The 142,916-nt window shown below is 47.3% G+C and overlaps 1 protein-coding gene and 5 long non-coding RNA genes across 9 annotated transcripts; 3 read left to right on the top strand and 3 right to left on the bottom strand.

The window, feature by feature from the left end:
* Positions 1–238: 238 nt before the first annotated feature.
* Positions 239–23,167, bottom strand: LOC132648806 (uncharacterized). Its single transcript, XR_009587212.1, has 3 exons — positions 23,082–23,167; positions 3,787–4,028; positions 239–1,473 (listed from the first exon to the last, which is right to left on the bottom strand). It is a non-coding gene; the product is annotated as an uncharacterized LOC132648806 (long non-coding RNA).
* Positions 23,168–36,334: 13,167 nt separating this feature from the next.
* On the top strand, positions 36,335–46,097 carry Pkdcc (protein kinase domain containing, cytoplasmic). The gene is made up of 7 exons (XM_021648710.2): positions 36,335–37,136; positions 41,144–41,266; positions 41,997–42,268; positions 42,862–42,941; positions 43,192–43,293; positions 44,856–45,029; positions 45,233–46,097. Exons 1-7 carry the CDS (start codon positions 36,498–36,500, stop codon positions 45,316–45,318), a joined length of 1,476 nt encoding a protein of 491 aa, XP_021504385.1. The 5' UTR covers positions 36,335–36,497; the 3' UTR covers positions 45,319–46,097.
* Positions 46,098–75,984: 29,887 nt separating this feature from the next.
* LOC132646308 (uncharacterized) lies at positions 75,985–89,220 on the bottom strand. Of its 3 annotated transcripts, none has more exons than XR_009584454.1 (3): positions 88,800–89,220; positions 79,567–79,701; positions 75,985–78,809 (listed from the first exon to the last, which is right to left on the bottom strand). It is a non-coding gene; the product is annotated as an uncharacterized LOC132646308 (long non-coding RNA). The 3 variants fall into 3 exon arrangements; XR_009584456.1 differs by lacking the exon at positions 88,800–89,220 and adding an exon at positions 79,812–80,050; XR_009584453.1 differs by lacking the exon at positions 88,800–89,220 and having other exon boundaries at positions 79,567–80,050.
* A 157-nt stretch (positions 89,221–89,377) lies between these two features.
* Positions 89,378–96,036, top strand: LOC132646307 (uncharacterized). Its single transcript, XR_009584452.1, has 2 exons — positions 89,378–89,492; positions 95,949–96,036. It is a non-coding gene; the product is annotated as an uncharacterized LOC132646307 (long non-coding RNA).
* Positions 96,037–96,624: 588 nt separating this feature from the next.
* On the top strand, positions 96,625–140,593 carry LOC132646302 (uncharacterized). Of its 2 annotated transcripts, XR_009584448.1 has the most exons (7): positions 96,625–97,170; positions 98,811–99,578; positions 117,239–117,339; positions 127,057–127,207; positions 130,300–130,490; positions 130,665–132,587; positions 140,291–140,593. It is a non-coding gene; the product is annotated as an uncharacterized LOC132646302 (long non-coding RNA). The 2 variants fall into 2 exon arrangements; XR_009584449.1 differs by lacking the exon at positions 117,239–117,339.
* On the bottom strand, positions 102,135–111,956 carry LOC110555471 (uncharacterized). The gene is made up of 3 exons (XR_002476828.2): positions 111,800–111,956; positions 111,623–111,709; positions 102,135–102,505 (listed from the first exon to the last, which is right to left on the bottom strand). It is a non-coding gene; the product is annotated as an uncharacterized LOC110555471 (long non-coding RNA).
* Positions 140,594–142,916: the final 2,323 nt, after the last annotated feature.

Genomic DNA, 142,916 nt, shown 5'->3' with positions numbered 1-142,916 from the left:
TTTAAAGTCTGAAATGTGGCTATGATTGTTAAGTCTATATTCTCCTATTTGTACAAATTAAAAGCCATATTTTACTAGTAAACAGATGGGGTGCTTGCTGTAAATGAAAACAACAACAACAACAGTAACAACAATAAAAAAACAACAACAATAATAATAACAACTATTTTTCTTTATTTCTTTTTAAAATTTCCAGGGCCACTGTGTAGTGGCAGTGGCACACACATTCAGTTCCAGTACTCATGAGGCTGGGGCAGGTCTGTGAGTTCAAGGCCAGCCTGGTCTACAAAGTGAGTCCAGGACAGCCACTGTTACACAGAGAAACCCTGTCTCAGGAAAAACAAACTGGTCAAGGCCTAAAATCTGATTACCCAACTCACGTAAAAGATACTAAGAGAAAAGGTATTGACATTTTTCTTCACCAAAGCTATATCCATTTGTGCCTTTACAGAATCTGAATGTGGAAAAGTGTCAGCAAGATGCTCATGCTGAAAGTCGACTTTTAGGTTACGTCAGTCACGCTCAACTGTGGCAACAAGAAGGTATTATAGACCGTTTGTCCAGCAAGTGAATTGGTTTATTAAACTGATAGAAGCCATCTTAACTTCCAAGGAGATTTGAGAAAAGGCGAGTGAATCCTTCTGGAGACAGAGACTTCTTCCTTGTGTTTGGTGGGGACATCGTCAATTTCAACTGTAAAGAAAGGTCTTGCCCATGGAAGTGCAAGCATGGTATGTGCTGCTAAGTTAAAAGCAAGAGCAACGTAATAAACATTTGGTAACCACCCCCCACATACTTGGATTTATTGACTAGTTAAATCTTTAATGGTTAAAGTTAAAAAAAAAAAAAAACATTTCAATGGCTTGGTGATTTGCACAGCTGGAATGCTGTCTTTTAATGTATTCACATTGGAACAGGAAAGCTAGAGTGACCAGGATGTTGACTTTCTCATTTGCTTGGCACCAAACTGGTAGGAAGCTAGCAGCAGATACATCCTTACATATGCACTTCCCTTCTCACGCCAAGTGCAGAGAGGGGAGAGGAAGCATAGGAGGAAGCACGCTGCCTGGGCTAGCTGAGGTTCTCCACCCCAAGAGGCTGAGAAATTAATGAGTGACCACCCCCTCAGGGGCACACCTTATAGGTCATACACGCCTGGGTGAGTGATTTGGTCTGGAAAGGTGGTTTACTGCAATACTGCTCAAGGGACTGGGAACTGATTCTCTGAGAATTGACCATGTGATAAAGGAAGAATAAAAGACATCACAGAGAGCCAGGATTGCTGGCTGGTTTCACGTCAACTTAACACAAGCGAGGGTCATCTGAGAGGAAGGAACCTCAATTAAGAAAATGCCTCCGTAAGATTAGACTAATAGGCAAGCCTGTAAGGTATTTTCTTAATTAGTGATTGGTTGGGGAGGGCCCGGTCCATCTTGGGTGGTGCCACCACGTACGGGCTGGTGGTCCTGTGTTCTAAAAGAAAGCAGACAAAGCAAGCAGCAATGAGCAAGACAGTAAGCAGCACCCCTCCATGACCTCTGCACAGCTCCTCCCTCCAGATCCCTGCCTTGTTTGAGTGCCTGTCCCGACTTCCTTCTGTGATGGACTACAATGTGCAAGTGTCAGACAAATAAATCCTTTTCTCCCCAAGGTGCTCTTGCTCATGGTGTTTCATCGCAACAATAGTAGCCGTAACTAAGACATCAGGTCTGAATGAAGACTTGGAAATAGTGAAAATGATAAAAAGCATTGCTGATGATGTTGAGCCAAATGTTATTTTGTGCCAGATTGTTTCAAGTTGCTTTACATAAGCGACTTCATGGATTCTCTAAGGAAACTGAAGTGGCACTGGAGAGATGGCTTAGAGGTTAAGAGCACTCGCTGCTCTTGCAGAGGACCTATGTTTGGTTCCCAGAACCCTTATGGTAGGTCACAACCATCTATAATCCCATTTCCAGGAGATCCAACAGACACATACATGATATGCACACATACATGCAGGTAAAACATCCATACACACAAAGTAAAATAAATAATCTTTTTAAAAATTGGGGTGGGGGGAGAAGAAAAGAAAACTGAAGTGCAATGCATAAAGTTAAGCAGCAGTTTGACGAGGCTAGAAGGAGAAGGACCCCTGCAAAGTGACTGGACAGCCTGCAGTCTCACTGAGGGCTTCCGGGGGCAGGATGGGAATGCTGGGGATCTTTCACTGGCAAAGAAAAACCCACCGAGGATGCCTCTTTTAGGAAATCCTGATGCCCACAATTACAGTGTGCCTGAACACACAGATCACTCCATGACCAGAGCAAACTCTTCAGTCATTCACTCATTTCACAGGCATAAGCTTCAGAAACACACCATGGAATCAACACTTACACACAGATACACTCAGATTCTTACTCACTTCTTCTAGTACCATACATGGCACACATGAGCACGCACACACTTGAACACATACAGGGGTACATCAAAAGCAGTTACCTCTTGATCCTGTAAACTCATCCTTAACCTTGTTTCTCAAAGGCTGACTGACATCTAAGGCTGTCTGTGATGTATCCTGTTACCAATGGTCCAATGCAAAGGCTCCCATGACAAAGAAGAAATAAATGAGATCCTCCACCCATCACTTCCAGCCCCCTATCCTAAGCGTTCCAGGCTCTCATCCTTTTCAGGATGAAAGGATAACCAACTCAGCCTCTGCCAGTGACCTTTGACAGTTCAAGGTTAAAGGTCAAATCTGGGTCTTTGGTTACCAATAGCTATCTCAGCTTGTAGGATGAAGGCTGCAGAGCGCAGGGGTTTGAGTTGTTTTTATTAGGGAAACTTGATTGCTAAGTCCAGAGAGAGGATACTTGATGAAACATACTAGGCTCAAGGTGAGTTTTTTAACTCTTAAGCACTAATATTTCTCATATGGAGGCTCAAGGACGTTCACAAGGTTTTCAATTTCAAGGCCATTTCGCTTTTTTATAGAGTTTGATGTTCTCTGCACTAACACAAGTTTAATAATTGACAGAGGGCCAAGCTACCCACTGTGGCACCTGGAGGTCTGTTCAGCTGGACAGCCGGGCTGCTCAGCTCGCATCATCCACAAAGCCACTCAGTCTATCCCCTGGCACTAGAGACCTTGCCAACTGCAGGAAGTTGCGAAATAAAAGAAATTTTTCAAATAAAAAGATGTCAATTTAACAGCCAGAGACCTGGAAACAGATGTTTCTCCCCTAGACCAAGAGCCGTCCACCCGCCCACCCATCCGTCCTCTGGGTTTTCAAAGTCAGTTCTTGTCAGGTGCCCTGGTTAAGAGGGAGAATTAATGAGCTGTGCTCCATTTTATGGCTGCGGTCTGATGTGGGAGCTGCGGCGGAGGGCTTCACGGACAGGCCAGCCCGGCCCCTGGCCCTTCCTCCACCAGCTCAACCCTGATCAAAGCAGAGAGCAGCTCGGCTTTTATAGCAAAATGATTAAAACCATGTGGGGCTTGTTTCCTCACACGTGACCTCCCGACAAAGGGCACTGGGGACAGAAGAAAGGTGAACCTAGGGGTCTGTAGGCCCAGGGAGGGGCAGGACTCAAGAGGCAGAGAAGATAGAGAAATATACATACATACACACACGCACACACACACACAGAGCTTTACATGGACTAACATGGTCATATACATCCACATAAATAAATGCCTTTTCCCTGAAAGTTGAAACAGCCCCAGCATGAGCAGCCAGAGGGCCTAATTAGCCAGGATGGCTCAGCCCACATCACTGTATGGATAAATAAATAGTTCCTAGTTACTTGATCATGCGTAGTTCTTGTAGAAAGCACAGCTGGCTCGTGCTCCCGAGATGAAGCTCCGATGGCCCTGCTGCGTGCACTGGTGAACCCCTCAGCAGCCTCTCGTCCTGGGCAACCACATTGCGACTGGAAACGAGCCGTCCTACACAGACTGACTCCATACATCTCCAGGCCGGTTGATCCCCTTCTATCCATGTCATCTCCTCCTCCACTGCGCCAGGACTGGAGTCAGTGACTTATTTCTAGTGAACAAAATGAAGCAGAGATGATGTCACCTTGTGTCACCAGGACCAGAGCATGTGTCCTGGCGCTGATGGGAGCCAGCTGCCACATGAGGATCTGAAGCACAATATGTCACAAGGCAAAAACTAGAGAGACCCAAGAGACTGTCCTGAACCACCGGAGCTGTGTCAACCTCCCTCTCCAATGAGGTACTGGAAAGTCCAAGGCATCAGTAGATTTGGTGTCCATAACGGTCCACTCTCCGCTTCCTAGATGGAACATTTTATGTGTGCCTTAACAGCAAAAGACATATAGCAGGTCCCTGAAGCCTCTCTTAGACAAACATCAATGACTTCATGAGGGAACCACCTCATGACTTCATCATCTACCCCCAACACCTCGGCCTTGAGGGTGATAGCATTTCAATGTATGAGTCTGGAGATGGGGAGCAAAAACATCCAGATTACAACAGGACTCACCAATTACTCATCAAATAAATTAGTGACTGGAAAGAGACTGCTTTCTGCACATCTACTGTTAGACAGCAAATGTTCTGGCAGCAATTGGCACTGTCATTAACCCTCAATTAGCTCTACACAGTTGGCATTAGCGATCCTCACTTTACAGAATGTAAAACCTGATGCGAAATAAGATCTACACGATTCAGAGTCTGCAACTAGCACAAGAGGCGCTGGGATCTGAGCCACTGCCTTCTGTTTTGCCCTTCTCTGCTGACCTGGATGCCTCTTTGCAGATGCTCACTAGGACCTACTCGTCCTCACAGCATCCCTGGAAAGGGTTATAATCATCATCTCTGTCTTGACACCCATAGGAATCCAAGCTCAAGGAGCTAGAGACATTTGCTGGAGACTGAAGAACCAGCATTTCTTCAGCTCATTCAAGAGGCCCTTGCTGAGCAGCATCCAGACTCTGTGGCTAATAGGGTTTGGCCCCCCTCAAGCTCCCTGGATCCTCACTCTTCCCCATACACTCACCTGTGTTAACTGGTGGCAGCTAGGCACGGGCAAGCTCAAGGAAAATAGACAAGTGACAATGGGATCACTGGGAAAGATGAAGTGAAAAAGAGGCTACTGTGTCAGACAGACCTTTGAAAAATTCCCTTTTGTCCTCAAATCTCATCCCCATCCTCTACCCAAAACAATCCAATAGGCTTGATATGCATCATATTTGTGTGCTTTTGAAAAAAAGTAGTTTTTAATTGATATAAATAAGATACATCTCCTTCTGTCTTTTTCTGCCTCCAAATGTTGCTACCACATCTTCTCCTTATATGCTCCAGGATGGCACTCAGGTGCTCTCACCCTCTAATCAACACCAGCATGGGATACTGATGCACAAGCCGGGCCTTGTCCCCCTTGTGTGAAGAGGAAAACTAGCTCATAGGTACAATCCTCCTACCGCAGTCCCTTCTTCCTCTACTCAGCGGATGCTCCCTGAAGCCACATGCGAGCACACTCACACTGCCATGTTCTTGTCAGCATTTACTGTCACTGGCACCCAGTCTAGCAGCTGGGTGTATTTCCTTACACTTACGTTTTTCTGGTCGTTTGGGACTCAGAGAATTCTTCATATGCTTTGGAGGCTCCTGGGTCCTCTAGAGTTCACTAATCAGATGTGGAGCAGAAGAGGAAAGGCTCACCCTCTAACTGACCCGAAGCATCGAAGACCCACCTGCAAGAACAAATGCCTGCCGTGCTCTCCTTAACAAGCAGAACAGGCCAGAAAGCAACCAGCATGTCCCGTGTGAGACTGCCGGGCTGGCAAGGCAGGGCTGTCCTGACTGTAGCAAGGGTCTAATTAAGAAACAGGTTGTGCTATGGATTTTATTGCCCTCACACCTCTTGCAGCCAAGCGAGCTGGCATCTCTAAAAGCAAGGTGAGTTGCCCAAGGCCTCTGCAGCATACATGACAGAGCTGGAGCCAGCTCCCAGGATTGCGTTCAGGGATCTTCCATTCCACACTACTACCTCTGTCTGCGCCAGCGTTCAGAGGAGCCTTTGCAGCAAGCAGCAAATTGCGCTGGAGGTTGGAAGACGAAGGAGCCTTTCACGGGAGGCAGAGAAGGGAGAGAGCCAGACGTGTGCCACAGCTAGGGAATTCCTGGATCGGGAGCTTGTGATTGATCAGGATCTCAGGGAACTTCCTGAAAAGGGGACTGTCGGGGGACTTTTGGAAGAGGGGCAGAAAGAACAGCCAGGTTAGTATAGATCAGTCCCTGGCTAGTGTTTTCTTGCCCCTTTCATTAAGACCCAGCAGCCCCTCTCCCCTACGGCTCTCTGTGTCCCCAGATTTATTTTGCTTTCTTTCGCTAAATCAAACTTTATCAGACAGTTTTACTGTCAGCCGTTAAACCAAAATGTGTTTGTGCAACAGTAAACACCTTGTTACTTCAGGGAAGGATTACATAAACAACATCGGATGAGGCCGACTTGCTGTATCCCGGGAGGCTGCTGCCATGTGGGGATGGAGGAGGGCACTTCAGGGGCAGTCCATAGCCAGAGGGCAAAGGGACGGGGCTCGCTCAGGCCTGGGCTTCTACCTTAAGATGGGAAGATGGGTAGGCAGCTCTTCAGTCAGGACAGCAGGGTCCTCTAGAGATCACAGACAGGACAGGACCCCGTCATAGCCCTGACAGGATCCAGTGATGGCCCTGAGGGAGAATCAGAACGGCACAGGTAGAGAAAGGCCAGATAGAGAAAGGCCAGAAAGAGGACAGGCATGGTACCTCAGACACTAGCTCATCCTGACTCTCACACACACTTCAGAGCAGAAATATTTTTTGCGTTGTTTTGTTCTGAGACAGGGTTTCTCTGTGCAGCCCTGGCTATTCTGGAACTCACTCTCTACATCAGACTGGCCCCAAACTCACGGAGGTCCAGCTGTCTCTGCCCCCGAGTGCTGGATTTCAAGGCGTTCACCACCATGTCCAGCTCAGACCAGAAATCTTAATCCCATATGCCACACTTTCTGTTCACACCCGCTGTCCCCTCACGTCTGCACTACAGGGACCACCACTTATTTTATTTAGCATTTACACAAGGGCAAGCACTTAGGCTATATTACTTCATGAGTCAGGTAGTTTTATTATTCCCACATATAAGTGGGGAAACCAAGATTCAGAAAAGAAGTAACTTGGTTCTGGTCACACGGCCACTCTGAGCCAGAACTGCTGCCCAGCTCTCTCTAATACCAAATCCTGTGTTCCTCCTGGGTGAGTCTAAGACTAAGGAAAGGGTCTAAAGAAGGGATATAGACATGAGAAATGGTGCAATGAGAGCAAATCCCAGATAGAAGGATTTGACTGGAACACAAAGCAAGTAAGTGTCTTTGTTGAAGAAGAGAGACAATGGATGTCAACTTCCCTAATGACCAAAAGAGTTGGGGGGTTCCTGGGCTAGCATGGTCCCAAAGCTTCCTCAGCTACCAGGAGCTCCTCTCCAGAGCCCTGGAAGCCACTGGCAATTTGGGCTAAGAGTCTATATGTGTTCAAAATTCTAATCTGTGACTATAGCTCTCTCCTCCTTAAAGCCCAGATTCCAAGATTCTCCCAGCCCAGCCACTGACCTTCTAGGCTTCCTCAGACACATGTCTCCTCATCACCACTTCAGTTACCCCAACCACTCCACAGACTTGCCACTGAACTTAGCCATCAGACCACAGCCCCTGAGGTTGGCCAGACCTCAGTGTCTGAGATCATCAGGGCTGCCAGACCACGGGTAGCCACACTCACTCCTCTTGGAACACACCAGCTCCTGACTTTGCTAATAATCTAATCTAAGGAACCGAGGAATCAGACAGGTATGGATGCTGCACCTTAACTAGGATCTATGGCCACAAACCTCAACAGACCATCTAACAAAGCTACAAGGTAAAATTCAAGAGGCAAGATCTCATACTAAAAAGGACTCTGTAGTGATATAAATGAGAATGTGCCCACACAGGTGCAGATGTTTGAATTCTTGGTCCATAGTTGACAGCACTGTTTGGGTACAATTAGGTGACGTGGCCTTGTGGGAGGAAGTATGCCACAGGGTGTGGGCTTTGAGGTTTCAAAGCCACTCACCATTCCCAGTTTTCACTCTCTGCCTCCTACTTTAGTTTGAGATGTGAGCTCTCAGCTTCATTTCCTGCCACCATGTCTGTGACTTGCTATAATGATGGACTTTTAAACCCTCTGGAACTGTAAGCCCAAATAAACCCTTCCTTCTACAAGTTGCCTTGATCATGGTGTTTGTCACAGCAACAGAAAAGTAACTGATACGGAAGTTGGTACAGGAAGTGGACTATTGCTGTGCTAGGCCCAACCGTGTTGTATTTTGGAGGAATATGGAAGACTTTGGAACTCTGGGCTAGAAAACCCACTTAATGATAGCAGTAGAGCTTACCAACCCCTCCTAGAAGGAACTTGGAAGACAGTGGTACTGAGAGTTTTGCAGACAGTAGAGGCCCAGATCAAGTGGTTAACAATGTTAGCAACTGAACTAGAGACCTTTCTTATAAGATATTTTGGCAAAGAATGTGGCTGCTCTCTGTTCTTATCATAGGAACTTGTCTGAGACTAAATTTAAAAGTAACAATCATCCAGGCAGTGGTATCACACGCTTTTAATCCCAGCACTTGGGAGGCAGAGGCAGGTAGATCTCTGAGTTTGAGGCTAGCCTAGTCTACAGAGTGAGTTACAGAATAGCCAAGGCTACACATAAAAACCCTGTTTCAAAAAAAATAATAAGCTGGAAGATAGATAGATAGATAGATAGATAGATAGATAGATAGATAGATAGATAGATAGATGTAACAGACTAATTTTTTTGATGGAGAAGATTTCAAAACAGCCTAATTTTAACTCTGCCGTATGCTTATTAGTAATCACTCTTATGCAGGTATATAATGAAATGGGGAAACCGGGCAGAAAAAAAAAATACAGAATGAACAATTTGAAGAGAAAACGGACACCAACAGGCTTCATGCTGCAGTCAAGGCATGTGCTGCAAAAGAGGCTGTAATTGCTAATGAGATTGGTGCCGTTAGGGAAGACCTAATCGGTAGTGGAATAAAGGAAAGGGTGCCCTAGGGGCAACACTAAACTTCTAACTTGTGGAAGCAAAAGGCTTAGAAAGCAACAACATACAAAGGCTACTATTAGTGTCCTCCAAGTGGGCCTGGGTCTATCCCAGCCTGGCATCTGACCTTGAATATGTCACCCAGGGACAAAGATGCACAAGTAAAAGGCCGTGGAATCTTCTCTGTTTTCAGTGAGTTGTTGAGGTCAGATAACTGAGGAGTCCTAGCATGGAAGCCATTATGTAAAGCTACAGAAGTGAAACCTGGTTCCGTTAGTGCTCCCAAGATGTTGGAGATGCCAGTTCAGTGAGATCTCTGCCAGGAAGAGCTGTGTACAGGGAGTGGGAATCAGCCTAAGAGAGAGATGTATATTTCAGGCAGTAAAGCTGGAAGAGCAGAAGCCATCTAAGCCTTTTGACATTGTACATGGAACTGTAAAATTTGGAGTTTTCCCTGCGGGGTTTCCATCTTGCGTTGGTCCAGTATTTCCTCACTGTGCTCCCATTTCTCCCCTATTGAATGGTAATATATTGTATGCAATGGTAATAAATTGTATGTGTATTGGAAGTATGTAATTTGCTTTTGATTTTTACTGGGGTTACAATTAAGAGACTATCTGGAGTCTCAGAAAAGACTGGAGTTTTAGATTGCTTTGAGACTGTGAAAGATTATGGAGACTTCTTAAATTTGGACTAAATGCATTTTGCATTATGATTTGGTCACAGTTCTAAGGGGGCCAGGTAGTAGAATGTGGTAGTTTAAATAAGAATCCGTCTTCTAAGACTCCGATGTTTGGATTCTTGGTAACCATTTGGTGGCAATGTTTTAGAAGGATTAGGAGGTTTTTGGTCCTTATTCCCAAAATTAAAAAACATCACTCAGTGCAGAACAAAAATCAAAGGTACTGTAAGAACAACTCCTTTGCACATGTGCAGGCCAGGTACCAGACAGAAATCTCTGAGAAGCATCATTTAAGTCTCAGCTTCATTCTGTGAGGAAGTGATTGAGGCTCAGAGAAAGGACTCTGCCCAAGGTTGCAGGGCAGAAAAGAGCAGGGCTGTGGTGATCCAAACCTCTGGGTGCCACTGCCCAGGCCTGGCAGGCAGAGTGATCATGTGCTGTGGTGGAGGGTTATTCACTCTACTGGAGGAATTTGTCCATAAATGACATCAAGGAGGTTCTTTCATAGACTATCATTTAAAGTCCTATGGTGGGGGTATTCCACTTTCTAAAAGAAAAAGTATAATTAGAGACCACCATGTCTCCCCGGAGCCTGCCCCTCATTCCCACCATCCACCACCCAGGGTGAGACAGAATGGAGTGGAGGCTGCCATCATGTCTGGAGTGAAGGATGCTGGGATGCCTGCCAGCAACTCGTTCTCTCCCTCAAACCTTTGCACTTACTTTTCTCTAATTCTTTTGGCAGTATAATTAGCATAATGAAAGTGCCCAATTTGTTGCGTATGCAGCTTGATAAAATTTCACAATCAATCGTACCCTGTAGGGTGTTCTGTTCAAAGAAGATAATGGTCCCAGAATTCAAGTCTCTTTCTGCTGCTTCTTTTTGAGCAACTGCAAATACATTGCCCACAAAGGGCTGACTTTCAAAACCACTGATCAGTGTCACCTGTTAGAAATAGAATGAAGTTCTATGTGCTGTGTCTAGCTTTTTGTTTGTTTGTTCCTCATTGTATTACAGATATAGAATCACGTAGACTCTGCCAGGTAAACAGCAACAGTTCGCTCATCTTGCTGAATAGTATTCCTTTGTATGAACCCACCATGGGTTACTAATCCGGCTCTGTACATAGTTTTCAATAACGGACGGGGTTTTAATCCTTTGTGATTTTGAACAGCTAAGGATCAAGATCTCCAAAGGTCTCTTTGAACTGCAGATTGTGGTTGGACAATCACAAGGTTCATTGTACATGGATGTTTTACAGTGAACAAAGGAAAAGACTTCTTTTCTTCTTAAGTTAAAGCACTACATTCAGGTGATGTGATAGTCTTGCCTCAAGTGGAAGTCCTAGAGAGACAGGAACTTTTAAAGTCACTTTGAAGGGGCTGACAGGATGGCTCAGAGCACTGAGCTTTGGTGGCACACACCTTTAATCCTAGCACTTGGGAGGCAGAGGCAGATGGATCTCTGAGTTCAAGGCCAGCCAGGTCCTCAGAGCTAATAGTTGCAGGACAGCCAGAGCTACATGGAGAAACTCTGTCTTAAATAAACAAAAACAAAAACCAAAAAAAAGCAAGATGGCTCAGCAGTTAAGAGTACCGGCTGATCTTCCAGAGAACCCAGGTTCAGCTTTGATTCCCAGGACCTCCATGGAGGCTCACCACCATCTGTCAAGTTCGGTTCCAGGATATCTGGTGCCCTCTTCCAACCTCCACAGGCACCAGTCATGCATGTGGTACATGTGCATTCACTTAGGTCCACACACGTACATGAAATACATTCTAAGTCACTTTGGAGGTAAGGACACAGCTCAGTTGAAGGAATGCCTGCCTGATGTGCATGGCGCATGAAGCCTTGTGTCCAATGCCCAGTGCTACGTAAATCCGGCATAGTGGGTCATAACTAGAATTCCAGAACAGGAGAGGTTGAGGCATGGAAATCAGAAGTTAAATTTTATCCTCAGCTATATAGGGAATTCAAGGCCAGCCTAAAATAGAAAAAAAAAGAAAAAAGAAAAAAAGAAAGAAAAAACAAGCAAATATATATATGTATGTATATAATGTGTGTCTCTGTGTGTGTTTACAAAAGAATAAATAATGTGATACTTGTGTCTGTCCGAGGAAGAAAAAAAGTCACTTTGAACAAATCTGTGGGAAAACTCTACAACATCTCCCTTATTCTATTTGAGCTGCTGCAGCAAAACACGGTGAACTTGGTCATTTGTAAACATCAATTAAAGTTTCACAGACCTGGAGGCTAAGAAGTTCAAGATCCAAACACTGGCAGGGGCCAGGTGTGGTGTCACACACCTCGAACCTCGGCACGCAGGAAGGCAGAGGCAGGTGGCTCTCTGTGAGTCTGAGGACTGCCCAGTCTACTTAGCGAGTTTCAGGCCAGCCAGCGCTATGTAGTGAGACCTTGTCTACAATAATAATAAAGTAATTTTTAAAAAGACATTGTTGATTTCGGTGTGTGATGTGAGCTCTGGCTCTGATTCGTAGACAATGCCTTCTGCCTACATCCCTCCTTGATAAAGGGGCACGACTGCTTACTGGGGTCCTTTTTGATTAGGGCACTTACCATGTTTTCACACCATCACTTCAGAGTTAGTTCAGCGTTTGTGTGGGGAAGTGAGGACACAGAGATTCAGGTCCAACAGTCCACTAAGTCTTCCCCTAGAATGAGTCACAGATTCAAGCATAGGTCCTGTCTGTCCTGACAGCAAATCATTATGAGAGCATGGTGCAGGAGAGGAGAGGCCACATAAGACATTCCTCATCCTAAAGAGGGAGGAAAATAGCTTCTTTTAACAAATGCTTGCCATTTTCTTTCCTCCCCAAAAACTGGAGACACGAATGTGAGTGACTTAAATGGCTGAAAACATTTTCCTCTCCTATTTTGCAGTCACGAGAGGAGGAGGAGAGGGTGAATGACATGCATAACCATGGTAAATTAGTAATTTCCCTTACCCTGAATTTCTCAGTTACCATAATGAAAGCACTTATGTTACAGAAAATGCCTGAGGACTCATTTGACCCCGAAGTATCACCAGCGCTGCAATAGCTGCCCCATTCTTCTTTTTCATTCTCTTCTTTTTCTAAACTAACCCTTCGCTGCTTGAGGCAGACACCTTTCAATTGCATTAAAGACTCCTTGAAACCACTAAAAACAATGCTCACAGATTTCACTGGGACCACTTGTGGGAAAAGTTCTCCTTGTGGTGGGTAGGTATCGCCAACTATGTTATCTCTGCCTGGCCCACTTCACTTCTCTGAGCTGTGTCCTCACTCCTAAAATGAGGACAATAATGACCATCTTCTGGGATTTTATATTAATTAAATGAGCAAGTCTACATGAAAAGCTTTTTAGCCAGTGGCCCAGTCTATAATCCGACATTTACTCTATAGCAGATATGGACAACAATGGCAAAGGGAAGAGGAGATTCTGTTTATATTCAGAACATAGGTAAAGTCAATCAAATAGCACCTTGTGGCATTGCACCCTATCATCTACTAAGTGGCTGAGGTCCCAGTCTTGGATAGTTCTAGAAATCCTTCTGGGGGGAAAAGATTAAAAGGTGGAGAGAGTTGCTGGAGCCATGGCTCAGTGGTTAAGAGCACTGGTTGCTTTACAGAAGACCCAGGTTTGGTTCCCAGCACCCACATGGCATCTCCTAACCATCCATAATTCTACTTCCAGGGAATACAACATCCTCTTCTGACTTCAGTAGGCACCAGGTATTCCAGTGGTACACAGGCATACATACAAGCAAAACGTTCATATATATATATATGATAAACCTACAAAATAAAGTAAAACTGGATTGGTGTAGAAAATAACTGCACAGTGAGTTTGTCACGTAACTTTCTGACCATCTAAACGTCGCTCAGCAAGCATCTATGGAGCATCCCAAACGGCCTTTTCCCTCAGCCTAGTTGTGTTGAAAGCCAGTAAACAACAAAAGACGCAATAAAGGTGATCACATGTCTGACAAGTTACAGCAGGTTCCCTGAAGAAAGTAACCAAGGTGCAACAAGAGACCATAATCAAAAGAATTTTTAGATAAAATTTCTGGCAGAGGGGCTGGAGAGATGGCTCGGGGGTTAGGAGTACTGCCTGCTCTTCCAAAGGGCCGAAGTTCAAATCCCAGCACCCACATGACAGTTCACAAATGTCTATAGTTCCAGTTCCAGAGGATCTGACACCCTCACACAGGCACACATAGAGACAGGACACCAATGTAAATAAAATTCCTTAAAAATTGTGGGCAGAGTCCCAGAAGATGACATTTAAGATAAAACAATAGGATTCTGCCAGGTAAGAATGAAGAAACAGTGTCCCCAAAGAAATATCTTAGGATTCAAAAAGGAACTAAGAAATAAAGGGTGTCCGCTTGGTAGCTGGAGCGCTCAGATACAAGAGAGTAATTAGAGATGGGGAGGAGGGGCAGGAAGAGGTAAAGAAGGACGGGAGAAGAATAGAACTGAGGAAGAGGAAGAGAGGAGAAAGGACAAAGAGCAGGAGAAGGAAATGAGAGCTGGGTCACAGGCATGACTCTGCTTTTGCAAGCTTTGTAAGCCATGGTTAGGAGCTTGGATAGTCTTTCAACTATGACTCTGCATAGATTTCTGCATTTTTAGGAGATCTCACACATAAAATCCCCAAATGCATTTTTAAAGTCTTCAAATTAGGTTATCAAGCAAGACTTCATCTGCCAGTCGCTGCTCAAACATGAACTTTGAGCTGAAATTTAAAACGTTCTTCTTGCAAGCTTGCCACAAAAGATCTTGAGCTATTGTTGAATCTTGTCTAATCACTAGTAACAGCATCCAAGCTGATACCATTGTGGACAAGCAGGTAAAGAGCACATGAGCCCTTGAACGTTTTTCTACAACTTCCTGTGACTCTGTACCGAGTTCCAATTTTAAACATGTAGAACTAGTAGTATGAAGACAGAAGATGGCCTTGTCAGCTAGGAGTGTGATCTGCTGAACTTTTCATTGCAATGCCATCTAGGCAATCTGACAGCACATTAAAAACTAGGGACCTGAGTGGGTAGAGAGATGGCTCAGTGGCTAAAAGCACTTGATGCTCTTCCAGAGGACCTGAGTTCAATTTCCAACATCCATGTGAGGCGGCTCACAACTGTCTGTAACTCCAGCTCTGTGCAAATAGATACACCTACACATAATTTAAATAATGAAAATAAATAAATAAAGCCAGGAAACTGGAAAAACCAATCTTTCCCATATGTGTTTTATTGCATAGAGCAATATAGAAATATAGCTTCCACAACAGCTTCAAAATTACAGGCATTTGCAAGCAGTCAAGACATAGAATTTGCAAAGCATGTACTTTTCTCCCATGTGAAGCCTTTGAGGGGGCAGGGCTGGAGGCTTCTGGAAATTTTTCTCTACAAAAGGGCTACATTGAAAGACCAAACCTTGCCCTATACTTTTACACATTTTAGGTTCTACTTACATCTGGGAGTAGAAATGTTTTTCCACAAGAATGTTTAAAACACAAGTATGGAATAAACAAGTATTCATAAACATATATTAAAGAAACCTGAGTTTGCAACCAAAAGAAGAAAGCAGCAGCTAGACAGAGTCTAATCCAGTGGTTCTCAGCCTTCCTAATGCTGCGACCCTTCCATATAGTTCCTCGTGTTGTGGTGACCCCTATTTTAGTTGCTATTTCATAACTGTAATTTTGCTACTATTATGAATTACAATGTAAAATATGTGTGTTTCCCCATGGTCTTAGGTAACCCCTAAGAAAGAGTGCTTGATGCCACCTCCAAAAGGGGCCACAACCCACAAGCTGAGAGCCACCAGTCTATTTCTTTCATAACAGTTTGGATATTCTTTGTTTGTTTGAAGCCCTAAGCTCTCAGTATATGAGGATGACCTTGAACTTCTGATTCTTCAGACTGAGGCACTGCACAGCTTACATGGTGCTAGGGCTCAAACCCAAGTCTTCATGTACGCTAGTAAAGAACTCTACCAATGGAACTACACCCCCAGCTCCTGGACATTCTTCTAACACTCTTGGCAAGAGACTTGGGCTGCAAAAATTCACAGGAGCAGCACCAAAGCAGAAGTTCCAACAAATTAAAGTAACATGGGATCGATCCCTCCCTGTCTTATTCAAGTCCCCGAAGAAAACAACCAACTAGTATGTGAATACAGGACATACTGGAGTGAGAGCCCAAAAGCCAGACAGTCTCTGATACTCTTTCTCAATTATCTGTGTGATCTTAGGCAAATTAACCAACAACCCTATGCCTCAATTTCATCATCTGTGCAATCCAAGCCACAAAAGTAATCTGTGCCGTTGATTATTGTGCTGATTAAATGGGATAATGCATGAAAAGGACTTAGCAGAACGCTCTCAGTTACTGCTAAGTGCTTACAGAGCATTCTCTATTATTTAATTCTGCTTGGTAAGCAAAGTCTAAACAAATGGCCCTTGAGAAGACAGCTCCCTCACCCCAAAGCAATGAACCCTCCCTGGCCATCAGGCTATCCCTGCGTATCATGACCTACACTCCCCTCCTCTGGGCCAGGCTGGAGAAGCTAGCCATTGCCATCTTGTTGTCCTGAATCACTTTCCCCACATCTCTTCTCAGCCCATTTTTCTTTTCCTGTTTAAAGTGCGGTGTCTTCCCACAACAGACAACATCATATCTTGCCTGCATCCCCACCCAGTTTGGTGTTGATTCAATTAGAACTACTCTCCAAGCTCAACTAAGGCACTCAAGGTCAGAGGCAAGTGCACAAATTGGATTACCTTCCCTGTGAGTCACAGCCTATCATTTCATATTTGTGTCAGCGAGCCCTGTTGGTGAGAGCGACACATGCAATCAAGCCATGTAGATCCTGTCTTGTTTTGTGTTCCTTCAGAGCACATGTCATTTTACTTTAGCCGCTACGATTTTGTTTCTCACAATGGGAATTATATGTCTACATTTTTTTTTCACAAGATGTGGTCTCTGTCGTCTCCTTTGATCTCAGTCTCCTTGCTTAGCTGAAAACCAGCCATTTCCATTCTGACCATGATGGTTTAGATACGTGGCCTGGGCATGTGACTGGCAGTTTCCCATTTTCCCTTTCAGGTCCCAGAAGTACCCTGTGTTCAACACATCTAAGACCAAAGTCATAATCTTATCCCCCAAACTAGGTCTTTCTTCATGGTAACCTTATCTGAGTGAAGGAACCCCCCTCTCCTCTGCACCTGGACAAGCCTGGGGCCCAAGGGTTAGTCTCAAAACCTTCTCTCTTTGCCTGTCTCTAAGATCTGAACTTCCAAGCTTCCCCTGAACCCATCATTTCTTGCTGTCTTCAGTGTCTTAATATTAGTCTAAGCCACCCTGATTTCTGAGCAAGACCAGAATGCTAACCTCCTGGGTGGGTCTCCCTGCCACCTTCCTAGACTTCCCCACTCTCTTACTGAATCTAGAAAAACGTGTGTTCTGTTTTCCAAATTTTCTAGGTATGACTTCTAACCTTGTCATACACTGAATCCCTGGGCATCTTTGTTGAATTCAGAATCCATTTGCAGAAGTTTTAATTCACTGGTTTAAGAGGAATTCTGGAGACTACTTATTAAGTATCCCGAAATGACCCTGCTGCAGCTAGCTTGCAAATTAGCATCTGAAAGTCATTGGTTGTCTCTCAGAAGCACCATCTTTGGCCCATTTTAGAGATCTACAGGCTTGTTTCCAACAGGAATCAAGTACTTACTGAGCCTCTGCTTTGTGCCAGGCTTTCAGGCAGAAGGGATATAGTGATATATAAAGCACATGAAAGTCCTGGTCTTCATGGAGCTGCTGACAGTCTCATGATAAGAGACAAAGGAAAAAGAACTAGAATGAAATGTTGATGGCAGTAAGTGCTACGGAGAAAAGCAAGTTGAAAACTAGAAGACAGAGCTATGGAAGGAGAGACAGCTTATAAAGGGGAAGTCCAGGAAGACCTCACTGGAGAAGTAGAAATTAAATAAAGACTGAAAAGCAAGGAGGAGAATGAGCCCTAGTGGGGGGGGGGGGTGGCTCAGTGGACTTTCCATGGTGAGTTCTAGCAGCAGCAAGCAAGCTGCATTTCTGGAATTTTTCTAAGGAAAAATACATATTCTACAAATCCCATGATCATGCTCTTAGTCCTCAACTCAAAACTAGACAAGATCTCCCCCAATAAAATGTGACATTTCCCCATGTTGTCATTGTTCAAAGTCTTCAGTCAGCCTGAGACCCTCACTAACTCAGCCCTGTTACAAATGCCCATTCCTGGATGAGCTTCTACTCTAGGCATTTGACGTGGGGCGCTGAGCTTCCTGGTTGATACCTTTGTCCCCATCGTCTGTCTGGTTCTTATCCATCATCATATCACCAGTGAACAGCAAAGTGTTGGGCACGAGTAGATTTGTAACAAGCCTGAAAACGCAGAGCTCCTGCTGGCCAGTCCTATGGGATGTGACACCCTCATCCCACCACTCCTCAGGGCCTCCTGTGAGATAGCCTGCAGGCTCAGGTAGGTGATCATAAGCTATCGTGGTAATAATAATCATCTGTAGAAGCAGGCTTCTCTTCTGGCTCCTCTGGATCCTCCTTTCTCTTCCTCCTTTCTATTTTTTTTTTTAACTTGCATTTTACAACAGGGGTATGCAGAGGTCCAGACTTTTAAAGACGTTTGCACCTCCTCATTAAAGGTCTCCCCAGAGCAAAGGAAAATACCTTAGAATTGTCTTGGGGAATTTGGAGGAGGGAAGTGGCTAGACTTGGAACTGGATTGACCAGGATTCCAAAGAACAAGAGATTTCTGAGAGAGACATGTCTGCTAGGTTGGCCCTAACTTGGGTTGGGGCCATTTGGTCCCCTGTTCTCACTGTTGTACCATCTTTCAAGTCTGCCCTTGGCCAGCCCAATGTCATTTAGCTACAGGCACACTCCTGTGCCACAAGCAGGAACTTCTTTGCAGTGGGTCACAAGCACCAAAAGGAACAGTATTTGGTCCCTGTGTGCCCAGAATTCCTTCTCAGCCATTGCACAAAGCCTTCCTTACGGCAGCCATCCTTCTCTTCAGCTCACTGTTCTTCCTTGTCTGTCCTTCATCCTCAAGAGAACTTTTCTTCCACTGGATTTTTCCACCATCTGAAGAGCAAAATTTCAACACATGGAGGGGCAACTGGGATAGACGGCTTTGTGTAGGGGGTGGGGTAAACATGAAATGGGTGAAATGAAGAGAAATAAAGGGTCCAGTTAGAGCCCAATCTGGACTCTGGGAGCTCTCCAGAAACTCGACACCAAGACCAGGTTCTGCCAGGGCGGGGGAGGGAGTAAACCATCTTCCCGGAGCAGGAAGTGAGGGAGAGCCAGAGAGAGAGCTGGAGAAGCGCTCTGTTTTCTTTGGCCTCCTTCAGCCCTGGAGGGAACTGGGAGAGAGGAGGGGAGAGGCTGCAAAGAGGAGAGAGAGATCCGGCTTTTGTGTCCTACCCTCCCCCAGGAGATGAGATTGGAGGAGAATTAGTGTGGAGGTGGGGGAGGACAGGGAGAAGAGAGGGCCACCCAGGCCAGGCCAAGATTTCCTCCCTGCTTCCCCTTGTGACTTAAAGGGAGCTGGGAACACAAAGTCCTGGAATCTAAGGCCAGACAAGAGAGAGTACCTGGCTGCCTGTGATGGAGACTGGATAAGCTGGAAGCAGGAGGCAGGGCAGGCTAAGTGTGGGAGGACTGGAATTACCCTAAAATTCAAGCACTCTGGGTGGTGAATTCCTGATAATCCTTCAAATCGTGATCTGGTGTTCCCTCCCAGCCCGGCTCTGCTCAAGGGATGCCTTAATCTTGTGCAACGTTCTTGCCACCAGAATAACACCAAATAGGTTGGAGAGTCACCCTGGGAAAAGCGCCAGGCTTAGACAGACGAGGAAGGGCACCCCTCCTTCACCCAGGAAGCTGAACCGCCAGCATACCGCAGTGTCTCCTGAGTCTATGCTAAGACATAGCCCGGATGTGGTTTTTCATCCTCAAAACCAACTCTTCCATTGACCTCCACCCCAAATGTCACCCCAGCCTCAGACCCAGTCCTATTACCCACCCCTTACAGTTTCAAAAACTTCAAAATGGTCTCAGCCTGGATCCCCCAACAGTTGAATTTGACCTGGTATCTTTATCACCTTTCTGTGAGCGTCTCAGCATTGGTGAGACAGATCAGTTTATGGAAATTGCCCACTCCTGGGTAATTTCCTGGGTAATCCCCAGTTTCAAAAAACACTAGAAACCTCATCACTGCCTGACCCTGCCTCTTCCAAAGAGTTTTTCCTGATCAGTGAGTTTTAACTGGGCCCAGCCAGAGTTCTGATTCATCTCAAGGAACAAGCTAGGTAAAAGGGCTTCTAAAACTCTACAAGGTTCCTGAGCCTTCCAGAACAGCAGGAGGGCATCCTCAATTAGGACAGGGACAAGGACCAAAGCAGTGGCTTCTCTCATAGACAGTTCACAGAAGGGGCTTGTTCAGCTGCTCACAACGTCCCAGTCAGGACCATGCCAGTTTTTTCTTTGTGCTCCAGACCTGATAATTTCTCTAGTGCAGTGTGGAAAGCTAACAAAAGGTCTGCCTCTCCAGCCAAGAAGGCCTCAACTGTAGAGACAGTGTTTTGCAAAGCTCTACAGAGACCCACAGGTCTTGAACAGACTGGAAGAAAATCACTCCTTCTCTACAGCCCTCTGTTTTTCCTGGGTCAGGGTCTGTGTCAGGGTCTTTTTTCTTTTTTTCCCCAGCCTGTTTGTTCAACCACAAAAGACCACATCAAGAGATGCTCAGCATACCTCACTCTTTGGCCATATAGCCCTTGGTCTTTGTGTGACATGTTGGCATTACCCATGGCCTTTCCTTTTCTTAAACAAGTCTCGGAACTCACTCCTAAGACAGACCACCCTCAGCCACTTGTGTGCAGTCCCATCTTGTCCCTCCTTCCACCTCCCATACTCATCCCCCTCCAGTATCTGACCTGAGTGTTCTCCCACCACTCTCTGCCTTTGTCTTATGGAGCCATATGCTCCAAGCCAGTGACAAGAGTGTAACCAGCTCCCAGAACAGAAAGGCTCGGTGCCATAGGCAGAGCGGCACCAGGGAGGTGGGAGACCTCTGGTACAATTCGTCCCTAGCTGTCTCTCTGACATGAGACTTTAGAGCCAAGAACCTATGAGAGCAGAGGTGAGGGGACAGGAGGGCTTGGTGACAGGAAGGGTCCCCCTTCTCTCCCCCCCCCACTTCCAAGCCTTCCTCTAGAAACTGACAGTGTCTGAGATTAGGGGCCCACCATTCTACAGATCCCCTCTAGACTCCACAGATGAAGTTAAAAGTCAAAATAGAAGTAAGCGGCACGGAGAAGGGTGGAACAGATGTGGCCATCAGAGCCCCAGATGTGGCTCAGCCATGGCTGCTCCCAGGGCTGTTGTGCCTCTAGACAGGAATGTAGATCCAGATGTGGACAGGGATGGAGATGGGGGCTGGAAGAGAAAACAGAACTGCTTCTGGACTCCAGGAGGGGCACAGCTCTGAGGAAGAAAGAGGTTTAGTGTTTGGCGTCTCAAAAATGTTCAGCCTGTTCCTCGGGGGAGAGGAGTTGTGCAAATAAACACACCGCCCTCCTGCATCCCAAGCCTCATCACTCCATCCTAACACTTTTGCAAGTCCTGATTCTCAGGTTGTACCTCTGCTTCATTGGTACTCTTGTTCTTGGGTACCTCCTGCCACACAGGGCAGGATGGAACACTTTTAGCCCAGCAGGTCAACAACTTTCCTGAACTTCGCAAATACCCAACATTCCAGGCACCAAAGAGATGAGGAACACCCCCCCCCCCCCGCCGCTGGCCCTGCTCAGGTTCTTTGGCTAGCCCTGCACAATAAACACCCCAATGATAAAGCTTCCCGCCCTATCAATCGATCACAAGGCCCATTTACTTTCCACTTTGTTTTGAATTTTCATCTTGGGAGAAATTTGCAAATCACTAACAGCAGGAACGTTCCAGAAGTTGCCGAATATACGCAGCGTGTTCTCAGCCTTGCAACTTTCAGGCGTATCTTTCCCAGAGAGTGTCATCGGAAGAAGCAGAGGAAACTGGAGTCTGAAGGTGGCTGGCACTGCCTACGGCGGAAGAAGCCAGGCAGGACTGTCTGCCCAGCCCCGACCGCCCTTAACCTATCCCCATCCTGTGTATAAAAATACAGACAGCAGCCTCACACTCTACTGTTCCAGGAGGACTGGCTGGCTACCTTACAAAATGTCTCTCCTGGACATGAAGTCCTTTAAATATAGCCTGGGCCCCTCCCATCACCAAATCAGCCACTTCCTCTGGTCAGGCTTGAGGAAAGGGGATACGGAGAAAGACAGCTATCATTTATTTTACTGAGAGCTATCAAGCCCTAACCAGTACTTCTCTCTTGCCTGCCACACAGACCGCTCTTCCACATACACCTGCTCCGTGATCTACTCAGCTCCGTGTAAGTCTTCCAGGCCACCCTGTCCCTTCAACGTGGTCTCTAGGAACACTTACTGAGTTGGCCCTCTTCCTCCAGTCTCCTACAAAAAAAAACATCCAAATATTCATCAGAGGCCCTGCTCTGTGTGCCACACGCTTCAGCAAATCTAAGGCCACCTTGACAGGTATGTGAATGCCACCAGCGTACACCATGAGAGGAATCAGAACCTCACCTCAGGCTACATGGCTAATGTTGGCTGTGTCAGGACCGAGCCTGCATCCTGAGAAGACAAGGCAGCTCACTGTGGCAGTCACTGGGGTCAAACCTGCACCCACCCTTTGCACAGCTCAGTCCCAGGGGTCTCAGCGGTCAAGAACACTCTTCTCTACCAGAGGAGAATGGATCCCTTTTAGAGTCCATCCGGAATTACGGATTTATAAGGATTCTTTGTATCAGATGGATTTAAATCGAAAAACAAATAAAAAAGCAAACAAAAACAGGCTGGGCAGTGGTGGCACACAGCCTTAATCCCAGCACTTGGAAGGCAGAGTCAAGTAGATCCCTGTGATTTTGAGGCTAGCCTGATCTACAGAGCAAGTAGTTGCAGAACAGCCAGGGCTACACAAAGAAACTCTGTCTCGGAAAACAAAAATCAAAATAAAATAAAGTAAAATAAACAAAGAAAAAACCCAAGTGGGTTTAAATCAAGAAAGACACCCAGGAAGAGGGGTGATCATGGCCAGTTCGACATGAATGTAGAACTCTCTGGCAACAGGGGCGAAGAACAGAGAAGGCGGAAGACCAAGGCTTGAAGAAGTCGGCCCACTCACCATGTTATGCAGAGGAGATAGGGAACCCAGAATGGACACACACTCTGTGCGTTCCGGTCGTCTGCAGTTCTCCCATCTCAGAGTCCAGAATCTGGGTCCCCGAGGGGGCTGCACAGCCCTCTTCCTGCAGTCTGCTCCACATTCCTAACATTCTTTACACTCAATTAAGGAGAAATAATCGGGAGCAAGCAAGGCCACAGCCGCACAGCCGTGCCCCACACTGCCAGGATCACATGCATAGGGACAGTCTTGCTCCATGGAGCGAGGCAAGAAGACCTCAGACCAGAAGGTTCAGCGGGAAGAAGAAAGCAAGCATCCAGGGCCTCGTGTCCCTCTGCCCTCCACAAGACAGAAGGTAGTGAAGAAAAGGAGGGTGAGGGATCAGGAAAGACAGGCAGCTGAAGAGGCAAGGCCAGCGCTAAGGGAAGCCAGAAGATCCCAGCTGGACTTTCCAAGCACGCTATTGCTTCACTATGGCCACTGCCCACCATCGCATGTCCTCTGAGACCTTCTCACATGCTTACAGTGTTGCTCACCTTCGCCAGAAGCCTCAGGAATGATGTGTGTGGTCCTCAGATCACACTGCCAGTCTCAAGTCTGCAAAGGGATGCTGCTATCTGTGCCTTCGGTGGAACATGCCTGTTATTTCTCCTTCCTTCCTTGGCCTGATCAGCCAAGCAAATGCCTCCCCCTTCAGAAGCATTGCCCGACAGCCCATGGGCCCAGGGTCTCTTTCTCTGATCTCCTTCATCTGCCGTGGGAAGCTAGTACAGCTCTCAGCATGCATTTTTGTTATCTTAGGTGTGTATTTCTGCATCTCCTCCAGAATGAATGGGAACTAAATGAATGATCATTCTTTTGTTTTGTTTTGTTTCTCCAGACAGGGTTTTTCTGTGTAGCCTTGGCTGTCCTGGACTCGCTTTATAGACCAGGCTGGCCTTAGAACTCACAGAGGTCCGCCTGTTTCTGCCTCCCTGAGTGCTGGGATTTCAGGCAAGAGCCACCTAGCCAGGCTTGAATGCTCATTCTTATTCACCCAGACTCTTGTATGTTCTAGGCACCTTGCTAGCCCCATAGTGATGACTTCATTTAATTCTTTTAACGTACAGAGACCATTAGTACTCTTATCTCCAGTTTACCCATAAGCAAGATGAGACTCAGAAAGATTATGTGACTGGGTCCAAGATGACCCTGCTGCTAAATCAAGGAAGTGGGATCAAAGTTCTTGCTGTTAACCTACCTGATAGTAAGATGTTTAAGGACCCAGTCTGTCTAAATATTCCCACTACAAGACAAAAAATAAAGGTGCTCAGTGCAAGTTGGATAGATGATGGATGGAGCAGACAGATGAACAGAGGATTGATATGGTCTTCACGGGTTCAATGATAGAACTGAGAAAACAAAAACCTGTTTTCTCATCTCCATTATAACTAATGGGTTAAAATTACAAGACAGGTAGCCTTTTGGCCCATTCAATACTTTTGTTGGCTCTCGGATCATGACTATACTTAAAATAATGTGTGGCAATTCGGATCTTCAGGCTGTGGTCATATAAGGGCTTCAGTTTGAAGCTTCAGTATCACGATTTGGATATGAAATGCCTTGCCCCTCCACACGCACACAAAGGCCCCTGTGTTAAGGGTTGGTTGCCAGGTGACAGGCTTTAGACATTTGATCATGGGGACTCTAATCTCATCAGTGGATTAAGCCATCGATGAAGTCACAAGGTGATGGCAAATTATTGGGAAGGGGACCTAAGTTAGAGAAAGTAGGATACTGGGAGTACGTCCTACAAGCTTCTCTGTCTCTTTCTCTTTCTCCTGCCTCCCTCCCTTCTTCTCTCTGTTCCTAGCCACTCTAAGGTGAGCAGTTCCCCTTGACATGATATCTCTTGCCTTGCTTCAGGCCCAAAGCAAGGGAGCCAACTGACCATGGCCTGACACCACCATAACTATGAGCCAAAAGAAACCTTCCTGGCAATAAGTTGACTTGCTCAGGTATTTTGCCACAAGAACCAAAAGTGGTTAGCATGGCCACTTGGGAAAACGCAGTTTGTGGCTTGAAGCATGAGCCAGTTCATTATCAGTGTGGGACTGTGTTAATAATCAGCCTACAACCAGAAGAAGCTGTAGGAAGAGAACACGTTCCTGACAAGCTAACTTTCAGATGAGCAGGAAATGGACGGGTTCCAACTACAGTCCTTCAGTCCTAGGCATTTAGGGGTGAGGGATGATGGGTGAGAACAAGTGGGAGAGTCTGGGCTAGGGTGCTTGGGAATGGGGGCAAGGCTTAGAACCCACTAAGTATGTGTGCTTTGTGAATCCCACATGCATGAGAGAGCAGGATATGGCACATGTGTGTGCTGTGTGTGTTAGGGCAACAGGGGCAGGGTGTGGGAGAGACAAGCACACACCTGTAATAACATTGGCTTCAGACGCTAAGAGAGAAAAAAATCCCCCAACTGTTTTATCAGAGCCCAAGTTACCAAATTACGTTGTTGTTTTAAATTTGAGCTCCTCTGCCTGCAAATGGGGGGATCTCAGGTTCACGAGTTTAATGCTTGGCTGGGCCTGGAGCTCTGCTTCCCAACGCAACTGGGCTCCCAGACTCCCGGCCTGAAGAACAAAAGTCTTCTCTCTCAGGGCTTTGAAGTGGAAACACTAACTGCTCCCTTTAATTAGAAAGAAACCCCCTATTGTTCCTACTTTATTACTGATGGATGAAGACATAGCAGGGGGGAAATTCTGAAGAGCACAGTTTGGTAGGGGGAGGGTAAAGAGGGACCAAGAAATCTTGAATACAGAATCTCCCAGGCCTGTTCTATGTACCAAGCCAGAACCTTTTGTCATCCTCTCAACAAAGCTTCTCCGGCTTTTGGGTAGGCATGACAGGGAAGTGAGAGTTGACGCTAAATCAGTCCTGTTGATAAAAGCAATAGAACATGGAGAGGTCATCCCAACAGACAACCTCCTAAGACAGTTCTGGGATAGGAAGTGGTAACGTGCAGGGTCCTACAGGCTGGAGAGTTGGCAGAGAGAGTAGAAGAAGGCGTACCCCAGGCCCTGCAGTGACCCATGTGGGGACACAGAGGTCAGACTGGGCTGAGGATGCTTAGGAACTAAGCCTGGCTGTAGAGAGGAATATAGGCAGGGACCTGGAGGAAAGATCAGAGGACCAGGGGCTTGGGACACTTCAAGCATGCTCAGAGAGTGTGGCCTCGATGAGACTGCAGGGAGAGTGACTTAATAAGAGGCTGCTCACACACACACACACACACACACACACACACACACACACACAGGAGGGGGCAGACCTGTGCAGGAAAGTATAGAGGGAATGAAGGGTGAAACCAGAGAGAAACATTGGGGTGCTCACACAGAAGCCGGGATAATGATGGTTTAGATGGAGGTTTGGTGGTAAGACCAGGAAGAGAAGGGGAGTCTGGGATAGACTTCAAAGGAGGAAACAAGCCATGTTGACAGCACAGATATGAGGGGATAAAGGACTGACAAGAGTCAGACACCTCCAAGAGCTGCAGCCTGGGAGACAGGAGGGCAGATAATGGAAAAAATAAGCTGAAGTTGCTCTTTTTGGGAGGGTGGGGATGGGGGGATGGAGAAATTACATAAAACCCTCTCAAATCCTCATTCTCCTTTCCAGCGCCAAAAGATGTTCTGTACCAAGTCCCAGGGGAAGAAAGGTCCGTTCCTGAGATCTGCACCAGCAACGCAGCCGCAGCCACAGCCGCTTCTACACTTTCATGCACTTCAAAGTGATCACACCTGTGCTTCATTTGATGCTCAAAAGAACCGCAGCAGGTGTCGGTATCCCCATTTTATAGATGAAAAAACTGAGCCCCAGAAAGGCCAGAGCATTTGCCCCAAGTCACAGGAGCACTTTAGGGCACAGCTGGGAACAGAAACCTTCATTCTTTCAGCTCAGAAGCACTCCCACCTACCACTGGCTGAGAGGGGGAGGGGCAGGGGCCACACATGTCCCCAGTCACTGGGGGGCAAAAATTCTGGGGCTCAGTGAAAAGATCCACTAGGATTTGAACCGTACTCTCGACCTCCTGCTCACAGGCACATAGGGCGTAAGTCAGGAGCTCAGGGTTGGAAACGCCAAATCTAATCAGACTTCACAGACCACAGATGGTTTGAATCAGCTTGCTACCTTGATAGGAATAATGGGGAATCCTGAAGACAGTCTCACGCCAGCTCCATCCATCTGTGCAGAGAGCTACATCTTCCAGGATAGCTTCCCTGTCCAGGATCTCACCTCCCTCCCGCACCCCTCCAAGCCCAGCAGCAGATCCTTCATAAGGAAATCCCCTGTCCCAGGAAGCACCTGTTCTTTCCCCCACCAGAAGAACCACCCACAGGTTGCCAAACCTCTGGCCTCATGTTCTGGTTTGACAAAATCTGACCATGACCTTTATTGAGAACAAGCATAGCTCCTAGAAAAATGGAATAACCATGAGCTAGGGACCGTGGGACGGCCAAGAGGGGCAGATGGACGTGGATACAAACAAATGAAGACCAGGCAAAGAGATGTCCCACCTGTTTCCTGGCATAACGAATGCCTTGTGGGTTTTCTTACTGTTGTTGTTTGGTCAGGTTTTTGTTTTGTTTTGTTTTGTTTTGTTTTGTTTTGTTTTGTTTTGAGACAGAGTCTCACACAGTAGCCCAGGCTGACAGAGTCTCACACAGTAGCCCAGGCTGGCTGAGAACTCACTCTATATACCCCATGCTAGCCTCAAACTCACCAAAATCCTCCCACTTCAGCCTCTACGGTGCTGGGATTGCAGACACCGTAAGCCACCACAGCCAGCTTGCCCCCAACGTTTCACTTATTCAACATGACAAGTGTCATTGTGACATTTCTTCCCATGAGACACTTAACGTAGGCTGCAAAAACCCAATGAAGGCAGAAATTATCAATGTATAAGGTGGCATAGACCTGTTGCTCCAAGATTCTATCAGAGACAAGTCCCTAGAACAAAGCAGCCCCCTCCACAGGGAAAGCGAACAATTGTGTCTCTAATCTTCCAAGCATTCAACATTTGGTCAGGGATCCATTTAATGAAAATTTGGCCCTTAACCCACCCCTACCTTCCCCCACCCCCACCGGCCCACAAAGCTTGTTTTAGAGCTTAAAATACAATGAAGTTAATTTTTAAAAACCTTTCATTGAGTTCCATGAGGCCCCTATTAATTTTATTGTTTCAATAAAGCATTTATTTAATTGTCTCCAGAAGGGCCCTGTTAAATGCACAGATGTTACCTGAGTCAGAAGGGAGGGAGCTAAGAGCCTTTTTCCCCCACCCTTTCCCATTAGCACATTAGCGGGGGGGGGGGGGGGGTGGAGATCTGTTATTGGATTAACTGATTGTCACCTTAAAGTTACAGAGTGGAGCCCTGAGGGAAAGGGGCACCATTCAGTTGAACTCAGAAAAACCACAAGTTAGTGTTGCAGGGATTCAGGCTTAGTCAATAATAAGGAGACTGGTTTGGGCTAAGACAAAAAAGGTTTTGTGCTTATTTTCTTAGTGGTGAGGAGACATTTGTTATTTGGCCTCTAATGCATGACTGATGTCTCTCATTAAAGATGAGACACTATTACATGTATGGTGTCCAAACCATACCAGAAGAATTCAAATATACCAGCAAAAGGCCTATACTACCACTGCTTAGAGCTTGAAACATTCCGCAGAGAACAAGATAAAGACCCATCTTCATGGTGCTTGCATTTCTACGAGGGAAGGCTGAAGACAGAAAGGTAAATCTGTGGCAGATGTAGCAAGGTCATTTCAGAAAACACAGTCTTGAGAACATAGAGAGGAGCAACATGAAAGACGGTGGCCAGAGGGGGCCTGTCTGATGAAGCCGGATATAGAGCCCACCCTGCCCTGGGAAGGTCTAGGGCTCAGCAAAGCTCTGTGGACAGAGAAAATGAGAGTGCAAGGACCCCAAAGCTGTGTTTTGAGAGGGCTCTTACCAAACTACTAAGTAACAAGAAGGTTACAACTCAGCGGGGGCAGGGGGAGTAGTGGGGGGGTTGTCGGGGGGGTCAGAGAGTCTTCTTTTCATCAAGAGCATTTGGAGCTAGAGAGATGACAATGTGAGTAAAGTTCTTGTTGTGCAAGTACGAGAAGCTAAGTTTGAATGCCCAGGACCCACACAGAGTCTGACCAAGAAGCACCTTCTGTAATGCTAGAAGTCCTACCAGGAGATGAGCGGCTGGGCCAGGAGAATACTGGGGAGCTCGCTGGCCAGCCAGCTTACAGTACACACAGACCCTGTCTCAAACAAAATGGACGTGGTTTTGTCCACCAATGCCCTCTGACATTTACACCTGTACTATGGCACAGGCACCCCCACACTCACATACATACATACACACAGACACACACACACCACTAGCACCGCCACCACCCCACACATGAAAGGATGTTTTCAAACATATGCCAAGACTGGCTGAGTACGGTGGCACACCCCTGCAATGCCATCACTTGGGTGGGAGGAAGAGGCAAGGGGGCAGCAAATTCAAGGCCAGTCTTGGCTATGCAGCGAGTTCCAGGCACGTCTGGGCTACCAAGCAAGATCTGTCTCAAAATAAAACAAAACAAAGAGAGGATATGTCAAGAAATGCCACAGGACAGGAACTCCAGTATTCAAAGAAGATGATCAAGATGCAGAGCTGAGGGGGGGGCAGGAGAACAAGGCAAGGGCATGAAGTCCCATTGTTCTTAAACTCTACAGGGAGTTAAAGCAGAAAGAGAAGAACGTTTTAGTTTCTGCCCTGGGCCATTTGTGGCCGAGTATAGAACGAGCTGTTAGATAGACAGGAGAACTCCAAAGATTGGTGAAGCCACCGGCTGGGCTGCCACTTGGAGTCAGGAAGTACTTGTGCATACAAGAATCCAAGAGGTAGGTCGTGTCTGACTGTAAGTGCCAGCTAACTAAATTACTCTCCAAATGATGGGGAATCATCAAAGATTTTCCAGCAGGAAAATGACGTGTTAGAAGCAGTGTTCTTGGCAGATGAATCTGGTGCCCATGCATGCTTTGAGGTGGGAGGAGCCCCAATCCTGGAGCATATGTGAGAGCAGGAGATTCTGGTGAATGGGGTAAAGAACAAAAAAAGGAAAAATCCAGCCAACGAGGTTTGGTTTGGTGTTTTGTTTTGTTTTGTTTTGGTTTGGTTTGGTTTGTTTGTTTGTTTTGTTTTTTACAGCCCAGGACCGAGATTTGAAGCTGGAAATGTCAAGAGTGAGGTGTCTAACCTTGGAGCCTGACTGCAAAGCGCAGGGAAAGCATGCGGGGGAGGGGCCGATGGGTGCACAAGGCATCTAAGGGAGCCTTTACCCTCCTCGTGGGTCAGGCAGGTGACCTCTGCAAACAAGGCTGGAGGAGGAGGCAAGATGTCTCTCACGTCTTACTATAGATAATCTCCTTTAATGGAGGGATTTTGTGCAATTTTTTCTTTCTTTTTTTCGTCCTTTTCTGAATTTTTCAAATAATTATTTTAATTCCACCCAGACTCCCAGATTCAAGTTAACCCTTTGTAGGCTATCATTTCTGATTAGTTTGTTTCCTCTCATCCTCAGAAAAGGGGAGCTAGGGAGGAGTGGCTTCAAAGCCCACTGGGCTTTCTGAAGGCCTCTACATGGAAGCTGGGTGAGCCTTAATTCTAGCTTTTCAATGCACCTCTGTCTCTCATTTTGTCCCCAGAGCCCTCACTCCGAAAGAACTCACCTCTATCTGTCATAGGCTTTAACAGCACCCCACACATCTTTTAGCCAATATGGCAGCGCTAGGCTTGGAGAGACTATCCCTGGGATTTTTGCCGCAGAAATCAACTCAACCCAGACAGTGAGCCAAAAGAGGGAATTCCCAGCAGCCCCTCTTCGGGCAGAGGCCTGGGCACCCTCGATCTGGCTCCGCCTCCTGTTGCAACAAATCTACAGGCTCCTTACCTTGGCTTTCTTATGTCAATTTTCTCATAATGAAAATTGGGCATAATGATAGCATTTATCTCCCACGGTTGTTAAGTAGATCATATGATAATGGAAAGCATTTAATAAGTGTGCTCTATCATTAGTATTAATAAGAACAATAAAATAATAAATCTTTATGACCAAACCTTGTTACCCAGAGGCAAAAGTGACTTTAATGAACTTCTGTCTTGGCTTCTGTTGGTTCCTTCCTCTGTGCCAGTCCCTTTGACTAGATTTTTTTTTCCCCAAAAAAAAATACTAATTTGAAAAGCTGAGGAAAGACTCAGAGTCTGGGCCAGAGTCATGCTGCTGTGTTTCATGGCTGCTACAAAGGCCGGCTCATTCAACAGATTCCTCAAACCCAGAAGCCTCACTCAGTTCCTTCGTCCACAAAACAGACAGTCCTTCTGACCTCATTGTATGTGTCAGGGAGACAGGGCCTTTCCTGATTCAGAGCATGCCCTCCCAACATTGCCATCAGGGCTGGGCAGCATGGCTCTTGCCCACTGTTCTGTCCTTTGCCCTTGATCTCCCACACTGTTCTTTACTTAGGCCCTAATAGTCTGGGATCCCCTGAGAGGAGCCACAGAGCCAAGACTGTCTTGACTAGGCATAGTGCTGTCCTCCTGTGTGGCCCCTAGAATAAAGAAGATGGCAGAGGAGAGATAACTACCCACCTTGTGTGAGTTTAGAGCCAGGTGGTACACTGAGTGGCCTTCTTGATCCTCCACTATACTTCCCAAGCACAGAAAACAGAATGGCTTCATAGAGCCGGGCAGTGGTGTCGCTCGCCTTTAATCCTAGCACTCTGGAGGCAGAGGCAAGCGAATCTCTGTGAGATGGGGGCCATCCTGGTCTACAGAGCTAGTTCTAGGAAGCCAAGGCACACAAAGAAACCCTGTCTCGAAAGACCAGAGAGTAGGGGAGAGAGAATGGATTCTTTCTCCTTGCTCATGGACAAGGAGAACCATTCCTCTGTCTACTCAGGAGACCATTGGTCAGAGAAGCTGTGACATGTTATCTCCTAGCTCGTGCCTCCAGACCCTGCTGTTGAATGTCAAGTTGTGGGTTGTGTTTCAACAGCCCCTGCCAGGCGCTCTCCATCACCACTCTGGCTCTCCACTTGCCACTCCATCTGCCCAGGAGAGGCAGGAGCCCTGGGGATTGACTCTTACTGTTTTTCTTTCCCACCTCCCTGCTTCTCCCAGGGTCCCAACCCCAAAGTAAAGCCCTCACACCTTCTCTCAGGTGACATGTACCAGACAGAGTCCAGTTACAGCAGGCACAATCTTAGAAATCGAGAAAATGGAGGGAAGGGAAGGTCACCGTGACCACTAAGCAGCCGGTGCAGCTGAGCAGGAAGGAGGCAGCTGGCAAGAACAGGCCTACTTAAGAACTGGAGTGGGAAGGCCCTGGTACTGCAGATACAACGTAAGCAGGCCATGCTGTGGGAGCACCAGGGGCCCTCACAACATTTTGGTTCCTGGGCTGAGAGAGGGCCTTGCCCCCTGATATAGTTATGGAGCTGAAAGGGTTCTAGTTTCCAGGCAGAGCCGCACCCAAGGGAGCTAGCTCTTCTCCAGAAAGCTGGAGTCTCTCCTGAGCACAGCTTTCTCCATCTTTGTCTGACTACCTCCTTCAGATGCCAGGCTTTTATCTGCCCATGTTTCAGCATCTTAGTCTACCTCTGTTCAGTCTGATTCCTCAACCCCCACAATCCATAATTTCCTGGGGATTCCTGTACATCCTGTATATAAGAAACCGACCTTCGTTGTCTGTTTTGTTTTGTTTTATAGTTTGGGAACTATATAAAAATTTTTTAAACTATTTAAAAACTGAAAAATCTTGCAGAAGCAGCTGAGGAAAAGGAAGGGAAGGGCTGGGAGAAGGCGTGGAGGATGGCTAGGGGACAATAGGCTGGGGAGTGTGGCTTTCCTTGGGGTGATGGAAAGCTGGGGTGCCAGGCCACATGGAAAGCTGGTGGAAGCTTCTGGAAGCCTGAATTTCCAGCTCAGTTCATCCTCCAATTGTCTCAGGAGGAAAGCAATGCTCCAACAGAGGTGTTAAGGACATGGGCAGGAAGGAAAAGACTACTACAATCCTCCAGGCAACCCAGGAGGATCTGATGTCATGGAGGAAAAAAGTACCTAGGAAAAACTCCCTGGAACAGTTAGCCTTTCAGAGTCTAGGCCAGCCACCTCCTTCCCAGGCACTGGTGTCCTGGCTAGTGTGTTGAACTGGAGTTGGAAGAGGAGAAAAGGAAAGAAAGAAAAAAGGAAGGAAAAGAGGAAGGAAGGAAGGGAGGGAGGGAGGGAGGGAGGGAGGGAGGGAGGGAGGAAGGGAGGGAGGGAAAGAAAGAAAAGAAAGAAAGAAAGAAAGAAAGAAAGAAAGAAAGAAAGAAAGAAGAAAAATACATAGTGAATCTAAAGCATGGAGCCTTGTTGAGCTAATGCTGATCTGAAAGCTCCTGTGTGTGGTGGGGACTGGGGAAAAGTGGGATCAAGAAGATGCTGCCGTCTGAAACTGTGCTGAGAAAACAGCACCAGCCCAGAGCTGGACCCTGGCCTGTGAGTCCCAGGCTGTGCTGTGGGCCCTGTCTGGCCTTTCTTGGAGGGACTGGGCAAACATAGGTGGGGGAACAGTAGCATTGCATGGTGTTCTTGTTTGAAATAACTCCTCTCCCTGGGTGGCATGTGCCAAGCACGTGGGGGGGGGTGCACGCACACACACTCACACTCACACACACACACACACACACACACACAAAGGCAAGCGATCAAAAATTGGTTAAAGACTGTCAATTCAGAAACTCTAATCGGTTCAAAGGTTCGATCTCTTTTAGGAGCCAAAATCCTATCCTGTCTCCGACCATGTGTGTCTGCGTGTCTCAGTGAGGGCCCAGGGCAGCAGGGTAAGTGTGAGGCAGTACAACGCAGGGTCTTTGTTTCTGTGTGTGAGGGTCCTGCTTTCGGACTTTGGGCCTGCACCGCGTGCACATCTGTGCCTATTTCTCTGGCCCTTGTGCACTGAACTTTCAAACCATAACAGAAACACCAAAGCTTGGCAGAGATATCATAGGAACAATTATCTAATTTCAGAACATGTTATTATAATACCTACACGATGTGTAATGAAGTTAGCAGTGCTCACGTTATAGTCACCAACTCTGAGCTGCATGCACACTAAATCCTCCCCGGGGAGGTTTCCTCACCCCACGAACCAAAGAAAGCTTTTCAAGGAATATGTGCCCCACGATGTTTCACTGTGTAGCCATCTAAGCTGAAACTGCCAGGAGGCAGACAGAGCTGGCTTGGGCATGGTACCTGGTACTCTTCTCGAGAAGACATCGTAGAGCTGGCAAGGAAATGGCAGTCATGTTGGGGTCACCCAGGCAGACAGTCTTTCTTTGATTCATGCTGCGGGCCAGGGGATTTCTGATCCACCCAGATCCCCCTCTTCCCTTGCGGGGGGGGGGGGGGGGGAAGCTGGGTAGCGAGGAGGCTTAGTGGAAGGGAACTGTTTGCTGCTGTTCCCTGTTGACTTTAGCCAGTAGCTATGTTTACAAACCCAGGTTGGTTTTCCCAGCACAGTTAATTAGACCAAAGACATCTGGTGTGAGGGCTGGGGAGGGCATCTGCTCAGAGCCTCCCACACACACACACACCAACACACACACTCCCGGATGGGCCAGAGCTGGGCTGGGCGGAGCAGCTTAAACAGGAACAGACCGATAGACCGGACTCCATCAAACCCACCCAAATCTCTCAGGGAGAATCATGGCTTCCTTCAACCTGCCTTTCCCATGACTAATAAGTCAACATCGTCCCCACTTCTGAGTCTTAGGGGACCAAGGAGTCAGAGCCAGAAGGCCTACCTCAGTGCAATCACAGGCTGAGCATAAGAAATTTGGCCCCCTCCTCTTCCGTGCTCCAAAGAACCATCCACAAGTTTCTATTCCCTTTCTAATCGCAGAGTCCATCCCTGCGGTCCATAGGAATGTGAGACCTCTTAGGGGAAAGCCTCTCCTCCCAAGAGAGCCCCTCAAAAAGAAGGTCCTGGATTCTAACCCCCAATCCCTAAGCTTCCCCCCACTCACCCCCCGACCCGGTCTCTTCAGCCTATCCATGACACTGCCGGAAGAGAGATTTTCCTGGCCAGAAGAAAGTGGGAGAGAGCCCACGACCTAGCTGGACAGCTTCAGGGGCCTCGGGAAGCAGAGAGCTGCGAGGGGGAGGGGCAGTGGCTTATCTCGCAGGAGGGGGGAACTCACTCCAAACAGCTAATGCACTGGCGTGTGAAAGCCCCTCAATTAGCACTAATGATGCAATCAGGGAGGGAGGAGGAGGGACCAGAAGTTCTGATGGAGTCAGCACCAACTTACACACAGGGCACACCCTCCCTTCCCGGGACACAGTAGCCCCTTCCAGACACGCGGATGCCCACACCCACGGGCAGAACCTGCGTGGGACACCAAGGCACTCGCTGGCGAGTCAAAGATGGAGATATCTCGGGGGATGTGGGGAATCCGGGACACGCAACATCACAGTTCTGGGAGAAGACCTTTGAACAGACAGACCATCTCCGAAACCTCACGATTAACTCTTGAGACCACAGTCCCCACCCCTAGCGCTCACTCTCACAGGTGCCAGGCCGCCTCCCCAGACCGCCGCCCTTTACCACACCCAGACCCTGGGCTGTCCCTAGAGCAGCCTCGGCCGCGGGAGGCGGTACCCCCGCGCGCAGCCCCGAGCCCCCAGGAGGCAGCGTGCACCCCCGCGCGCAGCCCCGAGCCCCCAGGAGGCAGCGTGCACCCCTGCGACCCCAGCACCCGGGCCTTGGCGGGCCGGCCCTGGGAGCCGGTCCCCCGCCGGCCTCGCCCCTCCAACTCCCCGCACCCTGCCGGCCAGCTCCGCTTTCGGCCTCCGGGTCCCGTTATCCGGCTGCGCCCGGGGCTTGGAACCCCTGCACGGCGCACGCCGCCGCCCCCTCCCCCGCTCCCCGGCCTGGGCTCCGGGGCCGCGCGCTGGGCAGGGCCGGAGCCGCCTCCGCGCCGCTTCCCAGGCCCGGCCGGCCGCGGGAGGAGGTCCCGCTGTCAGTCAGCGGGGAAGGCCGGCCCGGGCGGCCGGAGGGGGCGGCGCCGAGAACGGGCCCGGCCGGGCGCGGGGAGGCGCTGGCGGAGGGGCGGGCGCGGGGGTGGCTCCGGGCCTTATAAGCGGCGGGGGCAGGGCGGGAGGGAGGCAAGTGTCAGGCCGATGTGCCGCCCGCCGGGGGCCGGGGTCGGGGCTGCCCGGGCCATGCGCGCGGGCTGGGCAGGGGGCCGGCGCGGCGCGAAGCGGAGTCGCCTCGGAGCCTGAGCCGCCGGGGGCCGGGGCCGGGGCCGGGGAGCCGCGCGCGGCCGGCCGGGGGGGAGGGGAGCGATGCGGCGCCGGCGGGTGGCCGTGGCCGCGGGTTTCTGCGCCTCCTTCCTGCTGGGCTCCGTTCTCAACGTGCTCTTCGCACCGGGCTCGGAGCCTCCGCGGCCAGGCCAGTCCCCGGGGCCCTCGGCAGCCCCGGGCCCGGGCCGTCGCGGGGGCCGTGGGGAGCTGGCTCGGCAGATCCGGGCGCGCTACGAGGAGGTGCAGCGCTATTCCCGCGGGGGCCCGGGACTGGGAGCCGGCCGGCCGGAGCGGCGGCGCCTGATGGACCTGGCTCCGGGCGGGCCGGGCCTGCAGCGTCCCCGGCCCCCGCGGGTCCGGCCCCCGCCCGACGGCGCTCCGGGCTGGCCCCCTGCTCCCGGCCCGGGCTCCCCCGGCCCGGGCCCGCGCCTGGGCTGCGCCGCGCTCCGCAACGTGTCTGGCGCGCAGTACGTGGGCTCAGGCTACACTAAGGCTGTGTACCGGGTCCGCCTGCCCGGCGGCGCCGCGGTGGCGCTTAAAGCGGTGGACTTCAGCGGCCACGATCTGGGCAGCTGCGTGCGCGAGTTCGGGGCGCGAAGGGGCTGCTATCGCCTGGCGGCCCACAAGCTGCTCAAGGAGATGGTGCTGCTGGAGCGACTGCGGCACCCCAACGTGCTGCAGGTACGAGAGTGGGGTTCCGGGACGAGGGGGCTGGCTGGTCATTCTGGAAGACGCCTTGGTCTAATAGAGGAAGTCACAAGGCGTCAGAGACTGCCCGGTGGCCGCTAGATGCAGAAATCCAGATTAGGGACCCGCCACCCAGAACCACCCTGCCTGCCTCTCACCCTTTCGGAATAACACTCTACCCAGTTTACAGATAGACATCCCTTAGACACAGAGGCAAGGACAAGAAGGGCCCCAAACTAGTGGTAAGGCAGAGAGATTAGGAGCTGTGACCACAGAAGACCCTGCTGCTGGCTAAGGCTGACTGTTGAACACCAGAGTGTTGTCTCCAGTCTTAGTGACCTCCAGCCCAGCTCCAACATCCAGCCTCAGTCAGCTCCCAGCTGCAGTAGTAGGAGCCGCATATTGGTAGAGCCTGAGCCCCGCTTCTTTCAGAGTCCAGTGGTGTGTCTGCCTTTGGAGGTGGTGTTACCTCCGTGGGGATGGGAAGGACTGAAAAGAGACTGTATCCCACTTGATTCTCGGGGAGGCTCTCATTCCTCACTCAGCTCACAGGTCATTGGAAGGGATAAAAGAGGCACAAAAAAAAAAAAAAAAAAAAAAATGCACAGCGTTTCCCAGAAGTGACCATGGGCTTCCCTGGGACTTTAAGTGGGTCCAGCTGAGCCGCAGGGGAATCCTTGGGGTCTTGGGCCAGAAGACTCAAGGCCTGCCAGCCTGAATGCCATGCTCTTTTGAGTGTGCTTAGCCAAGAGACTAGACAGTTCAAAAAGCCAGATGCACACCTTCCTACTTCACTGGGGACAAAGACAGGAAGGATCACACACACACACACACACACCTTGTCCCTCCAAGGCCAGTACCATCCAAACACAGCCCACTTCCCCTCTCTGAGGTCTCTGCCTTGGATAAGACAGACAGCTCCCTGTGCATGTGCCTGAGCTGACTGAAAGGGGACCCCTAACTTCTCTTGGCCAGGTGACCTAAGTATGGGCAGACTCCCGGCTGCCCACACCAGCCACCTCACAGCCCCCAGATTCAACCTTTCTATGCCCAAAGGCTGACCAGAAGCCCAGCAGTCCATCCCGTCTTCTTTCCCCCATAGTGAGAAGGAGGCCCCAGGCCTGGAAGGGTCTGTGGGCCACGTAGAGCAGAGGAGGCCAGAACATTGCTTGCACTCCTGAGAACTCCAAGTCTCCCTGGAACAGGCCCCCAAGTCCTAGCCAGACCTGTGACGAGCTCTGTCAAGGTCCTAGGCTATCTATGCCTTGGTCCCAGACAGCTACCCATTGTGGGTGTGTATGCCTGGCTGCATGGCTGACACTGACTGAAGCTTAAAAGAGTGAGCAGCTGGTTACGTGGCCATTCTAACTGGAAGAATCTTGTTTCCTTTTCCTTTTCTGGGTTCTTGGGAACTTTCTGGAAAGCCTGGGGTTTCAGCCAGATTCTGAGGGGATGGAGAGGCCTTGGGTGACTTAGCAGGACATTCAGTGTTTGTTAATGGTTCAAGGCCTGTTCTCAGGACATGCTTGACATTCAGTGAGCCTTCCTATACCTTGGGAACTCCCATGTCGCTGGCCTCACCAAATACCAGCTAGACCCCCCCACCCACCCAGACCCATAGACAGGTCCTTCTCTGTAATATTGCGCCCCAGTAATGAGGGCACCGGAGAAAGACAAGACATTGCAACAGAACACACTTCGCCCCTGCCCTCACCAGCATGGCATCCCTCGGCATGGGCTGGGACTCTTCCGGGCTGAGATTGGAGCTAGCACCCCCTAGGTTAGAAGGAAGTCCTAGGGAAAAGTGGAAGTCCCCCGTTTGTCTTAGGGGCTGCTTTGAAAGTGAGACTCCCCACTTATTCTCTGACAAACAGGCCTGCGTCCCTCTGGCTTCTTCAGATAGGCTGCCCCTGTAGCCAACAGGGCCTGCAGTAGGTCCTCCTGCCCAAGAGGCCTCAGAGCGTATGCCAGGAACTAGAAATCACACTCTTTTAATACCTCCTAACCATTTAAAATTTCAGAACCATTGACTGTTTGCTGAGCTAGGGAGGAGCCAGAGGACTTTCTAAAATATCCCAGGCTCCTGAGACCCCTTCCCCTTCTTTGGACAGCCTGAAGTTATGCTATGGGCTCTGCTAGTGAATGCAAGACAGCAATGGAGTCCCACTGTGCCATTCCTGGCACAGGCTGGTCACCAGGAGGCTGCCTGGGGGTTCTTTCTGTCTCTTGGACGCTCTTTATCCCCCATATACACTCTCCTCCCAGGAGAGATGCCTCCATAGTCCAGGGTCAAAGGGCACAAAATTCTCTCCCCCCCCCCATCATCCTGGGACCTCAGGTCTCAGATGGCCCCAGGCCCGCCTGAGCTGCAGATTCTGACCATGCTACAGTGAATTTCTCTTCCCAAAAGAACAAAAGATGCAACTGCAGTGCTCAGCTTCATGCTCTCTGGTGGTGGTGGTGGTGGTGGCGAGGGGGGGTTAATGGTGTCTTTTTATTTTTTTCCTGAGGGGTGTTGATTAATACCTCGTTAACAGTGCATTTAACGACCTCCGGGTGTTTAATAACCTTCAGAAGTTCCCCACAAAGGCTCACACTGGAGCAAGAAAATGAGAACCAGGCCCCAGGGCTGCTCTCTTTACCTTCCCCAAAGCCCATCCTGAGTCTGGGGCCTCACTGAGCTGATTGGGGATATGGAGAAAAAGAGAAAAAGAGGGTAACCAGGGCAGCCCCCAGCCCCTCACCTCACAGCCCAGGTAATCTGTAGACTACCACTGAGGCCAGCTCCTCTGGTGGTTCAGGATTGGGGCTCCTGGGATGAGAGTGGGTGTTTGGGGCAAGCAGGGCAGCTGGGGTGGGGGAGGGTGCTGGCATAAGGGGCTGCTGTGTATAGGCGTATTTAGGCCGTGGGCTCCCTGTCCTCCATCTCAACCCTCCACTGCAGAGATCTTCACTTCTCCTTGTATGGCTTGGACAACTCGGCCTTTGTGCTCATGCTCTGTAGGGTGCTGGCTGTTTGGAGCCCATTATAAGCCTGAACTATGCAGTGCTTTGGGAGAAACATTGGGAACAGGCCACCCTATGAGAATGCTGATGTGGGTGTTAATGGCAAAGGTTTCCCCTGTGCTTTCCAGCTGGGTGGTACCAGGAGCCCTCCCTCAGGGTGAGGGAAAAAGCGCATGCATAGCAATTCATTATCATACTCTCCCAAACAGACCTTCCCTGAGGACCCCCCTTCACTGTGTTCCCCCCCCCCATTTATGTCACCTATGCACATATGCAAAAAACACCAGATGTGCCTCTTTGCTTTGGAGAGCTGAGATGCTAAATAAATTGACACAAATTGGACTAGGGGAGGAAATCAGATAATCATTTGCTGACCTGTGTATTAGCAGAGGAACCAGATTGTGAAATACTGGTGACGTTCGTTGAATCCTAGCTCCTGTGTTTGTTAGCTGTATAACCTACTTAAGTGACACGACCTCACTTGAGTCAATTTCCCCACCCCAAATTAGGCATGACAGTAGCCACATGCCAGTAGGGTGAGTATAAGAACTAAAAGACTAGCAAGGTAGCTCAGCAGGTAAAATTATGTGCCGCCAAGCCTGATGACCTGAGTTCACTCCGTAGAGCCCGCAGTGAAAGCAGAGAACTGACTCCTGAAAGTTGCCTTCTGACCTCAGCACACAATAATAACACACTAAAATAAAGTTTAAAATGAAGAACTGGACTAAGCACGCATTTAGCACAGTGCCCGGTACATGGTGACTAAGCCTGCCCATCTCCCTGAGTAACACAGGGTGAAAGTCTGATGCCACCAAGCCAGAAGAAGCTGACTTCAGGAACAGAGGCCACACTTCCCAGGAAATCCTACTGGCTTGAGCTGAAGCAGAGGCAGAGGGGTGTCCTCAAGGGCGGAGGGCGGGGCATCTGATCGTCCAGTCCTTCTCTGTCCCTACCTCTACCCTGTGACCTAATGACCTGCCCTGGATTTCCCCCAGCTCTACGGCTATTGCTACCAGGACAGTGAGGACATCCCGGACACACTGACCACCATCACAGAGCTGGGCGCCCCTGTGGAAATGATCCAGCTGTTACAGACTTCCTGGGAAGATCGGTTCCGAGTAAGCAGGGAGGCGGGCTCAGGCCTGGGCTTTTTTTGGGGATGGTTCTCCCTTAGAAGGCAGCCTCCCAGGACAGCCTAGACTCCTCACCCAGGGAGGGAGGGAGGAGCACGCACAGCTCGGCCGCGGGCCAAAGGGTTAAAACAAAGATCAGGACAGAGATCCTGGCGATTTGTGTTCCTGCTGTTTTCCTGTTTCCTACAGCATATGTGCACATTCATCTAAGTGTACAAACATGTGTTAATGAGGGCAAGTGTGTGCACATGTGTGGGTGTGTACACACTCACGCATGCCTTTTTACACAGCTGGTATAGGCAGACCAATTTCCTGGGGCCGCAAATAACCTTAGGCACATCTGGGCACTTCCACTAGTCCGGTGGTTCCCAAGCTGTGGGTCACAACCCTTTTGGGGGTCAAATGACCCTTTCACCGGGGGTTGCGTGTCAGATTTACATGACGATTTGTAACAGTAGCAAGACTGCAGTTATGAAGTGACAACGAAAGTCACCCCAACGTGAGGAACTGTAGTAAAGGTTGAGACCCACAGGTCTAGTCCCATTCGCTGAGCTGAAGCCACATTCAAGGCGTGGCTTAAGGAGAGTAAGAGCCCCATTGGGCCCGCACTCCTGCTGCTGTCTCGCTCCCAGTGGTCAGTCCAGCCAAGGGTCAATTTGAAGACTGATGACCTCTCCAGTGCTCTGGCCTCAGCCGCCCATGTGTCTGCCCTCAGATCTGCCTCAGCCTTGGCCGTCTTCTCCACCACCTCGCCCACTCGCCTCTGGGCTCAGTGACTCTGCTTGACTTCCGCCCTCGGCAATTCGTGCTAGTGGATGGGGAGCTGAAGGTGACAGACCTGGACGATGCCCGTGCAGAGGATACACCATGCACTAGCAGTGCCGACTGCGTGCTCGAGTTTCCGGCCAGGAACTTCACCCTGCCCTGCTCGGCCCAGGGCTGGTGTGAGGACATGAATGAGAAACGGAACCTTTACAACGCCTACAGGTACCGACCCTCCATTTTGGGATTCCAGCCAAGGGAGGGGCTGGGAGAGTAAGAGCCCCATTGGGGCCAAAAGGCCAACCAGGGAGAATAACCTTGACCACTGGAACCACGGGGCTCCAGTCAAGGGAGAATGCGGCTGTGAAGCTAAAAATAGAGAGCTCTAAGGAGAACTGGGTTGGAGGGGCAGCTGGAGGCTTCTTAAAATAGTATCACATGCAGGGCCCAGGGCTGCCAGGACTGGCATGTTCCTTCTCCACCCTAGCTCTTGACCTTTACAAAGCTCCTCATGGCTGAGAAACCCCAGCTATGGGGCTGCTCCATCGCCGGGGTCAGACAGAGGACAGTGTGGGCTGGAAGGTGAGGGAGGGTAAAGAAAGGGATCCCTGGTCCCAGTTTGGTCTGAAGTTAGCTGTAGTCACAACTGTGCCCATCCCATGCCTCAAGGCTAAGTAGGGTCCCTAGGAGAATGTGGGCAGGCCTGGCCCCTGTGTGAAGATTCAGGCCCCCAGGCCACATTAGAGTCTACAACTAGTGGAAGTGAAAGGGAAGGACATAGTTCCAAAGCTCAGGCCCCCGGCTCCTCTCTGCCACAGGTTCTTCTTCACATACCTCCTGCCCCATAGCGCCCCGCCTTCCCTCAGGCCCCTGCTGGATACCATCGTCAATGCCACAGGTAAGCCTCAGGACCCATCTGCTTCCCATCGTCTGCCCAGGCCTGCCCTGTCAGAAATGGGGAAAGAATGACCCTGGGCCTTGCAAAACCTAGGACCCATCATATTCTAAAACAGCATTGTGTAGTAAGGGTCCTCCCTCGACACCAAGCTCCAGGCACAAGCCCTGGCTTCAGGGAGGAGAGTAGCTGGCTTCCCAGGGGGAGGATCGGGAGCCGGGTGATGCTGGGATAACTCTACTGCACATTGCAGGAGAGCTGGCCTGGGGGGTGGATGAGACCCTGGCCCAGCTGGAGATGGTGCTGCACCTCTACCGGAGCGGACAGTACCTGCAGAACTCTACAGGCAGCAGTGGTGAGTGACCGAGGCAGGGGCCCAGGGACTGGACAGGTGGGAGCACGTTTAAGAGGGAGTGGCCTCCCCCCCGCTGGGCTATGGCTTACCCTTCTTCTGGAGACTGTAGTCTCCAAAGGCCACTCTCGGGGCTTACGGAGTGAGGCTTTCGCCTTGAAGTCCTGTCTCTGACTGACCGGGAACAGGTAGCATTCTGACTTGAACAGCGGGGTAAGCACTGGCACGCTCTCTGTGTACGGCTTCAAACCCCTGTATGGACTGGCTGTATGACTTACCCCTGGGGCCTCATTTTCCTCATTGGTGAATTGGGTTCAAAATAATTCACCTAGCAAAATTCTTACTGGGAGTAAATAGCCTACAAGGTGTATAAAAGCAATTAGCACAGTTCCGGTTACACAGCCGGAACACAGTACACATTTGCTTCTCTTTCCTTCCTCTGCGTTCCTGGGGCATGGAGGGCAGCCTGACCTGAAACCAGCCAAGAAGCCGCTTCCCCCGGGGATGGGGACTGTTACAGCTACAGGCAGTGGTCCCTCTACGGAAGCCTTAGGGTTTAGCAGTGGTTGGCAGGGGGGCAAGGGGTGGGCAGCCTCTGTTTTCAAGGAGGCCTGGCCAGCCTTAGGGGTGGGGGAGCCCTCGTTAGCCCTGTAAATAAAGTTTAACGAGGTGAACAATGGCTGGCTCTGTCCCTGAGGACTCCGTTTATGGGGCCATAAATCACAAGCAACCCTGCCTGGACTTTGGTCTAGTCCCTGGCAGGAGAAGGAGGCAGGAGGGTGGGGTGGCCAGAGGCCCAGGGCTTCTGCATTATCAGTCAGCAACTGGGGCTCCCATGGCAGTTGGGAAAGACCAGTGAGCCAAAGGCCTACTGCCTGGCCTTTTGTAGAGTCTTTGTACTTCTGAGCCTCTGGGGCTCTGGACCACAGGGAGGCCTCAACTCTTCTCAAACATTTGAACCCTGAATTGTTGCATTTTGTGTTAATCTACTTGCCTCTTAACCTCAGAACTCCTTCACTGGGGTCCCAGGCCTATCTTAGAAGCTTAGCTGGCCTTTTCCCGAAGTCAGGACCAAGTGTGTCCGAGGGGCTCTGAACCCTTGCAACACATGGGCAGGACTGGAAGCTAGTCAGGAATCCTCAGGCCCCACCCCAGGCCTTCCCCAATAGAATTTTAATAATTCTGCATGGAAATACATACGTACCAGGATATTTGAGAAGCCCCGTTCTAGATAGCTGAAATGCCCTGACCTCATTGCCCAACACGGACAGCTGGTATCTCTGAGTATGTGCCTGGCCCACACATGCCCCCATGTATCCTGTGCTATTAAACTAGCTACATGGCCTTAAATTTACACGATATGCATGTCCTCAAATCCACGTCTGTGCCTGGCTGTCAAGCGAGCTTCAGGAGTTCTGACTGCCTTCATTTCCATGCTGGGTGGGCTGGCTCAGACAGCAGCTTTCATCTAGCAAATGAGTCTTGCAAGCCCTATTCACAGAGTGGTCCTCAGCCCTCTCTCACCCTAGGCACACAGTTCTCACTCTCTTCCCTTCATCCCTTAGAGTACCAACGCATTCCAGAGAGCACCATCACACAGGAGGACTATCGCTGCTGGCCATCCTACCACCATAACGGCTGCCTCCTGTCTGTGTTCAACCTGGCTGAGGCTGTAAATGTCTGTGAGAGCCATGCTCAGTGTCGTGCCTTTGTGGTCACCAACCAGACCACCTGGACAGGTGAGCCAGAGGGAGGGGATATCTCGAAGGAATGGCTTGACCTCTCCAGAGGATGTAAAAGGGAGAGCACCCCCTCCCCTCAGAAAAAGCCAATGGGGAGGCAGAGATGGTGAGAGAGATGTGTCTGTGTGTCCTTACAGAGAGTGGCCTTGCCTCTAAGGAGGAAATGACCCAGACCTGTAACCTCTCATCTCTGCCCCTAGGTCGGAAGCTGGTCTTTTTTAAGACTGGATGGAGCCAAGTGGTTCCCGATGCCAGCAAGACGACATACGTGAAGGCCCCTGGTTGAGTGGTTGTGGGCTCAGCTGTCTTCGCCAGCTGGGCTTGCCTGCTGTGTGAGTGACTTGCACTCGAGACATTTCGTATCACCTGGGCATCCCTGCAGACAAAGCTGTCACCCCAGAGCAGCTAATGTGACCAGGACAAACGTGCAATATGCAAAAGGTTAAAATGTGAGTTTGCCAGCTGAGGTCTGAGACTGTTGCTCCTAGCCTGGGAATCCCTGGCTGGGATCTGACTTCTTCTCCTGAGCCAGGTCTGGGCTTCGAGCAGGGCTCAGGTTGGTCTTAACTGGCGCAGTTCCACGGGCAGCCCCATCCCTGCATTCATGGTTTGAGAATGTAGCCAGAACACTGCCGCTGCCTAAGCCACAGTGGGTAGGAGCTGCACGGGGACAGTCGGTCACAGAGTGTTCTGTAGGCCTAGCTCCAAATGGCGAGCTGGGGGAATGCTCCAAGATGCGAGTGAACCAGGACCTGGGAAGGCTGTCTCTGGCCTCTCCTTAGGGGTTGCTCCTAGGCCAGCCCGGGGTCGTAGGCAGCAATGCACATGTCTATATGAGCCAAGACTGGAGTGGAGGAGCAGATTGCGTTTGAGCCAGGACCTGGGGTGGGGGTAGGGTCGGGACCTTTCTGCCTCATTTGCTTTCAGTGAAAGCCACCAAGCAGCCCAAACCAGGCTCTCCCCCTCCTGGAGTTTGCATATCCAGAAGCTTTTTTTACTTCATTAAATTGTTTATTTTTGTAAAAAAAATTAAGCAATTAATAAAATGATGTTTTGTGACAGATACTCTTCTCAGTCATGAGTTCTTGAGAAACATTTTTACATTTTTACCGGTTATGCCTCTAGTGCATTTGGTGGGTGCTGTGTGTGTCTCACAGAGGATGGCAGGTTCAGTGGCAAACACTGAAGATGCAATGCTGTGTTTTCAGACTCCTCTCCCATGATGCTTGTTTCCCACCGGACCCTCCATGTCACATCTCGAGCATGTATGAGGGTGGGTCCCTTTCTCTCAAAGAGGTTCTTAATTTATCACATTTCGGCTTCCTGTGCACAAAGCCTTAACCTAGAAGTGTCATCCTCATAGTAGGGTGCTGGCCTCCCAGTTAACTGATGGAGAAGGAAGGAAGGGGGGTGGGGAGCCAAGCAACCTACAGGCAGATTGGCTTTGTCCGGTGCTCTCTGTGTGTCTGTCATCACCACTGCCCACCACGCGTTCACAGACACTTTCCTTTTGTCGATCCTTTCTCTCAGCAAGAACTGTGTGGAGAGGGAAGAGAAAGAAGGGCCTAGAGAAGAATCAGCTTCAGTTTTCTGGATTTAGCAAGGACAATCCAGCAGGGGCTGCATGCATACCAAAGCAACAGTGATAAAACGGGGTTGGGAGGAGAAAAGGGAAAAAGAATCCAGGTTAGAGGCGGAGAACGCATCCTTATTCTGAGGGCACACCAAACTAAGGCATAAACTCTTTCTGGAAAGATTCACACAGGGGCAGCTGAAGAGACAGTAGGCAGTTTCTCCCTCAAGAAAGGCTAGTAAGCCTTGCCTCAAAATGGACAGCAATGGCCATGTTTAGTCCTGCAAAATTGAGAGAAAAACATTTGCAATCGGGAGTGGAAAGGCAAACACATGCCCAGAAAGGGACACTACTATCCTGAACCAATATATTTCTTCCCTCCATAGCCACCTACACACAGCCACCTATCCCTCAGTCCCTGGCTGTCTACTGCATACTTTTCTCCTTTCCCAAAAGCATGAAAACCTGACCCCAACCCCTGCTCTCTTCCACTGCACTGTAGTGACCATGATTTCCAGGAGCAGCAGGCAGAGAAAATGCATTCACCTGCTGAAGCCTGCTGGGATGGAGCGTATGAGTCTGTTTCAAAGTTGAGGAAGACAGAAGCAACATGAAGGGGCAGGGTGGCTTGGTGATCCTCTGTGAGGCTCCAGAGGAAATGCTGCCTTTGTTAGCTGTGTTATCTGGCTAAAATAACTACCCTGAATTTATTTGTCTGCAAAGTTTAGGGTGATACTAGCTGAAGAGTTGGAATGAATGACATTCTGTCTAGAGCCAGTGTCAGCCAACAGACACTGAGTGCTTTGGCCATACCAGCAAACACTACCACTGTATTACCAGTCAAATGAGGACTCAGTGCTTGTCTGTGATCTGTTCACAAAGAACACCCAGGAATGCTACAGTGAGCAAAGCACGCCTGCCTCAGGTGCCCCTCACCCCCAAGGAAGCAAGCAATGCCTTTGACTAAGAGAGATGAGACCTAGTTCCCTGGGCCAGTACCCTGGGAGTAGAGTGTGTGGCTGACAGAAAAAGCTAGGAAGAGGATTAACGTGAGAGCAGAAAATGGGATTAGAAGACTTAGGGATAAAGTGCCCACCCGCCCCCTGTTCATGACAACAGCGTCTGGCTTTTCATCCCTGTGGCTAGAACATGTAAAACATGGTTGGCCCCTGCTCCCAGATCAAGAGGCAAAGAGAGTAGCTTGACTCTGACTAGCATTTCTCTGAGACGGTGGTCTGTTCTCCGCTGCTCTTCTATGCACTTTCCATTTAATCCTCATGGCAACCATGAGCGGGTGTGTGTCCTGAGGGCCACAGAGCCAGGATCCAGCCTGTTTTCTGCATCCAGAAGCCTGAGATCTCCTTCTCTTGGTGTAGCACTCTCTGATGGCTGGGGTCACCCACAGGACTGGTGATCCATTCACACATGCCACAGGGAAGGAACCCAGACTACACCATACCTTTGAGGGGCTGTTCCACGGATGGAGAACCAGGGCCATCTCACTGACATCCTCACACACAATGAGGATGCCTCTCGAAGGACCCTTTTGAGAGGTCTGAGGCACAGGAACCCCAACTCTATTCACCTCTCTGTGGCTATATGTGCCTCTGACATGGAAAAACTGCCCGTCAGTCTAACTATATGAAGAAGACCAACCAAGATCCTTCCTAAAATTCCCTCTCAAGCACCCTATACCCACCTGCCCACCGTCCTCTGTCCTCATTCCACTCCGTTACAGCTTTCTCAAAGTGTGGCGGCAAGACACCCCGACTCCAGCATCCAGGGGCCCAACAGGAAACAAACAGCACAATGAATGTAAGGCACAGTGACAAAAGTATGGGGGCACAGGGGATTCCCAAGCATAGTGCTGTGACCTGGGGCTGTAGGAGCTAAACTGTTGCCATCTCTCACATTCCCATGGGAAGATGGAAAGGGAATGGGAGCTGTTACCAGCACCTGGAAAACTCACAAAGGAGTTGTGTGTAAAGGGACCACAAAAAAAAAAAAAAAAAAAAAAGGAAGTGAACAAAGCAAACAGTTGCATAAAGTGACTTCACACAGAGGAGCGCTCTTGTCACAGTCTCCTTCCTCCCTCTCCTCTGCATCAAGAGGACAAACCTACGTTAACAGCCAGAGGGCTAAAAAGGTTGGTGTGGGTGACTGTTGCCAGGCCTCCCAGATAAGCAGAGGCATGGCAGAGGCGCAGGCTACGTAGACCAGGAGCCCACCACCCCTCACACTGAAGGACTGGCTTGCCTTGAGGAGGCCTAACAGAAGATGTCTAACTCCAGTTCCACTTCTATAGATTCAGCTACTTACGGTGCTGTTTTGGCGAAATGACGGCTTTGGGCCAAACTTTCAGGGGAGTCCTCCACATGGAGTCCTATGGAGGTTCTCCCTACCTGGAAGAGCCCTTACTCTCTGAGGAAACTTGGCCTGTAGAAACAAAACATTCTTAGATAATACAGTGGTTTGTGGCGCTCCTGACGTGACCGGACATGCAGCCAGTGTGGAGCCAGCTCATCGGGTAAGCCCTGGCACTGCACATGCCCCACCGAGGAGCTGGGTGCAGTGGCAGGTGTCTGCAGCCCCAGCACAGGGGCAAAAACAAGATGATCAGAGCTTGCTGACCAGCCTGTCCAGAAGACTCAGTAAGTTCCACGTTCAGTGAAGAGACCCTGTCTTCAAAAGCAAATCAAAGAGAGCGAGAAGACACCGACATCAACCTTTCTCCTCCACACTTGCCACACACATATGCCACACGAGTGCACCCAGATATTCCATTAGGGGAAATGTGCCTTTAAAAGCACAGTGGTGACGATAATAATGAAGAAAGCTGAAAATCTCTGGGCTGTAGTAACCCATTCCATGGCTTCTTGAACTGCCACTGAGAGTTTTGAATTTGTCACCTCCGGCCAGTGTCATGGTTCAGCGTGACACTGATGACCGGAGTTCAATTTCAGACCTACATGCAGAAGGAGAGAACCAAGTCCATTCAGATCTCCACACGTGTGCGTGGCGTGCGCCCCCACACTCGGCCGTGCTGTGCGGCCCCCACATTCTAAATTATAAATAAATAAAATGGGATAAACATTTAGATAGAGATCTGTATTTTTCCATAAGTGAATCATCTTGCTGTTATTGTCTAAAGTGGTATTTTAACAAAAACAGAGCACCCAACCCTCGGAACAGTTACCTGCCTTTGCCCTCAGGAGCCTCCTACGTTTTCTGCATCACATAGCTCTTTATTAAGATTCTCCTACTTGGGGGATCTCTAAGTTATCATCAGATTCTAACGATGGCAGTTGATGTGTTGGATGTTCCCCCCACCTTTCATGAGCTTACTGGAAATGCCACCAAAACAGACGTGTCCAACAAAGCCACCTAGAAGACACGGCTGTATAGCAGGAGATTGGTCAAACAAAGGGATCCGATGGCCACATCTCCAGCCACTGTTCACCAGGACCTCCAGAAACATCAGTTCCCCAGCAACCGCCCGGCTGTTAACATTTTTCCACACCCAAAGAAACACTTGCTTATCCCTGCTCTTTATTTCTTCCTTATCTCAGAGCCATTTCCCTATTTGTCACCAGACATTCTCCCTATCCCCATGGCGACAGCCTTGTGGACAGGCTTTGGCTGTGGAGCTTTCTAAGGATCCTGGAAAGTGTAAATAGATTGTGTCTACCGCTTGCCCCTTATCCACACTCTTACTTGACCCTTCAAAGAGCTCTGGTAGATTATGGAGGCATGGTTTCTCCTTAGCACAGACAGGCTGCCTTGCCCTAGGAGGCCGAGTTTGCTCAAGTGCTCTTTAATCCCGTCCTTAGAGATCCTGCTGACTCGCCTGGCTTTTGGGCTGGTGGGCGGTTTCCTACACAGGCCTCTGCTGTCTCTGGTTCTTCACAAAGGAGTTAACTTCAGGAGAAGCATCCCACTTTGTCCTGACTCATCATGAGATCACTCTCTTTATTTATTGGCCACAGGGAGTTAGTGGGTACAAGAAAGGCAAATAAAAATCAGGTCTACCACGAGGTTTGCTTTCTGTGGCCTAGAGATTTAAGCCGACGAATTCATCTGAACTTGCGCAGGAGGAGCTGTGAGGTTATCTGTATCCCATTTCATTTTATGACATACCACTTTGTTTACACCATTCTCTGAGTTGTGTATAGGATATAAACTAACCTCAAATGATCTGGTCTTGCCTAGTCTTTTTTTTTTCTGCCATCAATAAAAAATTTAAAGGCAGCTATATCTCTACGAAATGACTATTGTACTCAGGGTTCAGAGATGTCGTAATTGAAAAGGACAGTTTGCCTTGTATCTCGGCCTCCTGTACATTCTTGTACCAGCCTTTGATACTGTGAGTCATCTTCTGACTCCATCATTGAACTGCGCAGCATCGTGAGATTATTAGGAGCAAATGAGCTTCTTCTTTAAATGTAGTCATCTCCTGAGCATGTTACTACTGTTTGACTGGTGTGTCTATTCCTAGAATGGATAGAATCGATAGTGCTATTCCTAGAATGGACTTCCCATACTGAAATTAAAGGGGGCACTGCAGAGACTGATGCATCAACCAAGAACCATGCATGAAGAGGCCCTAGACCCCCTTGCTTAGATGTAGACCATGGGAATCTCAGTCTCCATGGGGGTTCCCTAGTAAAGGGGAGCAGGGTCTGTCTCTGGCATGAACTTGGTTGCCTGCTCTTTGATCACCTCCTCCTGGAGAGGTGGCCTTACAAGGCCACAGAGAAAGAGGATCCAGACAGTCCTGATGAGACCTGATAGACTAGGGTCAGATAGTGGGGGAGATAGTCCCCTATCAGTGGACTAGGGGAAGGGCATGGGAAGGACAGGAGGGTGGATGGCAAGGGGAGGAGATGAAAGAGGGGCCTACAACCAGTATATAAAGCGAATAAGTTGTAAATAATAATAATAAATATTGCACGGGGGGGATACAAAGTGAGTAAAGTGAGTAAAGAAAAAAAATTTTAAATAAATAAATAAATATTGCCCACAGTCCTATCAAATATGCTTAAATGACTTTTTCCCCCAATAGCCTCTCCAAGCAATTTGCTGAGGTGAAGAGATTTCCACGGAGCACATTTGGGTTAGAAACTTCTAGGATAATTCTTTTTAAGGCTCAAGTCATTACAGAGTCCACTTGTGGGGCTTTTGAAAACACAGGCTGAGCAAGGTGGTAGTGGCACACACCTTTAATCCCAGCCTTTTGGAGGCAGAAGCAGGTGGATCTCTGTGAGTTCGAGGCTGGCCTGATCTACAGAGTGAGTTCCAGGACAGCCAGGGCTACACAGAGAAACCCTGTCTCAAAAAATCAAAAAAAGAAAGAAAGTAGGGAGGGAGAGGTGTGGGAGAGAGGAGGAGAGGGAGGAGAAGACTGAGAGAAGAGTGTAAACTTTAAGAAGAGCCAAACGCTAGGATGCGGTCATCCTGTAGTGCTTGCATGCCCTGCGTGAGGCTGAACTCAGTCTCCAGCACAGCACACAACCTGGTGTAGTGGCACAAACCCGCAACCCCAGCACTCGGACAGTGGAGGCACGAGGACCAGGAGTTGAAGATCATCTTCAAGTATATAGTAGGCTTGAGGCCATTCTGGGCTATAAAAGCAAACTCTGACTCATAAAAAAACTCATCAAAAACTGACTCATAAAAGCAAACACACAAAAAGGTTCAAATGCACATAAATGCTCATTGCAATATTATTTAGAATCACAAAAATGAAGATTGTACAGTAACATGAGAAAATACATAAATTATAGAAATAAAAGAAATAGGAGGCAAGCCTAGGCTCTACCAGTGATGGAAAAATGAAAGTAAAAAAGAATGGAAGGAAATACACAGGACCAGTGCTTCTTTTCAATGTTTTTCTTTATTTTCAAATTTTTTGCATGTGCTATTTTTAAACTTTATATTATTCATGTTAACATATAATGAGTTTCACTGTGGCATTTCATACTTACATGTCACTATCTTTGCACTATTCTTTGAGTAATAAAAATGACTTTATTTTGGTAGTACCGGGTATTGAATACAGGGCCTCATGCTGGCAAATCACATACTCCATCACTGAGCTATGTGCCAAACCCCCCCCCACCAAAAAAGTTTTATTTGATAATAGTTTCACCATGTTGAAGGAATAGTTCGATCTTTGTACCAAAAGTGGGCCCAGAATCTCTCATTCTATTATGTGACCTTTATTGAAATTGAAATTTTAAAAAGTCAGCCCTGCTAATTATTTAATACGAAAGAAATCATTTAATGGCTTAACAGGCGAATTGAAATCACACATAACGACAGGAGCCAGCAGGCACTGAAGCAGGGCGGGCCACCTGAACAGTGCAGAGCTGAGCTCCACAGGCTTGTTAAAGGAGTGTGTGTGTGTGTGTGTGTGTGTGTGTGTGTGTGTGTGTATGGTGTGTATGTGAGTGTGTGTATGTGTATATATGTGTTGTGTGTCTTGTGTGTATGTGTGTTCATGGTATATATGTGTGGTGTGTGTATGTGTGTGTTGTGTCTGTATGTGAGTGTGTGTACATGTGTGTTGTGTGTGTGTGTGAGTGTGTGTATGCATCTATGTGTTATTTGTGTATGGTATGTGTGTGTGTTTTAATTATGTGTATGTGGGTCATGGAGTCTGCGCACAGAAGTGCAGGTGACTGAGGAGGCAGAGATGTCAGATCCCCCTAGACCTGTAGCTACAATCAGAGCCCAATTGTGGGTGGTGGGATTCCAACTCAGGTCCTCTGGAAAAGCAGTACACACTCTTAACCACTGAACAATATTTCCAGCCCCTTTTCGTGACTTCCAATCTGTGTGCTTTGAGCCACTGATTGAAATTTAAAATTAACATAAGATAAAGACATTTGTGGGTCAAACAAGGCATGTCTACAAGTTGTACTCAGCCAGCTGCCAGCCAGTTTGTGAACTCCAGCCTAAAAATCATCTCAGAAGTTCTAGCCAGCTGCCTTCCTTCCAGGTCCCCAGGCAAGCAACCCCCTCTTCCCCACAGTCCTCTGCTGCTGGCCTTGCAAAGCTGCCACCTGCTTGATGAGGCTGATGAAGCATGGTAGTCCTCAGACTCAAAGAGGCTTGCAAAGCTGTCCCTGCCTGGAAGCGTTTCTTCTGCCAGAATGTGAAAGCTGGCTGCGTTTTTGGTATTAATTTGTTTCTCTGTCTGTCGCTTACATTAAGTGTGGCTGTGAGGAATGGATTTGATGCTGTTCAAATATGCCCAATTTCATCTGTAAGCCGCTCACAGCTGTCAGATGGTGCCAGCCAGTCCAGGGCGCTGTTTCCAGCTTGTCAATCAGACTTCAGCAGTCAGTGTATTTATCTCTGTTTACTCCAGCACCACTGCCCTGCCCGGCACCAACAGCCAGCTTCAGAGGACCAGGGTCCAAACGTGGCTCTCTTGAGTAGGCATATAGCTCAATGGCAGAGTGCTTGCCTGGCATGCCCAGGGTCCTGGAATTCTGACTGCTGAGCCTGTGTCTGCTTTTTATCTCCAGTCTAGGCAATCTCTCCGTCTCTGGAAAGTGACTTCCCTGCAATGACCCAAGTGGCTTTGCCACACAGATTTCCCACTGTTCTTGGATCCTTGCTTATTCGACCTTAGACTTGCAGTAAAATTGACACCCCAGAACTGACCATCATTCTTGGCCCCTGATCCATTATCTGGCTCCATTAACTCAGTAGTATCCCCGCTGTCCTGAGCCATGGTGAATTACATCAGTAGGCTATTTTAGGATTTGGGGCATTTATCAATTAGTTAATCACCAATCAATAATCAAACCAGTTGAGACTCCTCCAGTAGCCACTTTGGCTTCTATGTAGTGAACCACCCCTTCCTGCCCCATCCAGGACCCGCTGTGGTCACAAATGCCTCCTATTAGTTCTTAGTTTATTTTGGGCACTGCAGATGCTGCCAGATGTTTACTTTTAATGTGAGGAGAATTACACTACTCTTGTGGTTGTGGGGAGAGGAGGGCTGCGGGGCTGAAAAGCCCCTCCACAGCTCAGCCCCTGGGGCTCCTGCCCCCTCCCCTTCAGATGTGGCCCAGCCCCCACCCATATCGCCAAGTCAGCAGATCCATGCTCTTCCAGGCATGGAGGGTCTTGCAGGCTCCAGGGCTCAGCCGCAGCACACATGGCCCACCATGTGGGGCACACGTGTGTAACTGAGGTCACGCCTGGGCTCTACCAGCCCACACAGCACTGGGATGGAGGTTTACTGCACAGCCCCTTTCTCACCTCCCTCGTTGACAAGATGAAAAGGAAAAAGAAATCCTTTGAATAATCTGGATTATCTGTGAGAGAGACTCTTCTCCCACTCAGGACCACAGCAGATCCCAAGACTGACCTCAGAACCTGACAGAGCCTTGCCCATTCATAGCCGTGTCCCTGATCCTGCCACGCCTGTAGGACTTTCTGCCAAGGGGGAACTAATGGCAGAGGCTAGTGTAAATCTGGGTTCAGAGCCTTCCACAGTATAGCAGGCAACTACCTACAATCTAAACCTTTGTAAGGAAAGTCCTACATCCTACGTCCCGTTGGCCACCCCAGTTCTGCTGCTCAGTAGCAGCGGACACTGTTCATATGTCCATTCATTGAGTCTGTTTTGGTCCGTCCTCCTCACCCTCATGGACTCTAATAACCCGGAACATCTTCTCCCTTCCTTCCTTCCTTCTTGGTGGCAGGAAACAGGACCCAAAAAGGAAAGGTCCTAACCAGAACATGATCCCAATCACCTGTGGAGCAAGAACAATAGCAAGAGGCTCCCCAGCAGCCCAGCCCAGCCAGGGACCCGGGGACAGAGCCATGAGTGCTGACAGGGATGTGTGAGTATTACTGAGTTGGCTTCAGCCCCCATGCTGGATTCCTCTGGGAATGTCTAGAAAATATATACTCCCAAACCATCCATCCCGAATTCAGCAGTGATTGAAAAGTGGTAGGAGAAAGGACAACCCCTCAACATCTTCTTCACACACTTGTTTCCTCAAAAATAAATGGGGTACAGGAATCACTACATCCAGATTCAATGTGGGAAGGGTGAGCCCACCTCCAGGTCCCCGCATCCACCATCCGCGCCACCTCCTTCCAGTCGCCACACCTCAGGACAGAACCATTCTCCCGGAAGCAGAAGAAACCCAGCCCATTGTTCATTCTTCCTTCTTTTTACCCCCTCTCTCATTGTTTCCTCTGAAAGCTCCTTGTCTCCTCCATGACTTCTGCCATTCTCCCTCCTGTTTCCCTTCAAAAAGTCTCTAATAATTTAGTTATACACACACACACACACACACACACACACATGTCCCATTTTCCCACCTAAATAATGTTTCTCAAGTGACTGCTCCCTGAGAAACCTCCCCAGACCTGAGAGGAAACAGGGGCCAGAAACCCAAAGACCCGTGGTTTCAGTCTTCCCCCTAGAGATGACCGAGGGTAATTTATTTCTGCCTTTGTCTCCAAAGCAAGCAGGAAGGTCCCAAAACCTTTCCCGAGGGTAAGTTAATCTGAGACCAGGAATAAGTCTTTGGAAACAATAGAGAATGTCGCTGGCGTTGTTTGGTTTAGTCGTCATGAGCTTGAAATCAAGCTCCCTAGGCCCAAATCCCACTTCTATAACTTGAGCTTCTGGAGACCTTCCATAGATTCAAGGGAGCTGCACTCAGTATCTGTGGCGAGGGGATGTCATGGTGTATGCCCTGTGGTGAGGGCAGGGGTCGTAAAGTACAGAGCAAGCTTACAAATCACTGCGCCTGCCACATTGTAAGTCCTCTGTAAACACTGTCATTACCATCCTGGATTTCCAGACCTGGTCCTCCCCTAACGGTCCTGAGGGGTGAATCCAGGCTCCCCCGGCTCTGTATTTAGCCAGATGTGGCCACGCAATTGCAGCAGATGAGGCAGGCTGGGAGGGCTGGGAACCCGACAAGACCACCCATCAGGCTGGGGAAGGTGCTGGCAGGATGGCCTCAGCTGCAGCTGCTGGGCAGCCGTCCAGGGTGACAGGCACGAGGCAGTGTACAAGGGCGTGGAAACAGACAACAGGTGGCAGCTCGGCAACAGCGTGCGGCTGGGGAGGGGTGTAGCGGAGCATCTAGCATTTGGTAGCAGAGTGTCCCTGACAGCAGGTGGATCATAGCGATGGGCAAATTCAGAGGAGTCTTCTGAAAGCTAGGCAACAGCAGAAACATCTGCCTCCAGCTCTCAGCATGCAAAGAATGAAGGCTAGATGTAGGGGTGTGGGCTCAAGGCCTGCAGGAGGGCCTGGTAAGCCAAGCCTAGAAAGGCTGAACAGTATCAGGACACAGAGATGGGGCACACAGCAGCATCGCCAGAACAAGAACATCCAGCCAGGAGAGAGCAGGACGCCATTGGCTGCGAGCATGGCAATGAGGCGCCTAGTCCTACCCCGGTCACCAGGGCAAGTCTGACATTGAACTGTCCCTGTAACGAGGGTGCAAGAGATGGGAATTAGAGTCTAAACATCTTTTCCTTCCTCTCTTACTCTCCCCCAACACCCTGTGTGTGTGTGTGTGTGTGTGTGTGTGTGTGTGTGTGTGTGTGTGTGTGTTTTCTCTCTCTCTGTCACACAAAAATAAGCTATCTCAACTTTTCTAAAACTGAGAAGTACAGTCCATCATGGCCTAAGCAGCCCTTCAGATAGTGACCTAAGAGTGGCATGGCACGCGTGCCCCAGTGGAGGCGGCTCTGCCGCTGTGAATGCAGCTGGAGGAAGCTAGACTTCCCACTAGCAAGAATGAGGCCTCGCCAAACCTCCAATGTGGGTTCATGCCCCACATGGCCTATTCTTAGACTCAGCTAATAATCTCTTCCGGGCATGGCAGCACACACCTTTAATCCCAGTGCTCAGGAAGCAGAGGCAGGCAGATCTCTGAGTTCCAGGCCAGCCCGATCAACATACAGAGTGAGTTCTAAGACATCCAGCGTCTCAAAACAAACAAACAAATAAACAAATAAAATAATAAACTAAATCTTCTTGAAGTTTTTTTTTCCCCCCTCACACTCCCTTTTAACTTTAGAAGCTTATACTCTGAGGGCTGAAGAGATGGTTCAGCACACACAGTCATGCAGAGGGCCTGTGTTCAGCTCATAACACCTATACCAGGCGGCTTACAGCTGCCTGTAGCTCCAGCAATTGGGGATCCAACTCTGGCTTCTACAGGCACCACCTGCACTCATGTGCATACACCACACACACACACATACACAATTTAGAAAGGGTGTTTTTGTTGTTTGGTTGGTTGTTTGGTTTGGATTGGTTTTTCAAAACAGGGTTTCTCTGTGTAGCCTTGGCTGCCCTGGACTCGCTTTGTACACCAGGCTGGCCTCCACTTCAGAGATCTGCCCCCGAGTGCTGGGATTAAAGTATCACCTCCATTGTAGAAAGTAATTTTTTAAAAAGACAGAAAAACTTTTAATCTAGGTATACAAGTATATAAAATCAGTATACAAATCAAACATTAACTGAATTCACTGATGAAAATATCATAAAGAAATTTATTTTAAAGCAATTTTTGGTGTACATATAATTTTATCCATTCATTAAAGATAAAAATTTGTATACTAATGAAATGGATGTATTTGTTTGTTTTTACCTAAAGAATTAATCTTAGCTGAATAATTGATCCTGCAGGACACAGAGCATATTCAGGATCTTTCAGAGTTGACGGATACAGAGTTGATTTTATACTAATCAATGCTGAGAATGCCACTTTGCATATATCTATATACAGGGAGAGAGAAAGCACAGATTGGCAGAAGTATGTTCAGGGCCATTTCAGAAATTGTAGGAAATTTTGTCTAGTCCCAAACCAAAGCCCAATGAATATTATCATGAAACTCGAGTCAGCAACTCAAATAGCGGTTTTTTTAAATCAAAAATCGTGCAACAATGCAATTCAAAGATATACTAATTTGATACTTACACACTGAGGAAAGATAGCAGGAGAAGCGTAAAAAGCCTTTGTTTTCCTTAGTTAAATTGTCGTGTTTCTATGAGAATGGAGAGATGTGTGTACAGTGAGCACACTTAATTCCTCGCACTCGGCAGTCTTGAATCTGAGGGGGTTTGGTCAGACAGTGCTCGTTGGTGTCTGTGGAGTGAGGGCGTGCTGAGCACTCAGAACTAATGCCGTAGCGGAAGTGTGTAACACAGCACAGGCCAGAATTGCCAGAAACACCTGGGAATCGTCACGCAGTTGATTTTGCATTTTTGTTTACTTTAAAATATTTTATTACATTTGTGTGTTAGTGTATTTGTGTGTGCATCACGTATGTGGCAGTAAGAAGACAACTTGTAGGAGTCAGTCTTCTTCTCCTCCTACTCACGTGGGCTCCAGGGATAGAACTCAGGTCATCAGGCTTGGTAGCACTGAGTCATCTTGCTGGCACCTTATTGTTAGCATTATCATCACCATCATCATCATTACATTTTAGTCAATTTTTGTTGTTTTGTGTTCAGAAACCTTTTATTGTTCCCTAGGTTTTTGTTTTGTTTTATTTTGCTTTGTTTTTTGTGACCTTCACACCCAGTCACACGATCCCATGTGGGTCAGTTGAAGAAGCTGTGTCCTAGGGTATGATCGCTGATGTAAAAAAGATGGAACCGCCAGGCGTGATGGCACACGCCCTTGATCCCAGCATTCAGGAGGCAGAGGCAGGTGGATCTCCATGCATCCAAAGTTAGCCTGGTCTACATAGCAAACGCCAGGCCAGCCAGGACTCTATAGAGAGACCCCATCTCAAGAGAGAAAAAAAAAAAAAGACAAAAACCCTAAATAAATAAACAAAGATGAGGTCTCCTCCCAGAGTTGAGCCTGTGGTATCTCTCTGACATTAGGATTATGGCTCTGTGATGGGAAAATTTTGGCTTCCAGGCCTCCCGGGCACACAAAAGGCAGAATGTTCATGATATCAGACTAGCTCTTTCCAACAGAGGAAATTTCATGGGAAGACGCACAGCTGACAGAGCGCTAAGAAGCCAGGGCTATCCGATTGTAACCACCATGGAGAGGTGACACCTGATATAAACTGGAACTATGAAGAGACCCCGTGGGGAGTCCTCCAATCTTTCCCTTCTCTACCTCCCTTAACTCTTCTCCTAGGGCCCCATTGGTTATTGGCCTTGTTCTCACTTTTAAGAACAAGGCTTGAAGCCTGAAAGATTAAGTCTGTAGAAGTTCGAATAAGATATCCAGTAGTCTCAGATATTTAAATACTCAGTCCTCAGTTGGTAGCTGTTTGGGGATGATTAAGAGGTTTGGTCTCATTCCAGGAACCGTGTCACTGGGAGTAGGCTTTGTGGTTTCAAAAGACTGGGGCCATTTCAAGTTAGCTCTCTCTGCCTCCTGCTTGTGGTTGGAGATGTGAGCCCTCAGCTGTTTCTGCCATCATGCTTTTGCTCACCATCATGAATTCTAAGCCTAGAACCATAAGCCAAATTAAAGGCTTTATAAGTTGCCTTGGTCCTGGTGTTTTATTGAAACAATAGAAAAGTATTTAATACCAAAAATCCCTAAAGAGTAGCCCAAGAAGGTCAAAGAATCAAACAGGCACCTGAGAAGCACTAGTGAAGACTGACAGCCCACTAAACCTTGGGTGGGTCGTTTGCAAGTGTCCTTTTTTTATAGAAATCTAGAACTTGTTCTCCATGGAAAGCATCCTCCTTAGTCCTCCTAGGGAATCAGCCATATGGGCATAGGCCAGCCACTTCTGAACTGAAAAGGAGTCTTCCACATGGACAGTCAGATGCAGCTCTGCAGGCTCATCATTGATCTGGCTGGATTTATGTCAGCTTGATACAAGCTACAGTCATTTGGGACAAGGGACTCTGAACTGAGAAAATGCCTCCATAAGCTTGGCTTATAGGCAAGTCTGTTGAGCATTTTCTTGACTGATGGTTAATGTGGGATGGCCTGGATCACTGTTGGTGGTATCAATCCTGAGCTGATGGTCCTGTGCTGTACAAGAAAGCAGACTGTCACAGCCAGGATACAAAGTGAATAAACTGTAATAAATAATAAATAAAAAAATTTTAAAAAAGAAAGCAGGCTGAACAAGTCATGGGGAACAAGCCAGTAAGCAACATTCCGCCATGGTTGTTGCTTTGGTTCCTTCCTCCAGGTTCCTGCCTTGAGTTCCTGCCTTGACTTCCCTCAGTGATGGAATGTGACCTGAGAGCTGTAAACTGAGATAAACCCTTTCCTCCACAAGTTGCTTTTGGTCCTGATGTTTATCACGGCAACGGAAAAATAACTAAGACAGTCACACAGGACACTACCCCCGAAGGAAACTAAACATCACAAGCAAGCGAGAAGTGTGTTTCCCAGAAATCACCTGTCTCTATTAGAGGCTGGACTGTGTCTGTTCTAGGGGGTTCATGGAGCTATTTCCTACCTTGATAGAAGACATTCCCTGTGCCCTGGGAAATTGCCAGGCAGCTGGCTAGGAAGGAGGCATAGTTATCCAGGGCACCAAAACTCTCAGTATACTCCCTTAGAAAACCGGAGAGCTGCCTCTTCCTCATCCTCTTCTTCTTCCTCCTCCTCTTCCCCTTCCTCCAGCTCTTAGTCCTCTATTTCTTCCCCAAACCCAGACCCATTTGACCCAACTTTCCCAGGCTCTTTTCAAGCACCTCCCCCAGGAACTTGACCCTGAGTTGGCACTCTACAGGTTCCAAAGCTTTTCCTTCCTCCACGGCACAATGCATATCCCTCTCCATACCCACTCCATGAGCCATCCCTAATATAAGAAGCTCCTCCCTTCAATGTCATCAATACAAGGTCCTAGAAATGAAGATGCGGAAGGGTGAGGAGAAGGAGAGGAGATTTCTAAGACTTTTTGAAGCACTGTAAACCTTTCCCAGAATAGTTTAAGATCTAAAATATGAGCCTGAAAGAGCATGCAAGATATGAATATTCTCAGTACGCTGTCTAGAATACCCTTCACCCCTCACATCCTGTGCTCAAATGCTGTCATTTATTGGCTTCTCTGTGATGTGTAAGCTCCCATGAGCAGGAGCCATATCTGCAGAGCACACCCTCATCATATCACATAAATTCAGCAAGGACCTCCACAATGAATCACACCCAGGCTGCCTGAATGCAATGCAAGTTGTGATTGCTGCTTCAATATGAATGTTGGTAACTGTTAGAAAAATGCTAGCCTGTATCTCAGGGTAGAGCACTTACCAAGAATGTGTAAAGCCCTTGGTGCCTGCAGGTCCATCCCCAATACTGCAGGAGAGAAGGAAGGAAGGAAGAAATGAAAGGAGGGACAGAGGGAAGGAGAGAGGAAGGAAGAAGGAAAGAAGGAAGGAAGGAAGGAAAGGAGAGAGGAAGGAAAAAAGGAGGGAGGGAAGAAAGAAGAAAGAGAGGAAGAGAGAGAAGAAAAGAGGAAGGGAGGGAGAAAGGGAGGAAGGAAGCTGACCCTCAAACTTGCTATGTATCTACGGATGACCTTCACCTTTGGTCCTCCTGCCCCACTCTCTTTGTGCTCAAACTAAAGGCCTATGCCACCATGGGATTATACAGTGGTGGGGATCCAACTCAGGGCTTCATGCATGCTAGCCAAGTACTCTGCCAACTAAGCTACATCCCCCAGTCCAGAAATTTGTTAACAATATAAAGATAGTATCAATAAGCATTAAACTAACACACACAAGACCTTCCTAAGTGCAGAATCCCACACAACTGCACAGACCGCCTACCCATGAAACCTGCCCTAGACTCAGGTAATGAATATGCTAATTTGCCTCAAAAATGCCACCATTAATTCCTTGTCTCCCTCCTAATATTCCCACATTAAAAGGCAAAGCTTCATTCCCTTCCCTTCACGTGCTGGAAATGATGCCCTTGTACCTGCAAGGTTAGTCCTCAACAAGCCTTACATGTTCTGCCTGGACCTTGCTCTTAGAACATTTCTTCCAAGATCCAGCCAGCACACTGTACAAAACCTTGGCAGGGAAAAATAAAAAAAAAAAAAACAACAACCTTGGATAAGTGAATAGCCCTGGAGGAGGCCCAGATGTACACCCAGCACCAACTTCCAGTCTTAGGAGTGAGCCACAGTCATCAGCTAGCCCCTTGGAGCCCTCATATCCCTGCAGCCCATCTGACATGTGACTGCAACCTTGGACACCCGTGGAAAACCACCAGACTGAGACTGTCAACCCACAAAAGCGTAAAGAAAAATAAGTTTTTCTTGAGTCTCAAGCTTTTGTGAGAGTTTCCTGTGTAACAATAGCTAGCTGGAACATGCTCCAAGAAGTGACACTTCACTCAGCATGTAGGGTAAAATGCCCTGGGATGTGTGCTGTGAGAGTACTGGCTGAGCACACAGTAGGAGCTCAGGGGGGCTGATGCCTGGGCTGACAGTTCTGGTACCAGACATGTGGGCTCCCTGACCCAGGCCATGCCCTCTCTCCTTCACTCCCTCTCTCCCTCTCTCCAGCACGCTCTTTGACAGACGCTCTTTGTGATTAAATATTTGCCATCTGGTTTCAACCTGACGTCTCCCTAGCTAATGAGGATGCGGATACTCCTGTCTCCAGAGATTCATGACCACTTCCTCCCACCCCACTCCTACCCTTCCTATCTCAGGAAATGAAAAGCAATTTTCCCCCAGGGCCTGTTTACCCACAGCAACATAACAGGGTTCCAAACCCAGTCTCAGAGCCAGTTCCAGTATCTGTCCTCATGCAGTAAAAAGACAGACACTGCACCTGCCCTCAGAGCCTATCCCCTGGGCTTGTGCTGTTCATGTGTTTCCGAGGGATCTTTAAACATCTGATTAAATTTCATGCTTCAAACAAGAAGTTCTGAAGATGAAAGATTATCAGACTTTCATCAGCCCTTCTCTCTGCTTGGCAGCTATTCACATTCTGAGTCTCTTCTCACCCCTACCTCCCCAAAGTCCTTATGTCCTGTGAATTCCTTTCCCAGTTGCAGGCCACACTCACCTCTCCTGCCTGCAGCCCACCGCCGACACACACGCCACAGGCAGCCCTGTGTATGCAGCAGGAGGCCAGCAGAGCTGGGAGCATATGGGACTCTAGATATGTTTCAGCAAACAAAAATGGGCCTGAGGGCTTGGGATGTAGCTCAGTTGATAAAATACTTGCCTGACATGCATGAAGCTCTGGGTTCAATTCCAGATAACACATAAAACCAGACTTGGTAGCACATGCCTAGACTTCCAGCACTTGGGAAGCAGGCTCTTGAAGTAGGAGGATCAGAAAATTCAAGGTCATTTCAGTTACAGAGCAAGGTTAAAGCCCACCTGGGCTATGTGAGATCTCCATGAAGAAGAAGAGGAGGAGGAGGGGAAGGGAGGACAGGGGGAGGAGGTGGAGGAGGAAGAAGAAAAGGGAGAAAAGGAGGAAGAAGAGGAAGAAGAAAAAGAAGAAATGAACAAGGAAGAAAGGAAAAGGAAGGGAGGAGGAAGGAGCTAAAGAGATGGCTCAGAAGTTAAGAGTACATTTTGTGAAACCCTGACACCTAGAGTTTGGCTCCAACCACCCATACAACAAGCTGGATGTCCCTCCCATGCCTGTAACGCCAGTTCCAAGGGGTGGAGACAGAAGGATCACTGGGGTTTGCTGGCTTCCAGCTTAGATGAGAAAACATGAGCCTTGAATCTTAGGGAGAGACCCTCCCTCAAAGGAATAGTCAGAGGAGGATACTGAATGTCCTCCAGAGCATGCTCAGGCACACATGCATTTGCATATACTATACATACACATAATAAATATTAGATAGAGATAGATAGATAGATAGATAGATAGATAGATAGATAGATAGATAGATAGATAAAGAGGCTAAGATCCCAGACTAACATTTCTTTTCAAGATGCTATTGACTGGGCCCCACCCAGAAATGTACCCCTCCCCCAAATTTACCTCTCCCTCATGTGGTCAGTGACCAGAGACATAGTTCCTAAGCTGCATTTCCCACCAGTTGTGTCCTGTGTTGGGGAGAGGGGCGGAGGGGTGGAGACCCTTGCAATTATTAGTCTGCACAGGTTGCCTCTTAATTTCATCTCCTGAATGCACATGCCACTTTCAAGAGCCTGGTTGTTAGAAAGATCCCCAAGCCATTCTCATTTAGCACATCACTTGCAAGTCACCAGCGGACAGCACTCTCACGGCCAACAACCATAATACAACAGGGAGAGTTTTGGAGATCAGGACTGACTTTTTCTCTCAGGGGTTCCCATCTGTCTTCTCAATACCCACCCCTCCCCCACCTCCTACTCAGTCAGTCAGACTGTTGTAGGCTCGCTGCCTCAAGGGAGAGATGTGATAGAGAGAAAGAGGACAAGACAAGCTTTGATGTCTGGACAAAATTAAAGTATTTACCAGAAACATTTTGAGGGGAAGTAGGGCTTCTCTCCACCCATCCTCGATACTCCTAAAAATGAACAATGATGAGTCCTCTGAAATGATACAGGGAGGAAAAAGAAGGAAAGATGCAAGCAGAGAGGCTGGTGAGTCCAGGCACAGGCCTGGGTGTGAGGGGTGCACACAGAGAGTATGGAAAGCAGGGTATCTGTGAGCCTCTATGGAGATCATACCTGGCTCCTAGAACTCCATTTGTCAGCAGCAGCCCCCTTCAGCTATCTTTCCTGGTGGGTTCATCAGCACCTCCTTCATTCCCAACAGCCTCATGAGCCAAACTGCCCTCTTCCTCATCCAAGTTAACCCCACCTCACCCCCATAATGTCTCAAGATACCTAAGTCCTTTTTAAAAGGAAAGTACATCCTCAATCCCACAGCACCATCACCAGCTCTCATGCACCTCCTGAAAAGAAACTCCAAGCCCCACAAAGCCCATCCACTGGCCAAAGAGTAGACTTGTCCCAGTTACAACACAGACGGAGCTTTAGCTGGAAGACAGCCATTTACTTAGGGCTTCCCTGCTCCGTTAGCTCACCGCGTAAATTCCTCCTACTCACCCTTGCGATCTAGCATTAGACTTGGCCTCTCCACCAAGCCTCTCCTTGGTTAAAATGGCAGGTATGTCCTCTCTCCTTGGCGTCACCTCTGTAGCCTTTTCTTCTATTGCTCCACACACAGCATTGCATTATATTGAGCACCAATGGGTTTGTGTCTGTGATTGGAGAGGAGTATCTTGAGAAGCTATTTTCACAGGCCTCATAACAAACATAGCTAGCCAGGTATGGTGGTGCACGCCTTCAGTCACAGCTCTTGGGGAGGCAGAGGCAGAGGCAGAGGCAGGCAGATCTCTGTGAGTTCCAGGCCAACCTGGTCTACACAAGCAAGTCCAGGACAGCCAGAGAAACCCTGTCTCGAAAAAAGCGAGCACTAAGCTTGCCGTGTTTGTGTTGTGCATCCCAGTTAAAACTGTTGCACAGAAGGGTACAGTCAAAAAGAGCAGAACATCTGAGAGGACCGGTTCAGCAAACCACCATCAGTTCCCACCTGCTCCCCGCCTTCCCTTCATTTCTCCTTGAGTCACGGCTCTGACCCTGGTACCTCTGTCTTCTCACTTTGCAGCTCTGCTTGAGTTCCTGTCCCACCCACCCGGAGCTGCCTATCTGCTCTTTGTCGTTTCGAGAAGATTTAAGATGTCTCATTGCTAAAATGCTCAATTCCTATCCAAAAAGGCGAAGAAGCTGGATATCAGAAGAAGGAGAAAAGAGGGAACAAGTCAGGAGCCTGACACAGAGGACCTCTGAAAAGCTCTGCCCTGCAGACTATCAATGTAGATACTGAGACTTATGGGCAACCTTTGGGCAGAGTGCAGGGAATCTTAGGAAAGAAGTGGGAAATAGTAAGATCTGGAGAGGACAGGAACTCCATAAGGAGAGCAACAGAACCAAAAAATCTGAGCACAGGGGTCTTTCCTGAGACTGCTATTCCAACCAAGGACTATGCATGGAGATAACCTAAGACCCCTGCACAGATGTAGCCCATGGCAGTTCAGTATCCAAGTGGGTTCCATTGTGATAGGAACAGGGACTGTCTCTTCCCTGAGGGGGAAGCACCATTACCAGGCCACAGAAGAGGACAAGGCAGCCACTCCTGATGAGACCTAATTGACTAGGATCAGAAGGGAGGAAAAGAAGTCCTCCCCTATCAGTGGACTTGGTGAAGGAAGGGAGGGATTGGGATGGGAGGAGGGAGGGAACCATGGGGGGAGGGGGATACAAAGTGAGTAAAGTGTAATTAATAAAGAAAAATTTAAAAAAAAAAGATGTCTCATTCAAGCTACCTCAAATTCCCATTGTTTTCCCTTAAAATCTTTCAGAAGTGACTGGGTTAAGGTGTGTTGTGGGGCGCAGAGAACTTTCCACATTTCCTTTGTCGAATCAATAAAATCTTAATAGTCAGGCTGGTGAGATGGCTCAGCAATTAAAAAACACTTACCCCAAGCCCGACGACCTGAGCTGAGTTCCTGGAATTCACATGGTAGTAGGAGGGAACTGACTCCCACCGTCATACTCTGACCCCAACATGTGCACTGTGACAGGCGCATGCCCACTCACATGCACACACAAGGTAATAAAATAAAATCTTGGTACAGCACAATCTGGTGACAAAACCAAATTTTTAAATATGTTTCTAATTTCTGACCTAAACACTCCACTTCTAAAGAAAGAGGTAGGCCATTCTAAACAAAGAGGTAGGCTCACCAAGAAATCCTCAAAGATGTCCTCTGTAGCGCTATTTATAAACTACATCCTTCCGGCCTTGACTCTGTTCCATTCTTGCTTTCTGGAAATCTGCATCCTAAAGACCCCTCCCCAGTGTTTCACATCCTTTCCACTTTCCCACCTCATTTAGATCTTCCACAAGTTACCTGGAGACTCTCAAGAGACTCTTACAGGGAGAACACACTTTGAAGAGCATATGAAGCAGGACGTGAGGAGGACCACTGTGAGGGAAAAGAGCAGGGCATCCAGATGCTGTCCCCCAGCTCAGCCACACTGCATTACTGCATGGCCACAACCTGTACTCTGAGCTTCTCTCTCTCTCTCTCTCTCTCTCTCTCTCTCTCTCTCTCTCTCTCTCTGTGTGTGTGTGTGTGTGTGTGTGTGTGTGTGTGTGTGTGTGTGTGTGTGTGTGAAGGGCAAAAGAAATATTTTTTTTAAAAAAAATAACAAAAACAGGCCTAAGAAGATGGATAAAATATTCACTGGACCAGAGTTTGGATTCCCAAAACTTATGTAAATACTGGATGGCCGTGGCGGTCCTCCTAGAATCCCAGCCCTCAGAAAGCAGAGAGAAGGGATTCCATCAGCCAGCGGGCTAACCAGACCGGTCCTCATTGGTAACCTCTGGATTCCACGTGGACACTCTGACTCCATGAGCACGGTGGGGAACAACGGAGGCAAAGGCAGGCAGATCTCTGAGTTCAGGACTAGCCTGGTCCACAGAGCAAATCCCAGAATAGCCAAGGCTACATAGAGAAACCTTGTGTCAAAAAAATAGCTGGTAAAAAAAAAGCAGACAGTTAAGTGACGTGACTTTGGGCAATTTCTTTAATTTCTCATTGTCTTGGGTTTCTCATCAGTAAAATGAGTCACGATGAGAGCCTTCTTCCTACAGTTATTGTGAAAATGAAGTGTGTGAACAAAGGTTAAGACACGGAAGGGCTGATTATCCTTATTGTCTTCAGGCATTTAATGGCTGCTGTGTTTTTCCTTCTGTAAACTCCCCTTTTGTTGCTGTTTTTCCATTTTATCTAATGTTTGTGTATGTGCCATGTTCCTGTGTGTGTGCCACAGCACACATGTGAAGGTCAAAAACCAACTTGCAGGAGTCCGTCTGTCCTTCCACCCTGTGGCTCCAGGGAGCGCTCAGGTCACCAGACTTGTGAGGTTTACCCACCGAGCTATCACGGTGGCCCTTCTGTGAACTTTCTTCATTTGTTTGTTTTTTGAGACAGGGTTTCTCTGTGTAGCCTTGGCTCTCCTGGACTGGCTTTGTAGATCAGGCTGGCCTTGCCCTCACAGAGATCTGCCCACCTCAGCCTCCCCGGGTGCTGGGATTAAAGGCGTGTGCCACCGCCCCGCTGAGTTTTCTATTCATGTCCTTTGCATTATATATTTGTGTGTACGTATGTATGTATATGTATGTGTATATATGCATATATGTGGATATGCAAGACCAACACATAATATGTATATATGTCTTTTGACCTTTTTTTTAGGGGATTTGGGGTATGTAGAGCTTTTTAACTTTTATTGAGTTGAACCCGCAGAAGTTCATCATCAGAAGCCTATAGGTCCAGAGGTGAATGACTAGAACCTATTACTCCCTGTCCGTGGACAGACCAAGACTGTTCTTACCCTCCATTTCTCAAGGCCTTTCGACTTTTCTATTTCATCCACTGGCCAAACCTTCTGCCCATCTCTACCTATCAAAATTTTTCTCATTTTTTTCAAGATTCTCCCCCCCCCAGCACCCTTTTCTGTGATGTCTCCACAAAATCATGGTGATCTTCAAAGCATTTTGTTTTGCTTTGTTTTGTTTTTCTTCTCTTGGCACATCCATCTGAATTTCCTGAAATAATCCTCAGTGGTGTGTTTCACTCAACTTCACCAAGAACTCCATGGGGAAGGGTAATCATGAGTTACACTTCCCTCTGCTCTGCATCAGCCTCAGCTCTACACGCTTCCACTGAGGCGAGCCATAGGCACATAGTCAGACTGGGGAAGCTCCTGCTCATTTGGTACACCATGCAAGCCAGACGCTGGGCTCGAACCCACCTGGTCTCTTGCTGTGACTTGAGGTAAATACGGGTTCCCCTTGAGCTACAAGTCAAAGCCTTCCTCTCTCAAGAGAAGACAGGGGTGGCTGTTCTGCACCCTAAGTATTTGATCCATCGTCATACCATAATGTCTCCCTTGGATGTTAAATGGCAGCAACAGCTCTTGTGGCCAGTCAGACTCACATGTCATTCCATTTCAGGTCTTGCCTCTCTCCCAGCTGCTCTTTTCTGCACTTCACAGGATAAGATGCCCCCTTATCCCTATGGTCAACAGCTATGATTGAAAGAATGTGTTATTCTGATTGGTCAGGCCTGAGCTCATAGTCCAGAGCTGAGGATTATACAAACAAGGACACGGTGTACAACCTGGCATAACTGCATGGAAGGAATCAATGCGCCACTACCAATGTAGGCAAGACCAGAACTTAGGGCCGGCGAGATGGCTCGGTGGGAAAGGCACTTACTTGCTTCCAATCTTAATGACCTGAGTTTCATCTCCAGAACCACATGGGGGACGCAGAGAACTGACTGCCACAGACTGTCCTCTGACTTCCTACACACACAAAGTAAATAAATAACGTAATAATAATAACAGAAGCTGTTGTGCCAAAATACCAAACATCTACTAGCAGAACATAGAACATTACTACCCTGCCGGAAGAGAGGGGTGGGCCAGAAGCCCCCGCCCCCAAGCTGTTTCTCTCCTTTCTGCCATTCTTCCCTGCCCTAGAGGTAGTTCCAGCTTCCAAGCACAACACGGTCCCCCAAGGTTTGTGGCTTAGCCTCAGGACCAGTGTGAACAGATCTTAACCAAACCCCAGACCAGGCGATGGCTGCCGTGGTCCGGCCAGCTCCAAGTTATTAGAACCAGGAGTCCCAGTCCCAAGAGTTACAGGATTGTTTATCTTTGTTGGGGAAAAACTGTAGCCAGAGCCATAAATCACTGCCCAGCTGGATGGCTTCATTGAAATGTTTGTTTAAACAATGAAATCTCCTGACAGACTGAAAATATAGAATGGATCTCCCTGTCCCTCTTAGGCCCAGTCTCACAGCCTAGAGCTAAGGGCTTCGAAGAGGGACTCAAAATTGGTTCCCCACCCCCAATATCAGCCCCAAAGAATGAAGCCACAGCATAGCTAATCCGAAACAGCAGATAATGCAAAAGCCATGTCTATCAATCTTTGAAATACAATCTCTGGAGTGGTTCGCATTGGACGTGCCTTCTGAGCGCAAGTAGCATTTCTCCACTAACGTGAACAAGGAGGCACACGAGGGGCAGCCGCAGGAGGAATCCTTCATGAGGCATGTCAGGAACGCTGGCTCCACCCTCACCCGCTGGAGAGTGTGGGCAGACAGTTTTCAATCTCTGGGCCTCAGTTTCCTCACTTGTGTGTGAGCAGGTTAGACAGGGTCTTGCGTTTCCTTTCAACTCTTGCATGCTGGGAAAGCTTGCTTTGCATTTACAGTCAAGAAAGAAAAACTAGATAAACAAGAGGAGGTCAAGAAATGAATGGGAGAGAGGGAATCATGGGGTGTTGAACTAGATGAATCCTTCTAGTCTTATCCTTCAGGTCTGTCTTATCCAGCCTCCAATGTTCTACGTCCTCTGCCCCTTCAAGGTGTAGAAAAGAAATCCGCTGGCTAAGTGATCAGTTAGCAGAACCTTAACACTAACCTGGTGCATTCTGGGAAAGAGGCAGTCCGTGAGCACTGGTTTCAGGATGGGCATGGGCCGAATCAGAACTTAGACCTGGAGCCTGTGCTCAAGTGCTATCCACCTTCATGGATGTGGTTAGGACTGTTAAGACCAGATGCAGGCAAGAGAGTTACACACCTAGAGGCAAGCTGTCCCCCCTCCTGCCTCCTCTTCTTCTTCCTCCTCCTCTTCCCTCCCTTTTCTTCCTGCTCCTGCTCTGCCTTCTCCTCCTATTTCTGCTCCTCTTCTTCATCCTCCTCCTAAAGCAAAGCAGACAGCAGAGGTCTGTGCCTCTCAACCCTGGCCTCATGACAGCAACCATGACATGGCTTGTGGTTAAGATGTGTGACGTGGGGCATTGGGTTTGCCAAGTGTTTTTACAAATATAGTGCCTGTAAGGTGTAGTGAGGAGGAATGCAGAAGAGTAAGTTCAGAGCTCTGGGTTTGATGAGATTTTCTGATAGACGTGTCAATGAATTCACCAGATTGTGAAGAGCATGGGGGAAGGAGGAAAGGTCTCTAAGAAGATTTGCTAGAGGTTACAGGAGGAAGGGATGAGTAGCGCAATAGCATCTGCAGGAGAGTCTGGGATGGGATTTTCTGTGGGGGTAGGACGGAATGTTGGGGGACTCATTGGATTTAAAATGGGATTATAATCAGACATGTCTTGGTAGGTATAATGGAGCGTGTGAAGCAAAGAAGTTAGTCAGGGTGTGTATGATTTATTGACAGAGCAGCCTTTCCTGAAAGCTCAGATAAGCCACATTCTTCCTGTTAATACGGTCTCATAGCACCCTGTAGCAATCGTCTGTAACACCTCAGTTGATAAGAATCCATTGTTCTGTGGCCATTTGCATTGTGTCTGGCTCCCTTTCCAGGCTGCAGGAGCTGTGGAGACGCTGGATACTTTCCAGCTGCTGCTGCTATATCCCCTTCAGCCTCTTTTCCCCAGCACACAGCCCAGGGATGGCACTCAGTAAGCTCTCCGTAACTGTTGATTAAACCACCAGTGAAAATAGGACCTAGAGCCAGGCAGTGGTGATTCCTTTAATCCTAGCACTCGGGAGAGAGAGGCAGGTGGATCTCTGTGAGTTCAAGGCCAGCCTGGTCTACAGAATAATTCCAAGACAGCCAGGGCTACACAGAACACACACACACACACACACACACACACACACACTCACATCGCCACTGCCAAAAAAAAGAGAGAAAATGGGATCTATAAGCAGTTTTAGTTCCGTGGTATTCAAGGTAGCCAGTCTAGCAAAGCATGAAAGTGTCCCACTCCAAATCACCAAATAAGGACCCAGAAGCTGCAGGACACTCTCTGTGACCTAAAGGGTATGTTTTGATTTCCTGGCTGGCAATTTTAATTCTCTAAAGGGAGGTGTTGCCATCTAGTGGCCAAAATGAGGAAATAATTTCTCCGTTGTTAGCCTCAACTGGCTTAGGGGCCAGCAACGGAGAGCCTCTTTCAGCACTCAGTCCAGCCCTCAGGCATGCAGAGATGGACCCCAGCTCTCCCCACTACCTCTGGAAAGGATCAAATAGGGGCTAGAAGACGAAAATGGCAAAGACCTGTGCTGGACTGCCCCGCCCCCTTCGTGGGTCTCTCCATCTAATCCTCAGGTTCCTGGAAATCATGTCCACACTCCCTGCCAGCCTTGGCCTGGGCTCAGCTCTTCACTCAGGAGGCAAAAGGAGCCAGACCTCTGAGTTTGAGGCCAGCCTGCTCTACAGAGTTCCAGGACAGCCAGGGCTACACAAGAGAAACCCAGTCTCAAAAAAAACAAAACAAAACAAAAAAAAAAAACAAAGCCAAAACAAATCTTTTTCAGCCGGCAGCTAGCTTCAGTTCCAGAGCAAGAATCATCTTCTATGTCCCTCTGGTCACTATACAGCAGACACTGAAGTTGGTTCTTCCTTCTCCCACCATTCTTGAGCCCCAGAAGAGACTGAAGGAGAGACAGGAGGTGGCAGAGCTGTGAGGGGAATGATGCTCACTCTGAGAGCAATGAGAAAGCCCCAAAGAGGCTTCAGGGATCTGATCTGCATCCATGTATATCAATGCCTGTTGTTTGAAGAATACAATGGACCAGGCATAGAGTGGGAGCAGAGAGAGAGACCGCAAATGAGGTGGAAGGTCAAGGCAGTTAAATGATATTTAAGAGAGTGATGTTAGCTGGGTGTGGTGGCGCACGCCTGTAATCCCAGCACTCAGAAAGGCCGAAGCAGGTAGATCTCTGTGAGTTCAAGGCCAGCCTGGTCTACAAAGCCAGTCCAGGACAGCCAAGGTTACACAAGAAACCCTGTCTCAAAATAAACAAATAAGAGAGGTTGAGGAGCACCCAGTGATGGTGGGTGGAGGAAGGAGTGGGGCTGAGGAAACAAGATGGACTGATCTGTGTAACTAGATAGATGGTGGACAGCTTCCCCCTCGTGTGCAGGCCTGCCTCTGACTCAGGTTTAGGGAAGCTATTTTGGGCTCACTATAGGCTATGCTGAGCTGAGACACCTTGAGGAACCCAGGGAGAGGTGTCAGAGGCCTTGGAGACAGAGCTGCAGTCACGGCAGACCTTGGGCTCAAGGTGTACCTTCAGCAGTCCTGAATGTCCTCAGCCTCCTGAGTGATGAGCATAAGGGCTTTAGCACACTCAGTGAGGAAGTATGAAATGAGAAAGGGACCTGGGGTAAACTGCAACGTCTAGTCAAGGGCAAGGACAGGGAACTAGTTCCTGGACAGGGTCTAGCACTAGTGAAGACAAACAGATGAAACGCTTCCGGATCCTCCCACCTTTGCTGGGGAGGTTGACGACAATAGTCAACAATCCTATGCACCACAACAGCAGGAGAGACGTGTCTGAAGAGGACGGGACTCCAGGAGATACAGTCACAGAGATGGAGATTTGAGAAGTTACATCTTGGGTCAGACCTAAAGGAGAGAGGTACCCAGAGGAAGGGTGCCGGTATGACACATACAAAGGTCCCACCACCATGACTGGATAAGGAGTCGGGCATGTAAATAACAAATAAATAAATGTTTGACCCCTTTCATCAAAGAAGACCTGGGTTTTCTTCGTAGGGAAGTTTTAAGTTATCAGGACAGTTTCTTTTACATTGGCATATATTTGTTACACTCAGTAATGGGTCTTATAAAAACATTTGCAGAGGGTGTGGCTAAATGGTAGGGCACCCATGGAGCATGTACAAGGTACTGGGTTCAATCCCCTGTGCTGAAAAAAAAAAGACATTTTCTTACAAAGTGGACATTGACCATAATTACCTCCAATACCCTCCCCTTTCTCTCTGCCACCTCTCGTTACCCCGTTCTTTCCTCAAATATTTTTTATTTCTATTTTTATTATGTATAAATTATTTTTATATATTTATATAAAATCTAGGACCTAAAAAGGAAAGAGAGTATATTTGCCCTTTGGGAGCTTTCCTTAATTTTACTTGCCTTGTGATCTCCAATTGCATCCATTTTCCTGCAGATGACACAGTTTCATTTTTTATTTGTGGCAATGACCCTCACTGTGTGTCCACTCCACACTTCCTTTACCCATTCACCTGCTGACAGGCACCTTTGCTGACTCCACGCTTGGCTACTGTGATGAGTGGTGCCAGTATGTTCCCTGTGGTGGTTTGGATGACAATGGCCCCCATTCCCAGGCTCATATATTTGGGCATGCTCAGTCCCCAGTTAAGGAACTGTTTGAGAAGGATTAGAAGGTATGGACTTGTTGGAGGAAGCATATAATTAAGTTTCAAAAGCCCAGGACAGCTGCCCCGCCCCACCCCCACCCTGCAGTCTGTGGATCAGGTTGTAGACTCTGATCCCCATTCCTGCCACCATGCTTCCCACCATGATGGGAAATTAAATGTTTTTCTTTGTAAGAGTTGCTGTGGTCCTGGCGTCTCCTCACAGCACTAGAACAGTAACCAAGACGCTCTATGATGCATTTATTTAGCGTCCTTTGGGTGGGTGTTTGGGACTAGCAGAGCTTGATTATATAATGCATCTACTTGTAGTGTTTTGAGAGACCTCCAAAGACGATTTCCGTAGTGACCATGCCGATTCACATTCCCACCTACCGTATAAGGACCCTCCTCCGCCACACCCCTACCCCTGCATCCTCACCAACACTTGTTGTGGTTTGTTTCCTAGGTGATAGCCATCTGGGGTAAGACGGGACTGCAACGGAATTTTAGTTTGCTTTTTCCAGATGCCTCGTGATGCTAAATGTTTTGATTTGTTTTCATGGATGTTATCTGTTAGCTGGTTGTGCCTCAGCTTTTAAGAGCTGTGTGTCTGTTTTATTAGCCCACTCATTGACTGGGTTGTCTGTGGGGTTCTGTGTTTTCCTTTTTGATTAATTTCTTCAAATTTCTAGATATTCTGTCAGCTGTTTAGCTTGTAAAGATTCTCTCCCACCCTGTTCAGAAGCTTTTTAGCTTCATACAGTTCAATTTGTCTGCTTGGGTTTTATTTCTTGTGCCACTGGAGTAGCCTTTGATCTATTTGTAATTGATTTGCATACAGGATGAGAGAGAAAAATGGAGTTTCAGTCTCTGTCTGAATGTCCAGGCTATCATTTTGCTAATGGATGTTTTGGCATCTTTGTCAAAAATCAGGGCAGAAAGATAAATCAGATTATCAAACTTTTAGTCAAACCAGCAAAAAGAAAAGAGAGAAGACTCAAGTTAATGAACTACAGATGAGGCCTGGAGAGATAGCTCAGTAGTTAACAGCACTGTCCTTTCAGAGGACCTGGCATGCATTTCCAGCATGCGGTGGCTCACTCCAACTCCAGGGATAGGAAGCCTGACCCCTTGGCACCAGGCATGAGAGTGGTGCACAGATAACACATATGAGGAAAAAATATGACCCAAAATAAATAAACTTTAAAATAGTTTAATAAATAAATAAAATTAGAGATAAAATACGTTACAACAGATACCAACGACCTGCAGAGGGTCATCAGAAAATATTTTTTAAAAATCTATATTCCAATAAATTAAAAAAACACTTAAAAGAAATGGCTGGCCAGATATGGTGATGCATGCTTTTAATCCCAGAATTTAGGAGACAGAGGCAGGGGAGTTGAAAGCCAACCTACATAGTGAGTTCCAAAACAGCCAGTTACATAAAGAGGCTCTGTCTCAAAAAACAAATTAATAATAATAATATTAATAGAAATGGATTACTTTCTTGACATATATGACCAACAGCAAATTAAGCCCAAAGGATATAAGCAACCTTGTCTTTTTGTCCGTCTATCTGTCTGTCTGTCTTTGGACCTGAGCATTTGTAATGTTCAAGCAGGACTGTATTATAGTACGTGGATGTCATTCCTTTCTACTAGACTGGAAGCATAGCTCAGTAGCTAAACTCAAAACCTACAAGCTCAGGGCACCAGACAGAAAGGTCACTTGAGCCCACCATAAGTTCAAGATCAGCCTGGGAAGCACAGTGAAATTCCTGCATCGAGAAGAGCAATTCTTGGGTGAGAGGGATTGCTCAGGGGGTAAAGGTACTTGCCACTTAGCCTGACAACCTGAGTTCAATCCCTGGATGCCACATGGTGAAAGGGGAGAACTGACCCTGACAAGTTGTCATTTGACACACACACTGTGGCACACACACACACACACACACACACACACAAACACACACACACAAATAATTAAATAGATACCTTTTAAGCTTGAGTGTCTTTTATGTGATGCCTGTTTACGTTTTGTTTAATAATTTTAAAACTAATGCAAAATAAATACAATACAATATAGAAACAGAAACCAACTTTTAGAATTCACAACACAGTGAATTTCACCGTGTTTGACTCCCCTCTTCCTCCTGCTACACTTTCCTCCTTACAAATAACATGGGGGGAGATGCTGCGGCCAGCATCTGTTTCCATCACATATATTCCTCTCCATAGTGGAGGTTCACTTTCCCCAGACCCACAAACACGTACAGCTTATATCTTTTCCATGCACAAACTCATTCTCTCAAACAGCCCAAGCTCCTGCTGGGATGAGATGAAATGGTGAGTCTGTGACTCTCACCTCAGTCACTTCTTGTCTTGTCTTTGATGCTGAGAACTGGGTCCTGGGCATCTGGACCTAGAAGCACATGGACTTTATAGAAACATGGCTCTTTTTAGCTTTGTATAAATAGGGTTTCTCTAGTCCTGTATAAAAGCCTGTTCTGTCCTCCTGTGACACCAAAATAGATTGCCTCTAAGAACTGTAGGAAAGTATGCACACTGGGCTCAGCGGTGGCGCCTTGCCTAGCATGTGTGAAGCCCTGGGCTCATCTCCAGCCCTGGGGAGCAGGGGGGTCCTATCACGCTGTTCCTTCTTTGGTTTGGGTAGTTTCTGACTTCTGGTTTGCTTTTCGTAGCTGTTGTTGTTACTATTGTGGTTTGAGACAAGGTTTCAAGTGGCCCAGGCTGGTCTAGAACACACTGTAGCCCAAGATATCCTTGAGTGTCTCCTCTCCCCCAAGGGCTGGGATTGCAGGCATGCACCACCAACTTTCAATCTCACTTTCTGCTGGGCCCTCGTAAGCGTTTGAGAGAGAGAGAGCACAGGCGTGCACACGTATGTTGAGCCTGACTCTTCCATCTGCCTGAGTACCTCACTCAGGACACTGACGGTAGTGCTAAGCAGCACCTAATGACTGAAACAACGGAAACACATTCCTGTTATGCAATGACAGATTGCATGACAGCACGGAGTTAATTGCATCTCATTTCACGAGACACAACTGTTTTGAGATTTAAGCTAGCTTAAACTCATTAGTAAAATTTGTTCTACTTTGGGTTTCTTCTATATCTGTCTATTTAAAGTAAAAACAACAGAAACAAAATTACTGTGAAAACACGGCTAGATACTTTTTACCAACATTAAGTAGGAAGTCACACGGACATTTTGAAAACATAACATTTCTACCATGAAACATTAACAAAAACTTAAGAAACAGACTGGAGAGGTTTGCCTACCCAAGTGTTTCTAACAGAAACACAAACCACCATCTAGTAATATTCTTATGCGAAAGATGGCCCTTCCCGTCTCATTCATTCATCTTTTGTGGCAAGTGTCTTGAGCATCACCAGGTAAGTCTGGCTCCTTCAGCTTCAGACGGCTTTCTGCTCGGTGTTTTCTCGTGGGAGACCCACCTCTGCTGACACATATCTCCCCCTCCCCCTTCACTTTGCATTGATCCTTCCTACAGCCCCTGTGCACTGGCATACAATTGCTTCTGGAGATGGGGGAGATGCCGCTGAGACAGCCATGCAGTCGATCTAGAGGCCTTCCAGGCGTTTGTGTGAAGGCCTCCAGCGCTGGTCCTCGGATAGTGCAGCTTAACGTCCCATCGTTTCTTGCTTTCCCTACATCGTCGGGGGTGATGCACAGGTCGAAACTGAAGCAGCACATCTCCAGGGCCAGCAACAGGTGGCGGTCGGTAAACCACGTATGAGTTGTACATACGAATCAAAGGTGGGCAGCAACAGCAGTTATGACAGCATGCATAAGACCTGTCTCAGCTCATGCCATACCGAACCCCAGCACGGTAAGGAAAGGAGGCACAAGGCCCCACCCCACACACACTGAGGAGCTGCTGGCAGCAGGTAGCTTCTGGAAGAGTCCATTTCCTTTAGGGGTGTGATTTATGGTAGGTTGACCACTCTCCAGTGGGTAGTGGATGGTCATCACATCTAAGAATATGAAAAGCACAAATTGGACTTGACTGCTTGCTTGTTTGTTTGTTTGTTTGTTTGTTTTAAAAAAAGAAGATACAAAATTGGTTAGGTAGGGAAGTGGGGTCGGCCTTGGAGGAATTTGATGAAGGGGTGAATATAATCTAAAAACACTGGTCCTTTGATCACCTCCCTCTGAGTGGGGAGCAGCCTTACCAGGCCATAGAGGAAGACAATGCAGCCAGTCCTGATGAGACCTGATAGGCTAGGGACAGAGGGAAGGGGAGGAGGACCTCCCCTATCAGTGGACTGGGGGAGGGACATAGGAGGAGAAGAGGGCGGGAGGGCAGGATTGGGATGGGATGAGGGAGGGGGCTACAGCTGTGATACAAAGTGAATAAACTGTAATTTATTAAAAATAAATAATTTTTTTTAAATTCTCAAAGAACTAATAAAAATGTTTTTATCTCTGTCACAAGTCAAATAGGAGAGTAAGTGTTGGTGTAGAAATATGGCTGAGAGGTAGCTTGAGGGACAACACTGAGGAGACTGGGGTCTGACCACTGCCCAGTAGATTCTTCTACTGTCTTCACCACCTGTGAGCAATAACCAGGAGACACACAATGGGAGGAACAGGTCCACTGTGGCCTCATGGAGCCAGCCCCCATGTTTTTCAACACGCTGGAGTAGTCCATGCCTGCTGTAAACTGTAAAAGTCTCGCCTGAACCTGAACAGGAATAACCTGCTGGGTTGCCCCCACCTACCTCCACTCACCATGTAAGGCATCCTGGCTACTGTAGTACGTCTATTCAGACGGTTCTCAAAGGGTTTGGTCAGTCATCGTCACGGAGACGTGTACATTCGTGAAGGTTCTCCCACAGCTGGCTTCCAAAGGGTTGAGCTCTTCCTCTGCATTTGGACATGGAAAGAAACACATCCTGACTTGGTTGGGTGGGTGGTTGGTTGGTTTTGGTTGTTAAGTTTTGAAGACAGGGTTTCTCTGTGTAGCCTTGACTAACCTGGAATTCACTCTGTAGACCAAGCTGGCCTCCAACTCAGAGATCCTCCTGCCTCTGACTCCTGAGTGGAGGGCTGAGATGTGCTCCACCAGGCCTGGCTCAGGACTCACAACCTGATTCTTTTAGATATGTGTTGGTTTGCCAGGAAGTGGTGGCACATGACTTCTGCCCCAACACTTGGGAGGCAGAGGCGGGCAGATCGCTATGAGTTTGAGGCCAGCCTGATCTACAAAGTGAGTCTAGGACAGCCATTACTACACAGAGAAACCCTGTCTTGAAAAAACAAAAAGAAAAGAAATTTGTTGGTTCATTCCAAAACATATATACTGAATATATATATAGAGAGAGAGAGAACATATATATTACATCTCAACAACAGTGTCCCCTCCCTCCTCTCCTCTCAGTCCTGCCCCCCCCACTTCCCTTCTGCCCCCACACCCACTCCTTCTCCATTACTCTTTTTAAAAGGGCAGGTCTCCCAAGGTATCAACCAAACATGGCATATCAAGTCGCAGTAAGACAAGGCAAGCCAGTATGAGGAAAAAGGTCTGAAAAGCAGGCAAAAGAGCCAGAGACAGCTCCTGCCCCCACTGTTAGGGGTCCCAAGCTACACGACTGTAACACACATGCGTGTTCCCTGGTGGTCAGCCCAATCTCTGTGGGTTTTCTCATGATGTCCTTGACCCCTCTGGCTCCTTCAATCCTTCCTCTCTCTCTTCTGAAAGATACCCTGAGCTCCCCCTAATGTTTGGCCGTGGGTCTCTGCATCTGCTCCCTGTCAGTTGCTGGATGAAGGCTCTCTGGTGACAATTGGGCTAGGCACCAATCTGTGAGAAGAGCAGGATATCGTTAGGAATCATTTCACTGACTTTTTAAAAATAAAACCCAAATGTATTAGCATAGAAACAGACCTAGAACCCCTTGCCCAGATGTAGCCCATCAAAGCTCAGTATCCAAGTGGGTTCCCTAGTTAGGGGAACAGGGACTGTCTCTGACATGAACTCAATGGCTGGCTCTTTGATCCCCCCACCCCCACCCCAGGGAGGAACAGTCTTGCCAGGCCACAGAGGAGGACATTGTAGCCAGTCCTGAAGAGACCTGATAAGCTAGGATCAGATGGAAGGGGAGGAGTACCTCCCCCATCAGTGAACTTAGAGAGGGGCAGGAAGGAGATAAAGGAGGGTGGAATTGGAAGGGAATGAGGGAGGGGGCTACAGCTGGGATACAAAGTAAATAAACTGTAATTAATATAAAAAATAATAAAAATTTACTTAAAAAAGTAAAAATAAAGCATTAGAATTGAAAATAAATAAATAAACAGACAGGTAGATCAATAGAATTGATCTGAAAACCCAGACAGAAATTCACACGCTTATGGACACCCAATTTTTTACAAAGAAGCCAAAATTATATAATGGAATAAAGAAAGCATATTCAACAAATGGTGCTGGTCTAGCTGGCATGTAGAAGAATGCAAATAGATTCATATATATATATATATATATATATATATATATATATAATCCTGCACTAAACTCTAGTCCAAGTGGTTCATTTACCAATAACACATTTTCTTGGTGGTTTCAGAGGTTTTACATGGTGGATTGCTGGTGGCATTGCTGTGGGTAAGCTGAGCGTCATGGTGGAGACCACGGTAGAACAAGGCTGCTCGCCTCTCAGTGGTGTCGAGCAAGAAGCGCCTCCTGTATCCCATAGTTCCTAGTAATGTCCAATCCTTCTTTGTTTTGTATAAACAATATGTGGTTCCCTCCACCCCCGATTCTGCCTGACTTTACTGTTTTTCTTTTCATGATTAGGTTTTAGAAATGCTATGTAATATTCTTGTATAGTTTTTTTGTGTTTATACAACTTTGTTTTTTTGATAATTAAGTTTATAACTTCTAGTAGATTTGAATATTCTTTAGACTTTCTTTTTGTCCAACGTATTTTTCCACCCTGACTCTTGGTTTTCCATCTGGAATCCTACATATTTGTTAGATAGCTGCAAGTCCCCAACAGGTCAGGGGCTTCTGCCTGAATAGATTTAGGGGAGTTTCCGGGTTGGGAGTTTGGGATGTTGTTGTGTGCGCATGCTCACAGACAGTGTCTTCTGTGGTATGTAGTCAATGTGCAGCAAGTCCATCTGGTGACTATTTCACTTCAGACATTATATTCTCTAGTTAGTTCTAGGGGAAAAAATGTGGTGGGTTGAGCCAGACTAATCACGGTCTTCCAAAAGTTGACACAGAAGCATGAGTTCAAGGCCAGCCTGGGCTACAGAGTGATAAGAGAGAGACAAAGACAGAGACAAAGAGAGAGAGATTTTAAAAATATTTCTCTTCTTGTTTTGTTCCTGTTTTTCTTTAAGTCTCTGAGCATCTCTGTATTAGCCCCTTTAAGATGTTTTCCTGGGGCTGGATAGACAACTCAGTGGTTAGAGCACTTGGCACTCTTCCAGGAGCTCGGTCGTCAGTCCTCAGCCGATGCATTAGCCAGCTGGCAATCGTCGCTAACAGCAACGATTATGACACCATTTTCTGGCCTAGCAGATACTTGCACTCATGTGCATGCACACACACACACACACACCTAAAAATAAAGTAAGATACTTATTTTAGTTTCTATGTGTATGAGTGTTCTGCCTGCACATATATGCATGCACCACATGCATGCCATGGTGGGAGAGGACATCAGATCTCTTGGAACTGGAATCACATACCACCGTGAGCCATCTTGTAGGTGCTGGGAACCAAACCTGGATCCTCACCAAGAGTAGGAAGTGTTCTTAACCACTGGACCATCTCTCCAGCCATAAAGTAAGATCTTCGTTTTAAAAGATTCTTGTATGCCAATTCAAGATGTGTGTAACTCTGTCTCTTGTCCCTGACAGCCTCCTGGTGTGGGTTCTGACATAGCGCTTTGTAGCCCTTTTGGTTGGATACAGCTGGGCATTGTGAACGTTGACACTGGCACTGTTGAGTATCTGAATCACATTGGCTTTTTTGAAATGAGGAGTCAGATGGTTGGGTTCTTTATAGAGAAGTTAAACACCTCCGAGCCTTGCTTTCCTGCCTTATTAGGATGGGACCAGAACACTGGTTCTATCCCAGGCACAATAAGCATTCATCTCCACAGTAGGAATAGTGACAGTGTCTGCAGATATTAGGAGGGGGCTTCCGGCATCTACTGCACAGAAGCCAGGGATGATGTTAAATGTCCTTACACATGACACTCCCCCATCAAATACACACACATACACACGCATGCAATCCTTACACATGACACACACACATACACCAAACACACACGTGAATGCAGTCTTCAGAACTGCAAAAGTACCAAATGCGGAAACCCCAACCCCTGCTATGATGTGATGGTGTCAGAAGATGGGGCATTTCAAAGGTTACTGGGTCATGAGGCTAGGGCTGCTGTGAATGATACTCACGAGTGTCATTGCTATCTAGGGAGCGCCCTAGATCTCTTCTACCAGATGAAAAGGCAAGACGACGAAGGTGTGCAGCCTGGAAGAGAGCTCTCACCAGAGCCCACCCATGCTGCCACCTGGCCTCAGGTGTTCAGCCTCTTACAATACGTTCCTATTGTTCATAAGCCAACAGGCCTAAGACGCCAAGATAGCTATGACTGAGACTTCTACTCCGTGCTCCACAGAGCCCGCGTGCCTCTGCCCTTGACACGCTTGCCAGTTATAACCAGACTGCCTCCCTCGTCCACGGAGCTCGGGAACCTGCTTGGCCTCCAGCCTCCTGGCGGTTGTTTTTCTAATAGCTGGTCCTCGCCTGTTTGCACAAGTGTCAAGAAAACACTGCAGTTGCCTCTACATGGTGCCCTCCTCTCCGGGGCTGTGTCCACAAATTCCAGCTGTTTCCCAGATGTGAACGATGCCCACAGGTCTGTTGGAGTCCTGTGCTTGCTCTGCAAAGCCCCTCCAGACAGAAATCCCAGGTAAACGAGGGGTTCTCAAATCCTTGACCTGTTTCTATGCATCCCAAGGCACTGCCTGCCTTGGTTCCTGACTCCCTTGAAGGATGCTCACCTAGTACATAGCCTTGAAAGGCCACTATCACATCTCCCTGTGGGACACAGGGAAGTTTTGCCTCCTGCCCAGAATTTCAAGGACTGTGTCTCCTTTCAGAATAAAGGCCAAATTAACAAAAGTGCCAACAAGGAACAATGCTAATTCCCTGGGCTCAGGCTGATTCCCTGTGCTCACGAAGCTCATGACAAACACATGTGTCTCCTGGACCTCTGCACATCACCAGGTGGAAACTGGATATTAAGGAACCAGTGTCACCGCTTACCCACTGGCCAGTGCTAGTGCTGTGAGTAATAAAGAGACTCCTTGTCTCTGAGCTCAGAGTCTTTTGTCTTCTGCCAGCATCCATAAAATAAGAACAAACTAACTTGCTAACTTCCAAATGTGCCCCCTTGTCTATTCTTAGCACACCTATCAGATTCTCTCATTGTAAACAGTGTCTCTCTCTCTCTTTCTCTCTCTCTCTCTCTCTCTCTCTCACACACACACACACACTTCCCTTCTTCAGCTATCATCTACTGAGAGCAGAAATATTACTTTATTTTAGAAATATTTATTTATTATTTTAAATAATATTTATTATTTTAGAAATAAATAAATTTAAAACTTTCAATGGCAATAGTATTAAGAAAGATTTTTTTTAATTAGCAATAGATAATGACAAGGAAAATAATTGTACACTGAGTGGATAGGGGAGGCCTCTGTGAACAGAGATGTTTGAATTGAGTCTAGAGTGGGTTGGGAGGAATGGAGATACATGACAGCAAGGGAAAACACCTTTCAGGCAGAAGAAACAGCATCTTCAAGGTCCTGAGGCCGGAAAGAGCTTAGGCGAGTTGGTGGTTGGTGAGGATTAGATACTTGGCCAGGTCTAATGCAGGCCTTCTCAACCTCACGGCCTATAAAATCTACCCAGGACAGTCTGAGGTGGTGGCACACACCTTTAATCCCAGCACTGGAGAGGCAGAGGCAGGTGGAGTTCTGAGATTGAGGCCAGCCTGGTCTACAGAGAAAGTTCCAGCACAGAAAGGGCCACACAGAGAAGCCCTGTCTCAAAAAACCAATAAACAAACAAACAAACAAACAAACAAACAGGGCTGCACAAAGAAAAACCTGTCTTGAAAAAAACGATAGATAGATAGATAGATAGATAGATAGATAGATAGATAGATAGATAGTACACAGAGAAACCCTGTCTCGAAAACCAAGCAAGCAAATAAATATAAACTCTACACAGGAGCTTGCAAATATATATATATATGTGTGTGTGTGTGTGTGTGTATATATATATATATCTCAGTATCCCAGCACATCCCAGATCAACTAAATCATAATATTCAAAAGTACCACACATTGCCGGGCTGTGGAGGCACATGCCTTTAATTCCAGCACTCAGGAGACTGGGGTGGAGGGACTTGAAACTTGAGTCTAACGGGGCTGTGTAGGGAAGCTGCCTCACAATGAGCAAGGACTGAGAGTCGCGCTCAGTGGCAGGCACGCTCACTAAATGAAAAGAAAAGGGAGCAGGGCTGAACCATTAATGACTCTTAAGATATTTCTAGAAGATTCCAATTCACAGTCGAGATTGAGTCCGGCCAGCGGCATTGACCCTGTACATCTTTGTAGGGGGTTAGGTTTATATTGAGACGTTTGGATTGGAGTTAAACAAAGGTTAAAGGCCACTGAAAGTATTTAAGCCTGGAAAAGACGCTTGATTAAATTTGAGTTTAGAAAGACCCCCAGGGACTGGAGAGGGCTCTGTGGTTAAGAGCACTTGTTGCTCTTGCAAAGGGCCTGGCTTTAATCTCCAGCGTCCACATGGTCATTCACAACCACCTGTAACTCCAGTTCTGAAAGACCTGCACTATTCTGACCTCCTCCAGCACCAGATACACATGTGTCATGCAGACATACAGGCAGGTAAACACATGAAATAAAATGAATATTTTTAAAATATTTTAGAAATAAAATTAAAGGGCTCCCCTAAGGGCCGAGGCTACAACTTGGCGGTTAAGCAGGAAACCCTGGGTCTGGCATCCAGCACCACACAACTCTGGCATGGTAATGCCAGCCGCTAAGCCTGTATGGTGAAGTCAAATCTCTCCTGGGCTGTGTAAGGCCCCACCACCAAAACCCTCCGGCTTCCGGGAGAAGAGTGGATTGGAAGAAGTCAATGACACAGGAGTGAGTTGGGAATTCACCGAGACTGTAGAGGCAAGAGATTATGCAAGCCGGGCTAGGTTTGCAGTAGGGGTGAGGAGCCTTGTGGGAAACACTAAGATGCAAGATTGGCAGGTCGAGGTGGCACACGCCTGTAGTGCCAGCACTCGGGAGGCAGGGGCAGGTGGACCTCTGTGAGTTCGAAGCCAGCCTGGTCTACAAAGTGAGTCCAGGACAGCCAGGGCTACACAGAGAAAAACCTGTCTCAGAGAGAGAGAGAGAGAGAGAGAGAGAATAGGAAAGAGAGCATTTTACTTTACCATGCAAGGCAACAAGAACCACTGGGATTTTTGAGCTAGGGAACGTTGCCCTCAGAGGGGGTTTTAAGAAAGTCCAGCCCTGCCATTCAGGCAAGATGACTCAGTGGGCAAAAGCACTTGCTGTACACGGCTGACGTGAGTTGAGGCCCCACACCCCCCCCCCACGGAAGGAAAGGAACCACACCCAGACGCCATCCTCTGACCTTCAGATGGGCACTGACTGGCACAGACGAAAAATAAAGACGTAATAATAAAGTACATCATGAAATTAACAGGACAAGTAGAAAGGGGAAAACTAGATAAAGGGATCAATAAAAGGCTTGTTTAGGACAGTGGCTCTCTGTGGGTCGTGACCCCCCCCCCAGGGGTCAAACAACCCTTTCACAGGGGTGGAGTATCAGCTATCCTGTATCTCAGATATTTATGTAGTAATTGATAACAGTAGCAAAGTTACAGTTTTGAAGCAGCAACGAATATAACTTTATGGTGGGGGAGGGTCACCACAACAGGAGGAACTGTATTAAAGGGTCACAGCCTAGGAAGGTTGAGAACCACTGGTTTAAGGGAAATATCTCTTTGTTTCTTTCTTTCTTTTTTCTCGTTTTTCAAGACAGGGTTTCTCAGTGTAGCCTTGGCTGTCCAGGACTGGCTTTGTAGACCAGACTGGCCTCGAGTTCACAGAGATCCACCTGCCTCTGCCTCCCTGAGTGCTGGGATTACAGGTGTGTGCCACCGAGTCTAGCTACTGAGCCATCTCTTTAGCCCCGATATTTGGTCTCTTTATGCGTACAGTCATTCAAAACTGGTGTAGGTCTATCCGTCTATTGCCACCAGGTGGCGCCACAAAATCATACCTAGCAAGGAAAATGCTCCCCTCTTCCAACAAAGCCGCTTTGAAAGGTCTCCAGACCTTACAGAAGCAAGAGGGTGTTTCCCTATCTCAGGCAAGAGCATTGTTTATCCTGTATCATCTTTCCCATCTAGCATAATCCCTAACAAATTAGAGATCAAAAGTATTAGTGACTGGGAGGTGGCCTAACTCAGGAAAGTGTTTGCCATTTAAGCGTGGGGACCCATTTGGATATCCAGCACCCATGTAAAAGGCTAGGTGTACAGCACACGCGTGTAACTCAGTGCTGAGACAAGCAGATCCTGTGGTGCTCTCCAGGCAGCCAGTGAAGCCAGATTGGCAAGCTCTGGATTCGGTGAGACCCTCACTCAAAAGCTACGGCCAAGGGAGGGCCTAAAGCAGTGGCTCGGTGGTTAAAAGCAATTGGTTCCTGGCACCCACACGGAAGCTCACCACAGTTTGTAAATCCAGTTGCAGGGGTTCCAACGCCCTCTTCAGAGAACTTTGAGGGTACCAGGCATGCACATGACGCATGCAGGCAAAACATTCATACACATAAAATAAAAATAAGTAAATCTTTTTTTTTTTCAAGTAATAAGGTGGAACATGACACATGAAAACATACCTGATGTCAGCCTCTGGCCTCCACGTGCACACATGTACAAGTACACACACACACACACACACACACACACACACTCACACTGGGAGACATGGGAGATGGAAGGAACCAGAGAAAATGAGAAGTAGAGAGGCTGGCAGACCAGCAAAGACCTCACAGGAAGTGGATTTCACAGTCACACTGACAGAAGTCACTGAGCGGTCAGCAAGGCAAGGAGATAAACACTGAAGCACCCAGAAGGCTCCACCTGCTCCCTGGGGGCCTCTACCTGCTCACAGCAGGCCTCTGACCCTGATCTTTTCTTCTAGCCCACTTTTAGCTGACACCCAGTGTGTGCTGGGATCTGTGAGGAATCCCATCTCTGGACACTCACAGCCTGGCAAGAGCAATAATCTTACTGAATGTGACGACCATTACTCTGTCCCTACTGAGAACCGGCATCTCAGACTCTACTGGGCTTTAAAGGAATCCACAGACAGTTCCTTTCCCTTCCACACCCCTCTCCCCATAAGCAAGGTGCCCCAGAACCGGAGTCCAAGGAACACCTTAATGACCTATAGAACCTTAGACCACTGGCACCTCCCCAGGCCCCCTGAGCATGACCTCCTCCATCCTGAGTCCACATCTCTCCATTCTCAGAGCCCAAACCTGTGACCTTGGCTCACCCACCACAGGCGCCCTTCACTAGGCTATCCAGAAAAAAGGAAGCTTCCACTTGCCAACAGACTGTCCATTTCACCCAATAACATAGAAAGTAGCTATGTCCTCACTGTAAACCTGCGACGCTGTTAGCTATCAGCTTTATAGCAAGAACCTGGACCAGCAAAGACCTATTCACAGCCACCAGTACAGCCAGCTGCTCAACGTGAGGAGCCCGGAATGCAAAACACGTTAATGGTCTGGGTGAGTCGTCGCCTTCCCATCCCCACCCCCAACCCTCCCCCATTGCCTCATGCCTTCCTCTGAGCGGAGTTTGTCATACCAGTGCTGGTCACGCGTCAAGGCCTCCAGGGTCCCTCTGGGGAATTCCTGTCCCAGAGAGCCCTCTGCAGAGCAGCCTGCCTCCGCTGTTCCTCCCGCCTTGGTTCCCACTCACATCCATCCTCTCAGCACCCTTGGTGGGCTCACTTTGCTCTCCTGCTCTTGCCCGCCCCAGAATCCACATATGGCCTAGGTCCAAGAAACCGTGAACCTCCAAGAGGTCACAGCGGTGATACTTTTTTCATGAAAAGATAAAAATAACTCCATTGAGTAACTCTTAGATGCCAGGTACCCTCTGGCCCTAACTCCATCCCATCAGACTTGTGCATCCCTCAGTCCTCAGAACTCTCTCTCTCTCTTTCTCTCTCTCTCCTTTTCCCTCCCCCACCCCTACATTCATTCTACCTTTCCTTCCCTACTCTCCGCCGTTGGGGCTCCTATGGCCACAGCTTTCTGGGGGGAAACAGAGAGCCCTCCCCCCACCCCCCTTGGAAGCCCTGGATGAGGAAGTGACTAGTAGAGGTCACTGTCTTGGTCAGTTCCTGTTTTGGGAGCAAAGATGCCAAAATCTGTTCCTCTTTCTTATGAAAAATGTAGGGGTTTTGAGAGCCCAAATTCCCAGAACCATTGCTGATGCTGTGAGCTGGCTGTGTCTGCAGGGAGTGCCAAGGCTTCCTGGGCCTGCTCCTCACGGGTGAGTGTCGAGGGACACTTCTGGAAATGATTGCCTTGCCTCCAGGACCTCCCCCATCTAGGGGGAGGCCAGGCCTTAGAACAGGCCAGCCTTCAGCCTGTTTCCTTCCAGGGCCTCAGTGAGAACTTACTCAGAGGAGAGTCCCTCCCCAGGCCTTTGTCTGGCTACTTGGAAGGTCTGGAAGGGGTGAAATTAGAAGCTTCACACTTGGACCCAGTTGATTTGGGTCAGTTTGGGAAACTCCCAGGTCCATCCTGCTTTGAGCTTAAAGCTATCCCTGCCCTGAGGGTAGACAGCTTAGCAAAAACCATCTCTGTCCTGAGCCTTGGACTAGGCCACTCACAAGCCCCAGCAGAAGGACAAAACGGCACCAGTTTGTGTGAAATCAGAACCTTCTAGGCAGTTCGGGAGTAGCAGGAACGTGGTAGTTAGGGGAGTGGGGAAACAGGGCTGTAATAAGCCCAAGTCAGACCTAGAGCAAGGCTGGGAATATGTGTAAGTCCGGGGGCCTTCTTGGGAGATCTAGTGCCTAGCACTCAGGACCAGGCTTCCCGGCCTGGGTCTGGGTAGCAGTACCCTGGATATGCTGGCTCCACTGGCCAGCTTTGCCTCTGGTCTATGCTGTTTGTATTGAGCCTGCCCGGTTTCTTCCTCGTCCTTCTTAGTCATTCGAAGAACATTTAAGTAGTCTTTGCTCCGAGGTTAGCACTCTTCTAGGTAGTAGGTCTCCAAGGGCATGTAAGATCCTGCAGGGTCGTGTCTTTGTAAAGCTAATATCTAACTCGGAAGATAAACCTAACAGCACTTGTTCACATCCAGTGTGAAAGGTAGAATCAGATAGGACATGGAAGCTGTCAGAGGATGAAAGGTACTGGAGGTCAGGGAGGAATTCCCAGTCATAGAAGACAATGAGCTGGATGAACATTTTATATGTATGTATGATCTCTGCTTCCATAAGGTGGGCTCTGGGGTTTGAACTCAGATCATCAGGCCTGGCCTCGAGCCCCTTTACCTGCTGGGCCGTCTCACTAGCCCGTATGCTATTATCCATTGAAGCAATCACGCCAATGAAAAGAGGAGAGCCTGGATGAGCCCACCTCTGCTCTAAGCAACAGAGGCCAAGCGCCTAGGAAAGGTTATGTGCCCCCCCCCCAGGATCTTCTATCTACCTTCCCACCTCCTAATCCCTCAACCTGATCAAATGTCTTGGTTCTGTCCAGAAGAGGGGAGCTTTCTCAGCTGACTCTGCTGCGAGGAGGGCTCCCATCCCCTTCTTATGCCTCCACAGCTCTGTGCAGTCAGAGGGTCCCAGATTCAGTACTCACTCCAAGCCCTCATTGCCCTCCCTTCTGTATCACCCAGATCTCACCACCTGGCAGCAGCGGTTTCCTGAGGGTCTAGCCTCAATCCTTCCACCCCAAGTGGGGACTCTCTGGCTCACACACTTGGGAAGCCTAGAGGGAAAGGGCCTAGAACATTTGGTGACACCACTGGCCACAGCTTTCCAAAGGCACCTTTGTAGGTGCCTTTGTAGGGAGGGACCCTCCGCCTGGAGCCGGCTCCAGACCCTCAACAAACTCCTTTGCTTGAAGGGAGTTGGCGGGCGGGTGTCAGAGGGCGGGAGCACTGTAGCATCTGCAGGGGCTGGGGACCACTGTGCAGCTAGCAGGCCTTCCTAGGCGCCCTGTCAACTCCCAGGCCTGAACCAGAGACCAACAGGTATGAGGCCTGGCTGGCCCGGGGGTCTGCAGAAACAGAACGTCGCGGCTTCAGGCGGTGCCTCTCTCCAGGTCTCTTCCGGGCTCCGAGGACCTACACGCCGGCGGGGAGCGGAGGGAGCGCTTTGGGGGAGGGAGAGCTCCCTGGGCAGTGCCGGGGACGAGCACGCGGAGCGCTGGCGCGCGCCCGGATCCTCCCCGCAGGCTGCGGGTGCCCGGGCCGCGGTGGCGCGGGAGGAATTCCAGCTATTTCCTCCGAGCCCCGCGGTATGTGGCCTGCTCGCCTCCCGCCGCGCGCGGCCCCGTCACCAGCTGACTGCCAGCTGCCCCTGCCCTGTCGTGCTGCTCCGGATCTCGGCCAGCCGCCCCCTCGTCCCGGGCCACTAAACCGGCCTTTCCAGCAGCCTGAGACCTGTGCCACTGTGCCAGAACCTGTCCCCGGCCCGCGTGGAAAACTCGGGAGGCTCACAGCGCCCACACTAGTGCCAAAAGTTCCTTAACCTAGTTCCCAAACCTCAGTTTCCTCTTGTGCAATGGTGACCCGGGACTACCTCATCTGTGTTGTGATAAGGTTGAGTGAGAAAAAAGAAAAGCCGGGACAAATGTCAACTGTATTTTCGTTTCTCTAGGTCATAGCTACTGTTCTTTATTTTACTTCTCTCCTAAGATCCTACTCTGGCCTCTTTCCAGCCTGGCTTGTCAGTGAAGCAGGCAGGGCAGGCCTTACTCAGAGACCTGTAGGTGGCTCACTCCTGCTGGGCCTGTTCTAGACTGGGTTCTCACTTTTTGTACCAATCTATCCATCTGTCCATCTACCTATCTACCTATCTATTTCCATATGTCAAAGTTTCCCAAGCTGGCCTCGAACTCTTGGGCCATCCTCCTACCTCAGTTCACCTAATGCTGGGATGACAAGCCATGAGCCACTGTGCCCAGCCTCTTTCTCTCAGTCTCTGTCTCTTTCTCTCTCTCTCTCTCTCTCTCGCAGCTTTAAAGGTCCAATAGTGGAGTCCTCGGTGCGTTTAAGCATTGCCCTGGAGGAAATGTAATCACTGCTTGGATGGCAGAGAGGTCAGTTATTTATGTATTTTTAAATGATGTCATTACTGTCTGAGAGCAGCCAGAAAGGTGGTTGGTGGTTAGAGAAAATTGAAGGTGCAGATGGCGATAACATGTCTGCAGGGGTGGAGTAGATAGTTTTGTGTCTGAAAAGAAGATTGCCACAGTAAACTCTCTAGAACCCCGTTTTCCTACTAGAAAGAAGACTTCTTGTGTGCTTGGCCTTTAACCCTTCTGAGTAGCCGCTGAGACAATTGTGGCAGCCAGGGCGGGGAGGAGACTGAGACAGATCCCTGGCCACCCACACCTGCCTCACCACGCCCACAGCCTCGCTGCTGCCACACAGGAGTTGGAAAGCCCCGGGTTTCACCAGGCCTAACCACCGAGCTTTTTGCACAAGCTGCCCTGCACGGAGGAGCTGCAATCTGGCGTTTCCACCGCCTGCCCTCTGTTTAGACTTTGTAACTTCCATCCCGGCCTTGTTCTAAGGCCAAGCACCAGTCATTTAAATTGATGTGTGCCCCCACCCCCACGCAGTCCCTACACAAGCGGCAGCCACAGGCTGCATATATCCAGGTGGAGAGAAAGGTACTATAAATATCCCAGGCCAGCAGAATGCAGTCTGAGCTTGTAGGCAGCGGCTCCCCACTCGCCTGCTCCTCAGCCGGGCACTTCCGGCCATCGGAGAGCCACAAAGCAGTCTCTGAAGTGGGAGGAGCGGACTTCATCAGTGTCAGAGGCTTAGGTTTCCTTTCTTCCCCTAAGAACCCTTACGGCCCAACCTGAGCCTTTGTCTTCTGTTCTGAGCCCACCTCCCTGACTCGGAAATCCCCCAGAGCTTTATCTCTTTTCCTTATTTTCTGACCACCACGTTACGCTGGAGGTGGCCGACCTCTAAGACATGCAGGCTGCTCCTTGAATTGGTGAGAAATGCCTTTAGCTGAGAAGGGAGAAGAGGACTCGCATGCACCTCACTCGGTAGAGTGCTTTGCTGGCATGCCTAAGCCCTGGGTTCAAGCCCCAGTGTCACATAAACCAGGGGTCAGCGGTAGTGGTACACTTCTATAGCCAGAAGGTAGGAGCAGGAGGCCTAGAAATTCTAGACCACCCCCTCCTACATGGCAAGCTCAAGGCCAGCCTGGGATACATGAGCTCCTGTGTCAGAGATAAAATATGACAGTAAATGCTTGCTTGGAGGCAGTGGACCTACTAGTGGAAAAGAATCGGAAAGTATGTACAAAGAGCAGAGGCAGCTCCACCAGAAAATGGTGGTAAGTGTGAGAGATTCTCTGCATCGGGTCTGCCTGGTCTCATGTTTGGTGAGACACTGTACATTCAGGAGGATCCTGTTTCCTTTTACACCCGACTGAGGAAAACAAGGGGTTAATGAGGCCTGTAGGGCAGTCTGCACCCTGATGGCTTGGAGAAAGGGTAGAAGGAATATGGCAGGTTTGAAGATAAATGGAACGGATATAAACCACCATTCTTCAAATGGGGCTGCAAAAATAAACTTTAAAGTAAATCCCTATTTAAAGTAGAGTTGGTAAGTCTTCTAAAAATACAGTCACATCCCTCTTCTGGCGTGAGAGCCAACTCTGGGCACTGACAAAAAAACGCTCTGAAAGCACTGAATCCTACTTAGAAGGTACTGCTGACCCCCTATTTCCCAGACTTTAAAACGGAAGATAAACACGCCTGAAGCTCTAGCACTTGGGAGGCTGAGAGAGAATGCTAAAGTGTTGTAGGCCAGCCGAGGAGAGAGAGGCAGAGACAGAAAGAGAGAAACTTGATGGGGGGGGTAGGAGGGGTTGTTACTGAGGACACACAGGCTGAGTAACTCCCCCTGCACACTCATCTTGTCCCCAGGGCCGTGTGTTACTCTACGTTGTGGGATCATAAACCCCACTGTTTCTTTAAGCAGGAAATGATTCCTCTGAAGTCTTTGACTGCCTTTCACAATGAGCGCAACCTTCCCATTGCACTCAGCTCCCTCTACCAGGCTCAGCTGTGAGGGAGTCCCCACAAGGTGTCATACAGGAAGTGAACCACCCAAGAGAGAAGAATGAAAACCAAGTGCAGATTGACTTCATCACCCTGGATCAGACTTTGGGGGGTATAATAACAGGCGGTTTGCTCCCAACGTATTTAGGCCCAGTATAATTTGGAAAAAGGGTTCCCTGGTGTAACACAATCCCTGTTGCACAAGGAAGTATAATTACATTGAAACTCAACTCGGGCATATGTCATTTCTTCCAAGAAGATGGGCTCCAGAGATACCTGTACCAGCCTAAGGGCCTAAGGCTCTGGCCTGGTTTCGGTCACACTATAGCATAAGGGTCATTTGGGACATTAGCCACTTCTTGTCCTGGTTGTGAGACTTTGGGGGAGCCTCTGGCTATAAGAGTCATTTACACCCAGCCACCTCCTGGTTATAGCTTGATATGGCCTTGGCCAGCATATAAGGAAGATCACCAGGCGGTTAATCACAGGTTTTTCATCTTCTCCACTTCCCTGAATGCTTAGCATTCCTGGTTGCCCCAGAGGAGGTCTGTGGGCTCAAGGACCTTCCTGCTCTGCTCCCAACACAACTGAACCATAGTCACTGAACCTGATGGCTTTCCAGAAGTACCCAGAAAGCCTGCTCCACAGCCACGGTATGCAAAAGGAAATGTCCCCAGTAATAAAATTCCAGATGGATTCAGACCTTGGTGATGACCAAGGTCAGAGTCAGAGCCAAGTCAACCCTTCCTGTGTGCACAGGGCAGCCAAATGGTATTTTTGCTAAAATTGACATAATAAGGCCAGGAAACTAAGAAGGGAACAATGAGACATGGGGAGTCCCGAGGGAGGGAAATGGGGAAGGCAACAAAACAAAGTGGAAGTCGGAGGCTGCTAGTGGGTAGAACAAGAACAGGAAAGGCAAGAAGGAGTAGGAGCTTAGGATAGACCAACCAAGATGAAATATGCATGAAAACCTCATATGGAAACATTACTTTGTAAGCTAATTTTAAAATTGTTTTATATATTGGTCATGGTGGCACATGTCTCTAATCCCAGCACTCAAGAGGTAGAGGTAGGTGGAGCTCTGTAATTTCGAGAGCAGGAGACTTTCAGAACTAGGATTACAACCAGATATGGGGGAACAGAAATCAGCAATTGAATTACACAATTACCTTATGCCTACCCAACCTGGTCTACATAACTAGTTCTATAGCAACCAGGCTTGACAGTGATACTCTGCCTCCCCACCCCAAACAAAAACAAATAAACAAACAACAACAAACACCTTTTTATGGTTGGTAAGTTCCTATTGCTGAAGACATCATTCCATTCAGAAACAGGGTCCAGGGGCCCCTGAGCTGGAACTGACCTGAATGCTGAACTCCCTGAAGACTGGTTTCCATGGTACCAGAAGGAGCTGGCAACGAACAGTCCTATCCATCTGTGATGCTTACGAACCACAACAACCAGCAGGGTACAATAACCCTGAAGGTACAGCTCTGACACACATAGCTTGGCAATAACGAACAGCTCTCTTATTGGACTTAAGAGCCAATCAGCAAGAGAGCTGAAAACCCAGATAACTAATCAGTGCTATAGGAGAATCTATAACCACTAACTAACTAAAACAGCACAATCCCTAGCAATGATCTCTAAACATCTGTCCTTAAATCCATAGATAAGGGTAGTCTTTACCCCTCATCAAGGAAACTTTGCAACAGACAGAACCCACTGTAAAAAAAAAAAAAAAATACAACCAATCAACATACAGAGCTATGCAGGCCAGTCCCAAAGGATAGTCTACAAAACACTCCTACATGGAAAACATTGTAGAAGAATGAGTGGGAAAATAGTAAGAGCCAGCGGATCAGGGACTTTGCTGTGAGATTGTGTCTCCTGGTAACATCAGAAGCTTCATCCATAGAGTCTCACCCACATGACCGCCAAAAATGATCTGAACCAGGAAGACACCAACAAACATGCCAAACTGCACAGGAAAAAAAAAATCACTCAAGAACTCAACCCTACACAACTCCAGGCAACCGGGTAAAGCTGGGATTGGGAGAGGTGGCCCTCCCCCGAGTGTGCTGGCTGGTTGGTGCCAGGAGAGTGGCGTGATAGACCTGACCCTTTCCCTGTTGTTTTGGGGAGGATTATGGAACCTCAGACTAGAAAAGCCACTGAATTTTGAAACCTCAGTGAACCATTCATTCTGTAGGAACTTGGAAGATGCTGAGAGCAGTACAGATGAAGGAGGCCTGGCTTGTAAAGTTTCAGAGGGAAGCAAAGACTGTTGGGCCCTTTTTATGAAGAATCTGTGGTATCTAGACTGCTGGAGCTGAAGAATCTGCTGTGATTAATAAGAGAACAGAATGCTAAAGTAAAACCTTTGCTTTGCTAACATAATGGATGCTGGTTAGCTGGGGCTGCAGAATTATCTGTGGCTAAGAAGACGCCAGCACCACAGAGGTGATGTCTTCTGGGAAGTGTGTCCTCAGAGCCAGCACGCAGAAGCTGTGTTCCACAGGCTGCCAAGGTTTTACCTCCTGCCGGAAGCTGAACTTGGTAGTGGAAGAGTCACCCCAGTGGTACTGGTTTTGAAGACATGAAGCAGTTGTGGAGAGCAGCTGGGGCTCGGCACTGTGTGGCAGGCCTGGAATCTTGGAAGAGAGCCCAGGAGAGGCTCTTGGTGAAGGTGTAGCCCAGTTACAGCAAGAGACTCCAGCGTTTTGGGGGATGCCAGCACCATGGATGACCACCAAGAACAGCAGCAACAGCGGAATTGAGCCAGCTGGAACCTGGAAGTCAAGCAGTGTGTGCTGCAGAGGGCAGAGCCAGAGAATGACCCAAGCCCCTTGGAGGAGCCCAGAAGACCATGCGTGAATCCCAGACACTGGACGGTGAGTTATTTACACTGTAGGAGTGTGGTTTTGCTTTGTTCAGGCTGTGACTGTGCCCTGTTTCTTCCCTCTTGAAGTAAGAAAGCATTTAATTTAGGTTTGATTTTACAGGAGCCCACAGCTGAAAGAATTTCAAATTTTAAAATACTTTGGATTTTAAAAGAGACTGCTATTTTAAAGATACTGAATTTTTAAAGACTGTGAGATCTTTAAAATTTGGAGTGTTTATGTAATAATGTATCAATCTTGGGAAAGAACAAGACAGGAAGGGTTATAGTTTAAAAGCGATGTGTTTTACGTATCAAGCTGACAAGGGATCAATTGTCCTGGCTAGTTTTATGTCAGCTTGTCACAAACTAGAGTCATCTGAAAGGAGGGAATCTCAATTGAGAAAATGCCCCCATAAGATCCAGCTGTAGGGCATCTCTTACACTGTGATTGATGGGGAGGGCCTAGCCCATAGTGGGGGGTGCCACCCTTGTGCTAGTGGCCCTGGGTTCTATAAGAATGCAAACTGAGCGAGCCAGTAAGCAGTATCCCTCCATGGCTTCTGCATCAGCTCCCTTTCCCTGCTTGAGTTTCTGCTTGAGTTTTTGATGATAAAGTAATATATGGACCTGTGAATGAAATAAGCCCCTTTTCTCCTTATGTTGTTTTTGGCCATGATGCTTCATCCTAGCAATAGCAACCCAAACTAAAACACAAGGAAAGAATCCATCAACTGGTTGTCCAGTACCAAATGGTCAGCCCTGAAAACATGCATACAAATAATATTGTATGGACTCAATAGGTTATGTTTGGGTATATATGAGTGTTTGCAGATATACACAAGTCATTTATGTGTGCAATAACAATTGATGAAGAAACAGGCCGTGAATTTGAAGGAGAGCAGGGAGGGGTACCTGGATGGATATGGAGGAAGGAAGAAAAAAATGTTATAATCACAATCTCAAAAATAAACAAAAAAATAATAATAAAGTTACATAAGTCACTTATTACCTACTTTGGTCCATAGGCTGAGGAGACCCAAAGATACATTTTAGCTTTTGTCTTCAAATAGTTATATCAAGGCTAAAGAGATGGCTCAGAAGATTAAGGAACTGCTTAAAAGCAAACAATAAAAAGCAATGTGACCCACATGGCAGAAGGAGAAAATCAACTCCCTCCAGTAGTTCTGACTTTCACACATCCACTGTGGAGTGTGTCTCCCTCCCCCAACACACAGAGAGATGGAAAAAATAATAAAGTTAAATCAATGGCTGAAGGCGATGGTGGCACACTCCTGTAATCCCAGTACTTGGGCAGGCAGAGGCAGTCAGATCTCTATGGTTTGAGGCCAGCCTGGTCTACAAAGTGAGTCCAGGACAGCCAAGGCTCTTGTTACACAGAGAAACCCTGTCTCAAAAAAATAACAACAACAAAAAATAATTGGGAGATGGCACAAAAGTATTTCAGTTTTTAGCTTCTTCCCCCAAATCTGAAGAACTAGTCATAGTATCATGTCCTCTTCGGGCAACTTAGATTTACTTTCCCAGCCTATCTTTTTTGGTCACTCTGCAGCAGGGCCATGCCCACCCATCGAACAGAAATGTAAAGATCACTAACAAGTTCCTCAAGAGTCTGCTTCATCCCCATCCCAGGATGAAGAGCTTTACCTAAGGGCCGATTGAAGAAAATGAAATATGTCAAGGAGAGAAAACGTGACTCTTGCAGACAAGGTGTCAGATGGCGCCTGAGCACATCTGAGGTGTCTGGGCTTCTAGATAACCACAAGATGAGAAGTCGGTGCTCAGAAGGCTGCCCTGACATTTGAGTCAGCACCGGCAACATCACCTCCTTTTGTGCTCTCATTCAAGTCAGCAGGCAGCAAGCTCTGCCTACTCAGTGTCCCCAGGTTCTTCCCCTGTCTGTCTTCTGAAAGTGCTCCAGTAACGGACAGAGGAATGCCTGGAGGTGATTACCGCTCGCACTCAAGCTCTGAGGGAGCCAAAAGGAATGGGCCTGGCTTCCAATCAAGACTGAGCCAAGCCCAGGAGAGGAGCTAAATGAAGACAAGACCCTAGTGATTAACCGGGGTCTGGGCAGCCAGAAACTGAAGCACGTGCCCTCATTTACCAAGATGGTGAACAGCTGTGCTTTCTGAAACATGGACCATGGATCAAAAAATATCTTCCCCGAAGTCAAAGGTTTTCCTGCCAAAGCTGTTTATTATGTATGCGGAAAGAAGCAGAGTGAGAAGAGATTTTTGTTGTGAAGTGCTCACCAAGCAGAACTTTGGGCTGCCCATGAGAGTGGGGCCGTCCACTACAGTGTGATTGACCTACAAGAGGTCATATCCATAAAGAAAACTGACTCTCCCTCCCCAGGACCATCAGCTGTCCACAGTGTCTCAGTTAGGATGGGGGCTGGTAGGTCCTTTGTTTTCTTTTCTTTCCTTTTGTTTTTTGTTTTTTGGGGGTTTGTTGTTGTTGTTTGTTTCTTTTTTGAGACAGGGTTTCTCTGTACCCAGGCTACAACCTTAGCTGTCCTGGACTCATTTTGTAGACCAGGCTGGCCTCAAACTCACAGAGGTCCACCTGCCTCTGCCTCCCAGAGTGCTGGGATTACAGGGGTGTGCCACCACATACTTGGTGGGTCCTTACAGAGTAAAGGTTTTGCATGGAGCTGTGAGGGGACAGAGCTTTCGGCTATGCTGGGGATTATGGCTGCCTTGGTCTACCCTAATACCTGGGAGGGTTTCAACTCTATCTGAACACAGACCTTTTTCTAGTAATGGCCTCAGTGACAACTGTGTCCACAGAGCCCCGGATATGCACTGGGGAGAGGAAGAGCTGCGGTGGTTCTAGCAAAACAGGAAGCTCATTAGTCAAGGAGAAAAACACACCTATTCAGTTTTGTTTAGAACCAGGGGTTAATCTACGTCATTGGGTTATATAAGCCACTTCTGCTTTCTCCTGGCTCCCGAGATCTTTTTTCTAGTACTTTTGAGCCGGGCTCTCCTCTACTCTCTGTGACTTTTTCCACACCATTTTACTCTAGTAGTGACTTCAAGACGTACGTGCAGATAGCCCTGCCCCTGAGAGCCTCTAACGCCACTGACCTGCTCTCTACCAGGGATCTTCCCACCGCTCAACCTGGAGCTGTGACAGCATCTCAAATCTGAGTTCCCCATTCTCGCTGCGGCCTAGCTTGCTGTTTCATCTCCTCACTGATTCCAACCATCCTTTGACCCCACCAGCACCTCTCACCCCTCAGTCCCTACCCTTCTGATGATCCTACTCACTTCCTGACGCAGAATCAATTCCAGGATCAGTCAGTCAAACCGACATGGCCCTCTGCACACCCTCAACCATTTGCTCTCTTCTATGTCATACTCAGCTGGCATGAAAGTAGACTCAGTCATTGTCTATATCTGTCCACCTCATGTCTCCACACTTTCGGTCAAATACAGCTGGAGAAAAACAGAGGCCTACTTCAAAAGCGATGGTGATAACGAGTTTGGGTGTCATGGTTGGTTTTCTGTCAACCTGACACAAGCTAAAGTCATCTGAGAGGAAAGAACCTCACTTAAGAAAATGCATCCGTAAGATTAGGCTATAGACAGGCTTGTAGGGCATTTTCTGAATTAGTGATTGGTGGGGGAGGGCCCAGTCCATCGTGGGTGGTGCCACATATGGGCTGGGGGTCCAGAGGTTCTCTAAGGAAGCAGACTGAGCAAGCCATGATGAGCAAACCAATAAACAGCAGCCCTCCATGGCCTCTGCCTCAGCTCCTGCCTCCAGGTTCCTGCCCTCACTGCTTTTAATGATGAACTGTTATATGGAACTGTAAGCAGAAGAAACCCTTTCCTCCCCACGTTGCTTTGGTCATGGTATTTCATGACATCAATAGAAGCCCTAAGACACTGGCATTCGGCTCAGTTAATAATAGAATGTATGCACAAAGCACCAGCCTTGAGCCTCAGCACTGCCTAAGCCTGTTATCTCTGGAGGTAAAGGAAAGAGAGGGGGAAAAAAAGGCATAGGAATCTTGAGGTCAGCCTGGGATACTTGAGACCGTGCCTCAAAATAAATAAACAAGTAAATAAATGTATGAGGATTATACATACCCCCTCAACAATGTGCAACAGTCCTTTAAAAAAAACTTTCATTTTTTTATGTGTATGGCCAATTGCCTGCATTTATATCCATACCATGTACATGCATGGTGCCCAGGGAGTCCAGAAGAGCACTAAATTCCCTGAAACCAGAGTTACAGATGGCTATGAGCCACCATGTAGGTGCTGGGAATTGAACCTATGTCCTCTGGAAGAACAGAAAGTGCTTGTAACTGCTGAATCATCTTTCCCACCTTATGAGTTTGATCTTTGAAAATGAAACCCTCCAGCCACTTCCCTCTGTGCCTACTCTGGGCATACCTGGGCAACCTGCAGACCCTGTTCATCAGAGTCCTAGGATGTTTGGTGAAGGTAGGTTAACTGTTGGCTGCCTGCCCCCACCATGGCCACCCTAACAGTCTTCTGGAGGCCATGTCTTCCTTTTCCCACAAGGATTTCAGCCTTAAGGCTGCTGGCCAACATACACTTTCTCTAAGACGACACTGTTATGTAAGCAGCCTCTCTGGAGTCAGCATAAATCAAATTAAACCATGATCGGGAGGGCGGTCCTGTGCCAAAGAGCTATGCTCTACCCTGGGCCCACAGCCCCACAAAACCAGTACTGCACCCAGGAAAACCTGCACATGACCTGGGACTGTGGCAACCAGCCGTAAACTAGTTGAGCTAGAATCTGAGTCCCATAGACGAGGGAGGGTCGGATGTCTCCATGGGACACCAAGCGTGTTCCAGATGTTACATTTGTGGGTTCTGGGCTGCAAATCTCACCTGATGCTCCCGCACCTCCCCTCCACACTCCTCTCCAGCACACACAACACACACAAACACAATGATTTTTTTTTAAGGGTCTTGCTATGTTGTGTTGGAACTCATTCATAGACCAGATTAGCTTCAGACTTGTGGCAATCCTCCTGCCTCTGGCTCTAAAGTGCTTGGGGTTACAGGCATGTACCACCTTGACTCAGAATTTTTTTTAATGCCCTTTCTCTGTCCTTCCGACATGAGGATCCCTGCTGTGTTTCTGGCTGCTCTCAAGTTTCCTCTCTTCTTCTTTCCCTGATCAGGAGCACAGCTGGCCTAGACGGCTGCAGACTCCTTCTGCAGCCGAGTGAGCCGTACATAACTCCTGCACAGCTGCTGTTTGATCCTCGGCCTCTCCTCCTGCTCCCTTCCAGCCTCCTGAAGGAGGTTCTGATATCCAAATTCATCGGCATCTTCTTCCTGAGGGAGTAGAAGGGAGTGACTTAGAGAGAAGGGTATGAGAGGAATCAGAGCAAGTCTGGGAAAGGAAAGAGGCAGGCGGTGGCTATTTTGATCCCATCACAGATGTCCGCATAGGACAGTGCCTCCATTATCAGGGAATTCTGGGGACATTCTCAGGTCAGTGCAATGCCTAGTCAAAAAAGAAAGCTGATCACAGCCCACAAGAGGGTAATACATAAAGTCAAAATGAAAGGGAATTCCTTTGGGTCTCTGGATCTGAATTGAAGCATTCAGTGTGAAGGCAGGGGCTAGGTAAAGACCACAACATGGGATGATAATTTGGGAGGTGATGAGGACAAAAAGGAAATCAAACAAGCTAACCCATACACGAGGCATGTGAGCAAAGGACACCTCCCCCCCAAAAGTTTGATCTACCATAATGCTATAGGCATTTTCCCATAAGCTGTAAGTGTTACACCAAAAAAAAAAAAAAAAAAAAAAAAAAAAAATTCAAGGTGGGTTTGGATTTTTGGGGTGAGGGGTATAATTTATAACGTCAGCCTTCCATATATTTGTAACCATAGCAATGTTGAAATGGGAAAATTGGATTTCCCAAGCATCTTTGACCATAGCAATTTTTTTTAAATCATGAAACATCTCCTCTGGTGAACTATGAAACACAAGCATTAGTGAGCATGAATGGTTTTTGAGTTGAAAAGCAGCACATAGGAAAACAAAGTTTTAGAAGATTGGCCTCATGGTAGAGTATAAAGTGAACAGAAAAGAAAATGGCCTGGCTTCAGGAAATACAATTAGAGAGAGGTTTAACAGGGGTTGGGTGTTGGAGGTTGTAAATCAGTGGTCTCAACCCTCCTAATGCTGCGATCCTTTAATATAGTTCCTCATGCTGTAGTGACCCCCAACCAGAAAATCGCTTCATTGCTACTTCATAACTGTAAGTTTGCTACTGTTATGACTCTTAATGTAGATATCTGATATGCAGAATATCTGATATGTGACCCCTGGGGAAGAGTCGTTCCATCCCAGAAGAGGTCATGGCCCACAAGTTGAGAACTGCTATTGTAAGGACTGGCTGAATGTAGGGCTTTTGGTTCTTCTGTTCTTTGAGACAGGGTCTCACATAGTCTAGGCTAGCCTCCCCCGCTATTCAGTGATGACTGTGAACTCTTAGTCCTCTTGTCTCCACCTCTCAAGTGCTGGGATTGCAGGTAGAGGACTCTGTACCTGGCTTAGGAGAGTGCATTTAAAGAAACAAGTGATGTGGGAGCCTCAGAGTCCCCAGTCTATCTCTGTACTCTAGCTCTCCTCTTCCCCATCCCCTGCTCTCCTCCCTTAGCCAGCCTGCCTTCCTCTTTCTAGTCCCCACCCTTGGCTTCCACATTACACAGAATTTGCATGCTGTGGCTCTAGCCACATCAGAAATCTCTGCTGCTTCTTCACTAAGTCAGATATCAGAATCTTGCTAACTAGCAAGGACCCACCAAGTAACAACCAGTAAGATAGTTTTGAAATATCTTGGCTATGGGAGATTTACCCTGGAACTTTGAGGTCAGGAAAGGTGGAGGTAGGCTATCTGATATGAGGTATAGTACTTTGACTTTTTTTTTTCTTTTTAAAATTTTAATTAAAAGAAAGTAATATTTCGATATTTGCCTCTGCCCCAAATTCTCCCCCACTAACTTCATGTTCTTTTGCTCTCTCTTATTTAACACACACACACACAAACATGGAATCTGTTTTGTATTGGCCAGCTACACCTAAACACACGAGGCCTGCCCTAGAGTATGGCTGATATGCCCAAAGTCACTGCATTGATGAAAACTGATTTTCCTTCTTTCAACAACTATCCATTGTAAAGAGCTTCTCCATTAGAGATGGGCTTTTGTGATGCTTTGATTAAACTTAAATTATACCCTCAAAGGACTGAGTGGGAGAAGATAACTGGCAAATAGCTGGGAACATTGGAAGATTAAGAGTAGCTCTATCAGTGATCTGTCGATTTATCCCTTTCCCAAACTCCTGTAGTTCCCAAACCCTGGAAGAATTCATGGCAAAGAAAGCAGGATCCCACAGTGGTTGGGAAACGGGCCCTGATATTACCGGTACTATGTGTCCCTTAATGACAGAAAGCTTTCTGAGAAGTGTGTGGGTAGGCAGGTTCACCACTGTGTCAGTGAGTATCACAAGTCAGAGTAGGTGGCCAGTCACCCCACCTGGCCTCCTGCTTGGACAACAGATACAGTAAACACCACATGGACGAGGCTGTCATCAATGGGACGCATCGTGTAAATCAGAGCACCCTCTGAATTTATCACAAAACCAGTGATATGGTTGTGCTCCTTACAAGGCTTGTGTACACTGCACAGTGACATGTGCTGTGCCAACACACAACCAGTGTCACCTCAGACACTTGAAGAAAGTGGTTAGGAGGAAGACTACGTGAGGAAGTGATAGAACTCTTCAGCTCCTGAGGGCTTCGGGTGGAGCTCCGTGGCAGAGTCCTTTACTAGTGTATGCAGAGCTCTGAGTTCATTAGCAGAAGGAGAGGAGGGAGAGGAGAGAAAAAGAAGGAGAGATGTTTAGCTCAACTGTACTCTTATGAGATTGCCATTTGTCCAAAACACGTTATACATGACTATCCCTAGGATCTTGACCTTTGGGCAGGTTGTATAACCTTCTTGTCCTTCTATTCCTCTTCTGTATTATGGATATCATGAAGATTGAATAAGGGAACATATATAAAATACTTATAAAATGCACCCAGTAAATTAATAGCCTTTTTGTTTATTTGGGGTGATTTTGTTATTTTGTTTTGTGCTTGTTTTGTTTGCTTGTTTATTTGATTAGTTGGCTTGGGGTTTTGGTTTTTCAAGACAGAGTTTGCCTGTGTAGCTCTGGCTGTCCTGGAACTAGCTCTGTAAACCAGGCTATTCTCAAACTCCCAGAGTCTGCCTGCTGTCTCTGCCTCCTGAATTCTGGGATTAATGGCATTATTTACCACCATGGCCCACCTTGCTTTGTTTGTTTGTTTGCCTGCTTGCTTGCTTATTAAGGTGCTTTTTATGCAGCCCTGGCTGGTGTGGAACTTGCCATCCAGGTCAAGCTAATGTTGAATGCCTGGGATTAAAGTCAGATACCACCACACCCAATGTAGCAACGTAATTCGTTATGACAATTAAATAACAGGGAGAAATTTCTATCAGCAGATCTGAATGCACTTGATAAACGGAACAAAGAAAGATGAATAGGCCCGAGGGCCGGCAGTCAGCTTGCCTCTGCCAGCTCTCCCTGATGAGCGTGTGGCTGGTGCAGGAGGGCTGGGGAAAAACAAAAGCCATGAAGGTGTGCTGGCGCCAATGAGACTTCAGAGGTCAAGGGGTCACTCGGGCCACTCACATTTCCTTTCATTCCTAGAGAGTTACTATCTACCTTCTTTAATAGATGGCCATGATTTTAAGAAAAAAAAAAAAAGGCAAGAAAAAGAATGGCTTACAGCTGGCCCCCGGCTTTAGCTAACCAGGGCTACAATGTTTTTTCGGCACAAAGGAGCCCATGTGTAAAATATTAGCTGTGAGCAGATATAAATCTAGTATTTGACCAGTCCAGACCTAATCAATATGCTTTTCTACACCCTTTGAACTTTGAGTGTTCTGGAAATGAACAACAACAACAAAAATATCTCAAATCCCATCCTGAACCGTCTTCCAGACAGCCCAGCTTCTGCTCTCCTTCCTGTTGACAGAGCTGTTCTCATTCATTCCAGCAGTGATTCACATTCTTCTGGAAGTTAAACACACACACACACACACACACACACACACACACACACATACACATACACAAGATGCCTGAAAGACAGAAAATTGCTCTTGTAATCACTAAATAAGAATTCCTGGACCTGAATACAGAGCTACGAACATGGATTTATGCTTAAACTCCATGAGTTCCTTTTCCTCAGTTATTTCTTTGAGATCATGATGTGCTCCTTTAACTATCCAATGGAGCCAAGGGAGCCAGGAAGTCATCCACAGTAAGATTCTTCTCTCTCTCTCCTACTAATGAAAACAAAGGGAGTTCTTTTTATTTATTTATTTATTTTCTACGTATAGATATTTTGCCTACATGTACATCTGTGCACCACTATGCCCTGACCCTCGGGATTTCAACGGGTTCCTAAGGAGGAGAGTGGAAGGAATGGGGGAGGGGAGGAACAAGAGACACAGGAATGAGGCCAAGTCTGTTTGTCTGATCAAAGCCTCCTTTATTAGAAATTTTTACCCAACTTATATAGGGAGAAGGCAGGAAAGGGGGAAGGTTAATTTACTGCTGCAAGAGATAGGAAGAGTGCTTCCATGGGTTAAATATTGCACCTGCAAGACACCATAGGATATTTTCTTAAGATATCTCACAGATGCTCTAAAACTAACAGACGGATGTCCTCACAAATCTATCACCCATGATTTAGGGTCCTAGGTAACTCTTTCACTAAATAGCTTTAGGTCTCCACTAAATGACCTTTGCTCACTACTTGGCTTTGGCTTCAGTAGATAGCTTTGGCTCCCAGCACACCACACATATATGTCTGGTGTCTTCTAGCGCAGTAAGAGGGAGTTACAGAACTAGAGTTACAGATGATTGTGAGCTGCAATGTGGGTGCTAGGAATTGAACTCAGGTCCTCTGGAAGAGCAGCCAGTGCTCTTAACCACTCTCCTGAGGGATGGCTCAATGGTTAAGAACACTGGCTGCTCTTCCAGAGGACCCAAGTTCAATTCCCAGCACCCACACAGCAAGCAGCTCACATCTGTCTGTAACTCCACTTCCAGGGGATCCAATGCAGGCAGGCAAACACCAATGCACATAAAATAGAAATAAATAATTTTAAAAATGTTTGATTGAAATATCAAGACTATTTTGTTAAACTTAAAATTTTGTATCTACACCACGCACGTGTGTGTGTGTGTGTGTGTGTGTGTGTGTGTGTGTGTGTGTGTGTGTTGTAATGTGTTCGATGAGCTCCATCAGTTTTAGGTAGAACTAAACTACTTTATCCTTTTCTATAAATCAAGTATCTGACTTGGAAAAAAGTTCATGCAATTTGACTTAGAAAGAAAAGGGGCATGTAAGTAGTGGGTAAGAAAAACCCAGCCAGTGCTACGGCCAGCCTCCCTGGAAAGATTCATGACCATGTCTCAAGACTGTCCTGCAACTCACTCCAATATATTTCACTGACTCTAAGTCATTGGAAGCAATGGCTGCTGTTTCCAGTACTTATCTTTGCCCCAAAATGAAGAAAATTCAAGACATGCAACCTAACCCTCTCACTATCTGGAAAAAAGATCCGCCCATTTGTCATAAAAGCTGAAAAGAACAGCCAGGCGACATACTCAGCGTTGTCTCCTACCTCAGTGTCACATGCCTTTTGAAAGTGAATAAACAAACACAAGAAGTGGTTGGATGCAGCAGCGGTAAGATGGCTTGGGCTGGAGTAACTGAATCGAACCCATAAAAAATATGCTGTTACCAATTCTCTCCTGAAAAGGGTAAGAAGAATCCAGCCAACAATCTCCGTGTGCGTCTGTGTGTTTGCATGTATGCATGTAAGTGTACTTCCCTGGGTGGGTGTGAAAGACAGGCCAGTGTCAGCTGTCTCTTCTGCTGCTCTCCATCTTGTTTTCTAAGACACGGTCTCTCACAGAACCTGGAGTTCCTGCCATCTCAGCCGAATGTCTGGTCAGTGAACCCCCAGAATCCACCTATCTCTGTCCCCCTGCCCCAGCTCTGGGCTTGCAGGTAAATATGTCCTTCCTGGGCTGTTACATGAACTCAGGTCCTTGTGCTCACGTTGCATGTGTTTTATGATTCTGCACAATGCCCAGCGAGTGAACTCTTCTCCCTACCACATGTGCGAGCATTGCATAAGGAAGAGTATTCATGACTAATTGAAAGCACTGCTAGGAAGTCTCCTCTTTTTGACTTGAATGACCTCTTCTCGATTGGGGTCATACTGTTGCTTCACACAAATGAAAGGACTATGGGAGGTCACTTGCCTCAAGACTCAACTAGCTGCATCAGTGCCAACAGGCAGAAGCTGTGCAGATGCAAAGTCTTAGGCCCACTTCACTCTTAGGCCTCACAGTCACATCCTAACAGAATTCCTGGATGAATTCCTGGCACATGAAGGGTTAAAGTATACCACTCTAACTCATTTCCCTGCCTCTGAGCAAAGCTGGACACATGGCTAGGACAGCCTCAGTCACCCAATGTCAGAGTCTTTTACAGTGTCCTGTTTGAGTCCTTGAGAGGAAAGAGGAGATAAGCTTATTTAAAGAAGTCTTACTTAGCTCACAAAGTCAGCAGCCTCATCCATCCATTCAAGTCTCTATTCTTAGAAGCTCTGAAGACTGGGTCAAAGGAAAGGAAGCAGACAATGGGTTCAAATAACAACCTCAAAAAAAGTCAGAGCCTAGCCCAGGAGCGAGGGGTGGAGGAGTCTCGCCAAATTATCAGATCCAAAATTGTCTCGGCACTGCCGATGATTTATTACTCTAGAAGCTTAAAGGCTTGAGACTCTGGCTATATTTCATTTCACAGTGGTAACTTCTATCTAGTGCTTCCCTGTGGCCTGAAACGAATGCCTGGGAATTACCACAGTGAAACGGCCAGAATGTTCATCCTGTAAGTTTCATGTTCGGTCCAGCAGGACTGGACTCTTCCAGGAGAAGACTCTGCTGGTTAATGGCAGCTCAGCTGGAGAGTGATGTGTTCCAGGGGTCCTCCAATTTAGCTGCACCTAGATAGCGTGTGAGCGTGTGAGCATGTGTGTGTGTGGTGTGTGCCAACCTCAGGTGTTATTCCTTGGGTGCCACCTACCCCCGTGTTTTATGGAGCAGGCTCTTTTCATTGGCCTAGAACTTGCCAGTTATACCCAGTGGCCATCAAGCCTCAGAGACCCGTCTGTCCTACATCCCCAGAATCAGGGTAATAAGTGCCTGCTCCTACACCCAGCTTTTAAAAATGGGCTCTGGGACCATGGCGGCCCACACCTTTCAGCCCAGCAGTCAGAAGGCTCTGTGAGCTCAAGGCCGCCCCGGTTTACGTAAAAGCAGGTTCTGAGGCTGGAGCTCACGAAGAGAGCACTTTATTCACTGAGCTGTATCCCCACGCCAATATAAGATTTTTTTTTCAAAACTTCTTTCTTGGGCTGTCATTGATTTATAATAAGCCACGGACATTTAAGCAGACAATTGAATGAGTTTGGACATATAGACTTATGAAATGTCTATCATATTCAAGGTAACCTCTCTCCAGGCTTTCTCATACTTCTTTGCAATCTGTCCTCACCCCACCCACAACTGCTGATGACATACATACAGGCAAAATATACACATAAAATAAAAATAATAAATAAATAATTTTTGTTTGTTTAGCCCTGGATGTCCTATAACTTGCTCTGTAGACCAGGCTGGCCTTGAACTCAGTGCTCCTCCTACCTCTGCCTCCCAAATGCTGGGACTAAAGGTGTGCACCATTTCAGCCTGGCTATAAATAAGTAAATTTAAAAAAATAGAACTAGCGTTTTGTTGTCTATTGAAATGCTCATAGGGAATTTCTTTTAATTCTGTTATCATGGTGAATTGTGGTGACTGACTTTCAAGTGTCAAGCTCACTCCCACACCTGAGCAAGATTCTGCTTATTCAGCTGAGGTTGTAGCTCAGTGGTCCAATGCTGGTCTTGCATTCATGAAGCCCTGGGTTCTATCCCTAGCATCATATGAACTAGGCGTGGTAGCACATGCCTGTAATCTCAGCACTCTGGAGGTGAGGCAGGAGGACCAGAGAGATTCAAGATGAGTTGGAGGGTAGTCCGGAATACATCAAACCCTGACTGTAAAAAGGAGGTGGGTCTCAGCAGTCGAGAGGGCTGGCGACAGCCAGGGGAGTGGTGTACCCCTGGAATCCCAGCACTCAGGTAGCCAGAAGCAGGTGGATCTCTGTGAGTTTGCCGCCAGTCTGGTCTACAAAGTAAATCCAGGAAAATCAAAACTTTTTGATCATAGTTTTCTCCGTGTAGCCCTGGCAGTCCTTGAACTTGCTTTATTGAACAGGCTGGCCTCAAACTGTTGTTTTATTGTTTGTTTTGTTTGAGAAATGGTTTCATGTAGCCCAGGCTGAATGCTCTATGGAGCTGGGGTTGGTTTTAAACTCCTGACCCTCCTGGCTCTACCTCCCAAATGCCGGGTTTACAGGTGTGAGCCTCCAAGCCTTGCTCTTCATTTCTAATACAAGTGTTCAAAGCTGGAAATCTCTCTGTGAATGTGTTTTAGATGACTCTCACAAAGTTTGATGTGAGTTGTTTTCGTTTATCTCTAAAACCTTTTTAACTCTTCTTTTGATTTCTTCTTTAATCTATGAGTTGGTTAGATGTAAATTGAAATTTTCATTTCCAAATAGTTGACCATATCCCAGATATCTTTGCTTCTTCGTGTTCTGCTGTTGCCATTGCTTATTTGGGGTGCCACGAACAGTCCACGTGAGCCCTGGACCATTGAGCTACATTCCCAGTCCTCAGGCAGCTTTCTCTTATCAGTATTTAGCTTAATTCCACTGGAATCAGGAAACACATCTGGTTTAACTTTAATCTTTTTAAATTTATTAAGACTAATTTTGACCTACAAAGTGTTCTGCCTTAGAAGAATACATTTGCTGCTGTCGCATGGAGTGTGTCCCAATGTCCAGCCAATGAACTGACAGCATCGCTCACTGTGTGACAGTGCCGTCTGATACCTCACAGTCTGCTGCTTGCTCTGCCACGGCTGAGAGAAGGGGGGCGAGTGAATCCTACTGAAGTCTGCAAGGAAACGTATGGCTATGGATCTGGAAGAGCCTGAAGCAGTAACATGCACATGTAATCGGAGAAGCCTACCCTGAGATGGAGGCAAAGGCAGGAATGTCCCGAGGAGCTCTGGGGCCAGCTAGCCTGGCAAACGTGGCAGTGAGCAAGAGATGTTGCCTTAAGCAAGGAAGAACATGGAAAGCAACACCAGAGGGTGTCCTCTAACCTCTACACGTGCACCTGAACTCACACATGCTTGCACACGTACACATGCACTCACATGGATCGTAGCTCTGTTTATTTCTCCTTTGAGTTCCTTAGCATCCTCATGACCAGGTCACATACTTTTCCAATTAATCCAGGCTCTCTGTGGGTAGAAACCAGACATCAGAATTTCTTTTTATTAACTCACCTAGGGATTTAAATGTGCAGCCAGGCTTGTGAACCATTTTCTTACATAGTCCTTGTTGTAGGTTTAAGAGATTCTCTGGAGAGGTGGCTCAGTGGCTAAGAGCTCTGGCTGCTCTTCCAGGGAACCGAGGTTCAATTCCCAGCACCCACAGGGCAGCTCACAGCTGTCTGTAACTCCAGTTCCAAGGGATGTGACACCTTCACATAGCTGCACCGGCAAAACATCAATGCATATAAAATAGAAATACATTTTTAAGAAGACATTAAGTTTTAAGCTGGGCATGGTGGCACATGCCTACTCTCAACACTCAGGGAGGCAGAGCCAGGCGGATCTCTATAAATTCGAGGCCAGCCTAGTCTACAAAGTGAGTCCAGGACAGCCAAGGCTATACAGAGAAACCCTCTCTCAAAAACCTAAAATAAATAGATAGTGAAATCTCCTTGAAGCTGGAAACTAAGCTTGACTGTTCTAACCATACTGTCGCCTCTAATGTAACCATCTGCCTTTGATGTAGGCATTATTGACTCCCACTTAGCAGAAAATTAATGAGAGCTGTCCAAGACATATCTGAATAGCGTCTAGCTGGGATGGAAAGCTAAGTTTCCTAACTCAGAGCTTATCCCATTTGTTTTGTTGATTGACTCAAAGCCCATTTACATTTCTAGCCTAACGTACTGATACACAATTTGGGTTTGTGGGCAAGAGCTGCATCTAGCCCAAGCCCTATAATTTTCAGTGGACCTACCACAGATTCCATACCCTGAAGATGAGTCCAAAGGTTTTTGTTTTACTTTTCAAAGATCTAAGTGTCTTGGTTCAGCTGACCACACAGTCATCATCAATCTGCCCTTTCATGTTCCATCTATAATCTAAGGTTTAAGTCGTGTTCTGATTAACCCTGACACATAGGCTCTTCTCCAGAACACCCTTCCAGGCTGCAGAGTACAAGTCTGTCTCACTCATTTAAAGACTGGCTGCCAGGATCTGGATTTGGCCCGGAGCTACCCTAAAAGACAAGAAGATGAGAGATTAGTGTCTTTGGGGGAAAGCAGATGTGCCTCCTCTATAAAAGTATAAAAGTCATTTTGTGTTACATTGTCTTTTGTTTGTGTGTGTGCTGTGTGTTTGTGTTACACTGTTTTTTTTTTCTTTTGTATGCTTGTGTTATATACGGATGTGTGCCTGTTTGAATATGTGTATGTGTTTGTGAATGTGTGTATGTGTGTGCAGGCATGCACATGTGTAGAGGACAGAGTTGACGCTGCATGTCTTCCTCTATAACTCTCTACCTTATCTTTTGGGGCGAGGTCTCTCGCTGAACCTGATATTCATCAGTTTGTAAGGCTGGCTGGTCAGCAAGCCCCAGGGATCCTCCAGGTACTCTCTCCCCAGATCTAGGATTACAGGTATTCTGGCTGTTTAAGCAGACGCTAGGGATCTGATATCAGATCTCCATGCTTGTACTTACTCACCAAACCATCTCTCTAGCCTGCTTTGGTTTTTGGTTTTCTGTTTTCTTTTCTTTCTTTTTTTTTTTTTTTATTGTTTATGTGTATGTCCATGTATGTGTGAGATTCCAAGTGCTACCATGCTACGATCAACTAATTCAGCAAAAGATTAATTGAAGGCCAAAGGGTTATGAGATGGAGGCCAGTTTGAACTATAGCCAGACCCTGTCTCAATCAATTAAATCAATAACAATTTGAATCATTCCTCTGTGTGCATTGTTCAGCCCTCCAGGCAGAGACAAATGTCCGTGGGAGGAAGTGAGGAAAAGATGATTGAGGTACTTTTTGTCTTCTTTCTCTCTTGCCCTGCCCTGGACACCTACTTCAGCTAGACTAGTAAACCTACAAGCTCCCTCCTCCTCATAAATATTCAACATTAGACCTGTTTCAGTTATGCTTCCTGTTGTGGTAAAATATCCCAGCAAAGCAGTTTAAGGAAGGAAGTGATGTTTTGGCTCACAGTTCATCATGGTGGTGGGAGCTTCAGGCAGCCGTTCATATTGACTCTGCACTCACAAAGCAGAGAGGGACGAACATTTGCGGTCAGCTCAGTTTCATTCTTATAGTCTAGACTCCCAGCTAGGGAATAATGCCATCCACTATGGACAGACTTTTCTACCCTAATAAACCATTAAGACAACCTCCCACAGACATACCCAGAGGCCCCGCTCCCTAGATGAGTCTGTGTTCATCACATTGACAATTGAGGTTAACTATCATAACAACCACTAAGGTTAAACATCATAACACCCCACCCCAAACTGCTTTCTTTGACCTATGACCTATTTTTGTTTGTTTGTTTGTTTGTTTGTTACTTTCAGATCCCTTTACTTTACCTGGGTCACCTTTTGATTAAAGCAACCCCCAGCCACCCCCCTGTCTCTGTCATATCCTTCCCACAACACTGAGTTTGCAGGCACATATATGTATGTATGACATAGGGGGCTGGAGAGATTGTTCAGTGTGTAAGGGTACTTGCTGAGTAAGAATGAGGACCTGAGTCGGAAGATCCTAGTATCGTATCCCTTTAAAGTGTGTATGTCATACCTTGATTGGTAAAATTAATTCTGGTTCAGAAAGGCAAAGACGTTTTAACCAAACATGGAAGTACCTGCCTATAACCCCAGTATTCATAAGGCAGAAGCAAGAACATAGGAAGTTTGAGACTAGCCTAAGCTATGGGGCCCTGTCTAAAAAAGTTCAGAGGAAGATAGTTTCTAAAACATCACTCACTCTGTTCTCATTTCTCATAACCTGAAATGATCCAAACTATAGAAGATGGTCCTATTTATTCTTCCACTGAAACCCACAAAAAACAAAAAGAAAGAAAGAAAGAAAGAAAGAAAGAAAGAAAGAAAGAAAGAAAGAAAGAAAGAAAGGAAAGAAATTAGCCAATCCCTTCTACGTCTTCTATAATGAGCTTGTGACGAAGTCCTCCAAACCTCAAGAACCAAACCCTGGTGCAGACCCCAAGACCTACCCCTGAGCCTAAGATACAGCAGAGCGCAGCAGCCGGGCTGTAGGGAGGGGTCCAAGAAAGACAGGACCAAAACAACAGTAGTCACAGTTGTGCTCTCTAAATGGCTTCTGCAAGCCAGGTTAAGGAAGCCAAGTTGAAAGCCAAACACAGACAGCTGCTGAGGGTGTCTCTGTAGACAGGGAGCTGGGTGTGGTCACTTCCACCCCAACTTCCACCCCGCCCTTCTAGCTGGTGACGAGGCTGGGAAGAGAACTTCCCGTATTGCATTCCAGCCCTCCCCGATGGGCTTTGTGATCCTGCTGGACACTGGCTGCATGCTGCGTGATAGTAATGCCCAGTCCCCTTTCCGAGACGTCTCACTGAAGACACCAAGCTTCCGATAATACCAGGTCCAGACAGCCAAGACGCAGGACAGATCCGAAATGGCCACTCAGTCCTGCCCATAGCCAAGACTATGAGCTGTGAGGCAATGCCATTCTCAGTCTCGAGGGGCTGAATGGAACTGAAGTGCTTATATGGGTCTCTCCTGCACTGCACAAATCAGGCTTGAACTCTCCCTGCTCCCTTCCACAACTTCCTAGGAGCCCTGAGGATCGCACCACGGAGCATCAGACCTTCATTACTCATTCCACCATCTCTTTTCTTGGAAACCCTGCTGGCTCCACTCTCCAGAAAGAATCCATCAAAATTTTCTTTGCTGAAGTCATTCTGCAAAAACTCCCATCATCAAATTCCCCACGCTGGGTTCTTGCTTCAGTATGTAACAACAGACTAAGGAATGGACCAAATGCTTTTTTTTTTTTTTTTTGAGACAGGTTTCTCTGTGTAGCCTGGAACTTGTAGTGACAATTTTGGTTTCTTCTAAAAACTCAGTGATGTTATGTGAATATGTTTTTGTTTTAATCCCAGGTGTGGGATATGGGACTGCTTCAGATTGTTCACAGCAGCTAATTATGATGTCTCTCGTGCTCTGGCAGGGCCGTGATTTTTTGCCAGCTGCAGACAGTTTAATTCTGGAAACTCTTGAGAGGGTATAAATGGGAATGTCTGAGAGGGCCTGTGGTAGCTGCTGCTCCCTCTTCTGCTGCCCCCAAGGCTGCTGCTGACCCCACTGCTGCTGCTGCGTTTGCTATTGCTGGGTTGCTAGACTGCTGGATTGCTAGTTTGCTGAACTGCTGGATATTCCGATGAAGAAGATTGGACTTGCCCCTAGGAACCTGACAACCCTGATCAGCAGGAAATAGTTTAAAGAGACTTATGCCCCTTCCCCCTCTAACCTTCTTTCTCACCTACCTCGTGTTGAGGGCTTGGAAGGGTTTGGGGTGGAGATGGTGGTAGATATAAGAACCCAATAAAATAGCTAAAAAGACAAAAAGAAAGAAAGAAAAAAAACGCCTACAGGAACTAGTTCTGTAGACCAGGCTGCCCTCGAACTTATACAGATCCACCTGCCTCTTCCTTTGTAGTGCTGGGGTTAAAGGAGTATGCCATCACTGCCTAGCTCTCTTAAAGTTTTAAATCATAAAAAATTTCAGACCCTCCCAGTGAGAGAGAAAGGAACACAAAAGAGTCAGTTTGCTTCTCCCACTTTGTGGGTCCCAGGGATCAAACTTAGGTCATCAATCTTGTTGGCAAGTACATTCACCCACTGAGCAATCTCTTCATCCCTTACCTGAACTGTTGAAATGCAACATCATTTCATTCAGAAGGACTTCAGCATCTATCTCCAACTAATAAGGGCTTTTTTTTTTTTTCTAACAACCTCAGCAGGAACTACTGTTACTTAGTAGCAACTGGCTAGTTATCTATATTAATTCAATAACCCATGGAAGCCATACTTTTTTTTTTCATGAAATTTCAGTGAACAGAGCAATACTTGGGGTCATAAGCGCCCCTAGGAAAAACTCAGAAATGCCCTGCCCCAAAGAATATTGGCCATTTCCATTTTCCTAATGAAAAAGGAAACCCAGAGTAAGTGTTAGACCAGAAGTCTGCAGAACTTGGAGGGAGAGGTGAAGGACCAGCATGGGAGGGGCTGGTTTGCTTCACTCTCTTGTGGATCCTCGGGATGCTTCAACAGGGCATGGGCATTGCTTCCTTGTCTGCACATCTTCTTCTCCTCCTATCTACTTTATCATTTAAAGGACTACTGTCAAGCTTCAGGTAAAGGTAGCACCTTAAAACAGGCACAATTCTCCAAAAGAATTTGGAAAACCCAGCGTCCAGTCTACTAGTCAGACTGCATATGTGTGGAACAGACAAGAACTGGTCTTCACACACAGTAATCACAGTGAAGGGTTTCTATTTTTGGTTTGGTTTGGTTTTTTGAGACAAGTTTTTTCTGTGACGCCTTGGTTGTCCTGGACTCAGTTTGTATACCAGGCTGGCCTTGAACTCACAGAGATCTGCCTGCCCCTGCCTCCCTGAGTGCTGGGATTAAAAGTTTTGGTTTCTGTGTGGTGTTTTGTTTTGTTTCATGGTGCTCTTCCTTTGCAGTCTCACACTTAATCTGCACATCTAGACCCAGGAGAACTCAAAGCTGGACACATTTACCTTGGTGAAGGTGGGACTCAGGAGCCGGAGAGGTGGCTCAGCAGGTAAAAATGCTTGTCACACGTCACACAAGACCTGAGTTCATTCCCTGGAACTGGCGTGGTAGGAGGTGATAACTGACTCCATACAGCTCCATAAAGCTGTCTCTGATCTCTGTGCTCACACAGTGGCACACACACAGGCACACATTTATGCACGGAAATGATAATACAGTTGGTTTTTGTTTTTAAGTACAAGGTCATAGCACAGCTTGCAGAGAGCTTTTGCCTCAGGGACAAGCTGATAAACCCAGCCCAAATCACTGTCCCATAGACTTCAGGCCACTACCTGTGTCAACCCTCTGGCCAAGATCATCAGCCACTTGACAGTCACAAGGTGCTGTGGACTTCCCCTTCACTAACTCCTGTTCTTTCTTGCTATTGCCTTCTTCCGGATTCTCTTAGCTTTATGCAAGAGTGTGCCGGGGGTTAGGTCACTTACACAAAGGAGCCGCCAGGAGCTGTAGCTGTGGGTCAGGGCTATGCCTAACAAGATCAACACAGGCTGATAAGCAGGCCAGCACTACACCCAGCCCTTGCTAAGACAAGCTCAGTTTCCGTATGCTTTATTTCCACACTGCAAACATGTTTGGGATGTCTTCGTGATTTATCCCTCTGCCCACTTTGCTCTTCTCACGTCTCTGCACTTGTACTCAATTGTCAAGCATGGCTTCCCTGACTATCTGGTATCAGCAAGCAGTCCACTGCCACCGCCCAGCCCCTTATTCTGCCTTGTCTGCCTCTGTACCTCTTATCACACATTTATCAGTCCACACCACCATACCTCACCTACCCAACACACACCCAGATTGTGCACACACACCAAGAATGCTCATGTGGCATGGAAGATCTCCTTCAGAACAAAGACTTTGCCTTTTCTTCTACCAAAGGTCACCGATCACAGAACCATCCTTTGGGGATTCGGAGCCCTTCAGTGAATTCCTAGGGAGATGTAGAAGTGCCTTCCAGAGCCATTGATCACCCCACAGCCCAGCTGTTCTAGTAGCAATACCTCTTTTCTCAAACCTCTGTCCCCTAAGAAGACAATAGAACATGTGTCATTTGTTTCCTGAACTTTGTCCCTGTTCGGCAGGGATCTATGTGACCCTTCCTAACTGTTCGGCGTTAAAAAGAAAATGTTCAGGCATGTAGGCTCTCAGAGTAACCCATCCCCTCTGGAGCTGCACCACAGAAAGGTGTTTCTACAACAAAATGAAGATTTATTACTCTCTTCCCCCACAGAAAAACCACAGGAATATTTCCTTCTAGATTGCAGTAGTGAGTTCCAAGTTTCATTAAAGAACCGGCCAGATACTTCCTCCTCAGTGGCGTGGGAAGACTTTACGATAGAGAGGGTTTGAAACTTCACCTCTGCACACCTGCCTTATTAACCTTATCCTCTTCTGCCAACCCCTCTTCTATTTCCCCAGGATCAGGCCTTTGTGGCTGCCTCCCCAGGCAGCTGGGGCTCTGGGTCCCTCTCTCTATTAATAATAGATGGCTCTTATTGAATTGCACACCTGGCAGAAACCAGACACGGCAATTTAAAAATTGGCTCCAGTTTTTTGTTTTTGTTTTTGTTTCGTGGTGGTGGTTGTTTTTAATTTTTGCTTATTGCGTACATAGGGAAGTCAGAGGACGACTTTGTAGAGTTTGTCCTCTCCTGCTTTTACATGCTTTCTGGGGACTGAACGAATGCCATTGGGTTTGCGAGACAAGCCACTGAACCGTCTGGCTGGCCCTCGGCTCAGAGTTTTTAACAAATAGATCTGCTCCGTGGACAGCCCCTGTAGTCAGAGCAGAGTCTGCCTTTCTGCTTCTGGGGCCACTCGTCGGCTTTCTGGAGTATGTTTGCAGAAAGGGAGTTGGTTTTCCATTTGCAGAGCCAGTCCCTGCTAGCCTGTTCGTCTGCTTTCACCTGCTCCTAATCTGCACGCTAGGTACTGTGTACTCTGGCCTATGACTCAGGACTGCCACCTTCCCTAGATGTGACACTGATGGTGGCCTTAGGGCTGGGGCAGACAGGATAATGAGCTCCAAGAGTGCCTACATCTCGGAACCTGTGAGTCTGTTTCCTTAAATGGACTTTGCAGATGTGATTAAGTTAAGGACCTTGAGATGGGGAGATTACCCTGGGTTAGCCTGGAAAGCATGAGTAATCACAGAAATCCTTATAAGGGAAGAAGCAAAGCAGGAGAGTCGGAGGAGTGAGGCGGCCGGGAGGTTGGAGGCCCAGGAATGCAGTCTTTGCAATCTGAAAAGACTAAGAGCATTTGCTCCTGGATTCGAACCTCCTGAAAAACACGCCCCCACTGGTGTCCCCATTTCAGGTTTTAAGATTTCTAGATCGGGAAACTCATACATATGTGGTGTTCTCAGTCACTAAGTGTGGGGTTAACATACACATGCGATACAAAAGGTCATGAGGGAAACCATGCTGTTCTAAGTGCAGGAGACAGAGCAGTGAACACAATAGGCAACACCCAAGCCCTCACCTGCATGCTTCCTAGTGGACCCCCTTCACGGTGTCCTCACTCCATGGGTCTCAGCCAACCCTTGCCCCTTGCCTCCTTGTATCCTTCAACTCTTCTACCCTGCAACAGTGAGAAAATCTGAAGGACCTAGCTGGTGTTCACCAGCCCCGTCCTTGAACTGAGTCCCTTAGGAATGATGAACATAGTTAGCTACCCCCAGGCTGAGCCACAGCAAACTTCAAGTCTCTGCTCTCTGTTCTTCACTTCTCTGCCAGTATGAAATCAAGAGACCCCTGTGCTCCTCTTATCACGTGTAAGCAGCTCTTAGGGGAGGTGGGAGGAGAAACGGTAATTGGCTCTTGGCAAAGGCAAGGTATACTCTACCTCCCGTAGCAAGCTGCTGAGAATTATGGGATGTTTTTTTCCTTCTTCTAGTTCTAGAAAAGAAACCCCAAGTGCATATTGCATATACTACCTTCTTAAAAAACAAAACAACAACAACAAAAAGCCGAGGGGTTCCTGAGCCACGCACTTAAGGATTTAAGTTTTATAAAGCAGCAGTGTATTTAATTCTAAAAATAAGAGTTTCATTGAGTTGCAACTGATGATAGTGTAGGTTAATGTTAGGGAAGAAGGCATTAACTTTCTACCATAGCATTTTTTAAACAAATTGTACTCTGTGTGCGTGTAGAGAGAGAGAGAGAGAGAGAGAGAGAGAGAGAGAGACAGAGACAGAGACAGAGAGAGAGGTTGGTTTTACAGGGCTGGAGAGACGTCTCAGAATGAAAGAGCACTTGCTGCTTTTTCAGAGGACTCAGCTTTAGCTCCCAGCACCCACACGGTGCTTCACAACCATCTATACTCCAGTTCCAGAGAATCTGACTTCCTTTTCTTTTAAACACAGGGCATCTTGCATGCTAAATCCACATTATACCATGGACCAAAACCTTCAGCTAGAATGCCTCTTTCTTAAACTTTTTATTGCATTTATTTATTTACGCATGTGTGTATTTGGATAAACATCACATCCTGAGTGTGGAGGTCAGAGGACAACTGCAGGGGTCAGTCTCTCTTCCATCATGAGGGTCCTGAGAGCCAGCTCAGGCTGGGAGGTTGGCAGCAGGTATCTTTACCCGTGAGCCATCTCCACGGCCTATCTCTGTACTTTTTTTTGTTGCTGTTCATTTTGGGTTTTGTTGTTTAAAATTATGAGTGTGGGGAAGGGGGTGATGTGCACACATGCCCACAGGCCCCTGGAGGCCAGAGGAGTGTGCTGGGCAGTGTGAGCCCCCTGACTTGAGTTCTGGGAACCAAGCTTTGGGTCCTCTGTAGGAAGAGCAAGTGCTCTTAACCACTAAGCCAGGTCCCCAGCCCCTGTTTGTTTTGAGAAAAGGTCTTGTGTAGCCCAGATTAACTTTGAGCTCAGCTGTATTGCTGAGGATGACCTTGAACTACTAATCCTCCTCCCTCTGAATGCTACCCTAGCATTTTTTTATTTATGCCCTAGCCTAGTTTTATTAGGTGCTGAGAATTGACCCCCAGGTGTTGTGCATGCTGGGCAAGTACTCTTCCACCTGAACTACATCCTTAGCCCTTTGTTTATTTCTGTTTGTTTGTGGAGGTTTTTTGGTGGTGGTGGTGGTGGTGGTGTTTTGGGTTGTTTTTCTTTTTTTTTCTTTGTTGTTTTGTTTTTTTCCAACTGGATATGTGGATCTTCCTGGCCTAGACCCCAGTATGTACAGAGGCTGGCCTTGAACTCATCATTCTCCTGACTCAGCCTCCTAAGTCCTGGGATCATACGAATAATACCACCAACGTCAGGCAGGATCTTTTGAAAACAAAACAAACAGCACCACTTATTTATGTATTTGCCAGGAAGTGGCACACTCATGCCTTGGCATGAATGTGGAGGTCAAAGGCCAGTCAACTCTCTCCTACCATGTGGGTCCCAGAAATAGAATTCAGATAGTCAAGCTTAGAGGCAAGTACCTTTACCTGCTGAGCCACCTCGATGGCCCAAGTACTTTTTTGTATGAGTTACAAATGACCCTTTCACCTGGCAGTGCGGCACACACCTTTGATCCCAACACTTGGGGGGCTGAGGTAGGCAGCCTGGTCTACAGAGTGAGTTCCAGGACAGTCAAGACTACACAGATAAACGCTATTTCAATAAACAAACAAACAAACAGAAAAAGAACAAAACAAAGAAACAAATGACCCTTTCCTCCTCTTCATCATGGTGTCCTCCTAACCGAGAACGAGGACGATCCTTCCTGATCAAGCACAAATACCTCCACCTAATTACTTCAATTAAAACAAACTGCAACTCTGGCCAGTGAAGACTTTCACAAGGAAGAATTGTTGGTTGTAAAGTCCAGTTAACTTACCACCATTCACCACATAATGCTGGTTTCAGAGTAATTACTGTAACACAAATAAAGACACATCTGGTGCATGTTTACTGAGTGCCAGGAATGCCACTGGATGTTTTCCCTGCCTTGGCTCACTGAAGCTTTCCTCATGAGGTTGGGACTGCCATTATTCACATTTCACAGATGAAGAGATTGTGGTGATGGGGGATTAGGGTAGCTTTGAAGCTCATACTAACAGGTGATGAAGTCAGGGCTGTAACAGGGTTCCCTGACAGGCACGCCCTCACTACCACTGCATGCCTGCTTCCAGTGCTTGAGTAACAAACAGCTTTCAAGGGTAATACACTAGGTTTCCACTCCCATTTAAAGGTCAAGACCAATTTGACCACCGTGGGAATTACAGATGGATTATTTTTTTCTCTGTGTAGCCTTGGCTGTCTTGGAATTCACTCTATAGACCAGGATGGCCTCAAACTCAGAGATCTACCTGCCTCTGCCTCCTAAGAGCTGGGACTAAACGCATGCTCACCAAGAGTACCCAGCTAACAAATAGTTTAAAGAAAAAAAAAAAAAGCTGGGAAGCAGTGTGTGTGTGTGTGTGTGGTGTTAATTGCATCTAATTGAAATGATAAATTTGAAGATTTATAAGTCAAGAGCAGTGTAGGGACTGGTGGCAAGATTTATTTTGAAAGTGTCAAGAACTGCCACCTCCATTTATAAGCCTTTAATAAATGAGTGTCTAAAATACTCTGAGTAGAATCCCAGCAGAGACTACAAGCCAAGAATGCCTGGCTTACAAAATAATGGGGGCTGTTTCTTCCCAAGTTACCATGCACAGAAGCCAAACTTGGCAGAGTCTGAAACAAAAGATTTTGATCCTGTTCCTACCAGTGCTTCCAGAGAAGGAAGCAAGACACAGTAAGCATAACTTGGGAGTTGTATCTGTTATCAAGGCCCGGCCCCTGGATGCTGTTAGGAGAGAATCCCACCCTGCTCTCTGCCCAGGGAACTCAGCCTCAAATATCCACGTGCAGAGTAGGATATTTCTACGCCTGCTTATTTTCTGCAGTTCTATTTCTGGGGAAAGAATTTCCACATATAACCCAGCTGCTGCCCTGACACCATCTTCATTGAGTAATTCGTGGTGATGTCACACCAGCCAGGCACTAAGGGAAGCCCTGCTTTTATGGGTTGGCTCTTAATTTAGGAATTTTTATTTTCTGACTTCCCTCCCTCTTTTCTTCGCTGGACTGCGCTGCCTTAGAGTCAAGATGCCTGAGCGGTGAAGTGTTGCTTGCTTTTGAGAAAAGGAATTCCTGCTGGTTGAGAGGCAAATGGTTGAGTGAAGGCGAAATGTGTGCCTTTAATAGTACATCTTAATTGGATAGCTGGCTCAGGAGGGAGGATGTGTGGGCCTGCTGTGGGCTCAGTTGCTCCTGGTACCAGCCAGAGCTGAGCTGACAAGATGAGCTGGAGACACAGGGTCTCAGAGGCACTCATTGGGGCCTAGGGAGCCACGGGCACCCTCCCTGACACCTGAGGAGCCACGTCTAACCCACAGGCCACCTTTCTCCTTTACTCCTCAGCTGCGAGACGGCAACCTGAGTTTGGCAAAGTTCCCCTGTAAAAGTCTAATCCAAACATCATGTCCGCTGAGCTCAGCGGGGTGACTCATGTGCAGTGATGTGTGAGGCCAGCAAGCAGAGATTAGGATCTGGCCGGCCTGCCAGCCTGCCCCGCACTTCCTTTGATCAGCTCTGATGGGTTTTAATTCTGCAGAAGTAACTTCCTGCCAGCGGCAAAGAGCTCTCGGTGGAGGCTCGAGCCAGGCCTATACTGACCTACTTGTCAGAGGCCAAGCAGGCATGTGCTGATGGCAAAGGGATGACATCCCGGGCTCATATCCCGCCCAAAGCAGAGAGGAGAGCCTCTCTCGCTAAGGTGACATCAGAAGCTTGTTCCTTGGCCAACACTAGCAAAGCCTTGGGTTTCAGCAGCCTGGGCTCTGAACCTGCTGGCATTGGTTAAAATCACTAGGTAATAAAGAAAATGCCACTCTCTAGGAGATTTTTTTTTTTTTTTAAGCTGGGACATCTCCAGTGTCTGGCACAAAAATGAAGCTCTCTCTGGGTTCACATCTGTTTTGCTCAAGACGAAACACATTCGGAGTAGATTACTCTCTGGAACCATGCATTCCCTGCTTGGTTGGAATGTGCTTGCCTCTCCATTCTTTTAAATCCCCTCAACTGACACTGCCAAGCAGAGCACCTGACTTTCTTCACCCCCACCCTCACCCCCGCCCCACTGGCTTATTTTCTCCTTCTTCTCTCCTCTCAGCCAGCACTGCAGTGAATCTGTGTCTCAGGCATTAGGCTAGACCTTCCCTGGGAAGGGGTGTGGCTTAAGAAAAAAACTCCCCAGGCTCAGACTCCACCTCAGAATAATCCGGCATCCATACCATCTCAAACTCCCTCTGTGCAAGAAGAGGTGGGAATCACCGATATCTAAGGTCACAAGGTTTCAGTCACCTGCCTGAAGTGTGTTCTTATGTCTCCTGTTCACCTTTCACCTCTATTCTGTGTGTGTGGGGGGGATGGTACTTCAGGGTAAATACTTTAGCCAAGTTAAGGTAAAACAGTGTCTGGAGAGAATAGCTTACATATTAAAATTTTGTCCATCTGGAGTGAGAAAGGTCCCCCACAGGCTGGCTCACATGTTTAAATACTTGGTCCCCAGCCGATGGCACTGACTGGGGGAGTTGTGGATCCTTCGTGATAGAGGGCTTTGTTGGTAGACGTGTGCCACTAAGGATGGAGCTTGAAGGTGGTAGTCCATCCCTGCCTCTGCCTCTGTTCTCTACTTTCTGATCAGCCACAGTGCGAACAAGCCTTCTGCAAGCTCTCACCAGCGTGCACAGAGCAACGCTGGCCCGCTCTACCTTCCCCACAGTGGTGGACTGATATCCCTGTAACCATGAGCTGAGGCCAAACCCTCCTTTCTTGTCTCTGTCAAGTATTATCATAGCAATGAGGAGAGTGACTGAAACATCTGGTGAAAAGTATTGACTGTGCAGACTATCGAACTCAGTTGGCAGGGGCGTAGCTGGCACGCATGAGGCTCTGGGTTCACTCTTCTGTATCCCCCAGACAGACACCCAGAGAATGAAGATAGCACGTGTCAGCCAGGCATGATGCTCACAGTTCCAGCACTGGGGAAGTATAGGCAGGAGGATCAAGAGTTCAGGAGCAGTGTCATCCTTGGCCACACTGAATTCAAGACCAGCCTAGACTATCTGAAGCCCTGTCTCAAACCAAAAGTTCATTTGTCTCCTGGTTATGGAGGCTGGGTAGTTCCAGGTGAAGGATCTGCCCCTGATCGGGGGGTTGCCTGCCCTATCACACACAGGAAGGGAGGGAGGGAGATGGAGGACTCATTCTATTTTCAGTCAGAAACTCCCAAGAAAGGAAGCATCCCTACATTGACCTCATTCACGGAAAACAACCATCTCTAAAAGATCTACTTCGCAACATTGTAGCACCAGGGAATAAACTTTCCACACATAAACTTGGAGAGGACACATTAAAACCACAACGATCTGAGGGTTCCAGTTGTGGACAGGGTCAGGTGGAGAGCATACTAGAGAGGAGGCTCTTGGGTAGTTGACGGGATGACGAATGCCGTATCTGTGGTCACACACCCACCCACACCACCTAGGGATGTAGGAAAAACATGTAGGCATTTGCAACTGTTCCATGACTGGGTTGAAACTGGTATTTGGTGGCTGGAGAACAATATGCTAATCAAGCTACCATAGATAGGATAGTTTCAGTGGAGGCTAGCCTGGTCTACAGAGTGAGTTCCAGGACAGCCAAGGCTACACAGAGAAACACCCTGTTTTGAAAAACCAAAAAGGAAGAAATAAGAAGGAAGGAAGGAAGGAAGGAAGGAAGGAAGGAAGGAAGGAAGGAAGGAAGGAAGGAAGGAAGGAAGGAAGGAAGGAAGGAAAAGAAAAGAAAAAATAAATAAAAGAAATGTCCAGATCACCCTTGTTCACTTCACCACCTGATGAAAGAATATTCTCGCACAGTTAATAGCTTTTGTCAGTTAAAAGGTTTTGTCTTCCTATGGTCCAGATCAAACTGCATAGCAAGTCCACTGAAATTAACGCCTGAAACTTAGGGAGGCTTCAAGCCTTCTCTACAGACCACCATTTCCTTCCAGAAGCCTTCTTTGACTGTCCACTCGTCACCGATCTAGCATCTCAGTCCTTAAGTAGGCAGTGAGTTCAGCTCTCCAACTTGCAGAGTTGGAGTAGAGTGTAGTGTGTTCAGTTCCAACTGACCTTGGTCAAATTTCAGATCTGTTGGTTGTTTTCTTGACTGTCATACTGCTTGATTCTTTTTTTTCTCTTTAGTTTTTTTTTTAATGTATTATTATTAGTGTGTGTGTGTGTGTGTGTGTACGTGTGTGTGTGTGTGTGTGTACGTTTGTGTGTGTGTGTGTGCTGCATATGCTACAGCCTATGTGTGGAGGTAAGAGAACAACTTTATACAATTGTTCTCCTTCCACCTCTGAGCATGTTCTAGGGATTGAACTCAGGTCCTCAAGCTTTCAAAGCAAGAAGCAAGCACCTGTGCCCACTGAGTCATCTCCATGGCCGACTGCTTGTTTCTCAAAAAACAAAACCAAACCTGTGGTGTAGATCAGATGAAATATGCAACTAGGCAAGGCAGTTAGAGATGAAAGGTGAGATGAGGAACAATATAAAGATGAGATGAGGAACAATATAAAGGAAAGCAAAGAGGCTTGAGAGAAGATAATTTTATGAATGGATTCTAAACTGCAGTCTGCGTTTCTTGACGGTTAAATAAAAACAGAAGCACCCGTGGTTACATCATTCTTGCTGTCTAAAGAGAGGAAACGAGATCAGCTCCTGAGGAAATGTAATCTTTTCCCTCCTGTTCAACTCTGAATGAAAAGTATCACCACCTAAAGCCAAGATAGAGCAACAGCAGACCATGTCTTCTGGTGAGTTTTTTGTTTGTTTGTTTGGGTTTTTTTCTTTTTTGTTGTTGTTTTGTTGTTTCTCTGTAGCCTTGGCAGTCCTGGACTCCCTTTGTAGACCAGTCTGGCCTTGAACTCATAGAGATCCACCTGCCTCTGCCTCCCCGAGTGCTGTGGCTACAGGTGTGTGCCACCACGACAGTCAAGGTGAGTTTTAAAAGACTCTGAAAAGTGGATCTCGAGTGGGCAAAGGGGCCTAAGAAGGACGAGTGCTATCAAGCCCAATCATGAGTTCAGTCCCCAGCATTCACATGGTGGAGGAACCATTTCCTCTGACTGCCCAGTTTAGTCTGTGGCACTTGTGTACATATATGCTATAATAAACAAACGTTAAAAAAAAGTGGGGTTCATTTTTTTTTCCTGTTTATTTCTTATGGTCTACCTTCTAAGAGACTCAGACTCACAGCCTTGAGCTTTGACTCAGTGGGAGCATTCTTATTTGTTTGCTGTGACTTGGCCTCATATATAGAAAGCTGGCCTCCAACTTACTATGTGGCCAAGGCAGGCCTTGAACTCCTGATCCTCCCACCTCTACTTCCAAGTTGATTACAGGCCTTTTGCACCAGGCTAAGTTTTTGAGGTTTGGTTTGGTTTGGTTTTTAAGACATTTCTAAAGTGGCCCAGCTGGTGTATTATAAATGTATCAATTTTTTTCTTTTTCTTTTATTTTTTTTTTTTAACTTTTAGGTTTTTCCAGACAAAGTTTCTCTGTGTAGCACTGGCACTGGCTTTGTATAGACCAGGCTGGCCTGGAACTCAGAGATACCCCTGCCTCTGCCTCCAGAGTGCTGGGATTAAAGGCGTGTGCCACCACCTTTCAGCTGAATGCATGATTTCTAAGGATATCTTTTTTTTTTTTTTAAGGCTAATTCAAATTTTGGCTACTCGGAGCTTTTTTGTATTGGATTGTTATATATTTGTATGCCTGTGTGCATTTGCATGTGGAGATAAGAAGGCAAGTTGTGACAAGTCAGTTCTCACCCTCCAGAGAAGGGACTCAGTTCCGGTGGTTTACCCATTGAGCAATCCTGCCAGCTGGTCAGCTGCCCAGAGTTTAAGGAAAGCCTGGGTGTTCCTCTCTTGGGATGAGGAAAAGGTGGGACAGACTGGAAGCTCTGTTTGTGAGAAGGGCGAGGGAAGAAATGGAAACGGACCATTCCACTTGCCATCCTGTCCTCCTCTCCCCAGGCACCAGACAGAATTACCCACTCTGCCCAGAGGCCACTTCCCCAGGGAAGGGGTATAGGGAAACAGTGTGTCACCACCCTAGGGTAGGATCCTGAGAATGACTGGAGGACCGCCTGGCCCCGAGGACCCTCCCTTAACGAGCGCTACGCTTTTGGTTAGACTCACTTCCAAAAACCAAGTAACAAATAATTAGATGACTCAAAAGAGATTTTTCCATTTTTGGCTTTATTTGGGACCTTTTTTAAAACACCAACTTTTCATGGACAGGAGACCCAAACAAACAAATAATAACTCACAGATTGTTTTTTTGTTGTGTTGTTTTTAATCTCTTCTAGACAACACATTTTTGAGGAAACCGTGGCCTGGGGCTCTGAGGCCCAAGAGCTTTGCAAGGGTGGCCGATTAGCACGCAAGTCCCTCTTCCTGCCCATCGGTCCATCTCGGTCCCTAGCGTTAAGTAACCTGCAATGGCGAGCTCCAATGTGCTTTGTTTGTTTGTTTTGTTTTTCAAAACAGAGTTTCTCTGTGTAGCCTTGGCTGTCCTCAAACTCACAGAGAGTGCCCGCCTCTGCCTCCCAGAATGCTGGGATTAGGTCTGAGACGAGAAGTCATGGCCAATGGTACAAGCCCCTGACACGGGATCTAGTTTTTCTTTTGTTTTTTGTTTTTTGTTTGTTTGTTTTGTTTTTTGTTTTTTTTTTTTGGTATCCAGATAGGAGCAGTTTTGACATCCTGCCTGTTGGTGTGGGAAGGATGGCTACAGTAGGCAGGGCTGGATCCTGGGCAAATTGGGGCGTCTGAGCACCCTAGGCTCCTTGTCCTTGCTTCAGCCGAGCTGGGAGGGGGTTCTTAGAGGAGAAAGAGAAAAGCAGAGGTTTGTCTTCCCCTCCTCTAGGAAGTCATTGTGCTCTTGTTGCCTAGTAAGGTTGCTCCTTGGTCAACAGGAACTGGGCTCAGTACCAGAATATGTGTACTGGACTCATTTCCAGTGCTCTGGCAAGTCAGCATCTCCGGCCCAGACCGGTTGCTTTTGTGGAATTAGGGGAAGGGGATTTATGAGGAGTGTGCTGGCTTCTCTGCTCTGAACTCCCCTGAAGCCCTGGTTAGAATGTTGGCCGGTTTCTGAATCTTAATAACCTAAGAAAGAATCCCAGCCAAGGTACGGAATCAGACTAGATATCCTCCCAGGGAATAGATGAAAAAAATGTGGTAAGGGGCGGCTGAGACAGCCCAGCATTTGCTGCCAAGCCTGGTGACCTGGGTTTTGTCTCCAGGATCTACATGGTGGAAGGAGAGAAATGACTCACACAGATTGTCCTCTGACTTCCTCTTGTATGCCATAGCACACATGCCCAATCTCCACACCTATCCTCTTGAAAGGACCTCAGCTTGGCTATCAGCACCCATAATGGGCAGCTCACAACCACCTGGAAGTCCAGCTCCAGGGCCTCCAACATCCTCCTCTGTTCTCCTCAGGCACCCACACACACACACTCACACACATGCCCATGCACACACAAAGACAAGCACAGGTATAAACACTAAAAATACACCTTTTTAAAACCCCCTCCCAATAAATAAATTAATAAATGCAGAGAGGGGAAAATATTTGAGGGAAGGAGGGGATCCAGTGGGAGCAAAGAGAAGGCAATGGGAAGGTGACTGTAGGTGTAATATAAAAGTTCAAGGGAAAGTCATGATGAAGGCCACATTTTACCGCTAATTAAAAATTAATAAAATAACCGTGAAGAGCCTCAAGGCTGGGGTGTACGTCAGTAGAATGCTTGTCTTGAGTTCTATCCTCAGCATTTATTAGTCGGGAGGGGACTCCACATGTCACGTGTGCTCTCTCTTGGTTTCCTTTACAGAATGGATGCAGGTGTATAAGCGAGACTTGGCCAAGCAGGTGGACCTGCCACAGGGGCCGCTGGAAATAATCAGTATTATCAAACGGAAAGCTTTCGAAGGAGCTTTCTAAGGACAGTGGTGTGCGTGGTGACATCCGGGGAAGCTGGCAGCAGAGCGACCTACAAGCCAGCCCCAGCCACTGTACTCTGTGGTATCTTTTACCCTGTCTGTTCTGTGCCTCTACCCCTAGCGCCTTGGCTGTCATCCTCCATTTCTGGTTCTTGTGTTAGATTGCTTGCTTGCACATTTGCTGTTGTTCTTGTTGTTGCTGCTGCTGCTGTTAATGTTCTTGTTTTGTTTTGTTGTTTTTGTTTTTGTTTTACAGAGTCTCATGTACCTCAGGCTGGCTTTAAAATCCGTGTGGCTAAGGATTATTCTGAGAGAACACCCTCTGCCGCCATTTCCCAAGTGCTGGGATTAGAGGCATGAACTACTACACCCAGTATATTGCACGCTGAGCTTTGAATTCAGGACCTCATGCACACTAGACAAGAATTCTGCCCACTGAGCCACAGCTCCAACCCAACTTTGGATTTCTGATCCTCCTTCCTCCACCTGCGGAGTGTGAAGATTACAAGCACCCATGTAGCACCAGGCCCAGTTCACGAAACGCTGGGGATTGAACCTAAGGCTTTGTCATGTTAGGCAAGTGCTGTACCAGCTGAGCTACACCATCAGCCCCATAGTACCTGTGTTTTCTGAACCCATTCTAATCTTCCTGTAAGTCTGAGTTGTGCAATAGTGTTTCAGCAAATTGCTTAAGTCAGGTTGGTTTCTGATGCTTGCAGCCACGACCTCTGACTCTGACCATCTACAACTGGTTTGGTCAATCATTTTATTCATTTCCTACACTCTTTGTGCCTTTGCCTTCCTGGCAATTCAGATAAGTAATCCAGTAAAGAAGGAATGAGCATTCGGAAAATCTGACCACAGCTGGGATATAAGCCAGAACAGCCAAGAACTCAATCATCAGGTCTCCTTACTTTGTTAGGTTGAGGTAACTGTATGGTGAAGGGGACAGAAGGCTGTAAGACATCTATCATCAGTTGGGCTCGGTAATGCCCAGCACTCATGGAGGCAGAGTCAGGCGGATCTCTGCGAGTTCAAGGCCAGCCTGGTCTACAAAGCACATCCAGGAAAGCCAAGACTACACATAGAAACCCTGTCTTGAAACAAACAGACAAACAGAAACAAACAAACATCTATCGCCTCTTTAAAAATATCTCAAACATATAAGCTCAGCAGTGGCAGCACATATCCTTAATCCCAGCAGTCCAGAGCCAGAGGCAGGTGGATCTCTGAGTTTGAGATCAGCGTGGTCTACAGAGTAAGTTCCAGAACAGCCAGGGCTATACAGAGAAACCCTGTCTTAAAATAATAATAATAAAATAACAACAATAATAATAACTCTAATGCAGTTATAACATGATTGTTCAGAGTGTTTATAGATCGTGAAGGCTGGGACCAGGTTTTCCTTGTCTTCCTGAGGTCCCAGGTCATTTGAGAGATATAGTAAATAAATAGAAGGGCAGTGATGGAAGTTGAAGAAAGAGAATTCAGGGAAGAGAAACTTAATATAGCCTAATGTCTCTTTATAAAAAGAATTGTCTCGGCTTTGTGAGAGCTAAAGATTAAGGCCTGTGAGCGAGCCAGAGCTGCAGAGATTTGCAGGTGTTGACTGAGGAGTGAGAGCCTGAGCTTTTGCCATCAGACAGTCAGCAGGAGAGAGGCTTCACTCCCAAGTAGGCAGAGCTGACGTGGGTCCAGCCCAGACAGCGTGCCAGTCCATTTCTTCTTGGAAGGGGGCCCCAAGAATGCCTGCAAGCTGAATCGAGATGGCTCTCCAAAAAGCATTTGAATCTGTTTCAAAGGTGTTGACAGACTGGGACGAGACCATCTCCAGCTACAAAGACAAGCACAGAGTTTCACTACCTTGACCATCCGGGTGTCAATGTGCCACTTGTAGTTCCACTGGCTTAAAAGGAACACTCTTACTTGGAATTCCCTTCCCTTCCCTCCCTTCCCCTCCCCTCCTCTCCCTTTCCCTTCCCTTCCCTTCCCTTCCTTTTCCTTCCCTTCCCTTTCCTCTTTCTTTCCTTCTTTCTTTTTATGGACACAGTATCTAGCTATACAGCCCAAGCTGGGTCAAACTTCTCATCCTGCCTTTACCTCATGGGTGCCAGGATTATCCTGATGTGCTTAATTGGATCTGGGTCTTCAAGCATGCATTTGTTACAAACTGAAACAGGTACTACTTTTTTTTTTTTTTTTTTTTTTTTTTTTCTGGGGGTGGGCAGGGGAAGGATTCCAGACAGGATTTCTCTATGTAGCCTTAGCCCTGCCTGTCCTGGAACTTGCTCTGTAGACCAGGCTGTCCTTGAACTCAGAGATCTGCCTGCCCCTGCTTCCTGATTGCTGGAATTAAAAGTGTGTGCCACCATGCCCAACTCAAGTACTAATTCTTGTTTAAGGGACTGGGTAGTGAAAATTTAGTTTTTGTATTATATTTATTTGTATGTGTGGAGGTCAGAGGACCTCATTGTTTCTCCCCTATTGTGTGGGTTCTGGGGAACCAACTCAAGTCATCAGGCTTGGTAGCAAGGGCCTTTACCCATTGAGACATCTCACCGTTCCAGAGCTAGCATTTATTAGTTCTCATTTTCTGTTTTTAATGCCCCTGGTGTTGCAGGCAGAGTTTACAGCACCCCATAGGCCAGTTTCTTGTCTGAAGTGTGATATTTCTACTCTCACGTTGTTTTCCAAAATGCCCTACAGTCCAAGTTTGTATCTGGCTACAGCAGATACAAACAGGCCTCAGTGTGGCCATGTTCTGGAAGAGCCAGACCTCTATTCTCCTAGGAACTTTCTCAAGGCTGGCTAGAGAGTCCACAGTCATCAACTCAAAAGGCAGAAAGCATTGGCATCCTTTAAGCAGTAATCCTGTGACCTATTATAGAACCTTTTTAATTGGTAGCTGAGAAAGAGACCCGTAAGGTAAGCATGCACGTTATCTCCCACTGTGCTACCACCAGTCCCCCATCCCATCCCCTACCATCCCCCCACCCCCCTCCCCGCTCAAGTTGGAAACACTTCCAACTGCTTTCCAAGGAACCTACGCCCATCCTGGTTTTATCTTCAAATTCAACACGTTGATGAGCAAGAGCAAGAGACTGTTCATGTAAGCTTTCCCACATTGTCTGTGAAGTATCTTCCACCTTTCAAACCTGTCCTACTTGGTTTTAACATGTGGATCCAGTGGTAAATGCTTTTCCTAGGCGAGGATGGTTGTTGACTCCTTTTGGTTCCGGGTTCCTAGGGGCAGGCAGATTGGGTGGCTGGGCCTATAGTGAGAGCAGGCAAGGATGGTCAACTTACTTCCTTTGCTTCCTCCCTGGGTAGAGGTCAGCCAGTTTCAGAGTAGAGAAAACTAGAGAAGGGAATGGAAACATGTAAATCCCAGCAGGGGGAGCAGGGAAAGGAGATGGAGTGGCTGCAGGCGCTGGAGCTCAGTGCCAGCAACAATTCGATGCCCTGCTCTGGGGAGAGGAGCCAAGACTTCCCAAATCCAGGCGCCCCAACAGGATTGCAAAAGACACACCCATCGGCCCACAGACAGACAACGCTGCCCAGAACCCGTGAGACACCTTGGGAAGCTGCCCACGTTGCTGGAGACCTCCCTGTAAGGGCTGTCTTTGTCCAAGGCGGACGATTGAACCCCAGCCTGGCGATACGGGGCTATTGCACAGAACTGGAAGGGGGCGGGTGTTTTTGATGAGAGATCCCTTGCAGAAATTCTATGCTCCGCTTTGTTGCAGGGCTAGCCGCCAGCTCTTCCCCGGGTGGCAGCAGGCAGCGCCACTGAGCAGGCACGCAAAGGCGCAAAGGCGCTGGGAAAGCTTTGATGTCAACAGAGGTAGGCAGGGCAGGCCCCGGTGGAAAACTGTGAAGTCAGCAGTTATCTCTGGCACTCCTCCCTTCCCCTAGCTTCCCATTTCTCCACCCATTTCCCCCTCTTTGCTTCCAGCTTCTCTTTTCCCAGGGGGACCCTGGAATATATGAAAACCCGCTGTCACCAGATAGGAGCGGCCCCTCCCCCTTCCCAGGCTCCAACTCCCGAAGTCTGCTCCCACCCCAAGTCTAAAACAAACAAAGACGAGTCCCAGGTTCCATACGTTTCCTAAGAAAACCAGTGCAAAAACCCTGCCCTTTGTGCGCCCACAGTCAAACCCTGAGGAGTTTGGGGCCTCAAGTTTGAAGTAGTCTTTCTGTCTCCTGGGGCTTTAGGAGGAGTCCAAAGCGCCTCAGCTGCTTGGTATGGCTGAGATTTAAACCACAAATTATAAAATGATAAATTCGCTGCTCAAGTCTCTTCCAGGAAAGACCATGTTGTCTAGATAAAGTTACAACCTCATGGACGTAGGAGCCCGTCTAGCTGCTGACTAATCCTCACACTCATTTTCCTGCCTGAGAGATTTTCTCTCTCTCTCTCTCTCTCTCTCTCTCTCTCTCTCTCTCTCTCTCTCTCTCTCTCTCTCTCTCTCTCTCTCTCTCTCTCTCCTTTCTCTGTTTCTGCACGAGTAACCTCGGGCAGGGAAACCAGGGGCTGCTCAGCCTTGGAGCTCCGAGCTTTATTGTATAACGGCTGCTTTCGTTTCGTGAGGAGGGAAGTTTGGGAAACAGCTTTGTTCTTGGGCACTTAAGTGCTGAGAACAGTGAGAAAGTCTTCCCGTGGGTAGTTGCGAGCGCTTCAAACACAGGCTGGAATGTGAAGTTTGTAATAAAACAGAACTGCTTCAGGAATTTGGGCCCTAAAGTATCTGTTTTGTGATCTCTGCAAGATTGCAACACGAGTTCACTGTACTTTGGAATTCTCTTACAGGGTCTGCTCGGTGACAGAGTGGGACAAGCAATTGGGCCGCGTGCACGCCTTGTAAGAGCTCCCTGCTGGAGCTTTGGCAAACGCAGGGAGAGAGGGAATGCTTGTCCAAGGCTGCGAGTGACCTGACCTGCTTGCAGGCTCAGTCACACTGACCTCCTTTTGACTACCTGGGGCTGCGGGAAGCTGCTCCGTCATGCTTCCAGCTTCTCCAATTCCATGCCTCAGTTACACAACCATGACCGTGTTTCTCCAAGGCCACTGCTGCCGAGAGGACCAGCGGGGTCATGAGTCATAATCACTTCATCATTTCCTCCTAGATTTGAGTCCTGCTGATTTTACCCTTTGGGTCTTCCATCCTCCTTTCCCTGTTGTCCTTGGGTCCTGGGTGGACCCAGTGTCACTCCATGTTATCATCCGCCCCACCCACTCCAGGCGCCACCACAGCTGCTCCTGTTTCTGCTTTTCTTGAAGTCAGCCTGCTGTCATTACTGCTGCTTTTTCTGGGATCCTTCAAGTTGTGGAGAGAGTTCTTTTCCTGTGATTATAGTTCTTTCTTCCAATTTTGACTAGTCTGGCGTCTCTGTGATTATAGTTCATTAGGACTCTCAAGGCTAGAGAGAGAACTTTTTTAACAGTATCATGTTTGTATTTTTAAAATAACACTTATTATACCATTTTTTTTTTTTGCAGAGAGTTGTTTAAAAAAAAAAATCCCTCAATAGTGATTCTCAGTCTTTCAGTCTTGATAACCCTTAACAGTATTTTTAGAAATAATAGCAATACACACATCAGGTAAAGATTAAAACAGTAAACAAAAAGAATGTAGGTAAATGAAAAATGAAAGTTCTTCTTCTTTAACATATTCCAAAAGCATAGTGGCAGTGGTTGTTTTCGTGTATTGTGTCTTTATTAATATAGTTTGTGTAGGTCCTCTCAAAACTTTACATGAGATTTTGTTATATTCATCATTCTGCATCTCACTTTCCATCCAGAATACCACCTCACACACATCAAAGATCTTCTGCCTTCCTTTGAAGTCTTTGTTGTCTTTCTTAGAAGAGAATGTCTTTTCCATGTGGAAAGCACTCAGCGTCACTCCTGGACTCTGGCTGTCCCTTTCTGTCCCTGGGTTCAGCATCGTCTGAGTGCAAAGTTCAGGAGGACAAACTGTGTGCTTTAGGATCAACTCTGCTCCTATGACTGAGTTGCCTACATGGGGGGAGTCCCTCTGCTCCCTGAGAAGTCAGCTGGACTGGGGAGACCCATGCCCCTCTGGGTTTCAGCAGGAAGCAGCCTGTGTCTCCCCCCGCCCTGCTTACCATGAAACAGCAGACAGTGCAGCAGCAGACCTAAGCCACTATCGGAGGGCACTGGGCCTCATCTCATGATTGTTTTGTTTCACTGTGTTCAGAATCTCAGCAGGGCAGAAGGCAGCTCTTGGGCACTTTAGGGTCTCATGTACCAAGCAAGGGCTGTACTACTGAGGTGCAACCCCAGGCACACAAAAGGCAAAAATTAACACTGACTTACTTCTTATAATAAGATGAGTTCTGGCCAGGTGTGGTGGCACACACTTTTAATCCCAGTTCTCAGGAAGCAGAGATAGCTGGATCTCTGTGGGCCAGCTGAGATGAGGCCAGCCTCGTCTACACAGTGACTTCCAAGACAGCCAAGGGTACATAATACAGAGATCCCGACTCAAAAAAAAAACAAAACAAAACAAAACAAAACAAAAGATGAGTTCTGTGTAAGCACGGTATCGCACTAATAGTTCTCATCTTCACTACACTCTTGGGAGACAGAGATCAGTGTTACCACTGTGACTAGCAGATGCTAAAGTCATGTCCATGTCTCTATGATTCCAAAGGCTGTTTTAACCATTCACCATGGGTATTCCTGTGGCTTGATCTAGCACTTGAAAATGTGTGGCAACTTTTGGGGGCTCAATGAACACACATATGCATGCATAATACATGCATGGAACACACAGAATGTGTAGACCACACTTGGTCTACCAGCCAGGTGATAAGAAACTCTGTCTTCTCACCAGCAAAACAGAGATGTTTATGATTAGGTTATTTAATATTTGTAAAGCACTAAATAATTCTGCCTGGCAAGTAAGTCCTCAATAAGTCAAGTGGGTTAATTTACTTTATAATTATTTTCCATTCTGAAGACAGCTGTGTGGATTTATACTTGTATTGTCATAAAATAACCCAAACAAGATACAAGTACATGTCACAAAAAGTGAAAGTTCTAGGCTAGAGAGCAGTTAAAGGCCAGAGCTCAATACCAAAAGGGCAAAAGTAGGAGTCTCCCTTTCATTTCCATGTGTTTTCAGGCATTTCTCTGACTTCCTTCTTTTCTTCCTTCCTTTCTTTCTTTTCTGTATACATATATGATTGGATTTCCTGGTTGCTTTTGAGATGGTGTCTTATGTATCCCAGGCTAGTGCTGAACTTGATATATAGCAACAGTACTTCTAATTCTCCTGCTTTCACCTCCCCTTGGTGGGTTACAGATGTGTACCCTTATGCCTGATTTACAAGGTGCTGTAGATTGAGTCCAGGGCTTTGCGTACAGGAGTTGAACTCTCTACCAACTGAACTACATTCCTAGCCCATGCACACAGCTCTGTTTGTGCATAATCTAAGCACTTCACTAGGAGACTAGCTTAGCATAGTGATTAATAAATGGCGCCTGGAACCAGACTGATCCAGCTCATCTACACACTAGTTGTTTGACTTCAGACAAATGATCTAAATTCTTTTTTTTTAAGATTTATTTATTTATTTATTATTTATACAGCATTCTGCCTGCATACCAGAAAAGGGCACCAGATCTCATTATAAGCTACCATGTGGTTGCTGGGAATTGAACTCAGGACCTTTGGAAGAACAACTAAACCTCTGAGCCATCTCTCCAGCCCCGTGATCTAAATTCTTTGAGACTCAGTGTTCTCTATTTCTATAATGAAACAAAAAGAATTCTTCCTTAATATGGAGAGTAGGTGGTAATGTATGCAAAGCTCTTAAAATATTGCCCAACACACAGAAAATGGTTAGTAAATGTTAGTACTCATAATGATTCGCACACGTGCTATGGTGGTTTGAATGAGACTGGCCCCCAAAGACTCAGTATTTGCATACTTACTCCCCAGTTGGTGAACTAATTGAAAAGATTGGAAGAATTACAAGGTGTGGCCTTGTTGGAGTAGGTGTGGCCTTGGTGGAGGAAGTGTGTCACTCAGAGTGGGATTTGGGGTTTCAAAAGCTCATGCTAGGCCCTGTGGCTCTCTGCCTGCTGCCTGTAGATCCAGGTGCAAAACTCTCAGCTAGTGCTCAGAACCATACCTGCCTGAACACTGCCATGCTCTCCACCATAACAATGGATTAAGCCTCTAAAAGTGTAAGCACGCCACCAATTATTTTTTTTTATAAGTTGCCTTGGTGATGGTGTCTCTCCATAGCAATAGAAACCCTAACTAAGATACATGCTATATTGGGATTTGTTTCTCTTAATTTCTTTCTCAGAGGACTGTATATGTATACACAGACACATATTTGTTTCATGTCTTTAAAGGCTTTAAATATTTACTTATTTAATTTTACCTGTGTGAATTGCTTGCATGTATGTATGTATGTATCTCTGTATGTATGTATGTGACCCTGTATGCATACCTGATGATAGGCTAGAATAGAGAGCATCTGATACCTTATAAATGGAGTTTCAAATGTTTGTGAACATCCATGTGGGTGCTGGGATCTGCACATAAATCCTCTGGAAGAGCAGCAAGTGCTCTTAACCACTAAGCCATCTCTCCAGCGTAGATGTCTCATCTTAAAAGTGGCGGTAGTATATCATACCATAACGGCTCTGATTTATTTAAATACGCCCCAGTTGGGTGCTGCTTCTAGCATTTGTATCTTTTCTCCTCTGAGGATGATATTGAATCCTAGGATTGATCACTACCCATAATTATTTTCTACTTTACTTACTTAACAAATACACACATCACTTGTCTTTCATATATAACCCTTTGCCATGGCAGCAACACATGGACATGATCAGCAGGGTAAAACAAACCTGTTCCATGACAACCTAATCCCGGCTTGTATTCCCCATTACTAGGTGAGCAAATGTAACTCATAGAATATCACTACTAAAATAAGGACTATTTAATCACTGTCATTACAGATAGGGAAACTGAGGCATGCAGCAGTTGATTGACTTGTCAATATCACATACCTACACAGAAGAAAGCTGAGACTCCAACTTCAGCAGCCCCCTTCCTGAGTCCACACACTTCCTGTTTTTGTTAGTTGTTTGTTTGTTTGTGAGATATAGGGTCTCACTGTGCAGCCCAAGATGACCTTGTATGCACCAATTTCGGCTTCCCAAATGCAGGGTTACGGGCATGTACCAATTACCACACCCAACTGAGTCCATACCTCCCCTCCCTCTCTCTTTTAGACAGGGTCTCACGTTGTAGCTCTGGTTGGCCTCACACTTGCTCTGAAGACCAGAGTGGCTTCAGATTCACAGAGGACCCCTCCCTCTGTCTCCCTTGATGGGATTAAAGGTGTGTTCCACCAATGCAGCACGTTGTACCTCTCAAACCTGTGGCTTCCACTTCATTGAAACCCCAAACCTCATCCTGTCACATTTTACATCCATCTTATGGACCGGAACTCAGCATCTTTGGAATCTATTTAGGAATCTATAGTATAAGTAACCCAAAGGGCACCACAACTGCTAAATCAACGTGACTGCTCAAATGACCAAGAGCCAGCCTGTCCAAGCAATGTTGCTAAGGATGGCCAGCCACACTGAGAAAGTCCTCCTGGGATACCCAGTGCTTGCCCTCAGGGTGCTCGCTTGCTCACTCTGAGTCTGGCCTCTCACTTCTGTGTCTTTGTGCTACACTGGGCTGCTGCAGAGCAAACTCACAGTGCAGGGCAGCAGGCAGCCTTAAAGCAAACCGATGTTGGGGCTGGTTTCGGAACAATGCATTTCTAATTAGGTAGTGCAAAACTCACGAAAATAACATTACTTTTTTCTGCTTATTCCAGGGCTGAGGCTTTCACGACTGACTTGGCCAACTCATATTCCGAAAATGCTAAGGCTCAGAGGTCTGCTCAGAAGTTTGCTTGTAAAATATGAAACTTGTCTCTGCCCTCTATCACGGCTCCCATTCCTCCCCTCCAGCAACATTAGCTTTTAGACATATGTACTAAATGCATTTTTCTTTAAAGATATGGCAGAGATATTTCTTTTGGAGTGTGTCCAAACAATCTGGGAAATGCACACTTGACATAGCCACGGGGAAGTGTATTTTTTTAAAAACTCAAAGGAACAAAAGAAAGAAAAAAAGACAAGTCAGGTGAAGTATGAATTTTTTTTTTTTGCCAAGTATGAATTTATGATCTTTAGAAATCAGGAGAGCTCTCCAAGTGGAAGACTTTCATGAAGCTAAATGGGATAATTTTTTTCACTCATAATGGAAAAGTATAATCATGTATTCATACTATAATATTCTGGAAAGTTATTTTAATACTGATAAGAGTGTGTACTTTTATTTCATGAGCTACTTCTCACGCTAATTCTAAAGCCTGCCTTTCCCCCCTGAAAACAGTGCCGTAACTTTGGATTACGTTCCTGCAGAAAGACAGTACTGCAGGCCAGTCTTCAACCATCCTGAAGCTTGACTTCCTGTCCTGTTCCAGCTGTGACCTGTTGAAAGTAGACTTGACAACTGTGGCCTTTGCTGTGACTCTGGCCCTTTGGATTTTAGGAAATAGGATGGGGGTGAAGTGAAGAGGGAATGGAAAAGCCTAAAGAGTGACAGAGAAGGGGGCTTCTAAGGGACTCTTTTCTATTTCTATACTTTACTGTTCAAAATAGCCAAGTGGGCTATGTGCCTTTGCTATGGATGTTTAATCCAACCTTGATCACAGGGAGGTAGTTGAGCAACGTGTGGACTGGGCTGGGATAGGACAAAGGGTTTGACTTGCCTTTGATCACAGTCCATAAAGCTGAAGATTGACTACAAGAAGCTATGTCCCAGCAGAACTGCTAAGAACAAAGTCAGAAGTTGATTGCAAAAGTAGTGATTCATTTTCACTTAAATATCAATCAAGAAAGAAACCAAACCTAGTATAATGCTGCATGCCTGTAATCCTAGCACTTAGAGAATGGAAGCAGGAAGGTGAAAGATCTTCAGCTACATAGTGAGTTTAAGGCCAGCCTGGGTTATATGAGACTATCAGAAAAACAAAACAAATCAGGTACCAAAACAGCCTCTTGTCCCAGTCTCTTCCAGAAATATTATCTAGTGGCTCCACTGATCCAGCAGTTATGTTTTATAGATACAATCCCAGCCTGATTTCATGGCTGATAGGACTAGAGGCGTGATCTGATTCTAGGAAAGCCAGTGCATAGATTGCCTGTTCTTATGGTCTATGGCTGGGGGGCAGGTGATGGTTCTGGTATTATCATATCCACTGTGCCTTTTACACACATAATTAGTACATATTCTACTAAATAAACTTTTTTATATCTTTATTCTGTATAGGAAAAGGGTATATGTTTATGGGGCTATACCATAGCATGTACGAGAAGGTCACATGGCAGTTTTCAAGAGCCCCTTTTCTTCTTCCATGGGGTGGATCTATGGATCAAACTTAGGTTGGCAAGTTTGGCAGCAAGAGCCTTTACCTGCTGAGCCATCTTGTTGGCCGATTAACTCATTTTTATTTTATTGTATTTTATTTTTTATTCGCTTTACATCCTGGTTGTAGCCCTATCCCTTCTCTCCTCCCATCCTCTCCCTCCCTCCCTTTAACTCCCTTTTCTTAAAGGTTGTTGTTTTGTTTTGTATTTTGTTGTTTTCTTTTTCCTAAAAAGAGGATGAAGGAACAGGAAGATGAAGAAGATGAAGTGAATGAGGATGAGGGTCTTCCTATTGCCAACTACAAACTGTAGCAATCAGTCATTCTCTTGGGAACTACACGCTTGAACATTCTATTCATTACAGAGATGCTATGAAAACAAAGAGAAAAGTTATCAGCTGGTAGGAAAGCAGGAAGGGGTGTGATCAACTGTATTTTCATAATGAAATCAGTGAAGCTTGAAGCATTTTAGTTGATGAATTCTGCAGAACCTCCCCTGAGTGGCTCTCGCCTGAGAATAAGCTTTCAGTACTAGTTTTTTCTGAAGCTAGCCCATTATGGTTTTCTTTGATGGATTTCTGGAAAATGCCTCCATTATCTTCTCTGTTTTTAGTTCTGGGGATTAAATCCAGAGCCCTGAACATTCCAGAGAAGCCTTTTACCATTGAGCTATGACCTGTTCCCTCTTAAAAGCTTCCATATCTTATCATGTATCTTTCTTAATATTCTTATGCTTGAGCTAACTAGAATGAGTGATGGATACTTGCAGCCAAAATAAAGTCAAACTAAGCATTCTCTCATGGGCTGAAGAAAAAAAAAAAAGAAAAGGAGCCAAAGTAAAGGGGACTGAGGAGCCAGGAAAGTGTGAAGCAGAAGTGACAAAGCAGGTGAAGAGTCAAGCACTGACGTGCACACCTGTACTCCAATACTCAGGAGGAGGAAGCAGGATGATAAGGAGTTCGAAGTCAAATAACTACATGACAAGTTCAAGGTCAGCGTGGGCTCTAAAGGAAAACAAAACAAAAAA

Source organism: Meriones unguiculatus, chromosome 1 (assembly GCF_030254825.1).
Source record: "Meriones unguiculatus strain TT.TT164.6M chromosome 1, Bangor_MerUng_6.1, whole genome shotgun sequence".
Classification (NCBI taxonomy): domain Eukaryota; kingdom Metazoa; phylum Chordata; class Mammalia; order Rodentia; family Muridae; genus Meriones; species Meriones unguiculatus.
This window is presented reverse-complemented; position numbering and strand designations above follow the sequence as displayed.

Bases quoted from the DNA above. Each gene is read 5' to 3' on its own strand.
- Pkdcc (XM_021648710.2), top strand. From the start codon at position 36,498: ATGCGGCGCCGGCGGGTGGCCGTGGCCGCGGGTTTCTGCGCCTCCTTC. The intron at 43,294-44,855 runs GTGAGTGACCGA...TTCATCCCTTAG, and splicing joins GAACTCTACAGGCAGCAGTG to AGTACCAACGCATTCCAGAG. The intron at 45,030-45,232 runs GTGAGCCAGAGG...CTCTGCCCCTAG, and splicing joins CAACCAGACCACCTGGACAG to GTCGGAAGCTGGTCTTTTTT.